This window comes from Cryptomeria japonica, chromosome 11 (genome assembly GCF_030272615.1).
Source record: "Cryptomeria japonica chromosome 11, Sugi_1.0, whole genome shotgun sequence".
NCBI classification, from domain to species: domain Eukaryota; kingdom Viridiplantae; phylum Streptophyta; class Pinopsida; order Cupressales; family Cupressaceae; genus Cryptomeria; species Cryptomeria japonica.
In genome coordinates this window covers 625,418,018-625,562,196 of record NC_081415.1, presented here as the reverse complement: position 1 = coordinate 625,562,196, position 144,179 = coordinate 625,418,018, and positions in this window count along the sequence as shown.

Sequence of the window (144,179 nt, the reverse complement as noted above, 5' to 3'; positions counted from 1 at the left end):
CAAACAAGTCTTTCTTTATTTCTAACAACTTCACTTTCTCATTCAACTTATTCCGAAACACCCATTTAGTTCCAATTACATTTTTATCCCTAGGTTTGGGAACAAGAATCCATGTATTATTCTCTTCAATCTGATTCAACTCAAGTCTTTCATTGCTTTAACCCAATTTTCATCTTTACAAGCTTCATCAACACCTTTAGGTTAAATCTTAGAAATCAAGCAATACTCTTCAATAATTCTTCTCCTAGTCATCACATCTCTATTCTTATCACGTATAATCTAATTCTCTTAATGATTTAACCTTACATACCCAGGAGTCTTAGGATTTTTCAAATTCTTGAACTCTTTCTTCTGCACTAGCTTCTCCTTCATTCTCAAGCTTTTCTGGAGCAATCTGCACTTGATTCTAGGCCTGCACTTGCTTTCCTATATCTACATTGACAATCTGATCATCCGAATCATATCTAGAGCATCTAGGTTGATACTCATTTCCTTCACCAACCTTCACATTATCACTTTCAACTATCTTTCTCAATATCTTGTTATAACACCAGTAGGCCTTACTCTTAGTAGAATAACCAAGAAAGATTCCTTCATCACTTCTAGCATCAAATTTCCCTAGATTTTCATCTCTTCCAATATATCATTTACTACCCAAAATTCTGAAATATCTAACTATAGGAGAATGACCAAACCATAACTCATAAGGAGTCTTACTATTATCACCTTTAATATGCACTCAGTTAAGGGTATACACTATGGTACTCACAACTTCTCTCCATTAGATATGTGGAACATTTCCTTCAATCACCATGGTTCCAGCAACTTCCTAAACTGTCTTGTTCTTCCTTTCCATAATACCATTTTGCAGAGAGGTCCGCAGAGTAGAAAACTGTCTCTTCACCCCATACTCTTCACAAAAAGAATTGAACTCACTAGAGATAAATTCACCACCTCTGTCAGATCTCAAACACTTCATCTTCTATCTAGTCTCAATCTCAACCATATATTTGAAAATATTGAACTTCTCCAATGCTTCAAACTTATCCCTTAAGAAAGTAACCCACATCATCCTTGAATAGTCATCAATCAACAACATGAAATACCTATCACCCTGCAAGCTTCTCACTCTAGAGGGACCACACAAATTAGTATGCACAAGATCCAATATCCCATTAGAAGTATACTATTTGATTTTGAAAGAAACACTTGTCTACTTCCCTAAGTGACATTCTTTACATAGTGAATTAGAAGGCTTTACAATATTAGGCATATCTCTTACAGCTTGAATGGAACTTATCCTAACTATGCAATTGAAATTCACATGACAAATCCTTCTATGCCATAACCAACTTTCATCAACCTAAGCAATCAAACAACTTTTGCCACGAGCATTCAAGTAAAATATATTACCTTTGGCCTTTGTACCTGATGCAATGTAATGCCCACAAAAATACCCCGGAGAAATATAGCTAAAAACACGCTAATTTAATTTTTTTTTAAAAACAATACAACACATAAAATCACTTGAGAAATGCAGTGAGCACACAACAAAAATTAAGTGTTATGAACATAGAATAATTCACTCAAGCTATTCAAACAATTACGCAAGAGGAATACAATAAATCATTTCTACTACTCCCTAGGGTATCTCAATGTCATTACTTAATCTACCTACATAAGAAATAAGCATTTACTTTCTTCCAGTTCAATACCTCATAATCTTAATCATTATACACACATAGGTGCAACATATCAATACCTAACACTCATGATATGCAACCTTCTTAATCTTTCATTTAATATGAGATTCCATCTTCCAATGCACCACTATTTCCTTTTTCACTTATGTTCATTTTATACACCAAGTCCAAATGTTCCTATTATCATTAACCAACCTCTAACTATAAACATCACCATACACATACCAAGATTAATCCCCTACATTGCATTAACATGATTTCCATTTACAATTAATTTCTACATAGTCATTTATAATTCTATGCTCCTAGCATACTTATTACTTCATCATGATTCCAAAAACACATAATGCAATATTCACAAAGTATCCTTAAACATTTAACCCATAGCTTGTTTAGTACTCATAAAATCTCTTACACTATATCAACTAACCAACAACCATCTCATTACAAATTAAGTAACTACATGAATTCATCTCAACACAAATTAAGGTACAATATCTTAATCCCATAACAACTAATAGCATCCACCAAATGTAGATATAATTCTTAATCTATAACACATGATACATTCTAATCCTTTCCTAAAAGACAAGAACTCATTTAATCGTCTTCCCATACACTTACTAGTAATTTCCATTTATAAAATTAGTAATTCATTCATTAAGAACATCCATACAATATTTTCATAAGGAACATTCAACTACATCCCAAGCATTATAAGATTTTTAGATCTACCATTAGATCACTAGCTACGAAGTATGATGATATAATTTCAAATTCTTTAATCACAACTCATAAACATGTCCTAAGATATCTTCCAAAATTACTCAAACTCATACATCCTATCAAGACATAGCTTTTCTTCTACTTAAATCATTATTTAAAGACATCATTTCAAATCTAATACCATTATCATAACATTTACCCGATTTACTTTTAACATGGCTCATCAAGAATACAAAATACATCATTTCATTTTAAACAACAATACTTATCCACATCTCATGCATCCATTTCATTTAATATAAATATGTTACAATACAACTCAAGGTTCATCATTACAATCACCTACCATAATCAAAATCTATCACTATAACTAGAACAACATAATCATTTCTCATATACAAGACTTCTTTTACAACCGTTACATAAGAATTTCATTACATAAATCACATCATCATTTACATTCTTGCTGCAATTATTATCCATGAATAATCTAAAGAAGCATCCTCATCCATGCAAGAAGAATCCAAAGACAGGAACATCCCAATGGTTTAAAAGCACCAACCACCCGACCATGTGGAACCAAAGGAACCACCCACCGTGCTAGGAGATGACACAAGGTCCCAACACACACTCTACATATAGGCTAACACTCAAAACCAAAGAGACTAACCAACAAGGACTCTCAAGCAAGAACTCACACAGAGCCACAAGAATAAACTCCTAGAGGCATAAAACTCATCAGGACATAAATGCATCCAATAAGCATAATCATAAATCATAAAGGGGGAACACATGTAGGAGTGGAGTGTCATCACATGCCATCCTCATAACACAATAACATAATAACACAAGGTACTAGCCTGATGGACATGTGGAGCCATCTCAACCTATGAGAGACCAAGGGAGATTAGCTTACCGTCTTCACAACCTTCTCATGCTTATCCTAAAACATCCTCCCTAGGACTAAGCCATGAGGCTCAAAACTATTCATTATCTTGTTTAAATGACTTATAATTTTCCCATCCCAATTAATTCATTATCAATGTTATCACTTGTTTACAAATCATGGAAAACTCCAATGTGCCCTAGTGGTCTAGACTTCATGCATCCTTACAAGGAATCTCATGCCAGCCTATCTCTCATGACCCCGATCATCACAAGGAAGCCCACTCCTCCTAAAATGGCCCAACAATAAATCACAAGAGGCTCTACCAACATAAATACATTAAAATAATACTCAATGCAGCCAATAACTTCCACACATACTCTCACAACATATGCAAGGCTACAACAACATTAATATAACAAAATGAGCCTCTTGGCTAGCAATAAACAAAGGCATATCAAGCCATCAAATGCTGCCATCAAATAGAAGATAACATCACAACAAGGCCTACTCACTTGCTGGTCCAAAATAGCATATATATTCACCTCAATTATCCATGGCCTATTCACATGGAAGAGAGTCTATAATGTCCACAATGGTGCAGAGGAGAAAATATACATAAGGCCATCCAAATACATTGAAACTGATAAAAGCCAAATATGGAAAATATAACAGCCCTCAAATAAAGCCTCTAGTACAAAAATTAATCCAAAAAGTTCCACACAAGCAAGCAACTAGCAAATTAACCTACAGGAAAAACTAGAAAAATGCAAAAATTGGAAGAAAATCTGATGTAGAATCCAAAAAAGCAATCCAAGCCTTTAAACCAATTCGAATCCAACCACCAACAATCTCCAAGTCAATCTTAGAAATTCATTCACCAAAGATGCCAACCCCCATAAATGCACAGGAAGGCCTATTTATCAAAAATCAAAAAAATAAAACAAAAACAAGTAAAACCATCCTCCAATCAAAATATTTCAAAAAAAAAATTATATTCCATACCTACCTTCCCAAAGTTCAAGAAAATAAAATATATTTTCTACCTACCATAAACTTCCAACCGATCAATTCCAAGGGTAGGTAAAATAAATTAAACCATTGACCGGGGGTGAAAATGACTTTTAAATAAAAGAATACAAATTACCCCCTTTTAAATTACTTAATGGGTAAAATAATATTACCCAATAAATAAAATTCACTTCAACATTAAATAAATAATAAACACTTGAAGGCCAATATTAAATCAAAACTCCATGCACAACACAGACTCAGAAAGACACACAGAAAGCTTTCAACAAACCCAAAAATACAAATTCCCACAAACTATATAATAAAACCTTACAACAAATTTATGCCTTCATATATTTCCTTCCTCACTATACAAATTTTAGATTCATTTCCCCAAGCTCACACATTCAATCTGCAGACATGGAGCATACAAGAAAACTGTAAAATAAAATATAAAAAGGTAGAATACATCTCCAACCTGCAACCCGTGTTATGGAAGAAGCTGAAGAAGAAATTCCACCAGCCAAACCAAATCCAACCCAAGCTCCAGCCAAAATCCAAGAGAGAAAAAAACCAAAACCAAGAAGAAAACTTGCTAGAGAAAATTTTCCAGAGAGAAACCAACCCACGAAAACTTCACGAAAAAGAAAATAAAAAGACAAACATTAACCAAAAACCCTAGCCTCAATCTCAGCCAATCAAAATATTTCAATCTATAATATATTTTACCAACCCCACCATATAATATAATTTTACCTCCCTTTTTAAATTCAACCAATAAGAGAAGAGGGTAGGTAAGGTAAATATAAATCATGCTTTTACAATTTGGTGGGAATGTTTTATCATTTTATTATTTATACAACCCACTTAATATAAAAGTCAAACTAATAAATAAAATATGAGCCACAATTAAATAAATCAAACAGGGAAATTAAATTAAATAAACCAAAGGCTCATAAATGAATTAATGAACCAGATAAACATTAAAAGCCAAATAAATATTAAACCATAGGTGATTAAATAAATAAATAAATACTAATAAAGATCAAATTACAAATAAATATAAAACACATCATAAGCTAAACAATAAATATTAAATCATCATTAAAATAAATAAATATTTAAATATCAAATAATCAAATAACCAAAAATGCAAGAATCCAATAAATTAAATTAAACATTAGATAATCAAATAATCAAATCACTATTAATCAAAATAATTAAAATAAACATCATTAATTATTTAATCTCACATCAATAATCAAATAGTCAATCTCAACATAAAAGGAATAATTAGCCAATACTAACATTCTCACAACACAGAAGAAACCCAGCTTACTAACTATCATGACGACTTGCGCCAAGACACTGACAACTCACAGTGAACAACTTAGATCTAGAATATGTGAGGGGAAATTGTGCCAACTCCAAACCACATACCATTGGGATTTAAAGGCATGCTCAGACCTGTGGAGCTAGGTGGAGTCAATGTCTGGTACCTACAAATCCTACATCCACAAAGCAACGGTACAACATATGCATATATATATTATAACAGACAAGGGTTAGAGAATCGCAACGACACATCCCGCTCGCAATGAGTGATGTGGAATTGTCTCTATCCTGAAGACAATCATACAACAATGAAATACACCATAAGATCAACTCATCATAGATAATCATTAAATATAGTTAGTACATAAAAACATCATCAAGTGCAAGATTAGTATAATTCACAATTATAGTAAGGCATGTAAAATCCATCAACAATTATGCTCATCAAATCACATGATCAATATAATCTTTCGATAGTCAATCACATGATCATTAATGATAGTATCAACATCCTATAAATCATTTGAAATAGCCTATGCCCAATAGTGTTTATCATGCATGAATTAAAGGTCAACTCTAGTCAAACAAGTCAAGTCATGGGTGGACCCTACATGCAGTCTCAGTTTCGGAGCTACTCAAGATCTTACACTTTCCATTCTTGAATTGCAAGTCATATCCCTTATCGACCATTTTTTACAACAGTCAAAAGATTATGCTTTAGACCTTCAACATACAAGACATCATCAGTGTTGTTAGACAATTTAAATAACTGGAAGACAACTAAGAGGGAGGGGGGTTGAATCAGTTGTCACTAGATTACTGAAACCTCAAGCAATTAAAACTTTAATATCAGAACATGTAAGATCAATACCGGAATGCATAAACCAATTACCAAAATAGCAGATATACCAATCAAAAACAACCAATAATCAGAGAATAAATACCATCCACATGACACCAAGATTTGTACATGGAAAACATGGTATAGGGAAAAACCACGGTGGGAAGTCTACCCACATTCAGATAATACTTATGTAGTAAGTGTGTGATTATAAATTGAGGGGCCTACACTTGTAGGAAGGCCAACAACCTAGAGCACACTGCTCATTACAAAATGAGTCTCACTGACTACATAAAAATCCATACTACAATTGGGAAGAAGGAATGAACTGCAATGATAGCATCTCCTATGCCTGAAAACAGTTCTAGTTAAGCTCAATACTAGAGGACTTAATCCTTATACATAAACCCAACTCGATCACCAATGATCAACCAAATCCTTTGCATGAATGATTATTACATTATTCACTCAGATATCATTCCCATATGATCTACAATGAGATCTTACATCATATATATACAAACCTTCGACCATAAACAATAAGGTCGTCCAGCAGACAATAAAACAATTACATAATTACATAATTACAAAACAAGTCAGCCTGAGACCAAACAAGTAATATCCAACCTATAAGTCATCTCGAAAATACATCGAGAAGACCAAACAACACGTTACATTAAGCCAGTCCATAACCTAGATAGTACCGAACCCAATTTAGGTCCACACACTCTAAAGAAATGATCCCAATTAGCCAAGTCTTGAACACAATCATCATCAACATCTTGAATCTCTACTAGAAGCCGCACCAACACCACTTATGCATAACATCAAAGATCTTCATCAAATCTCTGTTGGTGAAACCCTCATCGGATAAACAAACGAGGCTTACCAGCATATAAAATAGAATTCAACCACCAAATCAAAACCAACTGGCTGAATATGTATCTGAGTAGCATGAATAGCAGATCCAAGCCAATTCCAAAAGCCAAAGCATACCGGAGTATATCGGATCATCATGATCTAATCCAACCAGAAACCAAACAACTTACTGGGACCAAAAGGATACCGGTAAAGCAACCAAAGCAACTAGTGTTGACATAGATGACAAAATATGAATGCAACACATAATCAATTCCTCCAAATGGCCAACTAGTGTTATGCTTACCATCAAGAGAAATAGAACTTCTACCATAGAATATACCAGCTTTGTCATCACCAAATCTTACTACACCACCATCATACTTTTCCATATTCACAAACTTACTCTTATCACCTATCATATGATGAGAGCAATAACTCTCAATAACCCATTCATCTTTCTCTTCAAATTTAGTAGCTAAAGATTTATCTTCAACAATATAGCTAGTAGAATCAATAGTCACCAAATCATCTTCCTTGATAGCAATGAACACCCATTCATCTCTTGAATTTCCTTTCTCAGACTCATCTGCCACACCTTCATCACAAGAAAAGTAACACTTCTTCTGATATTTAGGCTTCTAGGGCTTAAATAGCTTCTTAGAAACTCTTTCCACACACCTTGAGGCAAAATGTCCTATCTTATTGCATGAAAAAAATTTAAGAGGTAGCTTTCCTTCATACTTACCGACACCCTTAGGCAATCTTATGGCAATGAGGGCTTCAATCTCCTCAAGCTCTCTTATCTCCTTCTCATATCTGGATACTCCTATAAAAATTTCTCCCAGATCATATTTCTACTTCTCGGATATAGTAGCTTTAAATGCAGATTCAAATTTAGGAGGGGCTTCACCAAACTTGCTCAACTCAAAAGCAACAAGCTTACCAATCAACATATCTCTAATCACATCTATCACAGTCCAGATCTCTTCAATAGTAGAAACCTTATGCTTGTAAGCATGAGGCAAGGATCTCAACACTTTAGCAATAATCTCAGATTCTTCCAATAATCCACCGACACATCTGATGTTCAATGCCAGCTCATTTACTTTTTGCATTAAGGAGGGAATCTTCTCACCTTTTCCCATCTTTAACATTTCATACTTTCCTTTCAAGCTCTACAACTTAGCAACTTTCACATGACTATCACCTTCATACAAAGTCTCTTACTTCTTCCATATCTCATGAGCAATCTACAAATCCATCATATTAGTCATCTCAGAATCAGACAAGGCACTCAACAATGTTTCCTTACCTCTTATATTGAATTCAACTTCCTTTATCTCATCCAAAGTGGTATGACCATTCTGAGGAGCATTATACACATTCTTAGCAATCTTCCAATAATCTTCACCAATGCATCTCCAATGATATTCCATCCGGTTCTTCCAGAGAGTGTAATTCATTCTATCAAATATTGACCTATCCTTCTTAAAATAAAAGGTTTCCATCCCAGATCTCCTCAAGCAGTCAATCTTTTTTTGAAGGATCTAGCTCTAATACCAATTGTTGGCAACAATGCATAAAACTAAGAGGGAGGGGGGGGGGGTGAATCAGTTTACTTTCAAACTCTACATAAATCAAACTTAAATTCTGATCTTATTATTATCAATGAAAGCATAAACCATCACCACATCAATAACACACATAACACTAAGATGTTTTATGTGGAAAACCCAATTAACGGAAAAACCACGATGGGAACCCACCCACAATGAGATAATACCTTGTTAGGAGTAAATGTAAATATTACAATGGGGAATGCATATGCACTCAGGCACACTGCCTAGAGCTCACTGCTCAAATATAAGAAGGGCTACAACCCTAAGGAAGACTCACTGCCTTACAAGATTTGAACAACAATCCAGATTACATGAACTTTGAAAATAGCATCTCCATATGCCTAGTTACAATTCTGGTTAAGCATAGTTTGATCTACTCTACCACACACTTCTCTTCACACTTCCGAAATATCATCACTTGTTCACACACTTACTCGATCACACACTTGTAGATACAACACAGATACATCTCACAAATGAATATTACATATAATTATACAAATTATAAACCTATATTTCAATGTCGGCTAAACCCTCAACACAAATTACAAAATATTAACCTCACATGCTACAACCATACATGTGGACCAAAACAATGCTAGCTAAGACATAGTTTGGACCCAAATCAATTCTGCAACCAAGAAACACCACCAAGAACTATGCTTTGATCATCTGCATCATGCTACAATTACCAAGAATGTCACATAACACGAATAATGCCACCGGATCAAGAAAATGATCAATAATGTGCACAATGATTAATGCGAACCATCAACACAGATAGGACCCGATCTAGAAACATCCACAAGCAACGTGAATCGCACCAGAAGAAACCACAACATCACCACTTATTAGTGTTGGTATTTTGGTATGGTTTTGTCATTGATGTCAACACCTACTAAATACAAGCACTTTGAAGATCCAACAACATTCACCGACAAGCAAGTAAACTATGCAACAGTTACTGGTATATGGTTCACTGGCAGGATATATTGTTCACCGGTACCTAGAATGATATGGAAGACACTTGGTAATGTCGAAGACATCGTGTGGACACTTTCTTTTAAAGAATTAATCATTACTATATTCATATTTGCATATTTTCCTTTACCGACAAATAGGTCCAGGTTATCTAGGGTTACACCGATAGGTTTATCTTTTCTAGATCAACATGGCAGGCTATGGAGATGATTTATTATTGTTGTAAATACATTTAGCCGACATGTTTAATTGGTTATTGCATCGGATATTATATTGTATAAAAATGTTTTATTGTAATATCTTGTAGAGCCGACCTACTAAAATTGGTCTTAGGGTATGTTATAAATGTAAGATCTTATTTGTAAGATCAAGTGTGGAATGCAAAAAAGAATTAAGAGAAGGTATATGCGAGATCAAGCAAGGATATATACAAAGACATCATTTGAAGGTGAAGTTAGGTTTTTGTAAAAGCATATCAACATTACACCGGTACTGAATCTAGCATATGAAGATGCTATTTTGTGCAGTACATTCTTATTGGATTTAACCATCCAACTATAGTCAGTGTGACTCCCATTTTGTGATTGAGCAGTGAGCTCTAGGCTATTGGCCTTTTTGCATGTGCAGACCCCATTTATGTACACTTACTATCTGTAGTAGTATCATCTGATTGTGGGTAAGGTTTCCCACCGTGGTTTTTCCCCTTACAGGGTTTCCACATACAAATATTGGTGTTATGTGTTGTGGATGACTTTATGTTTATGTTTCATGCATTAATCCTTACCGGTATAGCAATTTACTGTTAACACTATCTACCGGCATACTTAACTAGTTTACCGGTATTAAGCATTAAGCTGGTTAATTAGATTTTGGTTTCAATTTATTAGACAATTGATTCACCCCCCCCTCTTAGTTGTCTCCGTGACCTAACAATTGGTATCAGAGCCTAGTCCTTTTTTGCAGAAGTTTAACAACTTGAGGAGCTCCAATGTCTACTAATTATTTCAGGAAGGACAGTCCTAAACTTGATGGAACCAACCATAGGATATGGAAGATAAGAATGGAGACACATCTGAATTGCATTGGTAAAGACATCTGGGAAGTTACTAAGAATGGTTATACTGCTGCTGTAGCTGGTCAAACTGCTCCAACTACCTTAGCTAAAGATGAAGAAAATGATTGCAAAGCAAGAGAAGCACTTTTGAGCACATTATCAGATCAACAAATCATGGGATTATTAGATAGGTCTACTGCTAAAGCTATTTGGGATCACTTGGAAACACTGAATGAAGGAGATTCCATAGTCAAAATTACAAAACTTGAAAGCTTCTGAGTCAGGTATGAACATCTGAAAATGGAAGAAGATGAAAGGATTTCTTCTTTTATGGAAAGAGTAAATGAAATTGTTTTGGGTATTAAATGTTGTGGAGGAACTTTGATTGAGGATGAAATTGTTTCAAAAATCTTAAGAGGTTTTCCATCGGCATATAAAATGAAGGTTACTGCTATAAACGAGTTGAGAATAATGCCTAATACATCAGTAACTAGGGATACATTGACTGGAAAACTTTCAGCCTTTGAAATTGAGGAAATTGGTCCTGTTGCTACTATAAAAACTGATTTGGCCTTTAAAGCATCAACATCATCTGCTCCATCATTTGACAAATCAGACTGGAGAGCCTTTTATGCAAGAGAACTTGAAGAATCCAGAAAGGAGAATGAAGAGCTTGAAGAAATTGAAACACTATTTGCAAGGAAAATGCCAAAAGGTCCAATTGGAAGTAAGTATGAAGGTAAATCACCCTTTAAATGTTTTAATTGCAATAAGATTGGTCATATGGCTTCAAGATGCCCTAATAGACATGCTAAACTAAGAGAAGAAGCTAGAAGAACATACAAGCCTAATCCTGAATATCAGAGATACAGATTTAAAAAGAACAAAGATAAATCTTGTTACATTGCTGATGAAGGTGTGACTGATGATTCTGATGAAGATTTAGCAGACAACGGATGGGTTTTTGTTGCTATAACAGAAGATCAACCGGCACCTACTGCTCAACTGGTAGAACAAGCCCTAGAAGCTAAAGTTGAAACAAAGGATGAATGGATCATTGACTCAAGATGCTCACATCATATGACTGGAGACAAAGGTAAATTCTTGAACTTTCAAGAATACAATGGAGGTTTAGTAAGATTTGGAGATGACAAAGCCTGTTCAATCAAAGGTAAGGGTTCAATATCTCTTGATGGTAAGCATAACACTGACAATGTCTACTATGTTGAAGGATTAAAGCATAATCTTTTAAGTGTTGGTCAATTAGTTGAGAAGGGATTTCAATTACAATTTAAAAATAGAAAATGTAAAATCATGAATAGAACTGGTTTGGAAATTGCAACCGGTAATCAGACTAGAGGCAATATCTTTCATTTGAATAATAGTGAAAAGGCATGCTTAATTGCACATATAGATGAAAGTTGGTTATGGCATAAGAGATTATGTCATGTAAACTTTGATTTCATGTTAAAAATCAGTACTTCTAAGGTAGTTAGATATCTACCTAAAATTGTGAAACCTCAGAATACAATTTGTAAGGAATGTCAATTTGGAAAACAAGTTAGAGCTAGTTTCAAAAGTATTCTAGAAAAATCCAATAATGCTCTTGATTTAATTCACACTGATTTATGTGGTCCAGCTAGAACTAGAAGCTTACAAGGTGATAGATATTTCATGCTAATTATTGATGATTACTCTAGAATGTGTTGGGTTACTTTTCTCAGAGAGAAATCAGAAGCACTTGGAAAGTTCAAACTATTCAAAGCAATGGTTGAAAATGAAACCGGTAAGAAAATCAAATGTTTAAGATCAGATCAAGAAGGAGAATTCACATCTAAGGACTTTAATACATTCTGTGAAGTGAATGGAATCAGAAGACAGTTATCAGCACCTCAGACACCATAGCAGAATGGAGTTGTTGAAAGGAAAAATAGGACTATCTTGGATGCGGCTAGAAGTATGTTATCAGAAGTAAATCTACCACATGTGTATTGGAGAGAGGTAGTTAGCACTACTGTCTATACATTCAACAAAGTTCACATCAAAGGTGAAACTGGTAAGACCCCTCATGAACTATGGTTTGGTAATACTCCTACTCTTAAGTATTTAAGAATTTTTGGAAGAAAATGTTATATTAGAAGAGATGAGTATATTGGCAAATTTGATCCTAGAAGTGATGAAGGAATATTTCTTGGTTATTCATCTAAGAGCAAGGCATATAGATGTTTTAATAAAAGATTGTAGAAAATTGTTGAGAGTACAAATGTAAAGATTGATGAACAATTCAGAGGAACTTCAAGATATATAGACTCTGAACCGGTAACATAAATTGTGACAAATGAACCTATAATGAATCCACCAGTACAAAATGAAGATCCAGTTACCCCAGTATCATCAGAAGATTCCACAATAATTGAATAACAACAGCAAACTAAGACACCCCGATATGTAAGATTGAATCATTCTGAAGATCAGATAATTGGTAACAAATTTAAAGGAGTTATGACAAGAGGAAGATTGGCAAATAAAGAGGTATGTATTATTTCTCAAATTGAACCATCATCTATCAATGAGGCATGTGAAGATACATTTTGTAAAGCTATGGAAGAAGAATTAGGACAAATTGAGAAAAATAATACTTGGACATTAGTTCCCTGGCCTAAAGATAAAAATGTAATTGGAACTAAATGGGTATTTAGAAACAAACTAAATGAAGATGGTAAGGTTGTTAGAAATAAAGCAAGACTAGTGTGTAAGGGATATTCTTAGAAAGAAGGAGTTGATTACAATGAAACCTTTGCACCGATAGCCAGAATTGAGGCAGTTAGATTATTCTTGGCTTTTGCAGCTCACAAGGACTACAAAGTTTATCAAATGGATATTAAATATTCATTTTTGAATGGAGATCTTGAAGAAGAAGTATATATTGAACAACCTGATGGATTTTCTTTGACAGATGATAATGATATGGTTTGCAGGTTAAGAAAAACTCTATATGGATTGAAACAAGCCCCAAGAGCTTGGTATGCAAGATTTGATAAGTATCTTCTGAAGATTGGTTTTACTAAAAGAAATGCAGATAGGAATTTATACTACAAAATAACTAATGATGACATCTTGATTATTGAAGTATTTGTTGATGATATAATCTCTGGAGGAGAAGATGGATTATGTAAGGAATTTTCTCTTGAAATGCAGCTAGAATTTGAAATGTCTATGATTGGAGAAATAAAGTTCTTTTTAGGTTTGTATATTTCTTAGACCGATAAAGGTATATTTTTGAGTCAATCCAAGTACTTGAAAGAATCACTAAAGAAATTTGGGATGGAGAAATCTAAACTAGTAAGCGTACCTATGACTACAAATGACAAATTATCTCAAAGGTATGAATCTACACTTGTTAATCCAACTAGATACAAATCTATGATATGAGGTTTACTGTATTTGACACAAACCAGGCCTGATATTATGAATGCAATATGTATTGTTTCTAGATTTCAGAGTAATCCTAGGGAAAATCATGAATCAACAGTAAAAAGGATTTTCTGGTACCTACAAGGCATAGCAAATCTTGGATTATGGTATCCTAAAGATGAAAATTTTGATCTATGTGCATACATAGATGCAAATTGGGCAGGAGATGTAGATGATAGAAAAAGCACCACTGGAGGAGCATTCTTTCTCGAAAAGAGATTAGTTTTTTGGTTGAGTAAGAAACAGAGTTTTACATCTTTATCAACAATAGAATTAGAATATGTTGCAACAGCAACTAACTGTACACAGGTATTATGGCCTAAGCAAATGTTGAAAGACATAGAGGTAAAATGCAAGGAACCCATTACTATATACTGTGATAACACTGCAACAATTGATATATCTAAGAATCCGGTATTACATTCTAAAACAAAACATGTTTCTATCAAACTGAATTTTCTAAGGGAAAAAGTTGAAGAAAAGGAGATAAAACTAGTTTATGTGAATACTAAAGAACAACTTGTAGATATTTTCACAAAACCTTTGCCTAAGGAGACTTTTTAATATCTTAGAGATCAGCTTGGAGTCATACCACCACTGGTAGAGACTTAGACAATTGATGATTGTCATCAATCAACAGAATTAAAAAGACAAATCTTTTATTTTGGTATTTGATGAGGAAGCTACTTCCCAGGGGGAGTAGTTGGTATTTTGTATGAACTTGACTTTGGCATTTGATGTCAAAGGGGGAGAGATATCTATGGAAAAACACATTATCCTTTAAGGAGAGATTGGTATTGAAAATAAATCTTTGGATAAACACATGTTACTCCTAGGGGGAGAAATAGAGATTGTTGGTTTTTGTATTTGGCATTTCTGTTTTGGCACTTTGATGGTTTTTCCATCTTGTATTGCCATCAATGCCAAAGGGGGAGATTGTTGGTATTTTGGTATGGTTTTGTCATTGATGTCAACACCTACTGAATACAAGCATTTTGAAGATCCAACAACATTCACCGGCAAGCAAGTAAACTGTGTAACAGTTACTAATATATGGTTCACCGACAGGATATATTGTTCACTGGTACCTGGAATGATATGGAAGACACTTGGTAATGTCGAAGACATCATGTGGATACTTTGTTTTAAAAAATTAATCATTGGTATATTCATATTCACATATTTGCCTTTATCGATAAATAGGTCCAGGTTATCTAGGGTTACACCGACAGGTTTATCTTTTCCAGATCAGCATGGCACGCTATGGAGATGATTTATTATTGTTGTAAATGCATTTAGCCAACACGTTTAATTGGTTATTGCATTGGATATTATATTGTATAAAAATGTTTTATTGTAATATCTTTTAGAGCCGACCTACTAAAATTGGTCTTAGGGTATGATATAAATGTAAGATCTTATTTGTAAGATCAAGTGTGGAATACGAAAAAGAATTGAGTGAAGGTATATGCGAGATCAAGCAAGGATATACATGAAGAAATCATTTGAAGGTGAAGTTAGGTTTTTGTAAAAGTATATCAGCATTACACCGGTACTGAATCTAGCATATGAAGATGCTATTTTGTGCAGTACATTCTTATTGAATTTAACCATCCAATTGTAGTCAGTGTGACTCCTAGTTTGTGATTGAGAAGTGAGCTCTAGGTTGTTGGCCTTTCTGCATGTAAATACCCCATTTATGTACACTTACTATCTGTAGTAGTATCATCTGATTGTGGGTAAGGTTTCCCATCGTGGTTTTTCCCCTTACAGGGTTTCCACATACAAATATTGGTGTTATGTGTTGTGGATGACTTTATGTTTATGTTTCATGCATTAATCCTTACTGGTATAGAAATTTACTATTAACACTGTCTACCGACATACTTAACTGGTTTATCGATATTAAGCATTAAGTTGGTTAATTAGTTTTTGGTTTCAATTTATTAGACAACTGATTCACCCCCCCCCCCCCCCCTCTCAGTTGTCTCCGAGACCTAAAAATTAGGATCTCCATCTTCATTATATCGAACCTCAAGAACACAAACCAAATTGATTGTCAAACTAAAAGATTCACTTGTAGACTTCCAAATCATGAACCATCTAAATTGAGTACACATATGAACGTCCCAAACACTCTATTAAATCCACAAACCAAGATATAGCAATTTCGAAATAATGTGGAGCACAAACCAGAATACTAAATAACATGAACAACTGAAGAACAACCTCAATACCGGATCACACAACATGATCAAATCACCATGCAAACCTTTGAAACTTTTGCTAAATCAACTAGAGATAAGTATCTCTAAACCCATTAAACCACAATGCCTCAATAACACACTGACCAAACCAACTCATCCAATCTAACTACAACACTAGAATACATAGAAGAATATGTTGGCATCAATGACAACACATCATTCTAGAAAACTCTCAACAATATCCAACAAATAACTTCACAATCCTTGTGCCTTCCCATCCTTGATTGATGATATATAGTACTGCAACTACACCATCACACAAAGTGATGTCAAGAATATTCACCTCCTTGTTTAGCTACCACAATCTCCACTCACTACCTCATCTCCCTTCTTGCCACCATTGTTGTCATATTTTCTTTGTAGTATCCACTAAATTTTTTAATCAATATCGCACTTATTACATCAAGCTCCAATAGGAAAAAATGCCTATCTAGACTATGAATGTGATAAAATCACTCACCATCTAACATCATCGATCTGATTCAATTTTCCCTAACCTTTGCACATAAAACTATTTGGGCTCATTGTCCACCTTAGCGATGATCTTTACAATCTTGTCCTCATCCTAATTTCCCTCTTGATAGACATGGGTAATTTTCAAGTCCTCTAGGATATTAATGACTCCACTAATTGGTCTTAACCACTTATCCAATTTCTAGTTTGGAATGAAATTTTCTCTGATCAAATTAACCTTCAATAAGGAATCCTGTTCTAAATGAATCTTCAATGCTCCTATTTCTCTCCCACATTTCAATCCCATTAATGTTTCTCTAAATCCTTCCTTACAAAGGAATATGCCTTCATGATCCCTATTAATCCATCCTATTCCACTAAGCCTTGGGTTTCCCCTTGAGAACCCATCAAAATTCACCTTAATCCACCCTTCCTCTGGTTATTCCCAAATAACATTATCTTGGGGGTTGGTAGGAACTACGAATAAGTTCCTTATTTTCCCCATGGATTTCTCTTATTTTGTTGGTCCCCTTTTTACAATTCTCATATCCTTTTCCTATATTTCCACACGTCAAGTGGGTGAGATTTTGAGGAGGCACTTTCTTCTTGTTTGCGTGCGGCCCTGTTTTGTTGCCATGTGTTCTTTGTCGGTGATTTGGTTTCATTGGGCCCGCTCATTTTCAACCAAGGTTGCCACACATCATTTCAATGGGTATTCTTTCAAAAAAAAAAAGGCAAAATCTAATCTAAAGTTCCACCTAGGCACTACATGTTAGGCTAGCGAACCTATTTGAGGAAGGAGGGAAATGGGAGTTGAGGACCCATTTAGTGACCATGTGGTGGTGAAAGATATTCAAGAGAAAGACACCAAAGAATGCAAAAAAATGAGATGACCACTGACAATGGAGATTAATTTTGGGGAGAGAGATTGTTTGGGATACTGTTTGCTAGAGGAAATAGTTATAAAGCCATCATGACTTGTCATGAGCATAAAAAGGAGCAAAATAGAAAGTGTCATGAGTCACATGATCAGGAGAGGAGGTAAGTTACTTGGAGATCCTCATCCACATTTAGGGAGGCTTTAAAAGAGAATTTTGGTGGTCATTTGAGGGGATTCACCATTTGGGGTAGATTTTGATGTTATTCAAAATTTAGCAATTTTATTTCATGTTTTGATATTCTGGACTGTGCGAACTCTCAACCTTTCCATAAAATCTTTATGCTTTATAATATGCTTTAAGTCGAGTGAAAAGAAGACTGATATTTATGCATTTGTTTGAGCTTTTATGATTCTAAATATAATTTGTACTAGATGGACCATGTTTTAAACTCTTTCGTTTCAGTGTTGGTTATGTTTAGAATATAATATGTTGGTAGTGGATCTAGAATGAATGTTATGACAATAGAGGATAGTTTGGCCTTTTGAATTATGCATTTAAAATATATTTTATTGTGCCTTAGAAGTTGAGTTTTAAATTCTAATGCATCGCCTAGATCAGTTTAAATTTTAGTTTCTTTCTCCCCTTTTCCCTTTCATATAAATGAAGAGCTGGCTTCTAAAATTTGAGAGGTCATTAATTAAGGCACATTAGGTTCCCTTCTTAATGAACTTCCCATAAGGATGTTGTCTTGTAAGTAATTTTAGGCATCAACAGTTCCTTTTCTAGCACGTCTGGTGGGATTGGAAATTTCCTCTATATAAAGAAGGTGTATGAGCTATATGCATGTTACTATAAGTCAGACTATATTGAATCCAAATCTATTGATACTACCTTTGGTAGCAATCCAACCTAGAGTTTCGAGAGGAGGTGCCCGAATCCTAGTCCAAATCCTTGTGCAAATGGTTATTCCTCCTCCTCAAAATTTTGTCACGTAGAATAGTGGGAGTCCTCTTATCCCACCCGTTCCCCCAAATAAATGGGATCCCATTCCGGACTTAGCTCTCAAAGTTCTATCAAAATTAACTAGAGAAGATTCTAAGACTCCCGTGGAACACTTGTAGGATGTGGTTGATGTGTGTATCATGCACAACATCACCCAACAAAATGCGGCATTAAGGCTACTAGCAGTTTCCTTTAAAAGAAAAACCTAGGATTGGTACTGATCCTTCCAATCTAATTCAATTGATGGTTGGGACCAACTGGGAGATTGTTTCTTTGAGCGATTAATTGAAAAAGGTGATAGATCTTCCTTGCTAAAACAAATGATAACCATAAAGAAGATATCTCAGGAGGCTGTTATTGACTTCAATACCAGGTTCCAAAAAACTTGGCAAATAATTCCTATCATCACTCGTCCTCTTACGGATATGCATTTTTTATTTTATCTCAAGGCTTTCAATTCTGATATATCCATCATGATACAATCCCTTGGTGGGAACACACTCCCAGATGCATATGAATTGGCAGTCTGGGCAGAAAATAACTTGATCAATGTGGGGAAACTTCCTCCAAGACCTCCCATGCCAGTCTTCCTTGAATTATCAGGGTAAGTCTCAAAGAAAACACCTCCAAGTATATCGTCTCACCTGTAGTCCATGTATACATATCCTAGTGTCCAACAAAGCCACACTTCTACATTATCTTCTTTAGCGGTCGAGGTGAATCACATGAAGAACCTGTTGTGGACCTTTTCAAATGAAATAATTAATATAAAATGACAACAAGCAGCCCCCACAAGGCCCCTATTTCAAAATAATCATGTCGAGAAGTCTCCATATTAGAAAAATCAGTACTAGGGAGGTGCTAAAGCTACTCAGTCACAACCAAATAACCAGATTGTTCAAGTCCCAACCCCTTTACAAGTTACACTGGTAAGTCAAAGCAAGGAGTTGGTCGTAGGACAAAATAACTTGGCAGACAATACTAATTCTTGGTGCTTCCTTTGTAATGAAGCTCACATGCCAAGGAATTGACTATGGGGAAATTTGTAGCAAAAGGTGGCAGAGCAACAAAGCCAAGGAATTAATCCTGTCACTGGGGTCTATGCATCCCTGGGGTTGGACAATGCGATACTCACTGCCCAAACATAGGGTATATCTTTAGAGAAAGAATCTGAAATCACCCCACATCACGCGCTTCTCTCTTGGATGGAAGGCAAAGAAGAAATATTTTCTAATGAGGCTACTGCCTCCACCTCAAAGACTCAAGAAAGAACTACCATAGTTCCTCCTTATCAGAAACCTAAGGAGTTTAAGGTGTTTATCCTTATGACCCTTAATGTCATGGAGTAGTTGAAAAAGACTCCTACGAGCGTGTCCTTATGGGATATTCTCACGATTCTAGAGCAGAAGTATTTGTTGCGAGAAGTGTTGGGCAAAATGGAGAATATTCTAGCTAAAATTATCACCGAGTTGACATCTACACAAGACAAAGCATTCAATTCCAGGGATTAGGCACATTCAGCTGCAGTACTCGGAAACCAATGAGAAGTACCCACAAACAAAAAGGTTGATAAGACCAAGCCAACTCCTTTCTTTTTAACTCTGATTGTTGGGGATAAATTTCTCTATAATTCAATGATTGACTCTAGGCCTAGTAGCATCATTATTCCAAAATAGATTGCAGAGGTTCTAAAATTGTAATATGAACCTCTAGATAGAGGTGCTATGCAGCTAGATGAAAATAAAGTCCAAGCTATAGGCATAATTAGGAAACTCTCACTGACCTTGTAGACGTGTCCTAGAAAATTACAATTCCCCAAGAAGTCATAATAATTGACATTCCTCCCATCTTTGATCTCTTCTTATGAAAGGATTTCATAGCCAAGATTGGCAGACACCTTTCTCTAGACTAGTCACATCTCATATTGAGAACCAATCATGGAGCTAAACTAAAGATTGTGTCAGAGCCATTATATTTTGAGCACGTAGCTGACTAAGTCCTGATGAACTTTGAGGTGACCCATACCTTCATCATGAAGGATGAGATGCACTCTATAGAACTATTGGGAGATGAAGAAGTAACTGGTGATTGAACACTTGGACATGAAGTTTTCCTGAATGAGATTATTGACTCAGAGCCTTTTGGTAATTATCATGCCACTGGCATTAGAACACATGTGATATTTGATGAAGATCAAGTTATCTCTAAGGTTTCTAAAGATTTTTTGGATGAAAAGAAAGAAGAAGAGGACCTGGATTCTAAGCTCAGGACCTTGCATTTTGACGAAGCAAGATGTAAAGTAGGATCCGAAGCTAACATTTTCTTAACCTCTTCGTCCAGAGAGAAAACCTTGAGATCTTTTCATTTTTAGTTTCCTTTCTCTAATAATTAAGTTATTTATGAAGGATTATTGCATGGGTTGAGTCTTGTTGAGCGTATGGGTGTCAAACAACTGAGAGTCCTTGGAGATTCTGAGCTTGTGGTGAAGCAAGTCCAAGGTCAATCTGCAGCAAAGCACGTTTGCATGCACTCATACAGAAATAGAGTATGGGATCTTATAGAGAGTTTAGATGCCTTCAATATTATAAGAATCCCTAGGCAACAAAATGTGGTGGCCAACTAACTGGCTACAAAAGGGTCCCAGTTTGATCTAGCTTCTAAGTTGCTAAAAAAAAAACATTCTGTTTGAGTGATCATTAGACTAGTAGTTTCAGACAATGATCAAAATTGGCAAGTCTTAAAAAATGATGACCAGATAGCCATGTTTATCCAACAATCATGTGAATTTGTTGAGCAGTTGTAGTCTAAAGTGTCCAAGGCATATGAAGATTAGATTATTCAACTCAAGACCAATAAGCTCCTAAGGGGGCTCATTACTCTAGAGAACTTATTTGACTGTCACAATGCCTGGAATGACAAGAGGAAGTTTACGACGGACACGGGATATTATTTTGAGTTGAAAGTAGCTAAAGGGAAGAAACTGAAAGTCAAAAGGAATGTCCCTCAACAAGACAAAGATAGGCTGATTCATTTATATGATAAGTTTAAAGGAGTCATTACATGGTCATATGATGATCTCAAGGGATATGATCCCTCAATCATTCAACATACTATTGAACTAGCAAAAGGAGACAAACCCGTTAGACATAAATAGAGGCTAGTCAATCCCAAGATTGAATCTGTTATGGCTCAAGAGTTAAAGAAGTTAGTTGACTCTTGAATAGTGTACCCAATTAAACACAACACCTAGGTCTCTAAATTGGTTCTAGTTTGCAAGAAGAATGGAGACATCTACCTCTGCATAGATTTAAGGGACCTAAATAGAGCTTCTTTAAAAGACCATCATCCACTCCCATCCATGGAGCAGATCCTACAAATAGCACCTGGGTTAGAGATGTTCTTAATGCTTGATGGTTTCTCTGGATATAATGAAGTGCTTGTTAAAGAAGAAGATCAACACAAGACCACTTTCACCTCTAAGTGGGGAGCATTTTATTACACTAAAATGCCTTTTGGATTGTCTAATGCAGGAGCTACTTTTCAAAGAGACATGGACATAGCCTTTTGGGAGTTAATAAATAAGATTATCCTTATTTATCTCAATGATTTAACAGTATTTTCTAAGAATAAGGAGGATCACTTTGACCATCTAGAGTTGGTCTTTCAAAAATGTTTGGAGTTTAGCATCTCTATAAATCCGAAGAAGTGTATCTTGGGGGTTCCACGGGGAAAACTTTTAAGACATGTAGTGTCCAAGGAAGGAGTTTCAATTGACCCTAACATGTAGAGGCCATTAGAGGATTGGCCCTATCAGTAAACAAGAAAGGAATTCAATATTTCTAAGGAAATATAAACTTTATGAGTAGATTTATAATTGATTTTTTTGGGATGATCAAACCTACCACCCTCATGCTAAAGAAAGATCAACCTTTTAAATGAAATGATCAAGCAAGGCCTTTGAGAAAGTGAAGGATCTATATCCTCTGCCCCGATTTTAGTCAACCCAGACCTATCTAAATATTTGATTATGTATGATTACAATAGCGATTTCAACATAGCCATGGTTTTAGCCTAGAAAGATGATGAAGGAAAAGGGGAGCACCTAATGGCATTTCATTCCTGGACAATAAAGAGTTATGAAGTTAAGTATAACTTCATGGAGAGAAAATCCTTTGCCATTGTCAAAGGATTAAATAAATTTCAGCATCTAATCATTTGTAACAAAACTATAGTTTATGTCACACATCCCAACGTGCATGAATATATCATGGAAGGAGGGATAACAGAGAAAAGGGCAAACCGGATCACCAAAATTATAGAGTATGATATTAAATTCAAGCTCACCAACGTAGTTCGAGGATGGGGGCTGTGTGAATATATGGCTTAGGAACTCCCATTTGGAGAAGAGGAGGGATTGTCTAAACATGTTCTGATTAATGAAGTGGAATCAGAAGATTGTTGGGTCCAAGATAGGATCACATTTATGCAAACTGAGAGATACCCTCCTAATCTCCATCCTCACAAAAGGAGGTTCTAAATGATACAAAATAGAAACTATGCAGTGGTGGAGGGTCTACTTTTTAAGTGAAATTTCAATAGAGTCCTCCTAAGGTGTGTAAATCGGAAGCAATCTGAAAAGATTCTTCACGAATTTCATGAAGGTTAGGTAGACGCACATTTTTCTGCAAAGACTACTACTACAAAAATTATGTGTGGTAGTTATTTTTGGCTCAACATGTTTAATCAGGCCCATTCACTTGTTAGAACCTACAAGGAGTGCCAATACCTTGTAGGCAAAATAAAAAGCTCAACTATGCCTCTTATTCCTATCATGGTGGATGAGCCTTTTGCACAATGGGGATTAGATTTTATAGGCATGATTCACCCTTCATCTAGTGCTAGGCACAAATGGATTTTAATGGAAAAAAATATTTCACTAGATGGACAGAGGTAGTCCCTTTAAAGAATGCTACTGAAATAGATATTCTAAGATTCTTGAAAGAGATAGTTTCAAGGTTTGTCTCCCCAAAAAATATTATCTTGGATAATGCTTGATCCTTTTTAGGCTCCAAAATTTGTTAGTTTGCACTGGATAGTGGGATATTCCTAAAAAGTTCTTCAAATTATTATCCTCAAGGAAATGGTCTTGCTAAATCAACAAACAAATTCCTGATAAGGCTAATTAAAAGGATAGGCTCTTAGTATAAAAGAGAATGGCACAAACATCTCATAGACACACTTTGGGCCGACCGGGTCACACCCAAGCAGATCCTAAAAACTTCCCCCTATGAGTTATTTTATGGGAAGCAAGTCGTGCTCCCCATTTCCATGGAAATTCTAGTGCTACAATTTCTTAAAGATTTGGAAGTAGAGGAAAATGGAGCATTGAAAGTGCAACTAGCAAAATTACTTGAATTCCAAGAACATAGAGAAATTGCCCATAAGCGATTGATGCCAGACAATAGGTGGTTAAAAGATAGTTTGAGAAGAAATATTCTGACCTAGGTTTTAAATGCAGAGATGTGGTGTTAAAGTATAATGAATGTGCTGCCAAGCCAGGACAACACTAAAAATTCGACTCTTTATGGGAGGACCTTGTTGGGAGTTCAAAAGTTTTGTCAATTTTTGAAGGACCAGGTTTGAAATTTTGATTTTTGCACTCAGAGTCCCCTTTGTAGCATAACACATCATGTTAGTCACTATGCAACTACAAGAAGTATTGGTCACAATTGTGCATAACATGTCATGCTAGCTACACAAGTGTTAGGAGGCTATAAAGTGTTGAAAATCCATGTGAATGGTGATTTTTGAGATCTCTTATTAGCAACAAGGCTTGGATTTGTGTAACTCATTAAGTATTATTGTCATCAAGCTTATTTCCACCCAGTGTTCAACCCCTAATAGCCAAGCTAATTGGTGTCCATGTGTTTGCTGCTGATTGAACCCTTTGGGCTATGTTGTAACTGTATGGGACCCTCCTTCTTCAAGCTTGGATGTGCCATGTGGTGGCTACTGGATGTATCTCTCAAACTATGTCGGTCCTATTGTAAAAGTGACATGTATCAGGTGATTGCCTTTGACTTGAAAGATTGAAGCACTTTGTTCTCACTTCTAACTCCTGGCCCATCTTTGACCCCTGATTTTTTAGTCCAATTTGTCTGAAGTGTGTGTAGGTGTCCAAGTGGTAAGCATGTTTTGGTTCATTCAGAGTGAGTTGTGATTGTGTGGGCCCTTTCATTCATTGTTTAGTGGTGCCATGTGGTAGGCACAAATTAGTTCTTCTAGTTGTGGGGGACCCTTCGCGACGTGGTAGCATATGTTATTTTTGGCATGAATTGCATGTCAGAAACACCTTTTTTTGTTTTGGTTACCCCTTGTGTTACACTAAAATATCCTCTTTTGGTGTGATGGATTCTCTGTCTGGCTGATATAATTTTTGTTTGGTGTGACTATGTTCGAGTCTAGGTGATACATTGTTATTTCGGTGTGAGGTGGTCTATTGGAAAGACCCCTTTGACCTTATTAGATCTTCATGATTATACCAACAACTCTCTCTTTTCGTTGTGACAAGACCTCTATCTTGATGAAGAGACTTGGATTTTGGCATGAGTTGGTCTTTCAATAAGATTGTTATTTTTTCTCTCCATCCACTGCATGCTACACCAATACATTCTTTTTGGGGTGACAGAAGATGAGTCATGACAACATGGTTTCAAACCCGCATGCTACCAAAGGCCTCAAGTCAAGAAACACATGGTAAGTAAAGGAGAAAAGGAGAAGCCTCCCTGCCATCCCGTGCAACATGCAAATTGGGAAGGAACACTCGCGTAGGGAAATCAAAGATGAAGAAAATAGTGTGTCCCGCTACCTCATAGTATGAAAGGCATTAAGATGATGGGTTGTGGGGTAACATAGAGGTCTAGCGAGGCACTTCCTCCACTATCCTGCGATATCTAGAGCTAAGGTCAAGTGCTCCTATGGGGTAAAAAGAGCATGGGGAGATTTGGTTTCCCTGCTATCCTACGCTCCAAGAGGGTGAAAAGAAATGGTAGCGTGGGGAGACAAAAGACAAATGGGGATATACATCCCACCAACCCATAGGAGGATTGTTGTCATGAGAGTGCATAACATGCAAGTTAGCTGATCTGACGAACATGCCAACATGCAGCTTGATAAGACTCGATTGTCCATGTGGTTATTGACCAGATGATTTGGATAATTAAAATGATAACAAATGGCTTCTAGGTGGTCAAATCTGAGATCCGATACACAAAAGTCGGTACCTAAATATTATGGATCTTAAATGTGGTAGTTTTCATATCCAATCTAAGTAGGTCAATAGAGGATGGGGAATGTATTAATGGGGTCCTATTGTAGACTATTTTGTAGTTCAAGATGATCTACAAGGAAGATATCAGATCTTACAAGCAGGTGAAGATTACTAAATGTAGTAATCTACTCTTAAGAATTGATCCAAGATGGTAGATGATGAAGTTAATGGTGGAAGCTTATCAGCATGGAGGCATATTTTCTTTGAGGCTTGAGAGGATTACTGGGATGGTTGTGCTGTCAGGTTCATAATTCTAAAGGTTGTCCTCACAACCATTTGCATTAAATGTCTCCAAAAAGGAGTGTTTGCAGTAGAGTTTTTGTATTCTTATGCAATCAAATTGTGACATGTGTCTCACCTGGCCTAAAGCTTGTTTTTCTCCCTTGTTGGTATAAAAGGAAATCTAGGGGCATTGTGAGAGGAATCTGGAAAATTTATAAGTAGTATGTAATAGGAATCAGTTTCAAGGAATAGAGAGTGAACATTTCCTTTCTGCAAAAGTCTATTGTTATGATATATTTATATGTTTTTGAATATTAATGAAAGAAGATCATTCTCAGATGATCTCATGCTTTATGTCCATATGTTCTATGAATTTTATGTTAATGACATATGAATTTGTCTTCCTCAAGTAGTAATGTGTGATTTTGAATGTGGGTCTCTTTTAATGAAAGAGTTAAAGTCTACTTTCAAGATTACTACAATGTGTATTTGATTGGAGTATTAGTCATTCTTTTATGATTTTCTGAATAGGTTGTGCAAGTCATAATATGTTCAAAAGCGTTTATTGAATACATGCCATAGAAAGTGTTAATTATCTGTAGGTTTGACTCTGTTTGCCCACAATATGCACTGGTCAGATTCACACTTCTAGAATCATTCTTATTTCACCTTTTATATTTATGCAGTAGAATTAGGAGTAGAAATAGTCTTAAACTAGTCTCAATCGTTGAGTCAGAGTTAGTATGCCAAGATTATAGCCAAAATCTAAGGTGTTGATGCTTTCCTTGGTATATTTTAATTGAGACATCTACTTATCTTAACAATGTCAACCAATGTTTATGTTTAGTATCTTAAGGCATTGTTAAGGTATACCCGCCTTGGCCTTGTAGAGATAGAAGTGCAAGAGATTTCAGTCTTGTGACTGAATCTCGTTCATTGGACAAATTCAATCTTGAGCTTGTGGATAAGAAGTTAGCTAAATATTTAGGGTTTGGGAATCTATTGATTTGAGAACCAACAGACCTATATCGTATTAGTCTGTGTAAGCAATCAAACACATTTGATTTGGAAACATTAGAAGGTGAACCATTATGAATCCTGGTGAATGGGGTTCATCTTAAACCCTTGTATTAGAATGTGTCTTAATTAACCTTGTAAATAGTGTGTAAAGTATATATTTATGTATAGTTGTGGTGCTTAAGTCTAAATTTAAGTGAAAATAAAGCCCCATACATTTTATACAACAAATGAAAAATGCAAGCTAAAAGAGTAGTATTTGCATTTATTTGTATAGTAATATTTACATATTACAATAAAAAATGGCTCTTAGGCCTACGAGTGTGAGTATCATATCATAAGATGAAAGGAAAATAACCTAATCTATCTCTTCCTCTTCATCTTTGCTAGAAGAAGACACAACAGCTGTAGGAAGCATTGGTTCGAGTGGGGAAAATTCAGCACAAGTGACAACATGAGCATGTGGTGCAATGAGCCTTTGAAATATGCATATAAATCCAAGTTGAAGATAGGATCTATGCCCATGAACTTCATTAGAAAGTGACAAGAACTAGAAGTTTTCTCTCGATATTGCTCTATTCTGGTGGTGCGGAAACCTCCTAGAAATGGAAGCTAGGGAACCACCTCTCCAAGGTCATTATAGAGCCTCAAGTCCATAGTTGTGGGAATACCAAGACCTATAACTAAGGAATGAACAACCTCCTCCAGGATGCCAAGCAAGTTCTTGGGGAACACCTCCCTTAGTAAAATTATTTTACCCTTCTTTTCCCCTAAATCTAGTAAAGAGGCCACAAATTGGGAAGCAATCTCAATTTTTACCTTATACTTGTCCTCCCCAATGGCGAAGTCATCACCCAAAACCCACTTGCTGGCAACTAACCCTAGGATGTGCTTCAACTTGGTCATGTGTATTAACCTATTATCTATAATCTCTCCCAGAAAGGCCAGCTGTGGCCTGGAGCTAACCAGCCTAATGGGCGTATCTAGCAGCATTTTTCCTATAGAAGAAAATGTTTTAAGTATGTTGCAAATATGTTCTTGAGAGATATTTGAGAGATGTGTTGTCATTGATGTCAACATATATCTCTATCTGTGACAACTATGCAGTGAACACTAGTAGATTTGGAGTGCTTTTACGATGACCGTTCATTGGAACTCAGACAACTAAACATCAGAATTCCAACATATTTGTTCGTCGCTATTTTTTTGTCGGTGATTCCGACGATGGGATTCACATCAAAATTCAAATGATACCATGTCCAAAATTTCTATGCACTCGCGACATTTGTTTTTGATGAGGAGACATCAAAATTATGACCTCGTTGCATCGTATATCACCGTAACCTTTGCCGATGACCCTGCATTATTGTCATAACCTTTGCCGATGTATTTTACTTTAGCAATGTCCATTGGGATAAGTCTTACTGATAGCCTCATCAGCTATTAGCAAGAAAAGATTTCGCCATTTCTGCTAGGCGACATGTTTGTTTGACGAGGAGACATTGAAATTTGGACCTCATTGCATCCTTGATTGCCATAACCTTTGCCAATGACCCTTTAACGTCGTAAACTTTGCTGATGCATTTTACTTTTGGTAGTTTCCATCAGGATAAGTCTTACCAATAGCCTCATCGACTATCAAAAAGACATGATTTCTCCATTGCCACTAGTGTGTGTTCTACTGATGGACCATCTTCAAGGAGATGTTAGAATTTCGATGACAAACGAGGTTGCATCTTGTAACATTTTTGTCATCGTAGGTATGACAACATCATTAGTTGTCATGTGGTGTTCGTCAGGATTTCGACCTTCCCCAACATTTTAAAAAATAAAAAATCTCAACTGCTTTTGTCTACACTGATGACCTTTTATCATCGTAACCTTTGTCAATAAATTTTACTTTTGGCCATGTCCATTGGGATAAGTCATACCAATAGCCTCATCGACTATCGACAAGACAAGATTTATCCATTCCTACTAGTGTGTGTTCTACTGATGGACTTAAATGGTGTATGCTATCCTGATCACATTCTTCTACTTGTCGGTGTTACCATCAGGTTGACTTTTGCCGATTACAAAGGATTAATATCAACTTCATTAATATCAGTGAGCTTACAAAGGATTAAGCGTGATAGGTACTTCATTATTAGGAAGATAAAGATGAAATAGCTACAAGAATGCATGAGAAGACTTATCATAAGAAATCATAATAGTAAATGCCAAAAATGTCTTGTAGCCAATACATAAAGCATTCATAAATAGTCATACAGATAGTCATATTGTTGTTTAAAATTACTATCAAAGGAGGATATTATAAACATAGAGACCTAGAACTTAGTATGCAATCATGGATAACAATGTAGGGTTAGGTATAGTTCTAGAACTTGTTTAAAGGGCAACATGTGATAGTGCAGGTGCCTAAGGAAAACTCTACAAAATAGTGAGAAGCAAGACTATCAAGAACAATATTTCAGTCTTAGGCATACACAACTCAAGGAGATAATGATTAACAAATAAAGCACTTACAAAGATATATCTAGTCATAAAAGATAATCATCTGAGTTGGAGACATGAGAATATTGTAGAGCATAAAGTAAATAGTTCCATCATAAGGCGTACACTCTATTTCAAGGCTCCAAACTTAAGGGAAATACAAGGAGATTCCATCAATGCCAATTGTAGTCCATAAAAGCCTTGTCGCAAAGCAAATCAAAGACAAAGTATAGACATATAGAGATAAGAAGATCAAGTCTATCAAAGAAAAAAAAGAACTCAAAGGAATTCAAAGATGTAATAGTCATAAGGCATGCACAGAGGCTCAGTACAATGGTGATATAGTGTTGCAAACCAATAATGAGAAGTTAAGAATAAGGATTGTGATAGAAATCAAGTTCTAAATATAGAGGCACATGACAGTAAGTTTGAGATTAGACAATGCAACATGGATATATGATCACCTTCTATGAGAGATGAAAGTGCAGTCATGATAGTATTTGTAGACACCTAAAATTAATATTTGATTAATTTAAGCCTATCAGCATAATTAATTGATTTAATTATGTTATCCTTATTCCTCTTAGAATCAATTAAATCTAATTTAATTAATCTTGTCACCATTGTCCAATAATTAATTTATTAAATAAATTAATTATTCCCCTATTCCTCTAAAGTCCCCTCCAATAATCATTTCCACTAAACCCACTCAGTTAATTAATTCTAATTAATTAACCTAGTCATGTGATTCCTACAAATCACTTTTCCTAATCTCATTAGCCTAATTAATCCTTCTAGAATATCTCATAATCATGCTTATCATTATCCCTCAATTTTTAATTCCCACTCATGTCACATCAACATTGAGTCTCTCAAAGAAATTCAAATTTATTTGAATCCCTCAATACATCCTTATTTTGGAATTTTTAATTCCTCATATTTGAAATTCAAATTTCTCCCCCCTTTTTCCCAAGGAATTTTATATTCCTGTTTATTTTCCCAAGGCACCCTTGATCCATGCCTTCTATCTAAAATCAATCTCAACCCTTCATAATCAAATCAATCTTGGCCCTCCATTGGCCTTCTCCAATCTATAAATTGGAGCCTATTCTCCTCACAAATCATCCACTTCTCATGCATTGTCATGCTGCCTATTTCTTCTCTCATCCTCTTCATAATCCTCTATAAAATCCATCCATTATTAATCTTTCAATCCAAATCCAATCCAACAATCCACTTACCTTGTTTAGCATTTCGAGAGCATTCCACATCCATCAAGAAGGAGCCCATCCAATCAAGTTGAAGAGAGGCAGTATTCAACTTCACCAAAGGCTCAATCCAAGGAAGAGCTAAAATAGCAAAGGTATAAATTATCTTTTGATGTTTTATGGTTTTCTTACTTATTTCATTGTCATTTTGATCATTTGATCTCTCACCTCATTTTCCCCTCTTTAGTATTTTTTAGTAGATTGGACTACCATAAACATGCACATGGAAATGAGTAAAGGGTGGGAGTTTTAGTTAAGTGAACTTCAAGTTAGAATGCAAGTTCTTAGTATCATTCATCAGTTCAGGCATTAGTTTTTAGAGAAAAATGTGGATTTCTAAGTTCATCATCAGTTTGAGGCCTAAAAAAGTGGAGTTTTGAGGATAATTTCATTAGTTCTACATCAGTTAGAAGCCCCTCATAGGTCATACATGAGACAAGATGAATTTTAGATAATTTAATAGCTAAGTTACCGATTCGGGTAGACATACGAATACAAAATCGAGTACAAATTCATGAAATCGGCAAAAAAAATCCTTGGGTATGGGTACGAGTATGTCCGTACACACACACACATATATGACATAAAATATACTAAAATGATATAAAAGCAGTTGAGATAAAATGTAATCTTGAATTTATTTAGTTTATGACAGACTGAAATGAAATCAAAGTAAACACTCATACATTGAATTGCATAGATGTAGAAACTGATTTGATTAATGATGCTCAATTAGGTCTTGAAACCCTCAGAAAAATATTGACAATACCAAATCTAGTCATCAAGATAGTAGGACATAAAAATCTAGTGATAAATAATGCCACTATAACTATTGGAGGATCTTAGAGCTGATTACTAATCAATATGATAACTAGTTGACCAAGAAGAAATCACTAATAGAAGTTTCACATCCTTATGATAGTATGAAGAAATCAACAAAATAGAAATAAAGATCAGATTGCACCAATGATGTCAAGCTGTGTATTTATGACAATTGAAATTTGAATAGTAGTTTGGGTCAGGTCACACCCCTTACAAAAGGTTGCAGCGTATATGAGATAACAATTTAAATTGTACACTTTGCAGCCAACACTACTTTATTAATTTGCCCCAAAATTAGGCACAATAGATGATGAAGAATCACTGAGGACCCAACCACCTAAGAGGGACCTTGGAGGAATCCAAGGGGAATCAGGCCTAGACCAGGACCAAGGCAGAATTAGAATTAGGATCGAGGGGTTTTAGTGAAGAATCAATAACTTAGTTTAACAATTAGTTTCCAGCAGTTCCACCTCCTTTTATGCACGCTCTTTCTTCAAATTCGACCCAAAATAAATTCAAAATGAACAATGAATGAACAAAATGAGGCAGTGTATCTATTCTAAAATAAAATGAACAAATGTTAAGGAATGAATAGAGAAAGCATGTTTATTCTAGAACAAAATAAACTCACAAAACCAATGAGGCATGCATTCACTTGTAATGGGAAATTGTCTCGTAGAAGCATGTTCACAACCTGCAACACTGAATATCTAACCTACACACAAGATGGTTAACATCAATAAGATTAATAGTGGAGCATAATGAAATATTGAAAAGTGTGTTACCTTATTGAGCTTCTCTTTGTTTCAAGAATAGTTTAATATTCTCTACTTAACAGGGCCAACCACGCAAAGGTGGAAGCTCATTTACCCCCCCCCCCCTAATATCACTCTAAATTCCCCGTTAATGTCTAACATTCTTTCATCCATTAATGAAATATAATATTCATTTATTATCATGTAACATTCATTAACACGTAACATTCATCAACATTCATTAACACATATCATTCATTAACATTCATTAACAAGTAGCATTCATCAACATTCATTTACACATATCATTCATTAACATTCATCAACACATAATTAAATTCAGTAACACATAAAATCCATTTCTTAACATATTAACATATAATAAGATTACAATCATTTTTTTCTTTCTTTTTGAAGCTTGGAGGTAAAGACTAATGGACCATCATTGTCGTCATCATTTGTCCCCTCTTCAGTTCTTCTGCCCCGTGCTTGTGATCTAGTTAATGTATACATAGTCTTGTACTCACAATGAGGACGCGTATGCAAAGGGGGGTCTCCTGCAATAACAAAGAAATGGGTTAAATTCATGAGTTTATTATTATTGTTACAAGTATTCCATTAATTAAAAGAAAATTACAAGGGTTCTCTTTACCTGATGGGGCCACATCATCTTCTTGATCATTTTGTCTAGCCTCATCCTCAGCATCCTGAACACCCTCTAAATCCTTTGGAGTTGAAACATGAAAAGTTACATTAATCAATACACAAATTGCAATTAAATTCTTTTAAAGGAATAATAGTGGTCCTCTTTACCTAGTGGGGCCCCATCACGTTCCTGATGTTGTCTACCTGGATCATGCTCAACTTGCTCACCATGGTCTACATGCTCTAAAATAAAAACAAAAAAGGTTACATTAATTACTACACCAATTTCAATTAAAGATATTTAATTGTAATAATCATTACATAAAACAAAATAGTTTAGCACGTGAATACCTCGAGTAATTGGATGCACACCATGACCTTCATCATGTGCAAGTTGTGTTCCACCCTGTTTAGGTTGCATTCTGATGTCATGTGCATTGTTATCATTGCTTTACTTTTTAAAACAAATATAGTCACATTATGTTGGAAATTAACATCGAATAAACTATTGCTCAAGTATTCAATTTTAAATAATATTCATTTAGCTTATTTACATGATTGACAGATGCACTAGATTCTTCTATTTGCCCACTCAATCCTTTTAGATGTTCAACCACAACTCTATAGCCCTCCTGAAAGGCAATTTTCATGTCATCTTTTGTGGGCACTGTATTGAATTCAGAGCCCTGCATTTTTTGTTTAATATCATGAATTTTTCTTGCATTATTTAATGATTAAATTATTTTTTTGCAATTTATTATTTCGATGCGATATTTCATTTATTGATACTTACAATTCATGCGACAAATTTCATATAACCACCATAGCTGAGTTTGTGTTGCCCGTGCTTTTCTAGTCTTGCCTTAGTTTCCTTTGATGTGTTGAGTAGTCTATGAAAAGTTTGAAATATGTTAGATTATATAAATTTAAAGAGTAATTAGTACATAATTACATTCTTAATAGTATCACATACCTTCTTCTTCCTGGTGGTGTATTTCCTTTTTTCCTTTCAACTATCTCCTTTACATCCAAAATCAGGTCCTTCCACTCCCTCTCTAAAATCATGGGGGGATGCTCATACTTTTTGTTTTTCTCTAAATGTGTCCTATACTGGTCCCTCACATACTTTAGATGTTTGCCAGCCTGGTCAAGGGCCTTGATTTTCTCGAATGTGTCATTTTCGAACAACCCAACCAAATGGCTTCTGAGATCATCTTTTAACTTTTTTTCTTGCTCATTCCATTGTTTATGTATGGTGGGCCCGAAGATCTCCAATATAATTTCATTAATATTTTTATAAAAAATATCATTTCTTGCAAACAAATCATGGGATGATTAGTCCAAAATGAGTGATCAATAAGTAAATTGCAATTACTCTATATAGCATAATAATTTTAGAGTACTTGGAACCTTCTCTATCTTTATGGGAAGCAAATCTTCGGTCACCACAAATGTGAATGACAACATTCCTGTGCTAGAAATATGGGAATATCAAGGAAATGTTTCTATGGTATCACCACTAGTGGCCTCTGCATCCTCATGTACATGTCTTGTTGCATAAAATGAATCCACTATGAAATGCCCCCAAGAAAGAACAATTCAAGGGAAATAAACACATAATAAAAGAGAGAGAAAAAGAGGGATCTATCAACTCTGAGGTCTGTATGATGTGCACTACTGGATGTCTGCATGCTTCATGTTGCCAACATTGGAGTTGGCAATATAGGTGGGAATGATGGCCTTTGATGAGGTGGTGTTTGCAGAGGAACATGGACATCACCTGAAGAATAATACATTCAATATACAAAACATTAAATATATGAGAAATAAAATAGTGGTGCAGGAGCACCAAGATAACAATGAGGAACTAGGAACAATTTTTTAAAGCAGAATAGTCAATTTTAGAGCCTTTGAATAATAAAAACTTTTAAATTCCCTGCACTCTTTCTTAGTTTTTTTAATATTGCAGTCTATTATCCACATGTTTTCCACCATAAAATGCATTGATTGGATTTGCAAACTGGTTGGAGATTGAAGTGGCATGAATATACTTTCATTTCATTTTGGTTTCATTAATTTTGGATTTTTATTTGAAAAGTTATAGCCATTTTGGTGAAAACTGCCCAAACCCTACCTAGGGCTAGCAGGAAGCACTCAAAATGTAATATCTTTTATCTTATTTGCCAAATAAGCCCAAAAATGGGCATAAATATATATTATATTGTGTACTTTAATTTCATCAAGTCTGAAAGGTTTTCACTTCAAGTTTGGCATGTGATTTGAAGACTTTTGGGACTATTTTGGGTGTCTCAGTCCAAGAAGGACAGTGAAAAGGCAGATTTGTGAGGGTTTGGTGGAAATGTACATTTGAACGAGTGTTGGTATATTGTTGGGGGTTGAATAAGGTGTGTGGGGAGTCATATCATAGATTTCAAAGGAGTCTTGAAACCTTAAAAGACCTTGAACCAAAGATGTGGCATGAGTGTCCTCTTGTATTGCCTCATGACAACAAACTTGAAAACAATGATAAAAAGATTTTAACATATGAGGGTTGAATGAAAATAGTATTAGAAGATAGTGTGGATGGAAACCTCAATGTGTGGTGTATGTTTGAAAGGAGGGTTGAGTGTCTTTAGTCAAGATTGGGTGTTTATGACAAGTGATTTCCTAATTCCTTTGTGACTGTCCTAAACTTTTCATAGACTGTCAACTTATGAAAACAGTTAGAATATTGTCTCTAATGTGTAAACCAAGTAATTGAGAGTTCCAAAGTGAGGGTATGAAGTCTTAGATAATGATTTTCATAACTGGTATATTTGAGTCAATGAATTGTGACTTGGCAACTCAGGTGTTTTGAAACCTTGAAGGACGTATGAATGTATTGTGTCATGTATGGAGGCATAAAAAATAGAGTCAAATGGTGTGTGAGTCAAATGACCTTGAGTGGAAGGATGTCCCTAGTCGATGAGTTATATGTTGGCATTTTTGATGTTTATGTTGTGATTGTCATTGATGGACACACACTTGCATTGAGATCCCCTTTATATGTATGAGCTAGAGCTCAACCGGTATCTGTTCCAACCGGTATGTTGTATTCTAGTCTTTAGACTATTGGTGATTTTGCATAAAGTGTTTCCCGGTCTGAAGCGGCATGTCGACCCCAAGCGGTTCATAGATCTCAAGTGGTACGAGGGAGCAAAGTGGCATAACACATTCTTACCAGTCTTCATTTTTGTCAAACCGGCAACCGGTATTTTGTATGAACCGGTAATACTCTGTGTTGAGTTACCGACCGACATTTTGTGATGAGTTACCAATCCACCAATTGTTTGATGATTCCGACACATTGACGGTGTTTTTTGTGTCATGTTACTAAGTATGTCTAGATTCGTTGAGCCTAGAAAATTGAAATGTAATCCTATTGGACTGACATGAAATCAGATTCCTTCATAAGGATATCATGTCTAGGGTTCTAGGTGGTTGTTGAAAGTTTTTGTTTGTGCTAGGGTTTAAGGTGGTTGATGAGTTATTGTAAGAGTGATCTTATCTGAGAAGATCAAGTTGTAACTAAGTGAGAGACAGAGAAGACTGAAGTAATGCTAGAATGCATTAGCTGTGAGCTATATTGGATCTAACCAAGAAATTTGTGCTATCTAATAGATCACACACTTGTTGATTACTCACCTCTTTGACAAGTTTGTAGCCCTTAACTGGGTAGGCTCAGAGTAGCCTTTGTAAAATCCTCTAACAAGGTGGTTCACCTCTGTGAATCTAAAATCCTCTAGCAAGGTAGTCCTTGATCAGACTTATCTCCTAACCGAGATTGAGATTCCTAATAGGATCTATTCTGGTTAAGAACATTGTAAGACCTTAACTGGTCTGACCTTAACCGGTCTAGTTTCTATTATGCAGATAGTGACTTGTGAGTTCCATCTCATCGTGGTTTTTCCCATTTGGGTTTCCACGTCAAATATCTTGTGTTATGGTTGTATTTCTTTTGTGGGTGAATGCTTTATTTGCATTTTGGTTTGCATGTGTGATAACCGGTCTGTCTGTTAAACTATTTTACCAGTTTATCTTTACATTGTTTAAGTGTTTTAGTGCAGTGTTTTTTGGCATACTAATTCACCCCCCCTTCTTAGTATTCATCAATTGGTATCAGAGCCTACCTTTCTATAAGTTTAACCACTTGGAAAGAGATATGGGGGAATACACCTTGAGGGAACTTACTCAACAACTCACTTAGTTTGAGCAAGCCTATGATGATCTTATGGTCAAATACAAGGCATCTCAAGCAAAAAGGAGAGAACATGCAGAAAAGATGATGGAGCTATCTGAAAAATATTTTTGCAGATGAAGCAGACATGGAAGCCATGATAGCAGAAGTAAATAAGCTGAATGATTCAAACTCCAATCTGAGAAAGGAGTTGGAAGGACTGACTATCCGATTTAGTCAAGAGCTTGAGAACCAGAGGAAAGCTGAAGATCTGGTGAAGGACAAAGATCATGAGATCTCCAAGTTGAAACAAGAGATTAGTGCACTGACTGCTCGCCTTCATGAGAGAAGAATGGAAAAAGAAGGAGTACAAGATGAACTGAACATAGCCATCTCTGAAAATGCAAGCCTAATGGAGACAAATACTGCTATTTCCAAAGAATTCTCTGAGTCAAAGGAAATACTTGCTAAGTTCAACAAGAGCACTGATAAGCTAGAGCAAAAGATTGAGTCATCTAGACCGGCAAAGAATACTAATGGACTTGGTTTCTCTGGTTATGAGGAAGGAGAATTCTCAGGAACAAATGCGGAAACATCAAAGAAGCTACCAACATTCAAAGGAAAAGGTAAGCAAAAATTCAAACCTATTTTCTTTAACTATCTTAAAGAAGGACACACTGCCAATGCATGTAGGAGCAAAGCCTACAATAATTTTCCTTACTTTATTAACAATACACCTAGATCCAATAAGTTCAATGGTCATTGTTATGCATGGAACAAGTTTGGGCATAGAGCATTTGAATGTAGGTCTATGATGAATAACACTGGAAGATATCCTCAAAGGACCCAAGGAGTTGGTCCTAAACCTTTTGTGAACCAGAACCACAACTGGTTTAATGTCTTCAATCATCAGCCAATAAGCGGTGGCCATCAAGCGGCAACCGGATGGAGAGAAAATTGTTGGATTTGTCATGGTCATGGTCGCATTGCTGCTACATACAGAAGGAAGAATGGAAACATGAACAATGGACCTTGGAGAGCACCTGGAATGATTTGCTATCATTGCAACAAACCGGGTCATGCGACAAGATTCTGCAGAAGCATAAAGAGTGTATCTGATGATATACTAGTCACTCCAGAAGGAAAAATTGATGTTGAAACAGTTCAAGCAGACATGAACAAAACCTAGAGGAAGAAACCAACAATGTTGGAAGAGGAACTAGTTTCTGCACCTAGTGTGGAAATATCCGAACTGACAAACTAAGCTTCAAAAGGCTTAGGGGGAGCAAACGGCGAAATGTTTTTGAACCCCTAGTTTACACCGATAAAAGACCTTAACCAATATGTGATACCTGTCGCTTGGCAGAAGACCGAAAATGGTAAAAAGGCAAATTAGGGTTTACGCCCTAATAGAGGAGCATTAATGGTGGTAGGTGAGAGACATGTATAAAAGCATTTTTCAAATCATTTCTCACTATCTGTTTTTGAGCGAAGAAAAGTTTTTCAAAGAGTAGAGTGAAGAAAAGGCGATTTGAGCTGAGATTTCAAGAAATTGACAAATCGTGAAGGAGATTCAAATTCAAATTGCAAACGGTCAAGTGGAGAACACAAAGTGGTGATTTAGCAACCGACGAAGTGTGGAGTGAAGGAGAATTAGAAAGCCCTAAATTCATGTTTTAAAGGTATTTCTTGAGTTCTTAAAATATTCTACAATGGCTTCCACATCTCATACCAGTTCTAGTGCATCCATTGAGTCTAAAAGTTTCATTCAAAGGAAGTCAAAGTATAATGCCCTATCACAAGTTCCAGCTAGAGTGATAGTAGAAGAGGGAATTTCTGACTATATTGATTGCAAGATTGAAGACCTAGGGTCTCTAGCCATCCACTCCCAACTAGGTCTGTTTTGTGGAAAGGATAAGAAAATCAAACCGGAATATAGTATCTTAGAGAAGAAGAAACTCCATAATGCTGTATACTTTCTAGAAGACTTTACAAAGGATCATATTAGGATCATTTTGAGTAGAGTCCATGGTGACAAGATGTACCTAGAGAGGACACATGATATCATGCCATAGGCAATTCATGCAGTCACCAGTTTCTGCAATATAGGGGAAGTGCCAGCCCTAAGGACAATAAGCAAAATGGAAATGTCAAGGCTCACCGGTTTAGTGAGCGATTCACGAGGCATGAGAGTCAACTCCATCAAGGATGATCTAGTTAAGTATGCCTGCATGGTGATAGGCTACTAAACATTCTCTACTAGCAGAATTAACTCTGTATCTACTGCAGCAGTAAATGCCACTTACCGGATGATTAAAGAGGATGCATCATTTGACCTATGCACCGGTATGCAGAGGGAACTCCTGTCTAATCCGAAGTCGATCAAATAGGATAATACACTAAGATTCAAGTTCAGACAACTATTGGTTGGGTTGTTCTTCTATTTCCAAGGCTGCTTTCCTGGAGTAGGAGATGTCCAGTGGTCTCCTGACCAACGGGTAACCAAGTAGATCAAGGAAAGCATTCAAGCAATCGAAACCGGTTACCCTGATGTGCTGAACAAGTATTCTGATGAGTTTAGACAGAAAATGAGTCAAAGGATGAGGATCTCAGGTGACATCGTGAAGAAATATGAAGATGACATCTGTTTCACCATCCAGGTGGACAAATGCTTAATGGAGGCTGTTGAGCATAGAATGGAACAAGTGGAGCCAATGGGCTATGAGGTGATGTACGATATGCTGGAAGGGTATGCCTCAACCCTTATTGCCTCACCTCTTGATCCTAAGGAAAAGAGGACCGGAACCTATCTAGAAAGGATTGCACCAGTCGAGGAACCCTCTGTTAAGAAAGGAAAAGAACCAGCAACAAAGAAGGTAAAGGCAGTGCCTGCAGCGTCAACACCGACTACTACTGCAACTCCAAGAGTGACCAAGTGATCACTTGCAAAGAAGAAACCAGAAGTGGCACCGGTAAAAGTCTTTGAAAGAAAAATGAAGACTAAGTTAAATGAATCGGACTTTGAAGAGACTGAGTCTGAGAAGATGCCAAAGAAGGTTAGACAAATGAAGAAGATGAAGAAGAATGAACCGGCAGCGTCTACACCAGTAAATATTGATATCTCCTTATATAAACCTTTGACACATTGTCAAAGAACAATAAAGAGTATTAGGAGAAAATTACTTCATGACTTAGTAGATTATTATGATGATTTTAGTGATGAGGAGAAAGAAGAAGTACTATAGGAGATTATTATTTATTTGTGTAAGAATGACCAGTCGCCATCAGAGATTAAATCTTAGACATCGGATTCCTTATATAAGGCATTAGATAATAAATGGCACATTGCCATAGAAAAAGAACAGGAGATTAGGGAGAAAGTCTTTGCACAGTACTTTCTTGACCTCTCAAACTCAAAATTATTTGATATTTTGGACCAAAATAAAGGACTCTTCTTCACAAGGATAAGAAGACTCTAGCTGTTAGAGGGAAGAGTTGATGATGTTGAAAAAGAAACTCATCAGTATATGGATCATGCTATCCATGCTCACAAAGCACGTATGGCCAACTTGCAAGTGGAAAAAGAATCGGTTATATCCAAATTGGATGAAGTTTTTGATGAAGAAGGAAACCCGGTTGAAGAACCAATCGATACTATTGATGTCAATGTCCTAGACGTAGAAGATGTCACTCAAGACATACCTTTTAAGGGAACAGGACAGGTGCAACAGGTTGAACAGGGTAGTGAGCAAGCCGAGGATAGACAGGAAGCAGCTAAGGAACAGGCAGAGAAGAAGAAGAGGGATGAATATGAGAAAAAGCAAAAAGAGGAAGAGAGGAGGAAAGGGGAAGAGGAGAAAAGAAAAGATGAAGAGAAAAAGAAGCAAGAAGATGAGAGGAAAAAGAAAGAAGAAGAGGATAAGGAAGAAAAGAAGAAGAAGGAAGAGGAAAAGAAGAAGAAGGAAGAGGAAGATAGAGAAAAGGAAAAGCGGAAGAAAGAAGAAAAGAAGAAGAAGGAAGAGGAAGAGAAAGAAGAGGAGAAGAGGAAGGAAGCTGAGAGGAAAAAGAAAGAAGAGGAAGACAAGGAACAAGAAAAGAAGAAGGAAGCAGAGAAAAAGAAGAAGGAAGAAGAAGACAAGGCAGCAGAGAAAAGCAAAGCGGAAAAAAAGAAAGTGGAAGAGGACAAGGCAGCGGAAGCGGTGAAGAGCACACAGATGGAGACTCTGAAGGCAACTGTGAATCAAGGCAAACTAGCTAATATCACCAGTCCTATTGATCTCTAGTCTACAAGTGAATCGGAGCTAATGCAGAGCATCAAGGTTGCTCAAGAGCACCTTGAAATCATTCGAAGGAAAAATGAGAAAGATATAATTCAAGCGGCTGTAGACACCCTTACCGGTTTGATCCTTGGTACCAATCTTCCCAACACTGAATCATCACTAGCAAAGCTTAAGCTACTATGTACAGTAGTGGATGATCAGGTGTAGAGCCTAGAAGAAGCAGCTGAGGCAAATGTCAAGAAAGAGCATCAAAAGGCTCTTAACATTGCTCTGGTAAAGAAGTTGAATGAACTCCAGTGTGAACTGCTGAAAGACCAAAAGGATATAAGGGACGCTTTGGATGAGGGAAATCTGCTACTAAGAAAAATCTATCAACCCGATCTATTCTATGATGATGTGCTAGCTCAGAAGCAAAAGCTTCAAATGGACTTACAATCTTACTTGAGCACATTTAAGCCACCTTATGATTCCTTTGCAACTTATGGGCAAACTGTTCACCGGTTTCAGATCCAGTTAGCCAAAATGGAGCAAGAGATCAGTACATGGTCTAGAGATTTGCAGGAGCTACAATTGGTTTTACTTCCATGTCTACAAATTCTTCAGAAGTGTTATCTAAACCTGGATGCCTTGACAGTTACACAGGAGATGAGCACAGTTGACACCATGGAAGAATAGGTCTCCCAGATGCAAACAGAGAAAGAAGTGGCCACCTCCCTACTTGAGTCCTGGTCTCTATCAATGAAACAATTTTTGCAGGACTATAAATCAGTTTTTGACAAGTATTATTCCTTGTTGTCATAAACTTTTATTATTTTAATATCAAATGGAAGTAGGGTTGTTCGGCGGTACTTTGTCATTGTTGGCAAAGGGGGAGAAGTATTCTATCTATTTTGGAGAAGTATAGGGGAGAAGTATCTGGCTTTAAAATTTTTCTAAATGCTTTGATATATGCTATATGCTCTGATATCTCAATGTTTATGCTTTGTATGCAAAATTGCTATACATTGTATTGATTAAGGGATAGTGTATATGCTTAGGGGGAGAAATTTTGTTAATGGCATGTTTTTGTTGTAAAACACTTAGATGTCAAAATTTTATTTTCCTAAGTGTTGCCATCAATGCCAAAGGGGGAGATTGTTGGCATTTTTGATGTTTATGTTGTGATTGTCATTGATGGACACACACTTGCATTGAGATCCCCTCTATATGTATGAGCTAGAGCTCAATTGGTATCTGTTCCAACCGGTATGTTGTATTCTAGTCTTTAGACTATTGGTGATTTTGTAGAAAGTGTTTCCCGATCTGAAGCGACATGTCAACCCCAAGCGGTTCGTAGATCTCAAGTGGTATGAGGGAGCAAAGCAGCATAACACATTCTTACCAGTCTTCATTTTTGTCAAACTGGCAACCGGTATTTTGTATGAACTAGTAATACTCTGTGTTGGGTTACCAATCGATATTTTGTGATGAGTTACTAATCCACCGATTGTCTGATGGTGCCAACACACTGACGGTGCTTTTTGTGTCGTGTTACTGAGTATGTCTAGATTCATTGAACCTAGGAAATTGAAATGTAATCCTATTGGACCGACATGAAATCAGATTCCTTCATAAGGATATCATGTCTAGGGTTCTAGGTGGTTGTTGAAAGTTTTTGTTTGTGCTAGGGTTTAAGGTGGTTGATGAGTTGTTGTAAGAGCGATCTTATCTGAGAAGATCAAGTTGTAACTGAGTGAGAGACAAAGAAGACTGAAGTAATGCTAGAATGCATTAGCTGTGAGCTATATTGGATCTAACCAAGCAATCTGTGCTATCTGATAGATCACACACTTGTTGATTACTCACCTCTTTGACAAGTCCATAGCCCTTAACCGAGTAGGCTCAGAGTAGCCTTTGTAAAATCCTCTAACAAGGTGGTTCACCTCTGTGAATCTAAAATCCTCTAGCAAGGTAGTCCTTGATCGGACTTATCTCCTAATAGAGATTGAGATTCCTAACAGGATTTGTTCTGGTGAAGAACAATGTAAGACCTAAACTGGTCTGGTTTCTATTCTGCAGATAGTGACTTGTGAGTTCCATCTCACTCTGGTTTTTCCCATTTGGGTTTCCACGTCAAATATCTTGTGTTATGGTTGTATTGCTTTTGTGGGTGAACGCTTTATTTGCATTTTGGTTTGCATGTGTGATAACTGGTCTGTCTGTTAAACTGTTTTACCAGTTTATCTTTAGACTGTTTAAGTGTTTTAGTGTAGTGTTTTTTGGCATACTAATTCACCCCCCCCTTTTAGTATTCATCATTATAGTTTGGATGCTCTACAACAATTATAAAATGTATAGGGAAGTCACATGTTTGATAACAACAAGGAGCCCGTGAACACATAAAGGATATATCAGAGCATCAAAGTAGTTTTAATGTATCTAACATGGTCATCACCTAAACTACCTGGAGTACCCTGATCATGTCCACCAACTTGCTGAGGATGCAATATTTCCTGTAAAAACAACACGTACATAATTTAGTTCCTGACATAAAAGAGTATAAAATATAAACCATTTTTGAACTTATGTTATAATTAAAGATTTCATTACTGCTTACTTGCAATTTTTGTGCTCTCTGCATCAATTGTTGCAACCTCTCTTTTATTGCATTAGTTTGAGGGACTTGGTATGCCAGAGCAATAAATTCTTTGTTAATTTTTTTTTGGATCTTTCTCATCATTACGAAAGGGTCTGTGGAATATGTGATGTCATCATCGCATAATAGTGAGTCCACCATTGTATTGTCATCAAGTAATGTAAGTGCCTTTGCCTGAACATTCGTCTGTGACAAGAATATTAGTAACATTATCAAAATTACTTGAAAACCCTAAAGAAAAGAACATAATAATATAACATTTGGCTTCTATCTAATTTGTACAATTACAATGAGGTTTACCTATTGTGTAGAAGGGCCAGGAGATACATCCCTGTCTATGCCATGTGTCAGATGAATGTCACCCTGTGACAAAGATTAAATATAAAAAAAAATATTAGCGAAATGAAACCAATAGACTTAGCAAAAAAACTTAATAAAAAATGCTATATTGGAGTCATTAATTGAAGGTTGGTTTAAATGGTATATAGTATGTACCACCCCCATGATAGTAACTTTGTTTGTATCTATGCGATTCAAATTGTAATCGATTAGCATCTCTTCCCATACACTTATTGATTTTGTCGCACATACAAATACACAATTTCCCTCACACACCTCAAATATGCAATTGGGTTTCTTATTAGTTGACCCAGGTCATGTACTATTTATAAAACCTAAAATATTCTCTATTGCTTTAGGCCTTTGGTCAATGTACATAGCCACTCTTTTACTTTCAAGACACTGAAGCCATTTCTAGGGCATAGGAAAAAGATGTGGAAGAAGAGTTCAATGAAGATGATCAAATTGTAACTAAAATGCAAATTTATAAAGATGTAAGATTAGATGGACATGTTGATTTTGTGACAGATGATGTGTTTGTTAAATCCAAAGAATTTAAGTCTTTTCTTTATAATTTGAAAGGCAAAAGGCTAAGGGAGTCTATCCCAAATGTGACACCTAAAAATGAGGCAGAATTATTGAAGAAACTAAAAGAGGATATAGAAGCAAATTTGGTGAAAATGACTCCACAGAGAGGGAGACAATTACTGATAGAGGCCGAAGTAATTCTTTTTCTAGGATGGGACTTGAGTGCCTCTTTTATTTTTGATAGTTTATTGCACTCTGATAATAAGGAATTCAAATTGGATATTCAGGGAGTTAATGACATTTTTATTGGGTCAAGGTTTGATCTAAATGAGGAAGAACTAATGCTATGGGCACTGTATCTACTAAACAAGAGACCAACAATGATTGATGTGGATAGGGATTTTGAACACATGATGAAATTGAAGGTGGGAGAAATTGATCCTATTGTCTCCACAGATATAAGAGTAGATATTTCCAAATTCAACAAGGCACAGATGGTTAGAGTGGTAAGGGAAAGGAATCAATACAAAGCTAGGTATGAGGAGGCCATCAGAAGAAGTGGTTAGTTTGAACCCATGTTGCTTTCTCCTGAAAAATTCAAAATGGAAGAAGAAATGTGAGGAATTGTAGCAGGAAAATCAAAAAATTCTCAAACATATGCGAAGTGTAAGAATTGATACTGCTTCTTTCTTATTGAATAAAAGATTTGAAAAGCTGCAGGGTCACTTGGAAGACTTTTGGGTTGTGTTTTAGGAAAATGTGGACAATGCAGTATCACATAACAGGATAAAAAATAGGCTGGGGGTCAAGCTACATGAAAAGAATTTCAAGGGAGAAGATGCCAAAGAGATTGATAATTTTGAAAGGCTACTTGCAAAGCATGATAAATTCAATGCAAAATTACAAAATGAATATGATGAGTGTAAATGTGTAATCCAACATGGTATTCCTATGTTAGTTGAACATGTTGTCCATTTGGTGGAATTGATTATGTGTTGCATTGATGTTTTGTCATTGATGTCAAAACTAGCTATTTGGATGTTTTATTGGCACCCTTTTGGTCTCGGTAGGTTGAGTAGTTTCTATTTGGTTTGGATCCAACATGATCTGGTATAGTTTAGTTATGGAATTGGATTATTTATGAGACTCATGTTCATATTCAATCAGTTGGTTTTGGTCTAGTGATCAGATGCTATCCTATTTGCTTAGGAAGCTTGGCTTGCGGTTCCGACGAGGGTTTCACCGACAGAGATTTTGATGAAGATATTTGATGAATTGCATAAGTGGTGTTGGTGTAGCTTTTGGTGGAGTTTTAGGATGCTTTTGGTGATCATGTTCAAGACTTGGTGGATGGAGATCATTGCTTTAGCATATGGACCTATATTGGGTCCCGGTTGATCTAGGTTATGGACCGACTTAATGTAACATGTGGATTGGACCTCTCGATGTGTTTCCAGGATGTCTTATGTGTTGGATATTATTTGTTTGGTCTAAGGCCAACATGTTTTGTAATTATGTAATTGGTTTATTGTCTAGTGGCCAACCTGATTGTTTATGGTCGAGGGTTTGTATATATAGTTGTAAGATCTCATTGTAGATAAGATTATGGTATGGGAAATGGATATGTAATGTGTGAATAATGTAATATTATTCAAGAAGAGGATTTGGCCGATCATTGGAGATAGAATTGGGTTTGTATAAGAGGATTCAATCCTTCGGTATTGAGCTTAACAAGAACTATACTCAGGCATAAGAGATGCTATCTTTGTAGTTCAAACACTTCTCTGGATTGTAGTCTAGATTTCTATGTAGTTAGTGAGGATCCTTTTGTGACCAGCAGTGCGCTCTAGGTTGTTGGCCTTCCTGCAAGTGCAGGCCCCTCAATTGTAATTCACATACTTACTACATAAGTATTATCCAACTATGGGTAGGCTTCCCACCGTGGTTTTTCCCTTTACTGGGTTTTCCACATATAAATCGTGGTGTCATGTGGATGGTATTTATTCTATGATTATTGTTTATGCTTAATTGGTTCAATTGCTATTCTAGTATTAAAGTTTTAATTGCTAATGGTTTTGCTAATCTATGACAATTGATTCACCCCCTCTTAGTTGTCTTATAATTATTTGAATTGTCTAAAAATTGGTATCAGAGTTTGGTCCTCTCTACAGAAAACTTAACCGCTTGAGGAAGATCCTATGGTGACTAACAGTTCAAGTTCATCCAGTTCATCTAGAGCTATCTTTCAGAGAGATTCCTAGGCTTGATGGAACAAATTACACAGTATGGAAGATTCAGATGGAGACTCATGTGAGATGTATTGGCAAGGAGATTTGGGAGATCACACAGAATGGTGTCACACCTTATAATACGACATCTGGCAATCCTCCTTTGACAAATAATGAGATTAACTGACAAGTCATTTGAAAAGTCTATATGGGATAAGTTGGAGACTCTTAATGAAGGTGAACCTATAGTGAAGATTGCTAAACTTGATGGTTACCGGGTGAGATATGAAAACCTAAAGATGGAAGAAGATGAAAGGATTACCACATTCATGGAAAGGGTAAATGAGATTGTTATGGTAATTCAATATTGTGATGGAACTTTGAGCGAAGATGAAATTGTTTCTAAAGTTTTGAGAGCCCTACCACTAGCTTATAAAATGAAGGCTACTGCTATTAATGATTTGAGAACAATGGCTAATATATCTGTGAAAAAAGATACCTTGGTTGGGAAATTATGTGATTTGGGGCTTGAAGAATTTGGACCTTTGAGAGCTGTGAAGACGAAACCTTCTTTTCATGCATCTACATCTACAACCGATAAGAAAGATTGGAAAGATTTGTATACGAAGGAATTGTAAGATATGAAGGGAGAAGATGAGTAGTTTGAGAAACTTGAAGCAATATTTTCTATAAGAGTACATAAAGGACCAGTAGGAGGTAAGTATGAAGGAAAACCACCTTTTAAATGTTTTGCACGTAATAAGATTGGTCCTTTTGCATCTAGATATCTTGAAAGGAATTCAAGATTTGAAGAAAGAGTTAGAAGATATTTTAAGCCTAACCTTGGATATCAAAACAAGTATAAGTATAGGAAAAATAGAGATAAATCATGCTACATAGCAAATGAGCAAGGCATTACTAATTCTAATGATGAACCGACAGAAGACTCTGCTAATGGTTCTGGCAGTGGGAAGGAATGCGTGTTCCTAGCTATCAAGGAAGATGTTTCGACACTGGAAGAGAATGTACCTAAAGAAAAGGCACTTGCTGCTAAAATTGAAGACAAGGATGAATGGGTAATTGACAGTGGTTTTTCACATCATATGACTGGAGATAAAGGGAAGTTTTTATCTTTACAAGAATTTGATGGTGGTCTAGTTAGATTTGGAGATGACAAAGCATGTATTATCAAAGGAAAGGAACTATATCATTGGATGGTAAGAACAATACTGACAATGTTTATTATGTTGAGGGTTTAACGCATAATCTTTTGAGTGTAGGAAAATTGGTGGATAAGAGATTTTAATTACAGTTCAAGGATGGAAAATGCAAAATCAATAACAAATCTAATTTGGAGATAGAAACCGGTACACAGACAAAAGGTAATATATTTCATTTGAATTTTGGTGAAAAGACATGTTTGATTACACAAATTGATGAGAGTTGGCTATGGCATAAAAGGCCATGTCTTGAATTTTGATTGCATTGTGAAGATCAGTTCAACTAAGACAATTAGAGATATACCTAAGATTGTGAAGCTCTACAATTTGGTATGTAAAAATGTCAAATGGCTAAACAAGTTAGAACCTCTTTTAGGAGTATACAAGATAAATCTAATGATGTTCTTGATCTTATTCATATTGATTTGTGTGGCCCTGCTAGAGATAAAAAATTTCATGGTGATATATATTTCATGCTAATCATTGATGATTATTCTAGAATGATGTGGGTTACTTTTCTAAAGGAAAAATCTAGGCATTTGAAAAGTTTAAAATGTTTATGGCTAAAGTGGAAAGTGAGATCGGATTGAAGATTAAATGTTTGAGGTCAGATCATCGTGGAGAATTCACATCCAATGAGTTTAATAACTTTTGTGAGAAGCATGGCATAAGAAGACAATTTTATGATCCCTAGACACCTCAACAGAATGGAGTTGTGGAAAGGAAGAACATAACTATCTTGGATGCTGCTAGAAAAATGATGATGGAAGATATTCTACCTCATATCTACTGGAGAGGAGCGGTGAAAAAAATGGTTTATGCATTCAACATAGTACATATCAAACGAGAAACCGGTAAGACACCTTATGAATTATGGTTTGGCAATACACCTACAGTTAAGTATTTCAGAATCTTTCGTAGTAAATGTTATATCAAGAGAGATGATATCATTGGAGAATTTGATCCCAGATGTGATGAAAGCATATTTCTTGGTTATTCTAATGAAAGAAACACATATAGATGTTATAACAAGAGGTTGTAGAGAATTGTGGAGAGTGCTAATCAAAGGGGATGAGCTAAATAGAGGTCAAATTAGAGTGTATCAGAAGGAACCGATAATGGAATGATTATATCTGAACCGATAACCCCTTTACTAGAACAAAGTGTTGAATTAGTCGCTCCGGTAGTATCAAAAAATTCAACAGTAACTGAAGATCAGGGAAGAGGAACAGTGAGTCAGAGGACTCCTAGGAATGTGAAATTGAATCATTCAAAAGATCAGATCATTGGGGATAAGAACAATGGAGTAATGAAAAGAAGAAGACTAGCAACTAATGAGGTATGTTTTATTTCACAAGTTGAACCAGTATCAATAATTGAGGTATGTAAAGATGAATATTGGTTGAAAGCTATGGAAGAAGAATTAGATCAGATTGAGAAAAATAACACATGGACTTTAGTTCCCTGGCCTAAAAATAAGAAGGTTATTGGAGCTAAATGGGTTTTTATGAATAAATTGAATGAGGATGGTCAAGTTATAAGGAATGAGGCTAGATTGGTTTGTAGAGGATATTCTCAGAAGGAAGGATTGATTATGGAGAGACTTTTGCATCTGTAGCTATGATTGAAGTTGTAAGATTATTTCTTGCCTATGCTGCTTATAAAAACTACAAGGTTTATCAGATGGATGTTAAGTGTGAATTTTTGAATGGAAATCTTGATGAGGAAGTTTATATTGAGCAACCTGATCGTTTTTCACTATCAAATGATACAAACATGGTTTGGAGGCGAAGGAAATTTTTATAAGGATTGAAATAAGCACCTAGAGCTTGGTATGCAAGGTTGGATAAATAGCTTTTGAAGCTTGGTTATACTAAGTGTAATGTTGACATGAATTTATATTATAAGATCACTGATGATGATATACTGATTATTGAAGTATTTGTTGATGATATTATATTTGGAGGTGAAGATAAGTCGTGCAAGGAATTTTCTAAGAATATGGAGAATGAGTTTGAGATGGCTATGATTGGAGAGATAAAAATTTTCTTAGGTTTGCAAATTACTCCGACTGATAAAGGTATTTTCATTTGTCAAACTAAGTATGCTAAGGAATTGTTGAAGAAATTTGGTATGGGAGATTCTAAACCGGTAAGTCCTCCTATGGTTACAAGTGAGAAATTGACAAGAAAAAATGTTTCTATGCCATTAAATCCTACAAGATACAAATCTATGATTGAAGGTCTTCTTTATTTGACTCAGACTAGGCCTGACATTATGAATATTGTTTGTATTGTTTAAAGATTTCAGAGTGATCCTAGAGAAAATCATATGAGTGTGGTGAAAATAATTTTTAGATACTTGCAAGGTACATCAGAATATGGTTTTTGGTACTCTAAGGATGATAACTTTACTTTATGTGCATATACAGATGCTGATTGGGCTGGAGATGTTGATGATAAAAAAAGTACTTCCGGTGGAGCTTTCTTTCTTGGAAAGAAGTTGGTTTCATGGATCATCAAGAAACAATCATGTACTTCTTTATCTACTACTAAAGTTGAGTATGTTGCTATTGCTACTAATTGTACATAGCTTTTATGGATGAATCAAATGTTAAAGTATTTAAAGGTGGATTGTGATGGACTGATAGTTATTCACTGTGATAACTCTACCGCTATTGATATATCAAAAAAATTGGTATTCAATTCTAAGACAGAGAACATAGCTATCAAGTACAAATTTTTGAAAGAAAAGGTGGAAGAAAATAAAGTTAGACTAGTTTATGTGTACACTCAAGAGTAGATTTCAGATATTTTCACTAAACCTTTGCCTAAAGAATTGTTTGAGTACCTAAGAGACAGATTGGGGGTTTTTGTTCCTCCGGTAGAGACCTGATTGATGTGGTTTGACATTAGTCCGATATGCATTATCAAATATATTTTTCATTCTGACACTGATGTGTGGATACTACTGCTCAGGGGAGTAGTTAGCTTTGTGATTCAGTGGTTTATGCTTTTGCTTTGATATTTTTGTTAGATTTATGGCATTGATGTCAAAGGGGGAGATATATTTATGTGAAAAAGAAAAACTTAAGGAGTTGTATACATCAGGGGGAGAGATATGTGTATAATTAAGTTCTTTACAAAGATATCATTTAGAGGAGGAGTTTGTTTTTTGTTTCAAAACTTCATTGCTATATCTTTGAGTAGGAGATTGTTGGCTGTCTTCAATTAGGGGAGACTTGCTTGGCATTTCTTGGTACTTAGATGTTTTTCACATCTATTGTTGCCATCAATGCCAAAGGGGGAGATTGTTGGCCATTTAGTGGAATTGATTATGTGTTGTATTGATGTCAATACTAGCTATTTGGATGCTTTATCTGCACCCTCCTGGTCCTGGTAGGTTGAGTAGCTTATGGTTGGTTTGAATCTGACATGATCTGGTAGGCTCTGGTATAGTTTGGTTATGGAATTATCTTATTCATGATACTCATGTTCATATTTAGTCAGTTGGTTTTGGTTTGGTGATCTTTTTCTATCTTGTTTTCTTAGGAAGCTTGGCTTGCGGTTCCGGCAAGGGTTTCACCAGTAGAGATTTTGATGAAGATCTTTGATGAATTTCATAAGTGGTGTTGGTATAGCTTCTAGTGGGGTTTCAAGATGTTGTTGGTGATCATGTTTGAGACTTGGCAGATGGAGATCATTGATTTAGTGTATGGATCTATATTGGGTCCCGATTGATCTAGGTTATGAATTGACTTAATGTAACGTGTGGATTGGACCTCTCGATGTGTTTCTGGGATGCCTTATGTGTTGGATATTATTTGTTTCATCTAAGACCGACATGTTTTATAATTATGTAATTGGTTTATTTTCTAGTGGCTAACCTGATTGTTTATGGTTGAGGGTTTATATATATAGTTGTAAGATCTCATTGTAGATAAGATTATGGTATGGGAAATGGATATGCAATGTGCAAATAATGTAATCTCATTCATGTAGAGGATTTGATTGATCATTGGAGATCGAATTAGGTTTATGTAAGAGGATTTAGTCCTCCAGTGTTGATCTTAACCGGAACTATACTTAGGCATAGGAAATGTTATCTTTGCAGTTCAAACACTTCTCTGGATTGTAGTATGGATTTCTATGTAGTCAATGAGGCTCCTTTTGTGATGAATAGTGCGCTCTAGGCTATTGGCCTTCCTACAAGTGCAAGCCCCTCAATTGCAATTCACATACTTACTCCATAAGTATTATCCAACTGTGGGTAGGCTTCCCACTATGGTTTTTCCCTTTACCAGGTTTTTTCATGTATAAGTCTTGGTGTCATGTGGATGCTATTTATTTTGTGATTATTGTTTATGCTTAATTGGTTTAACTTCTATTCCGATATTAATGATTTGGGTTCCGATATTAAAGTTTTAATTGCTAATGGTTCCGGTAATCTGTGACAACTGATTCACCCCCCCTCTCAGTTGTCTTTCGGTTATTTGAACTATCTAACAGACCAGAAAGGTGAAATTAAGGATATGGATAAATGGATTGTTGAATGCCATAGTCTCCTCAGTGTTGCCCTTGGTGCTGCCCAGACAGATGGAATAGAGTTAAAGGAAACTACTGCACAGAAGGAGCGGTTTGTCACATTGGAGATCGTTGTCAGGGATGTGATTTATGATGCAGATAGGTCGAGAAAGTGTTTGGAGCATATTAAGAACTGTGGTGAAGTGCTTGGAAATTAGCTCTTATTTTGAATGTTTCAAATTATTATCTTTTAAAGCCTTATGTAATCTGTTTGTTATGTTGGTAGTTGTGTTAGGGTCAGTTAGTTGGTTTTTTTTAGTTAAGATATTAGTTAGTGTAATTCTGAATGAAGGGGTATGCCCTTTCATTTTGAAACTGAATCCTCATATGTATATATAGAGGATCTTTTGATGAAATGAGAGATAGATTCAGAGATGCAATTATATACAATACTATCGAGGTTTATTTTCTATAAATGCCAAATTGGTGAAAAGACATTGTGCTATATGTAATCAGTTTATTATCTTATGTTTATTTCAATACAAAGATCAAGTGTTTTTCATCTCTGATGGTATTTATCTTTTTGATTGTTTGATTAGTTCTCTATGATAAATTTATTCATTTAGATTGTTTCAATGTGCTATCCTATGTTATTATGGTTTGGGTTAAGTTTCAGTTTGATTATCAGTTTGAAGGATTGGATGCCAAGCTTCATTATGTCTTATTTGTCTTTTAGAACAAAGTTAAATTCAGTAAGACTAACTGCAACATTATGTTAGGGGTGAAGGCACTAGTCTACTATTGTTTGAAGATAATTTAATTAGGTGTTTTTAGAGTAATCTCAATTAAGAAATCATACTTATAATAAAGTAGCCTTTTATTTAAAGTATTCATTTACAAGCAAGCAATTCAAAGTTTTGAGTAATTATTTAATTGAAGTGACAATCTTAGGAATCATTTTCCCTCTAATGCACATAAACCTTGGGAACATTCACTTCCTATCAGGCATACTTGAAACCAATGGGGTGATACCCATCAAAAGTCTCTTCTCAATCTTCAAAACACCCTTACAAGACAACAACTTAATAGACACCAACCATGCTTTGAGGAAGACAAACATGAAAAAGGCTTCCCTTACCTTGTAATGAAGCCAATCCATTTGATCAGTCTCTTGATATAATTGTTATAGACTTATCCTCCAATTTATAGAAAGATCCAAAAGTTCAAATAAAAGTTATGATAATTCTTCCAAAACTGATACAGGATACAAGAAAGACAATATTAAGATAAACTATACAAGATACACATTATGAAGAAAAATAGTCAAAATTCTTGATAACATCAAATGAAATATAGTGTTTGGTTAGATTCTACTTTCTATTAAATTTCTATACAATACCCGGATTTCTATTAACCCATAACAAAATACACAACTAACAAATAAAATGAGATAAATTATTCATATTTCAAGCCTCCAACTCAAAATGATTCTGCATGATAGAACCAATATCTATTAGGACTCGTTTCACCTTGTGTTTTATGATGATGAATTAAATGTATAGGGAAACATTTATGGGTTGGATCACTCGGTAGCATATCATTTTGATTTAAAACTAGTTGATAAGAGGATGATAGATGGCATACCAGTGGTTGGAATTGGGTAGGATGAGTGTTAGTAGGCACATGGGCATCTTTTAACACTTTAGTAAGGATCTATTGATGGATAGATGATAATTTTAAAATATCAAAAATAGATCAATCAATCCTTCTGGGAGAATAACATCTACAACATGGATTGTGAGGCATGTTGTGGCTCTTGGTCGATATCTTCTGAATCCATTGGCCATGGTTGCAACATTATGTGGTCCTGACAAAGAGATATTATCATTGAAGCTTCATTCACTGAAAAATTTCCTTCATCTAGATGACAAGTATGAAATTGTCAAACAGGTAATGGTTATAGTAACCAACCAAGTTGGTGTTGACATAAACCTAGTAACATCACATGAATGGATGTTTTCTACTCTGCAATTTGTAGCTAGCCTTGGACCTAGAAAAGATGCTTCCATAAAAAGGGCTATTTTGAGGGCTGGAAGGGTTTACAGTCGCAGAGAATCGTTGACCCCTCTAGAAGCTATGAAGTGACTTGTCTTTATAATTGGCAACCACAGAATGGAGAGGTTAAGTAGGTTGAGGATCCATATTTTTCCAAAGCGGATAGATGGCAAACTAGTGCTTGGAATCGGGTAGGATGAATCTTAGTAGGCACATGGGCATATTTTAACGCTTTAGTAAGGATCTCTTGATGGATAGATGATAATTTTAAAATATCAAAAATAGATCAATCAATCCTTCTAGGGGAAGAACATATACATCAGGGATTGTGAGGTGTGTTGTGGCTCTTGGTCAGTATCATCTAAATCCATTGGCCATGGTTGCAACCTTATGTGGTCTTGGCAAAGAGATATTATGATTGAAGCTTCATTCACTAGAATATTTCCTTAGTCCAGATGCCAAGTATGAAGTTGTCGAATAGGTAATGGTTACAGTAACCAACCAAGTTGGTGTTGACATAAACCTAGCAATATCACATGAATGGATTTTTTCTCCTCTAGAATTTGTTGTTGGCCTTGGATGTAGAAAATTTGCTTCCATACAAAGGGATATTTTGAGGGCTAGAAGGATTTACAGTCGTAGAGAATTGTTGACCCCTCTAGAAGCTATGAAATGACTTATCTTTGTAACTGGAAGCCACATAATGGAGAGGTTAAGGAGGTTGAGGATCCATATTGTGCTAAAGTGGATACCATTAAACAATGTGAACAAGAGAATGCAAGGAAAGAAAAGGAACATGCCAAAAAATATTGATGACAAGAATGAAAGGACCAACCTCTTGTACAGTTGCTGCCGAGCATCTATCTGCATCAATTGTGCCTACTTCCTCCCAATTTTCACACCCTAAGCTCATGCATAATGATGACGTGTAATTACCTTTTTTTTTTTTATACCACATGTTCGTCAGAATTCCAATGTGAAATACGAAGTCTACACTATCAGAAAAAGTCAACCTAATGGTAACACATAAGTAGAAGCATGTGATCGGGATAGAATACATCGATAAAGTCCATCAACATAATACACACTAGCGGTAATGGAGAAAACTTGTATTGTCGATAGCCGATGATGCTATCGGTAAGACTTATTCTGATAGAAACTGGCAAAAGTAAAACAAATTGGCAAAGGTTATGGCGATAAAGGGTCAAATCTTATTCTGAGGAGACATAACGTATCGAGAGGAGCTACGCCTAGGGAAAAAACATTGGGGAAATTATGCCCATCACCTGAACACATTTTAAGCTATCCCAATGCCCAATGAGACTAGAGAGATAACTCGCACTGATTAGCAAGAAGAGAGGTCATCAACTTATGTTATCCCGATGAGTAAGAAGAAATCAAGAGGCTATGAAAATAATCGGACCAAAATATGCCAATCAATAGGTAAAATCCATGAAATTTTAACATGTCGGAATTCCGACGAACACGGGATAATTTAGAAAAAAAAAAATCCGACAAAGAAAAAGAAATCCCATAGCTCGTCGGAAAACTGCTCCAAATGTACTAGTGTCAGAATTTTGACAAACATAGGCAATGTTTCAAAAAAAGGAAATTTGACACAAATTGCGTTGTAAAATCCGACAAAGAAAAATAAATCCCATAGTTTGTTGGAAAAAGCACCCAAATGAGTTAGTGGAAGTTTAGTGAGTAAGTTTGTTTAGCATGATGAAGATCAAATTTTATGGATTAAAGGGTTTGTAGAGGGTCATCTATAGCTAATTCAATTCAATTCAATTTTTAGAGGTCTGCATGAGGATTTGATTAAGTTATGGGTGTGGCTGATTTTTTCAATTGTTTAGTGGTGACAATATTTTGATCTGCATTGCTCTGGATTGTAATATCTTGTTCTACAGATTTGAAGATATGTTTGGGTCATTGGTGTGTGTCCTCAATTCAATTTGTTCATGGTTTGGAGGTCCACAAGTAATTTTTCAATGTTGACAGTCATAGCAGTTAGTGTTCTTCATGTCTAGTATGAAGATGCTAGTGATTCTAGTAATTTATGTTGGTGTGGATGTTGATATGGTAATTCATGATGTTTGTGGATGTCTTTGGATCGTGTCCCTTTTCTGTTGATGGTCTGCATTGATCATTGAGCTTTTAATTGATGTTTTTCTTTGGTATGTTGGTCTTCTTCATGTTCTTGGCCAACCGGATGCTTGTAGCATGTTGTGGATGTTCGAGACATAATTTTTGGAGGTGTATCATGTTCAAGGTGAAGATTTGGGTCTATTCTATGTCTTGATTGACATTGCCTTGGTCCACATATAATATTGTATTGAGTGTGGTTATATTTTTGTAATTAGGTGGTGAGTATTGAGTCAACCTTGATGATTTATCCAAGGTTGATGTCATGTATAAATAAATATAATAACTTTGTATTCGAGTAATGATGGTGTGGTGTGTGAGAGTGTATGTGCATTGAATGTATACATAGAAGAAAGTTGTTTTGTGCTTCAATGGAATTGTACTAGGCATTAAGGAGATGCTATTTCCTAGTTCATAATTTCAAGATGTGATTTGTGAGCCTTCCTTGGGTAGTGAGCCTTCTTATTTTGAGCAGTGAACTCTAGGCAGTATGCCTAAATGCATGTGTATTCCCCATTGTAATACTTCTAACATAGTATATCTATTTTGTGGGGTCATCCCCATCGTGGGTTTTCCCCTAACTGGGTTTCCATGTCAAAAATCTTGGTGTTATGTTTGTTTGTGATGTGTTGTTGATCTATGCTTTCATATTTTATTATCAGATATGAGAATAAGTTTAAGTTTATTGAGTTTTTGAGATGACTAATTCACCCCCCCTCTTAGTTGTCTGCCCTATTTCCATCAATTTATATCAGATTAGGTTCCTCCAAAGAAGATTGATTGCTTTAGGTGATCTGGGATGACAACTTACAAGAAGGACAGTTCAAGATTTGATGGTACCAACTACTCTCTTTGGAAGAATCGCATGGAGTGTCATCTAAGATGCATTGGTGAACCTAGTTGGGATGTTACTAAAAGCAAGTATACCATTCATGCAAATGGCCCTTCAACTTTGGATGAGATCAAAAGTGATGAATACAATATTAGGCCTAGGGAAGCATTGTTGAGTACTCCGACTGACTCTGAGATGACAAATGCTATGGAATTGTAGACTTCTCATGAGATTTGGAAGAAGTTTAAAACCTTGTATGGAGGTGATAGTTATGTGAAGATTGCCAAGTTGTAGAACCTAAAGGGAAAATATGAGATGTTGAGGATAAGCAAAGATGAGAACATAGCTAATATCATGCAGAAGGTGAATGAACTTGTGTGCAATATCAGATGTGCCAATGGAAAACTAGAAGAATCAGAGGTTGTTGCTAAAGTGCTCATATCTTTACCTACATCCTACAAGCATAAATTTGCTTCTATTGAGGAGATCAGAACTATGATAGAGGTAACCAGGGACATGTTGATTGGTAAGCTTTCAGCCTTTGAGATGAGTGAGTTTAGTGATTCTCTTCCTAAGGTAGAATCTACATTCAAGGCTACTATCTCCGAAAAGGATAAGGAGACATATGATTTGGGAGAAATTTCTTCAAGGGGGATGTTTAGTTATAAAAAAGAGAGGAAGGAAATTGAAGAAGAAGAGTGAGAGCTTCAAGTCCTTATTTACAAGAGATTACCCAAAGGAGCTAGTAATTATGAAGGAATATTTCCTCTTAAATGTTTTTCTTCCAATAAGATAGGTCATTTTGCCTCATGGTGTCCAGAAAGAGTTCCTAAGCCAATACATAACAAACCTAGATTTCAGAAAAGATGTTATTATGGTGCTGATGAAGGTGTGACAGATGATGAATCTAATAAAGGAAGTACAAGTGATAATGAATGGGTGTTTATTTCTATCAAGGAAGATGATCCAATGCTTGTTGACTCTGCTAGCTGCATGAATGTGGAAAGAGCTTTGACTACACAAGTTGAAGAGAAATATGAATGGGTGATTGACAATGGATGCACTCACCATATGACAGGTGATAAGAGTAAGTTTGTGAGTTTGGAAAGTTATGAAGGTGGCATTGTGAAGTTTGTGATGATAAAGATGGCATAATCCATGTCAAAGGATCCATTTCTCTTGATGGTAAGCACAATATTGATGATGTCTTGTATGTAGAAGTTCTAAAGAATAATCTCTTGAGTGTTGGATACATGGTTGACAAGGGATACGATCTTCAATTCAAGAATGCCAAGTGTAGAATCTTGGGTAGTTCTGGAATTGAGATTGCATCACACACAAAGACTAAAGGTAATATCTTTCATTAAAATAGTGCTAGTAAAATATGTTTCATTGCTCAAGTAGATGAAATTTGGTTATGGCATGGAAGAATGTGTCATGTGAATTTTGATAAAATTTTCAAGATAAGTTCTACTCAGGCTATGAGAGATCTTCCTAGACTAATGAAACCTACTAATACTATGTGCAAGGAATGTCAGTTAGGGAAATGAACCAGAGTTACTTTCAAGAGTAAGAAGCATTGTTTAAGTTGATTATTGGATCTTGTGCATACTAATTTGTGTGGTCCTTCCAGAGTCGGAAGTTTGTAGGGAGATCGATATTTCATGTTGTTTATTGATGACTATTCTAGGATGATGTGGGTTACTTTCTTGAGGGAGAAGTCTGAAGCTCTAGACAAGTTCAAGATTTTCAAGGCTATGGTTGAGACAGAGATAGGTTTGAAGTTGAAGTATCTGAGATCTATTGGAGGTGGTGAATTCACTTCTAGTGAGTTTAATGCATTTTATGAAGAACATGGGATAAGAAGATAGTTGTCTGCTCTAAGAACCCCTCAACAAAATGGAGTTGTGGAAAGGTAGAACATAACCATTCAAGAAACTTCTAGGACAATGATGTTGGAGGAAATTTTTTTGCATGTCTATTGGAGAGAAGTTGTGAGTACTGTTGTTTACACTCTTAATCGGGTGCATATCAGAGGTGATACCGGTAAGACTCCCTATGAAATATAGTTTGGTCATGCTCCTACTGTTAAATATTTCAGAATTTTTGGAAGTAAATGCTATATCAAGAAGGATGCAGATCTAGGAAAGTTTGATGCTATACCTGATGAAGGAATATTTATTGGTTATTATACCAAAATAAAGGCATACCGATGTTATAATAAGAGATTGAGGAAGATAATTGAGAGTGCAAATGTCAGGGTTGATGAAAGCAATGAGAGACAATTTAGATCTTGCAGATATGAATCAGATGATCAAAATGATAGTACACACAATGGGAAGAAACCTCAAACCTAAAATCAAGTCCAAATTATTCTAGAGAATCCAGTGCCTCAAGGAGAAGGAAATAGTGCAAGTGATGAAGGAAGAATACAAGAGTCTGAAATTCAAGAAAATCCTAAGACTCCTAGGTATGTAAGATTGAATCATTCTGAAAATCAGATAATAGGAGATAGAAATAAAGGTGTTCAAACAAGAAGAAGAATTGTTGAAGATCAAGTTGAGTATTGTTTAATTTCAAATATTGAACCTAAGGATGTAAATGAAGCATGTAAAGATGAACATTGGGTAAAAGAAATTGAAGAAGAGTTGATGCAAATTGAAAAAAACAATACATGGAATCTTGTTCCTAGACCTAAGTACAAAAATGTAATTGGAACCAAATGGGTCTTCTAGAACAAATTGAATGAGAAAGGTGAATTTGTTAGAAATAAAGTAAGAATTGTTTGTAAGGGATATTCACAAATGGAAGGATTTGATTTTTGAAGAAACTTTTGCTCCTGTAGCAAGAATTGAAGCTGTAAGATTATTTCTTGCTTTTGTTTCTTACAAGGATTTTAAAGTCTATTAGATGGATGTCAAATCAACATTCTTAAATGGTGAAATGGAAGAAGAGGTATACATTGAGCAACTGGATGGATTTCAATTATCTGATCAATGAGACATAGTTTGCTAGTTGAAGAAAGCTTTGTATGGACTGAAGCAAGCCCCAAGAGCATGGTATGCTAGATTGGATAAGTATCTACTGAAGCTAGGATTTAACAAAGGTACCACTAATAGTAATCTATAATTCAAGATTGATCATGATAACATTCTGATTGTTGAAGTTTTTGTTGATGATATTATGTTTAGAGGGAATGATAGTTTGTGTAAAAAGTTTTCTAATGAAATGAAGAATGAATTTAAAATGTCTATGATTGGAGAGCTGAAATTCTTTTTGGGATTGTAAATCACATAGTTAGAAAAATGAATATTTATATCTCAATCCAAGTATGTAAAAGAGTTTGTGAAGAAGTTTGGTTTGGAAGATTCAAAACCGGTTGGTAATCCTATGGTGACCGGATGTAAGTTGACTAAATATGATGATTCCCCTAAGGCAAATTAGACTAGATACAAATCTAGGATTAGTGGATTTCTCTATTTGACTTAGACCAGACCTAATATCATGAATGCAATTTGTCTTGTTGCTATATTTCAAGCTAATCCTAAGGAATCTCATGTTGTAGTTGTTAAAAGATTTTTTAGATATTTGAAAGGAACAATTGATTTTGGTCTGTGGTATCCTAACAATGATTATTTTACTTTGAGTGCCTTAATTAATTCTAATTGGGTAGGAGATGTGGATGACAAAAAGAGTACTAGTGCTGGTGCATTTTTCTTGGGAAAAAGATTGGTTTCATGATTGAGCAAAAAACAGAATTCTATTTCTCTATCTACTGCAAAGGTAGAGTATATTGTTGCAAGAAAACAATTGTACTCAAGTGATATGGATGAAGAAAATGTTGAAAGATATAAAAGAAGTGTATTTTGAGTGTATTGCTAGCTACTATGACAATTCAAGTGCAATTAGCATTTCTAAGAATTCGGTGTTGTATTTAAAGACTAAACATATACCCATCAAGTTTCACTTTTTAAGAGATAAGGTAAATGAGAAGGAAGTTAGATTGGAGTATGTGTCTACTAAGGAACAAATTGTAGACATATTCACGAAGCCTTTGCCTAAGGACACTTTTGAGCATCTCAGAGGGAAGTTAGAGGTGATTTCCCTCATGATCAGAATTAAGATGCATTAGTATGCATCAGTCCGGTGCATTTAAAATAGTCATATCTTGTGATCCAGATTGATGGTTGGTGGCTCCTACTCAAGGGGAGTAGTCATTTTTGAGAGTAATTTTTGTGGTTTGATTGCAAATGTGTGCCTTTTTCATTGATGTAAAAGGGGGAGAGAGTCATGTGAAAAACTGTGAAGAGATGAAAAATAGGAGAAGAGTTGTGTGCAAGGTCTAAGGGGGAGTTGTTGATTTTTCTTTATCATAGATTGTGTCCATTTTTTACATCATATGTTTCCATCAATGCCAAATGAGGATATTGTTTGAAGTATGTTGAAAATATGTGCCTGAGAGATATTTGAGAGATGTGTTGTTATTGATGTCAACATATTTCTCTGTCTGTGATAGTGATGCAGTGAAGTTTAGTGAGTTAGTTTGTTCAACATGATGAAGATCAGATTTTAGGGATTAAAGGGTTTGCAGAGGGTTGTCTATAGTTGATTCAATTCAAGTTTTAGAGGTCTGCATGGAGATTTGATTGAGTTATGTGTATCTATGTTGTGGATGATTTTTTCTGTTGTTCAATGATGACAAAGTGACAATATTTTGATATGCATTGCTCCACATTGTAATATCTTATTTTACGAATCTGGAGATATGTTTGGTATATTGGTGTGTGTCCTTAATTCAAGTGCTTCATGATTTGGATGTCTATAAGTAATTTTTAAAGGTTGATAGTCATTGCAGTTAGTGTTGGTGATTCTAGTGATTTGTGTTGGTGCAGATGTTGCTATGGTAATTAATAATTCTTGTGGATGTCTTTGGATTGTGTGCCTTTTGTGTTGATGGTCTACATTGATCATTGAGATCGTAATTGATATTTTTCTTTGGTATGTTGGTATTCTTCATGTTCTTGGTCGACCGAATGCTTGTGGAGTGTTGAAGATGTTTGAGGCATATTTTTTGGAGGTGTATCATGTTCGAGGTTAAGATTTGGGTCTTTTCTATGTCTTGATTGACATTTCTTGGTCCACATGTAATATTGTATTGAGTGTGGTTGTATTTTTGTAATTAGGTGGTGAGTGTTGAGCCGACCTTGATGATTTCTCCAAGGTTGATGTCATGTATAAATAAATGTAATAGTTCTTTGTATTCGAGTATGATGGTGTGGTGTGGAGAGTGTATGTGCGTTGAATATATACATCTTTTGAAGGCAGAGAAGAAGTGTGAAGAAGAAAGTTGTTTTGTACTTCAATGGAACTAAACTAAGTATTAAAGAGATTCTATTTCCTAGTTCATAATTTCCGGATGTGATCCATGATTTTTTGTATAGGTAGTGAGCCTTCTTATTTTAAGCAGTGAGATCTAGGCATTTTTACTGAATGCATGTGCATTCCCCATTGTAATACTTCTAATGGAGTATACCTATTTTGTGGCTTCATCCCCAACGTGATTTTTTCCTTAACCAAGCTTCCACATCAAAAATCTTGGTGTTATGTGTGTTTATGATGTATTTTTGATCAATTCTTTCATGTTTAATTATCAGATATGAGAATAAGTTGAATTTTCTTGAGTTTTTGAGACAACCGATTCACCCCCCTCTTAGTTGTCTACCCTATTTCCATCAGAAAAGAGCTAGCATAAGCTAATAATCAACTATGTATTTTACCTAAAAGATAGCCTTGATTGTTTTTTCAATTAAAATATGCAATTGATTTATAGGCCAGGCCTAAAATTCTAGATGGCAGTGGTACAAGGATCCCGTCAAAATAAAATCACCAAAATTGGACTCAGCGTGACTAGCCACGTGTGAAGCCAAGGTGGCAAAAAGATCATGAGCTGGTGGTGGTGTCCTTGGAAAATGTAAAGACATTCGAACATAGGCCACGTGCCTTGCCATAAAGTTTTAAATCTACAAGAAATTGGGTAATAAATGATTTTCATTAGATTTAGCTATCGAAAAATAAATAAAAAGATTTGTGACAAACGTCGTACTCCCCATTTGTGCCTCTCATTTCCAAAAATCAGCCTTCCAATAATGAAAAGTAATCAAGTACTACGATGAGGTGGCCTTATTGCATCAGTCTTGAATTAATTTCGCATGAAAATCCCAAATATTGGCATGCTTTGGATGTGATGGTTTATCATGTGGTTAATTCAAGGTTATCCTTGGGGTAAAAGAGTTTAATGAGAAATAAGTTCAGTTTTTGGAATTGGTGTGGCATTGCAAACAAGGTTCAATTGTTGCAGGAGAAAAACAAAACAAAATATACCTAGATAATTTACAGTGGGAAGGTGTCATGGCATTAGAAATAAATTCAGATGGAGGGGAAGGACTTTTCACTCCCACAACTTTCGGTGATGTTTTTGGGTCTATTTCTTATGCCTGTGCAAGAATACCACAGAAACTTGTTGACATAACTAATGGTGTTGGCACAACCGGTTCATTAGTTAGTATTGTCATTGATGACTAACACTTACCGGTGAATAAGGCCAAGCTCATAGGCAAGGAGGTGTGGTAAACCCCAATGGTTTACTCATGGATGCAATTAGTATGGAGGATTCAGTGCTTCCCTAATATGCATTAAGAAATATGTTGGTAGAAGACTAATCGGTTGAAGGATAAAAAGAGTAGCTGACTGGTGAGTCAAGCACTCGATAGGTGTTGACACCAGTTTCTTAAAACTGGCAGTTGAAATGATGATGCGGTCAGAGGAGGTGACTCAAAGTGCATTTTATTAGTCTTATGTATGATCAGAACACTCTGAACAAATAGGTGATCAATGACTAGTGGCAAAAGATGAACAGTTACACTGGTGAATCAGTGATATAGGTTGAAGAATGCTATCCACCAAGAATCTTGGAGTACTGATCGGTAAGTTGAATGAGATGACCAAAGGTGTCGGTCATGGTGAGATATCATCAAAAAAAACTACTAGTGAAGCCTACAACTATTAACAACCAGTTAAGGTGATATTTGTGCGGATTTTCTGGTTCACATTAAAAAGATAGAACACGACCCAAAGGTTGGTGAAATTATGAGTTGCGGAGGCAGATAAGGATGAGTTGTTGGTGAGATTGAAGGAGAGCGTGCAGAGAAAGTGCATGAATATTTGGGAAGATTTTAACTTTAAATCCACCAAGTGTTAGGTGTAAACTCATTGAGGAATCAGTGGGTGTGTGTTGGCAAAATATGGTATAAAGGTTTTTGGCAAAAACCAAAAAGTTTGATCGTAAAAATTGTAAAGTGCACATTTAAAGAGAGGTGATCCAACAAGGTGAGAAGAGGGAAAAAATACTAAGTGAATAGCAGAGTGGTGAAGAGAGTGTTTAGAGCTCGGATAGTGTGAAGAGTAGAGAAAGAATGCAGAGCACCAGTATAGTGTAGAGCAAGTGTAATCGGTGGTCAAACCAAAGAGCTTCATTTGGATCTGATTAAGATAAGAGTACCTATTAACACATATCATTCTCTATGTTGTTTTCTAATATCTACAATAGTAAAATCCCTTAACTAGGTGGACTGTAGAAGGTTCCTTTTTAAAATCCCTTAAGCGGGTGACATCTTAATTGATGATCCTAAGTTCTTTAACAAGGCTACATCTAATAGGGTAAAGGTTCTAACAGTCCTTAAAGAAAACCCCTTAACCGAGTGGCACCTAATAGTGTCTTTGTAATCTCCTAACATGGATGGCTCCTCAATAGGCATACTCCAGAAGAGTGCATATTTTTGTGAGTTTCTACTCACACCGTGGTTTTCTCCCATTTGGGTTTCCACTTGATAAATCTTGGTAGTCATGTGTGTTTGTTTTATGTGTTCATGTTTCTTATTAATGCTTCTTATATTGATAAGTATTAATTTTGAATACAAACTTTGATAGAGGTTAAATCTGATTAAATTGGTATAGTGTTGATTCACCCCTCCCCTATCAACACTGGTTGGGACTAAAAATTAGTATGAAATCCCCGATCCTTAGATTCTGAAGAGCTTAAAAGATTAAGGAAAGATCCAATATGATATGAAAGGAAGGCCCCAATTTCTCTAAGGAGAACTACACATTATGGTGTGGTAGAATTAAGCTCTACCTAAGAACTCTAGGAGATCAATATTGGAATCATGTAAGCATAGAGTATAATGAACCTAGAGGGGTTCTTACTGTAGATCAGATCAAAGTGAAGCAAGATAACATCACAAATATGGAGGTAATTTCTAGTACTCTATTTGATAACAAGTATGCTGAGATTCAAGATCTGAAAAATAGCCTTTGAGATGTGGAATAAGTTGAAGACTATTTATGGAGGAGATCCTCATGTATAAAAGGCTAAGGTGGATAGTTGGAGAGGTAAATTTGATGAGATGAGGATGCAAGAAGGAGAGAATATAGAACAATACAACAAAAGAATAAAGGATGTGGTAAATTTCATCAAAAATGCTAGAGGAAAACTTGAGGAAGATGATGTGGTCAGCAAAATCCTGAGAACCTTTCTATGACAATATGCCATAAGGGTTTCTACAATTCAAGAACTCAGATATTTGGGAACAGTTAATATTACACTTGACTCCCTGATTGGTAAGTTGACTGCCTTTGAGCTGAGCAATTATGATAACATTATGCCAAAGATTAATGTTGCCTTCAAATCTTCCATGACACTTGCACCAAAAATGAGAATAAAAGAAACCGAAAGTAGTTCTACTGGAAGAACCAGCATTCTCATTCTCATGACAACTTGTTATCTCAAGAATAGGAACATGATGAGCTTGAAGCTCTAATAGAAAGAAGGCTTCCAAGAGGAAAAGGGAAGTACAAAGGTAAACTACCCCTGAAGTGATTCTCATGCAATAAAATAGGTAATATTTTATCCAAATGTCCTGACAATGATAGGAAGGATAAATTTAGCAGATACAAAGAGAAGAGAAAGAAGGAGTGTTGTCTTGCAGAAGAAGGAGTTACTGATGAAGAATCAAAAGGATCTGATGGAGAAGGGATTGCATTTGTAGTGGTAAAGGAAGATAGAATAGAGGAAAGTGATATGGCACTGATTTCTAGTTTAAACTAGTGTGGAGACTAGGTAATTAATAGTGGTTGCACTCACCACATGATTGGTGGTAGGAACACAATTCTCAACATTAAGGACTATGATGGAGGACTCGTGAGATTTGGAAATGGTGCTCCTTGTGTGGTAAAAGGTAAGGGATCTATTGCCCTAAATGATAAAATTAGTTGTGAAGATGTTTACTAGGTACAAGGGCTAAAGTATAGTCTATTAAGTGTTGCACAACTTAACAATAAGGGTTACTAGTTAGAGTTTAATGAAGGAATATGAAAAATAAGTGATAAATCAGGAGGTCTGATTGCGACCGGTAAACAAACTAAAGGTAATATGTCCTACCTAGACACCATTGTAGGAAGTTGCCTAATGGAAAAGGTAGAAGATAATTGGCTGTGGCACAAAAGATTGTGTCATGTTAATTTTGATAGCATAGAAAAGGTTAGTAAAATGAAGTTTGTTAGAGGTATGCCTTACATTATTAAACTTGAGAATGCTATGTGTAAAGATTGTCAGCTAGGAAAGTTGACCGGATCTAGTTACAATAGAAAATCTTATTCATTTGAGAATGTGTTGGACCTAGTGCATATAAATTTGTGTGGTCCTATGAGGACTAAGAGTTTCTATGGGGACTGGTACTTCATGTTGTTTGTAGATGATTTCTCAAGAATGATGTGGGTTGTATTCTTGAAAGAAATTGGAATCCTTTCACATGTTTAAGGTCTTCAAGGCTCGAGTGGAGAGAGGAACCATTAAGAGTCTTAAATGTCTGAGATTAGATAGAGGAGGAGAGTTCACCTCTCAAGAGTTCATAAGTTAGTGTGAAGAACATGGGATTATGAGGTAGATGTCTGCACCCATAACACCTCAGTAGAATGGGGTTTCTGAAAGAAGAAAAAAAACTCTAATTGATTGTGCAAGGAGTCTAATGATTCAGAAGGATATCCCACATGTCTTCTAGAGAGAAGAAGTGAGTACTGCTATGTATACCTTGAACTAGATATAGGTGAAGAAGGGGATAAATAAGACTACTTATGAATTATAGTGTGGATACTCACCCAATGTGAGTTACTTCAAGGTATTTGGAAGCAAGTGCTACATCAAGAGGGATGAGTACTCTGGAAAGTTAGATCCTAAGAGTGATGAAGGAATATTCTTAGGTTACTCCACAAAGAGGAAAGCATACCGATGTTTGAACAAAAGGATCAGTAAAATTGTGGAAAGTGCAAATGTTAGAGTAGATGAGTTCTTTGAGAAAAATGAACAAGACAATAAGAAAGAACCAGAGGACTGTCAAGGATTCGATTACACTGTACCGGTCGAACCTACTACAGAGAATCCTAGTGTAGTTGCAAATGAGGAAGCATGTGAAGTAGAACCTGCACAACTAGTAGAAGCTCCAAGAAATGAACCAACACCACCAAGGTATGTCAGAATCAATCATTCTGCTAACAATATTATTGGTGACAAGAATGAAAGAGTATTGACTATAATAAAATCAATGGAGAGTACCTATCCACTCTCTAAAATTGAGCCCAACACAACAAAGGAGGCGCTAGAAGATGAAGACTGGATAAGGGCCATCGATGAAGAACTGGAGCAGATTGAGAAAAATGAAACTTGGACCCTTGTTCCCAGAACAGAGAACAAAAATATGATAGACACCAAGTGGGTGTTTAGAAACAAAATGGATGAAACCAGTCAAGTTGTAAGATACAAAGCTAGGCTAGTCTGCAAAGGGTATGCATAGGAAGAAGGTTTGGATTACAGAGACAACCTTTACACCAGTGGCCAGAATGGAAGGGGTCAGAATCTTGCTTTCTTATGCTTCTTACAAGAAGTTTAAGGTCTACCAAATGGATGTCAAATCAACATTCTTAAATGGTGTTGTAGAGGAAGAAGTGTACATTGAGCAACCATAAGGGTTTTCTTCAAAATATGGAAGAGATATGGTATGTAAGCTGAAAAAGGCTCTGTATGGGCTAAAACAAGTACCAAGAGCTTGGTATGAGAGATTGCACTCTGTAGATCAGGAAATTGAAAATCATCAAAACAATAGCAATTAGGACAACCACAAAACCTAAAGCTGCTATGAAAGCAATCCCAATCCAATCAATGAAGACATAAAGACAAGATATTCAAATCAAATGAAATCGAAACAAACTGACGCATATATCTCCTTCATGTGGCTCCATTGTTCTTCTTTTACCTTCAAATTTGATGTGGATCTCACCTACAAGTGCAAAATGCAAGTGGAAAGCAAGTTGTTGAGAGATGAAATTCGTAGTATAAGGTTACTCGAAAATGTGATTGATCTCCCTTCATTAAAGAAAATCATCCAATTTATAGACAAATTGGAGAGAGGACAAGATTAGCATGAAGAGATTTGAAAGGAAATTCAAATCAAGAATGGCAAAATTATGACAAATGTATGACAAGATTGAAATGCCATTCCCATGACAAAAGGGAAGAGAGAAAATATCCTCCATGATTGCAACAAATGGAAGCATAAACATAGGAGAAAATGAGGGAATGAAATTAGGGGAAATATTATAAAAATTAAAGAAAATAGGAGAAATAGAAATTAGGTGAATTAATTAATAGGTTTTCATCCATAAATTAATTCATAAAAGAGACCTAGGACTAAATAAATAGATTTATTTAACCCACAAAGAAGAAGAAAAGGATTAAATGATCAAATCATAAAACCCTAGAAATAAGAGGACAAGGAATTAGGTCAAGACAATAAGAAATTAATGTAGGTTTGATCATGATTCTGATTGACAAAGGACCAATGTTGATAAATGATTGAGATTGGTTGACAAAAATCAATGACAAATTGACCAAGATTGACAAGGAGATCAAATTTATAGACGCCAACTGATGAGGAACAATGACTAATCGATCCAAATTGACATGATTGAAAAGGACAAGGATCGATGACGAATCAATTGCAAAATGACAAGATTGACAAGGACAAAGATTGATGACGAATCGATCGCAAAATGATGAGATTGACAAGTTGATAATCGCAAATGATTACTAAGAAGCTAAAGATGATTGAAAGATTGACAAGAGGACAAAACCCTAATTCTATCATCAATTAGGATTGACGATGTCCAAAATGATTATAAATGAGCACGCACTATGATGCGATAGGATAAGATCGACCAAAATCATGACTGAAGATTGCTATCGACAAGACCTAATTCGAAAGCGAGAAAAATGAGGAATGTAGAAGAAGGACTCAATGCTCGCAAATCATAAAGACCAAGTGCACAACATAGAAGAAATGTTAATGCGACGCAAGAACCCTAAAATAAGGCAATGTGCCAATGTTAAATTATGACTCCACAAACGTTGACCATTTTTAGATGTCTACACACTCATACATGATAAGTATAGGGTTCATGAGAACCAGTGACAATAGTAATTTTTATTTGAAGAATGGAAAAGAAGGAAAACATCTGATTACAGAGATTTTCATAGATGACATCATCTTTGGAGGAGATGATAAAATGAGAAAAGGTTTGGAAGAAGAAATGAAGAAAAAAATTGAAATGTCCATGATAGGTGAAATAAAATTCTTCATTGGTCTACAAGTTTCTCAGCTAAAGAATGGTATATTCATTAGCCAGACCAAATATATAAGGGAAATATTGAAGACCTTTGGAATGGAAGATTCAAAACCTATTGGAACTCCGATGGTTATAGGTTGCAAGCTTTCCAAAGATGATGAGGCTAATGAAGTGAATGACACACTATATCAATCCATGATTGGTAAGTTACAGTATGTAGTACACAATAGACAGGATATAGCACAAGTAGTTGGCTTGGTTGCTAGATTTGCTGCAAATCCAAAAGAAACTCATATGGTGGCAGTTAAGAGGATATTTAGATACCTTAAGGGGATTGATGAGTATGGTCTTTGGTATCCATATAAGGGAAATTTCAACTTAAGTGTCTTCATCGATGTAAATTAAGCAGGGAACATTGATGATGGAAAGAGAACTAGTGGAGGTGCATTCTTTTTTGGAAATAGGATTATGTCATGGACAATCAAGAAATAAAATTGTATCTCTCAATCCACAGCTGAGGCGAAGTATTTGGCTACTGCAATCAGCTTTACACAGGTAGTATAGATTAAGTAGATCTTGGAAGGTATCCAAGAAAAGGTGATTGAACTGATGGTGATACACTATGACAATACAAGTGTCATCAACATATCAAAAAACCCGGTAATGCACTCTAAAACCAAGCATTTTGCAATAAAATATCATTATCTTAGGGAACAAGTACAAGACAAAGAAGTTAGACTGGAATATATGCCAACCAAGAAATAGGTTGTAGACATATTAACCAAGCTGCTACCTAAGGATAATTTTGAGTATCTTAGAGGTAAGCTAGGTGCAATTCCCCTACATGCTCTAAGGTGAGTGAAGATTGGAACAACATCAATCCGGTATGATTTTCCTGAAAATTCTATATATTTGGATTGATGATTATGGACTACTCCTATTAGGGGGAGCAATCATTGTAGTATGTGAAATAGGATGTCTAGACTACACCTTTGGCATTGTTGTCAAAGGGGGAGTGAAGTCAGATGGAACATGAAAGGGAATGAAGTCAGATGTGACATGAATGAAAACCAGTGAAAGGGGGAGATTTAAACAAAGCAGTTGATCTATACAATAGAAGCAGAAGTGACTATTTGCTAAAACAAAAGTTTGAAGTGTTGACATAAATGCCAAAGCAGGAGATTATTAGCATAACTAATGGTGTTGGCACAACCGGTTCATCAATTAGTATTGTCATTGATGACTAACACTTACCGGTGAATAAGGCCAAGCTCATAGGAAATTAGGTGTGGTAAACCCCAATGGTTTACTCATGGCTGCAACCAGTATGGAGGATTCAATACTTCCCTATAAATATGCATTAAGTAGTATGTTGGTAGAAGACTAATCGGTTGAAGGATAAATAAAGTAGCTGACCGGTCAGTCAAGCACTCGATAGGTGTTGAGATCAATTTCTTAAAACTGGTAGTTGAAATGATGATCTTGTCACAGGAGGTGACTTAGAGTGTAGTTTAGTAGTCTTATGTATGACCGAAACACTCTGGATAGACATGTGATTAGTTTGCTTGATGATCAGTGACCAGTGGCAAAAGATGAAGAGTTACATTGGTGAATCGGTAATATAGGTTGAAGAATGCTATCCACTAAGAATCTTGAAGCAGTGGCCAGTAAGATAAATGTGATGAACAAAGATTAGTCAGTCATGGTGATATATCATCAAAACAAAATGCTAGTGAAGCCTACAACAGCTAACAACCAGTTAAGGTAAGATTTGTGTGGATTTTCTAGTTCGCATTAAAAAGACAAAACACAACTCAAAGGTTGGTGAAATTATGAGTTGCGGAGGTAGATAAGGATGAGTTGCTGGTGAGATTGATGGAGAGCTTGCAGAGAAAGTGCAGGAAGATTTGAATTTCAAATCTACCAAGTGTTATGTGTAAACTCATTGAGGAATCAATAGGTATGTGTTGGTAAAATATGGTATAAAGGTTTTTGGCAAAAACAAAAAAGTTTGATCATAAAAATTGAAAACTGAAATTTTAAAGAGAGCCGATACAACAAGGTGAGAAGAGGGCAGAACTGTTAAGTGAATAGTAGAGTGGTCAAGCGAGTGTGCAGAGCTCAAATAGTGTGAAGAGTAGAGAAAGAATGCAAAGCACCAGTAGAGTGCAGAGAAAGTGTAATGTAGAGCACCAGTAGAGTGTAGATAAAGTGTAACCGACAGTCAAACCAAAGAGCTTCATTTGGATCTGATTAAGCTAAGAGTAGCTATTACAACAGATAATCCTCTCTATTGTTTTCTAGTATCTACAATAGTAAAATCCCTTAATCGGGTGGACTTTAATAAATCCCTTTGTAAAATCCCTTAAGTTTTAACTAGGTGACATCTTAATTGATGATCCTAAGTCCTTTAACAAGGCTACCTCTCACAGGGTAAAGGTTCTAACAAGCCTTAAAGAAAATCCATTAATCATGGGGCACCTAACATTGTCTTTGTAATCTCCTAATAGGGATGGCTCCTCAATGGGCATACTCCAGAAGAGTGCATATTTTGTGAGTTTCTACTCACACCGTAGTTTTCTCCGATTTGGGTTTCCACATGATAAATCTTGGTAGTCATGTGTGTTTGTTTTATGTGTGCATGTTTCTTATTAATGATGTTTATAATGATAAGTATTAAGTTTGAATAAAAACTTTGATTAATGTTAAATCTAATAAAACCGATATAGTGTTGATTCACCCCTCCCCTCTTAGCACCAGTTGGGACTAACAAAATTGATATATACCCACATACAAAAATGGTTTCAAAGGTGACCCATAAGTATACAGTTAACACAACCCTCATAAATTATGAGTCTGATAATGTGCATGAACTAGAATTGCAAGAAAACCCAAGTTTCTTCGCGGAGGTGGTTGCACAAGAATGCAAGACAAAGAAAAGATGAAGGACTTGGAGACCTTGGGGTATCAGTTATGGTTATGTGGTCACCCATAGTACATTGTGTCATTTTTTCATTATTATCCACAATTATTACATGCAGGTGACATCATGAATTTCCATGCAGATACTAGAGTAATTCAAGGAAAGACCCTACAAGTGGTTATTAATGTTGTCAGCATAAATGAAATTCTATGTGTCTTGACTTGAGGAGCGGGAATAGAGTGGTTTAAGAAAAGGAAGATGGAAGCATATTGGGATTCAAGGAGGATGGTCTTAAGTTCTATAATGGTGAGTTGCAGACAATAGCAACGAAATTGTTGAAATCTCCTTTGAACATTAAAGCTTTTAATCAGGATGCCTGAGATGTTTTCTCTATGCTATCTTTTGTGTTTGGTCTTGACATGGATGCAAGAATTATAGATGGCCCTAGCATTTAAGTTAAGGAAACAAAAGGATCCTTTCCATTTTGATTTTGCAACATCATACAGAAAGACATGCTTAAAGAGTTTAGGGACTATGAATCACAAGGAAAATTCAAGTATTTTTCTAATTTGGCCCACATGTTTTTATATAAGAACCCAAACTTATTTAGTTGACATATGCAATTATCTGTAGTAGATAAGCAAAGGTGAAGAAAGCCACTATTGGTCTGGACTCACATTTTATCCTTCAATTATGACTATTATACCTTCTATGATTTTTTTTTGACCCCTATTTTAGAGGATTTGAGTCGTGAGAAGCCCTCTACCCATTTTTCTCCTAAGCAAGTGGAATGGAATAGAATTTTTGTTGATAAGAGTGCATGGTTTTGATGATCAACCTTTCTAGCTTCCAACCTACCCAACTGAGAGAGTACTTGCCATATAATTATTCAAACAACTTACCATTGTCGATAAGGCATATGGGTTAGGTAGACATCAAACTATTTTGTATGATGTCTCTAAATCCTTGGGTACTATCACTCTCCCAAGGTGAAATGATAACACTGAATATGTATTGATTGCCAAGATGGCACATTTAGGTTTAATATGAATTCAGGATGAATGGCATTATGACCTGAACAACTATATGTCGGATAGGAAAACCAAGGTTACTCATATTTCTAGATCTTATTGGGAAGAGTGTCACAATCCGCTAGTAGATTCTAGGATGTTCACATAGATCCTATCAATATTACCATGTCCCACCTTGTAAGGCCCAACTGACTATCTTTGTATGATATAATGCGATTAATGAACCATACAAAGAAAAATAATGCAGCCCTAGAAAAAGTTGGAGTGGAATGGTTGGCGGGAGAATAAAATTCCAAATTTTTGGACCTTCTAATAGGAGATAAAAGATCTTTTTCCCAAGTTCCAAGAAAATCCATTGGATGATACATTTGATGACATCTAGAATCATGAACATAGTGATACTAAAGGAGATGAAGAAGAAGAGAAACTACCAACTCATGAGCTCTGGGAGGTGAAAGAAAAGAAGAATGTAGTAGAAGCCAGTGTTACTCTCAGCTTTTAAGGAGAGTTTCCTACAGTCTGCAAGCCATGTACTCCTACACCAAAAAGGAAGTCCCCAAAAATGCAGCCTTCTAAATCGACTTCTAAGACTAGTAACTTCTATGTCATCTCATGTCAGAAAATAAGTCAATTAATCCTATGGGAGAGTATATAAGAGGGATTTTCCCTCTCATTTTAAAATAACACAATCATTATCAAGCATTTGAACATTCAAGTGTTAGATAGTTCAAATAATAGGAAGACAACTAAGAGGGGAGGGGGGGGGGGGGGGTGAATGAGTTGTCACAGATTACCAGAACATTTAGCAATTTAAAAATTTAATACCATAACCCAAAATATTAATACCTAAATGCTTAAACAAAATATGGGAATAGAAGTTAATACAATTAAGCATAAACAATAATCAGAGAATAAATACCATCCATATGACACCAAGATTTATACGTGGAAAACCTGGTAAAGGGAAAAACGATGGTGGGAAGCCAACCCACAGTCAGATAATACTTCTACAATATGTATGTGAATTACAATTGAGGGGCCTACACTTGCAGGAAGGCCAACAACCTAGAGTGCACTTCTCATCACAAAAGGAGTCTCACTGACTACATAGAAATCCATACTACAATTTGGAAGAATCAATGAACTACAAAGATAGCATCTCCTATGTCTGAGTATAGTTTCGGTTAAGCTCAATACTGGAGGACTAAATCCTCTTACATAAACCCAACTCGATCTCCAATGATCGACCAAATCCTCTGCCTGAATGATATTACATTATTCACACATTACATCCCATATCCCATATCCCATTCCATAACCATATACCTGATGATCTATAATGAGATCTAACATCATATATATACAAACTTGTTGGCATTTGTGTAGAATATGTTGACATGATGATATTGTATGTTTTCATTGATGTCAATATGCTGAAGAGTGAACCGGTATATTATAGTTTGCACCAGGTAAAGAGAACTGGTATGATACCGAGAACCAATATATGTGAGAACCGGTATAACATTATGAACCGGTATATGTGAAAAGGTGAAGTGGCATGTTTGTTTGAGGTAAATCGGTACGTTGGTATGAGAACCAATATATGAAGGTTTTGCATGACTACCGGTTGGTAGTCTCAACTTCAGGGTTTCTTGTTGAAGTGTTCAAAGGTTGTGTGATGAGTTAGCATTGTAATGAAGATTAGATCGTGTTGCCATGTCATCTTGAGCGTGTGAAGGATCTTGCATGAAGGAGATCGATCTTATCTACCTTAGGAATGTGCGAAGTCTCTGTAAACTGTGGAGAACACATGATGGGTTATTGCATCCATGAAGCGGTGAAGAACGAATGATGGAGAATGTCTTGAGATCTGTTCAAGACCATTATAGTCAAATGCAATGTCATTAATGGTCAGGATTGAACTGACTATATTCGTAAACCTAAATGTTTAGGGTTTAGGGTGTATGCTACCAACCTATCTGTGTTATATAAGGTTGATGTTGTGTTTCATGCTGAGGTTGTTGGCAAATAGTGTTTATGTATCTAAGTGCAGAGATATGTGATTCTTGCCAGACCAAATGAGATAAGAGGATTGATTCCTGCATAGTGTGTGTGCACAAGAAAGGAACTTAAGCGGATCTGCATTAGGCATTGAGTGCTATTATCAGATCATTGTAATACCTATTGATCTTTAACCACTTCAACAGTTGGAAAATCCCTTAACTGGGCAGCTTTAACCAGCTTGCTGTAAATCCTTTAATAGGGTGACTCAAACTCATTAAATTCTTGAAATCCTCTAACAAGGTAACCTCTAACAAGGTTTAACCCTTAACTGGGTATTTAGACATCTTTTAACCGGGTGATCTCAAATAGGATCGGTTCTTAGTAGAACCTTTTGTAACAGTCTTTAACTAGACTAGGCTCCTAACAGAGCGAACTTCTAAAGAGTTCAAAAGTACCCTGTGGGTATTCATCCCCACCGTGGTTTTTCCCAGTTGGGTTTCCACGTGAAAAATCTATGTTTCATGTGTAGTATTTTTCATATGATGATTTAAGTGATTTGTGTTTGAACGTAAATCATGTTGAGCTAGCTGTTATTATATTTCTGATGATAGCTTACCTATTCATGCATAAGGGTGAAATGGAAGTGTAGTATTAAGTTGAGTGGAAAGACAAGTGATTAACTGGTTAATGCTTGTCACACTCATTCTTAGCTTTACCGGTTGCACTCTGTTTCAGACCGGTGTTACTGTTTGTCAGACATTTGCAGTGTTTGTAGTCAAACCAGTTCGAGAAAAGTTTTTGAGACTATACTGATTCACCCCCCCCTCTCAGTACTAGTTTGGTACTTATTGTTCATCATTGAGTTATCAATTGGTATCAGAGCATCCTCTAGGTCCTCTGTGTTGTAAGCTTAACTTCTTGAGGGAAAGATCCTATTGTAATGATGAAGAGGGAAGGTCCAAAGTTCAACAGAGATTACTTAAAAATATGGAAGGACAGAATGAAGATTTACATCAGAAGCATAGGTGCTCAACACTGGAGCTATGTTGAGAATGCTTTTGTTATTCCTACCGGTACTCTCATCGATGATCAAAAGAGAGAAATACATGAGAATGGGCAAGTCATGGAAGCCCTAATCAGTAGCTTATCTAACATTGAGTTTATGGGACACTCTTGAGAATATCTATGGTGGTGATGAGCATGTAAAACAAGCTAAGGAAGAAAGCCTTAGAGGGAAGTTTGAAGACATGTAGATGGCTAAAGGTGAGACCATTCAATGATATGGAATAAGAATCAAAACTATTGTTGGAGATATGAAGAGTGCAGGTGGTAAAATGGAGGATTCCACTATGGTAAGCAAAGTTCTGAGATACTTTTTACTGGTCTATGCAATAAGGGTTGCTGCTATTCAGGAGTTGAGATCAATAGACAAGACTAAGGTATCCCTAGAATCCATCATTGCAAAGTTGACAACCTATGAGCTAAATAGTTTTGATGGTAGTGTTCAAAAGACTGAATCAACTTTTAGAGCTTTTGTTGTACCATCCAGAAAAGGAAAAGAAGCCAGCACCAGTGGTGAACCAAGACAGAGCAGAGAAATGGATGATGAGGAGATCCTGATGGAATTTGAATCTCTTCTTTCCAAGAAACTTGCTAAAGGAACTGGTAAATACAAAGGTAAGCTCCCTTTGAAATGCTTTTCTTGTAACGGGATAGGACATATTGCTATAAACTATCCTAATGGTGACAACAAGGACAAACCAGAGAGGTTCAAGAAATTCAAAGGAGGAAACCAGAGAAACTATTTTGTTGCAGTTGATGAAGGTGTCATAGATGAGGAATCAGAAGATGAAGAGAATAAAGATATTGTGTTTGTTGTAGTAAAGGAAGATGTGTTAGACAAGAAGGCTCTTGTCTCCCGCTTTGATAATTCCAATGAGTGGATTATTGATAGTGGCTGTTCTCATCATATGACTGGTGATGGGAGAAAGTTTCTATCTTTGGAAGAATATGATGGTGGTGTTGTTCGTTTTGGTAATGATGCACCATGTATGGTTAGAGGAAGAGGGTCCATCTCTCTGAATGGAAAGAGCAATGCTGACAATGTGTATTGGGTGGAAGGTCTCAGACACAATCTATTGAGTGTTTCCCAGTTGAATGATAGTGAACTCACTCTGGAATTCAAAAATGGAGTGTGCAAAATCAAAGGAAAGAATGGTGATTTGATGGCCACCGGTATGTAGACCAAAGGTAACTTATTTCAGCTAAATGCACATATAAGTACATGTCTTATGGCTAAGTTTGGTGATAGCTGGATATGGCATAGGAGACTCTGCCACATAAACTTTGATAACATTGTGAAGGCCAGTAAGATCAAGGCAATTAGAGGACTGCCGATGCTGAGCAAAATGGAAAATCCTTTGTGCAGAGAATGTCAATTGGGTAAAATGTCTTCCTCAACCTTCAAAGGTAAATCTTTCACAGCTGACAACTTACTTGATCTTTTGCATACTGATTTGTGTGGTCCTATGAAAACTAGGAGTGTGTAGGGAGATAGGTATTTTATGATTCTTACAGATGATTGCTCAAGAATGATGTGGTTCACATTCTTGAAGGACAAGTCTGAAGCCTTTGGAAAGTTCAAAGCTTTTAGAGCATTGGTAGAAAAGGAAAGTGGTAAAAGAATCAAATGCTTTAGAACTGATCAAGGAGGGGAATTCACTTCCAATAAAATTCAATATTGTGAAGAGAATAGAATCAAGAGACAACTGTCTACCCCTCGGACTCCACAACAGAATGGCTTAGCAGAGAGAAACAACCAGACTGTGGTTAAAGCAGCTAGAACTATGTTGATCCAACAAAAAGTTGCTCACACCTTTTGGAGAGAAGTGGTGAGCACCGCAGTCTACACAATGAACTAGGTACTCATCAAAAAGGGAAAGGATAAGACTCCTTATGAGTACTAGACCGATAAGACACCAGTGGTAAGCTACTTTAGAATGTTTCATAGTAAATGTTATATCAAGAGGAGTGAACATCAGATCAAGTTCGATGCAAAATGTGATGAAGGAATATTCCTTGTATATTCCATCAAGAGTAAAGCTCTCAAATGTTTAAACAATAGGACTCTAAGAATTGTTGAAAGCATGAATGCTAGGGTTGATGAAAACTCTGGGAAACCTGAGGAAACCAACAGTGAGCAAGTAGGAGATAACCAGTAGTAACCTTCTGGGAACTGGTTGCAAATCATCACAGTACCAGTAATTGTGTTCCTACACCAGTAGATGCTGATGTTGATGAAGATGAGGATGAAGAAAAAAAGCAAGAAGAATCTATTAAGAGCATACCTAAGTATGTCAAACTCAATCATGATCCAAAGTAGATCATAGGAGACAAAGATGCAGGAATTCTTACAAGAAGAAAGGTCAGAGAAAGCTCATGTATGATCTCTGGATTTGAGCCTAAATCATTCAAAGAGGCACATAAAGATGAAGACTGGGTGAAGGCAATGGATGAGGAATTTGACTAGATAGAGAATAATGGTACATGGTCTTTGGTACCTAGACTGGAGCATAAAAATGTCATTGGAACCAAATGGGTTTTCAGAAACAAGCTAAATGAGGATGGCATAGTGGTAAGGAAAAAAGCTAGACTAGTGTGTAAAGGATATGCCCAAGAAGAAGGAGAAGACTATGGAGAAACCTTTACTCTAGTAGCAAGATTGGAAGGAGTGCGTATGCTTCTTGCATATGCAGCTTTTAAAGGATTCAAGCTATATCAAATGGATGTAAAGTCTGCATTCCTAAATGGAATACTTGAAGATGAGGTGTACATAGAACAACCATATGGGTTTTCCCTTTCAGAAGATAGTGACATGGTGTGTAGGCTACATAAAGCCTTGTATGGACTAAAGCAGGCACCTAGAGCATGGTATGAATGCTTGAACTCCCATCTTGTGAAGATTGGATTTGAAAGAACAAGTGAAGATAGCAATATCTATTTGAAATCAGAAGGAGATCAGATTCTAATGTGTGAAGTATTTGTTGATGACATCATCTTTGGAGGAGATGACAAGACGAGTCATGATTTTGTAGATAAGATGAAAAAGGAGTTTGAGATGTCACTCATAGGGGAAATTAAGTTCTTCATTGGACTACAGATTCAACAAATGAAAGAAGGAATCTTTATTACTCAGTCCAAGTATGTCAAAGAGGTGTTGAAGACCTTTGGCATGGAAGATAGTAAACTGGTTCGTACACTAATGGTGATCAGTTGTAAATTATCAAAAGAGGATGAATCAGCATTGGTAAATGAGAAGGATTACCGATCAATGATTGGTAATTTGCATTATGTAGTGCATAGTAGATCGAACATTGCACATGTAGTGGGTATTACTGCTCGATTTCAGCAAAGCCGAAGAGAATCCCACTTGGTAGCAGTCAAGCCAATTCTTAGATATCTGAAGGGAATAGTTGACTATGGGTTATGGTATCCATACAATAATGATTTCAACCTGAAAGTGTTCACAGATGCTGATTGGGCTGGTAATGTAGATGACCAAAAGAGCACAACCAGTGGTGCATTCTTCCTTGTTGGTAGACTGGTCTCATGGATGAGCAAAAAGCAGAGTTGTATCTCTTAGTCTATAGCAGAAGTGAAGTATGTTGTAGCTTTTATGAACTACACCTAGACTATTTGGATGAAGCATGTATTAAATGGCTTCAAAGTTCCTGTATCTGAACCAGTAAGCATATTTTGTGACAATACAAGTGCAATTAACATTTCCAAGAATCCAGTTTTGCATGCTAGAACCAAGCACTTTGAGCTCAAGTATCATTTCTTGAGGGAGAAGGTTCAAAACAAGGAGGTTCTGTTGGAACATGTTTCTAGTAAGGAGCAGTTAGCTGACATATTCACCAAGCCTCTACCAAAGGATATATTTACCTATTTGGGAGGTGAATTAGGGGTGCTGCCCCTTCAAGAGGTGAACTAAAAGTATGTGCTCCACATCAGTTAGGTATTGCATTGTCAAATCTTTTTAGGATTGATGTGTTGAAGAATGCTACTCCTCAGGGGGAGCAGCATAGTGGAACGTGGTAAGCTTGTGCCTCTACTTTGGCATTGTTGTCAAAGGGGGAGAAGATGTGAAGCGGAGAAGATATCTGCAAATTTGGGGGAGAAGATGTGAAGCAGAGAGATATCTTTGTATATTGCCATCAATGCCAAAGGGAGAGATTGTTGGCATTTGTGCAGAATATGTTGACATGATGATATTGTATGTTGTCATTGATGTCAATATGCTGAAGAGTGAACCAGTATATTGTAGTTTGCATCAGGCAAAGAGAACCGGTATGATACCAAGAATCAGTATATGTGAGAACCAGTATAACATTGTGAACTAGTATATGTGAAAAGGTGAAGCGACATGTTTGTTTGAGGTAAACCGGTATGTTGGTATGAGAACAAGTATATGAAGGTTTTGCATGACTACCAGTTGGTAGTCCTAACTTTAGGGTTTCTAGTTGAAGTGTTCAAAGGTTGTTTGATGAGTTAGCATTGTAATGAAGATCAGATCATTTTTCCATGTCTGCTTGAGCGCGTGAAGGATCTTGCATGAAGGAGATCAATCCTATCTAACTTAGGAATGTGCGAAGTCTCTATAAAGCGGTGAACATGTGATGGGTTATCACATCCATGAAGCGGTGAAGAATGAATGATGGAGAATGTCTTGAGATCTGTTCAAGACCGTTGTCGTCAAATGCAATGTGATTAACGATCAGGATTTAGCTGATTGTATTGGTAAACCTAAATGTTTAGGGTTTAGGGTGTATGCTACCGACCTATCTGTGTTCTATAAGGTCGATGTTGTGTTTCATGTTGAGGTTGTTGGCAAATAGTGTGTGTGTATCTAAGTGCATAGATTCTTGCCAGACCAAATGAGATAAGAGGATTGATTCCTGCATAGTGTGTGTGCACAAGAAAGGAACTTAAGCGGATCTACATTAGGCATTGAGTGCTATTATCAGATCATTGTAAAACCTGTTGATCTTTAACCACTTCAACAGTTGGAAAATCCCTTAATCAGATAGCTTTAACCAGCTTGTTGTAAATCCTTTAATAGGGTGACTGAAACTCATTGAGTTCTTGAAATCCTCTAACAAGGTAACCTCTAACAAGGTTTAACCCTTAACTGGGTATTTAGGCATCCCTTAACCGGGTGATCTCTAGCAGGATCGGTTCCTAGCAGAATCTATTGTAACAGTCTTTAACCAGACTAGGATCCTAACAGAACGGACTTCTAAAGAGTTCAAAAGCATCTTGTGGGTATTCATCCCCACTATGGTTTTTCCTAGTTGGGTTTCCACGTGAAAAATCTGTGTGTCATGTGTCATATTTTTCATGTGATGATTTAAGTGATTTGTGTTTCTGAAGGTAAATCATGTTGAGCTAGCTATTATTATATTTCTAATGATAGATTACCTATTCATGCATAAGCGTGAAATGGAAGTGTAGTATTAAGTTGAGTGGAAAGACAAGTGATTAACCAGTTAATTCTTGTCACAGTCATTCTTAGCTTTATTGGTTACACTATGTTTCAGACTGGTGTTACTGTCTGTCAGACATTTGCATTGTTTGTAGTCAAACTGGTTTGGGAAAAGTTTTTGAGACTGTACTGATTCACCCCCCCTCTCAGTACCGGTTTGGTACTTATTGTTCACCATTGAGTTATCAAAACCCTTGACCATAAACAATCAGTTCAGCGACCAGACAATGAACCAATTACATAATTACAAAACATGTCATCCTTAGACCAAAAAAATAACATCCAACACATAAGAATCCCAAAAACACATTGAGAGGTCTAATCCATACGTTACATTAAGACGGTCCATAACCTACATCAACTGGGACCCAATATAGTTTCACACACTACAACAATGATCTCTATCTGTCAAGTCTTGAGCATGATCACCATCAGCATCTTGAATCCATACTAGAAGCTACACCAAAACTACTTATGCATATCATCAAAGATCTTCATCAAAGCTCTACTGGTAAAACCCTCACCGGAACCACAAGCCAAGATTCCAAACAAACAGGATAGCATCCGATCACCAGACCAAAACCAACTTACTGCATATGAACATGAGTATCATGAGTAAGCCAATTCCATAACCAAACCATACCAGATCATGTAGAATCCAATCCAACCAGAAACCATACATCCTACCAGGACTAGAAGGATGCCTGTAAAGCATCCCAAACAGCTAGTGTTGACATCAATGAAAAAATATTAATGCAACACATAATCAATTCCTCCAAATGGCCAACAATCTCCCCCTTTGGCATTGATGACAACACTAGATGTGAAAAACATCTAAGTACCATAAATACCAAATAAGTCTCCCTCAATGGAAGACATCCAACAATCTCCCACATAAAAATATAGCAATGAAATTATGAAACAAACACCAAACTCCCACTGTAAATAATATCTCTATAAAGCTCTAAATTACACATATATCTCTCCCCCTAATTGATACAACTTCCCCTTTTTTTTTCACAACAATATTTTTCCCCCTTTGACATCAATGCCAAAAATCTAACAAAAATATGAAAGCAAAAACATAAACCACTGAATTACAAGGCTAACTACTCCCCCTAAGTAGTAGAATCCCCACATCAGTGCTAGAATGAATGATATCTCTAATAATGCATACCGAACTAATTCCAAAAAGCATCAATTAGTTCTCCGTTAGAGGGGCAAAAACCCCTAACTTGTCTCTCAAGTACTGAAATGGTTCTTTAGGAAACAATTTAGTGAAAATATCTGCAATCTTCTCTTTAGTATTCATATAAACCAATCTGACTTCATTTTCTTCCACCTTCTCCTTCAAAAAGTTATACTTGATAGATATGTTCTTAGTCTTAGAATGAAATACCAGATTCTTTGATATGTCAATAGTAGCAAAGTTATCATAGTGAATAACTACCGGTCCGATGCAATGCACTTTGATATCCTTCAACATTTTCTTCATCCATAGAACATTTGTACAGTTAGTAGCAGCAACAACATACTCAACTTGAGCAGTGGATAAAGAAGTACATGACTGTTTCTTGTTGATCCATGAAACCAACTTCTTTCCAAGAAAGAAAGCTCCACTGAAAGTGCTTTTCCGATCATCAACATTTCCAGCATAATCAGCATCTGTATATACACATAAAGTAAATTCATCATCCTTAGGGTACCACAAACCATATTCTGATGTACCTTGCAAGTATCTAAAAATGCTTTTCACTGCACTCTCATGATTTTCTCTAGGATCACTCTAAAATCTAGATGAAATACAAACAACATTCATTATGTCAACCCTAGTTTGAGTCAAATAAAGCAAACCACCAATCATATATTTGTATCTTATAGGATTTATCGGTGCAGAAACATCTTTCCTTGTAAATTTCTCACTAGTAACCATAGGAGTACTTACTAGTTTAGAATCCTCTATACCAAGTTTCTTCAATAATTCCCTAGCATACTTAGTTTGAAAGATGCAAATACCTTTGTCAGTTTGAGTAATCTGCAAACCGAAGAAAATTTTCATTTCCCCAATCATAGACATTTCAAATTCTTTCTCCATATTCTTAGAAAATTCCATGCACAACTTATGTTCACCTCCAAAAATAATATCATCAATAAATACTTCAATAATAAGTATATCATCATCAGTGATCTTATAATATAAATTACTATCAACATTACACTTAGTAAAACCAAGCTTCAAAAGATATTTATCCAACCTTGCATACCAAGCTCTGTGTGTCTGTTTTAATCCATATAAAGCTTTCCTTCACCTGCAAACCATGTTTGTATCATCTGATAGTGAAAAACCATCAGGTTGCTCAATATAAAATTCCTCATCAAGATCCCCATTCAAAAATGAACACTTAACATACATCTGATAAACCTTGTAGTGTTTATGTGCAACATAGGCAAGAAATAATCTTACAACTTCAATCCTAATTATAGGTGCAAAAGTCTCTCCATAATCAATTCCTTCCTTCTAAGAATATCCTTTACAAACCAATCTAGCCTTATTCCTTACAACTTGACCATCCTCATTCAATTTATTCCTAAAAACCCATTTACTTCCAATAACATTCTTATTTTTAGGCCGGGGAACCAAAGTCCATGTGTTATTCTTCTCAATCTTATCTAATTCTTCTTCCATAACTTTCATCCAATATTCATATTTACATGCTTCAATTACTGATACCAGTTCAACTTGAGAAATTAAACATACCTCATTAGTTTCTAGTCTTCTTCTTTATATCACTTCATTGTTCTTATCCCCAATGATATGATCTTCTGAATGATTCAGTCTCACATACCTAGGAGTCCTCTGACTCTCTGTTCCTCTTTCTGGTTCTTCAGTTACTGTAGAATTTTTTGATACTTCTGGAGTAACTGGTTCAACACTCTGTTCCGATAAGATGCTCCTAGTTCAGATGTGATCATTTCCACTATTGGTTCCTTCTTATAAACTCTGATTTGACCTCTATTTAGCTCATCCGCCTTGACATTAGCACTCTTCACAATTCTCTACAATCTCTTGTTATAACATCTATATACTTTGCTTTCATTAGAATAACCAAGAAATATTCCTTCATCACATCTAGGATCAAACTTTCCAATGATATCATCTCTCCTGATATAACATTTACTACCAAATATTCTGAAATACTTAACTGTAGGTGTATTGCCAAACCATAATTCATAAGGTGTCTTACCGGTTTCTCCTTTGATATGTACTTTGTTGAATGTATAAACTGTTGTAGTCACTGCATCTCTCCAGTAGATATTAGGTAGACTAGCTTCCATCATCATTGTTCTAGCAGCATCTAAGATAGTTATGTTCTTCCTTTCCACAATTCCATTCTACTAAGGTGTCAATGGAGCAAAAAATTGCCTCCTTATACCATGATTCTCACAAAAGTTATTAAACTCACTGGATGTGAATTCTCCACAATGATCTAACCTCAAAAATTTAATCTTCAATCTTGTCTTAGTTTCCACTTTATCTTTAAATATTTTAAATTTTTCAAAAGCCTCATATTTCTCCCTTAGAAAAGTAACCCACATCATTCTAGAATAATCATCAATGATTAGCATGAAATAACTTGCACCTTGAAATTTTTTAACTCTAGTAGGGCTACACAAATAAGTATGAATAAGATCAAGAAGATCATTAAATTTATCTTGTATACTCCTAAAAGAGGTTCTGACTTGTTTACCCATTTGACATTCTTTACATACCGGATTATAGGGCTTCACAATCTTAGGTATATCTCTAACTGCCTTAGTTGAACTGATCTTTATAATGCATTCAAAATTTACATGACACAACCTCTTATGTCATAGCTAACTCTCATCAATTTGTGCAATGAAACATGTCTTCTCACTGGAATTCAAATGAAATATATTACCTTTTGTCTATGTACCAGTTCCAATCTCCAAACCAGATCTGTTAATGATTTTGCATTTTCCATCCTTGAATCGTAATTGAAATCCCTTATCCACCAATTGTCCTACACTCAAAATATTACGCTTTAAACTTTCAACAAAATAAACATTATCAGTATTGTTCTTACCATCCAATGATATAGTTTCTTTTCCTTTGATCATACATACTTTGTCATCTCCAAATCTAACCAGACCACCATCAAATTCTTGCAAAGATAGAAACTTCCTTTTATCTCCAGTCATATGATGTGAACATCCACTGTCAATTACCCATTCAATCTTTTCTTGAATTTTAGCAGCAAGTGCCTTCTCTTCAGGTACATTCTCATCCTTCCTCATCCGCTATGTAGCTTGATTTGTCTGTATTTTTCCTGTACTTATACTTGTTCTAATATCTAGGGTTAGGCTTAAAATATCTTATAACTCTCTCTTCAAATCTTGAATTCCTTTTAGGACATCTAGATGCAAAATGACCAATCTTATTACATGCAAAACATTTAAAAGGTGCTTTTCCTTCATACTTACTTCCTACTGGTCCTTTAGGTACTCTTCTAGCAAATAGTGCTTCAAGTTGCTCAAACTCATCATCTTCTCTCTTCATATCATCCAATTTCTTTGCATATAAAACTTTCCAATCTTTCTTGTCAGTTGCCGATGCAGATGCATGAAAAGCAAGTTCAGACTTCATAGCTTCAGAAGGTCCAAACTCTTCAAGCTCAAAAGAAGATAATTTCCCAACCAAAGTATCTTTGTTGACATAAGTATTAGCCATTATTCTTAATTTATTAATAGCAGCAACTTTCATCTTGTAAGCCAGTGGTAGGGCTCTCAGGACTTTAGAAACAATTTCATTTTCACTCTGAGTTCCACCACAACATTGAATTCCCATAACAATCTCATTTACCCTTTCCATAAATGTAGTAATCCTTTCATCTTCTTCCATCTTCAGGTTCTCATATCGCACCCTGTAACCATCAAGTTTAACAATCTTCATAGTGGGGTCACCTTCATTAAGAGTCTCCAACTTATCACATATAGTCTTTCCAAATGATTTGTCAGTTAATCCCATTATTTGTTGATCATAAAGTGCACACAAGAGGGCTTCTCTTGCTCTATAATCATTCTCAATATCCTTATCCAAGTTTTCCAGAGGAGGATTGCTAGATTTTGGATTATGAGGTGTAATACCATTTTGTGTGATCTCCCAAATCTCCTTGCCAAGACATCTCAGATGAGTCTCCATCTGAATCTTCCATACTGTGTAATTTGTTCCATCAAGCCTAGGAATATCTCTCTGAAAGATAGCTCTAGATGAACTGGATGAACTTGAACTGTTAGTCACCATGGGATCTTCCTCAAGTGGTTAAGCTTTCTACAGAGAGGACCAAAGCTCTGATACCAATTGTTAGACAGTTCAAATAACCGAAAGACAACTTAGAGGGGGCGGGGGGGGTGAATCAGTTGTCACAGATTACCAGAACATTTACCAATTCAAAACTTTAATACTGGAACCCAAAACATTACTACCAGAATGCTTAAACGAAATACCAGAATATCAGTTAATCCAATTAAGCATAAACAATAATCAAAGAATAAATACCATCCATATGACACCAAGATTTATATGTGGAAAATCCGGTAAAGGGACAAATAGCAAAGAATCACAAGATAAAAGCATCACACATGACACACATATTTTTCACGTGGAAACCCAACCGCGAAAAACCACGGTGGGGATGAATACCCACAAGCTTTTGTTGAACTCTTTAGAACTCCGCTCTGTTAGAAGCCTTGTCCGATTAGAGACATTACAATAGGTTCTGCTAGGAACTGATCTTGTTAGTGATCACCCGATTAAGGGATGGCTACAATACCTGGTTAAGAGTTGAAATCTATTAAAGGTTATCTTGTTAGAGGATTATAAGAACTCAAGAGCTAAAGGATTCTGAACTTAGTAGCTTTGAATTACCCTGTTAAAGGATTTTCAACAAGCCAGTTAAGGCTACCCTGTTAAGGGATTTTTCAGCTATTGAGGTGGTTAGAGATCAACAGGTATTACAATGATCTGGTAACAACACTTAATGCCAATGTAGATCCGCTTAAGCTCCTCTTCACCTTTTGCATTTACACTCTGTAGGTATCACTTCTCTCCTTTTGGTCTGGCAAGAATCACGTATTCCTTCTCTTGGATAAACACACACAACTTTTGCCAACAACCTCATAAAGAGACACAACATCGAACTTATAGGAAAACAGATAGGTCAGTAGCATAAACCCTAAACCCTAAACCTATTAGGTTAAGGAATTCAAACGGTTCAATCCTGACTGTTGAGCACACTGCATTAAATGCAGTAGATCTTGATCCAAACTCAAGACATTCTCCATCATTCATTTCTACCGATTTTATGGCAGCTGATAACCCATCACATGTTATCACCATTTTATAGACTTTGCACATTCCTGAGGTAGATAGGAACAATCTCCCTCATGCAAGATCCTTCACACACTCAGGCTTACGTGGCAACATGATCTGTTCTTCTTTACAATGCTAACTCATCACATAATATCATCGGTTGAGCCACATAGGCTTGAAGCACATCAACTAGAAACCCTAAAGTTGAGACTACCAACCAGTAGTCATACAATACTTCGATATGTTGGTTCCCATAACTATATGCCGGTTCATCATGAACAAGCACACCACTTCACTTTGGCACAAATGCCAGTTCATAGTGTTATACCAGTTCTCACATATGCCGGTTCACACCTCTTCAACATATTGACATTAATGACAACATACAATGTCAATATGTCCTCATACCGGTTCACATAATGCCAACAATCTCCCCCTTTGGCATTGATGGAAATATATGAAGATATCTCTCCGCTTCACATCTTCTCCACTTCACATCTTCTCCACTTCACATCTTCTCCCCCTTTGAAAACAATGCCAAAGTGGAGGCACAAGCTTCCTTGTTCCATTATGCTGCTCCCCCTGAGGAGTACCATCCTTCAACACATCAATCCAAAATAAATTTGACTATGCAATACCTGACTGATGTGGAGCATATGCTTTTAGTTCAGCTCTTGAAGGGGTAGTACCCCTAATTCACCTCTTCAGTATGTAAATGTAGTCTTTGGGAGAGGCTTGGTGAATATGTCTGCTAACTGCTCCTTACTGGAAACATGTTCTAGTGTAATCTCTTTGTTCTGAACCTTTTCCATCAAGAAATGATACTTAAGCTCCAATTGCTTGGTTCTAGTATGTAAAACCGGATTCTTGGAGATATTAATTGCACTAGTATTGCCACAAAATATACTTACTGGTTCAAATATAGGAACTTTGAAGCCATTCAAGACATGCTTCATCCAAATTGTCTGAGTGCAGTTCATGAAAGCTGCAACATACTCCGCTTCCACTATAGATTGAGAGATACAACTTTGCTTTTTACTCATCCATGAGACCAGTCTACCACCAAGGAAGAATGCACCATCGGTTGTGCTCTTCTGGTCATCTACATTACCAGCCCAATCAGCATCTGTGAACAATTTGAGGTTAAAATCATTAATGTATGGATACCATAACCCATAGTCAATAGTTCCTTTCAGATACCTAAGAATCTGCTTGACTACAACTAGGTGGGATTCTCTTGGACTTTTCTGGAATCTTATAGTAATGCCAACTGCATGTGCAATATCCGGTCTACTCTGCACTACATAATGCAACTTACCAATCATTGATTGGTATTCCTTCTCATCAACCAATGCAGAGTCACCCTCTTTGGATCGTTTACAACCAGTCACCATTGCTATACCAACTGGTTTGCTATCTTCTATGCCAAAGGTCTTCAACACCTCTTTGACATGCTTGGATTGAGTGATAAAGATTCCATCCTTCATTTGTTGGATCTACAGTCCAATGAAGAACTTAATCTCCCCTATGAGTGACATCTCAAACTCTTTCTTTATCTCATTTGCAAATTCATGACTCATCTTGTCACCTCCACCAAAGATAATGTCATCAACAAATACCTCACAGACCAGGATCTGATCTCCTTCAGAGTTCAAGTAGATATTGCTAGCTTCACTTCTTCTCTCAAATCCAATCTTCACAAGATGGGAATGCAGGCATTCATACCATGCTCTAGGTGTCTACTTTAGCCCATATAAGGATTTATGTAGCCTACATACCATGTCACTATCTTCATATAAGGCAAACCCATTTGGTTGCTCTATATACACCTCCTCTTCAAGTACACCATTTAGGAATGCATATTTTACATCCATTTGATATACTTTGAAGCCTTTAAAAGTTGCATATGAATGAAGCATACAAACTCCTTCCAATCTAGCTACAGGAGCAAAGGTTTCTCCATAGTCTTCTCCTTCTTCTTGGGCATATCCTTTGCACACCAGTCTGGCTTTGTTCCTAATCATCGTGCCATCCTCATTCAGCTTAATTCTGAAGACCCATTTGGTACCAATGACATTTTTGTGCTCCGGTCTAGGTACCAAGGACCATGTACCATTTTTCTCTATCTAGTCAAGTTCCTCTTCTATTGCCTTGATCCAGTCTTCATCCTTATGTGCCTCTTTGAATGTTTTAGGCTTGAATTCAGAGATCATACATGAGTTTTCTCTGACTTTTCTTCTTGTAAGGATTCCTGCATCCTTATCTCCTATGATCTGCTTAGGATCATGATTCAGCTTGACATACCAAGGAATGGTCTTGATAGATTCCTCTTGCTTTTCTTCTTCATCCTCATCTCCATCAGTATCAACATCTATATCTGCCGGTGTAGGAACACTATTACTGCTACTCATTTGACTTACAATAGGTTCCCAGAAGGTTGCAACCGGTTCATTTACCGCTTGCTCATAGCTGGTTTCCTTAGTTTTCTCAAAGGTTTCATCAACTCTTACATTGATGCTTTCCATAATTCTCTGAGTCCTATTGTTGAAACACTTGAGAGCTTTTCTCTTGGTGGAATATCCTAGGAATATTCCCTCATCACATTTCACATCAAATTTTTGCTGGTGTTCACTCCTCTTGATGTAACATTTGCTACCAAAGACTCTAAAGTAGCTAACCATAGGTGTCTTATCAGTCCAATACTCATAAGGAGTTTTGTCCTTACCTTTCTTGATGAGTACCCGGTTCATTGTGTGGACTGCAGTGCTCATCACTTCTCTCCAAAAGGTGTGACCTACCTTTCCTTGAATCAACATGGTTCAAGCTACTTCAACCACAGTCCGGTTATTCCTCTGTGCTAGGCCATTCTGCTGTGGAGTCCAAGGGGCAGACAATTGCCTATTGATGCCATGTTCTTCATAGTACTTGTTGAATTCACTAGAAGTGAATTCCCCTCCTTGATCAATTCTTAGGAACTTGATCCTTTTACCACTTTCCTTCTCCACTAATGCTCTGAAAGCTTTAAACTTTACAAAGGCTTCAGACTTGTCTTTCAAGAATGTGACCCACATCATTCTTAAGCAGTTATCAGTGAGAATCATGAAGTACCTATCACCCTGCACACTCCTAGTTTTCATAGGACCACACAAATCAATATGCACAAGATCAAGGAAGTTGTCAGCAGTGAAAGATTTACCTTTAAAGGTTGAGGAAGACATTTTCCCCAATTGACACTCTCTGCACAAGGTATTATCCAGTTTGCTTAGCACTGGCAACCCTCTAACTACCTTGATCTTACTAGCCTTTACAATGTTATCAAAGTTTACATGGTAGAGTCTCCTATGCCATATCCAGCTATCATCAAATTTATCCATAAGACATGTACTTATATTTGCATTTAGACGAAATAGGTCACCTTTGGTCTACATGTCGGTGGCTACCAATTCACCATTCTTTCCTTTGATTCTGCAAACTCCATTCTTGAATTCCAGAGTGAGGCCACTATCATTCAGCTGGGCAACACTCAAAAGGTTGTGTCTAAGACCATCAACCCAATACACATTGTCAGCACTACTAATTCCATTCAGAGAGATGGACCCTCTGCCTTTGACCATGCATGGTGCATCATTGCCAAAGTGAACCACATCACCATCATACTCCTCCAAGGATAGAAACTTGCTCTGGTCACCAGTCATATGGTGAGAACAACCATTGTCAATGATCCACTCATTGGAATTATCAAATCATGAGACAAGAGCCTTCTTGTCTGACACATCTTCCTTGACAGAAACAAACACAATATCTTCATTTTCTTCATCCTCAGATTCTTCATCTGTGACACCTTCATCAACTACCACAAAATAGTTTCTCTGGTTTCCTCCTTTGAATTTCTTTAACCTTTCCGATTTGTCCTTGTTGTCACCATTAGGACATTTTACAACAATATGTCCTATCCGGTTGCAAGAAAAGCATTTCAATGGTTTCTTACCTTTGTATTTGCCGGTTCCTTTCAGAAGTTTCCTGGCAAGGAGAGCTTCAAATGCCATCAAAATCTCCTCATCATCCATTTCTCTGCTCTGTCTTGGTTCACCACTAGTGCTAGCTTCTTTTCCTTTTCTGGATGGTATAGCAGAAGCTTTAAAAGATGATTTGGTCTTTTGAACACTACCATCAAAACTATTTAGCTCATAGGATGTCAACTTTGCTATGATGGAGTCCAAGAATACCTTAATCTTGTCTATTGATCCTAGCTCCTGAATAGAAGCAACCCTTATTGCATAAACCGGTAACAGGGATCTTAGGACTTTGCTTACCATAGTGGAGTCTTCTATTTTACCACCTACACTCTTGATATCTCCAACAACGGTTTTGATTCTTATTCCATACTGTTGAATGGTCTCACCTTCAACCATTCGCATATCTTCAAACTTCCCTCTTAGGATTTCTTCCTTAGGCTGTTTTACATGCTCATCACCACCATAGATATTTTCAAGAGTATCCCATACCTCTTTGGGATTTACCTTGTCCTTAACATCAATAAACTAGATGTCAAATAAACTACTAATTAGGGCTTCCATGACTTGCCCAGTTTCTTGTATCTCTCTCTTTTAGTCATCGGTGAGAGTATCGGTAGGGGCAACATAGACATTCTCAACATAGCTCCAGTGTTGAGCACCCATGCTTCTAATGTATATCTTCATCTCATCTTTCCATATACTGAAATTTTCCTTGTTAAACTTTGGACCTTCCCTCTTCATCATTTGACTGGAATCTTTACCTCAAGCGGTTAAGCTTATAACACAAAGGACCTACTGGATGCTCTGATACCAATTGATAACTCAATGGTGAGCGAATAGTACCAGACCGGTATTGAGAGGGGGGGGTGAATTAGTACAGGGAAAAATATAGTCCAAAACCAGTTTGACAGCAAACACTTCAAATGATTGGCAAACAGTGATACAAGTTTGAAATAGAGTGCAATCGGTAAAGATCAGAATGTCTGAGTCAAGCATTAGCTGGTTACTCACTTAGCTTTTCACTCAACTTGAGACTACACTAGCATTTCACTCTCATGCATAAATAGGTAATCTATCATCAGACCACAATAACAACTAGTTCAACATGTTTTATTGATAGGCATAAAACACAGAACCATCATATGCTTGATAGAAAATAGAAAAGCATCACAAGATAAAAGCATCACACATGACACACATATTTTTCACGTGGAAACCCAACTGGGAAAAACTGTGGTGGGGATGAATACCCACAAGCTGTTGTTGAACTCTTTAGAAGTCCGCTCTGTTAGAAGCCTTGTCCGGTTAGAGACATTACAATAGGTTCTGCTAGGAACCAATCCTGTTAGGGATCACCCGGTTAAGGGATGGCTACAATACCTAGTTAAGGGTTAAACCCTATTAAAGGTTACCTTGTTAGAGGATTTCATGAACTCAATAGCTAAAGGCTTCTAAACTTAGTAGCTTTGAATCACCTTGTTAAAGGATTTTTAGCAAGCCAGTTAAGGCTACCTTGTTAAGGGATTTTCCAACTGTTGAGGAGGTTAGAGATCAACAGGTATTACAATGATCTAGTAATAGCACTCAATGCCAATGCAGATCCACTTAAGCTCCTCTTAACCTTCTGCACTTACACTCTGCAGGTATCACTTCTCTCCTTTTGGTCTGGCAAGAATCATGTATCCCTTCTCTTGGATACACACACACAACTTTTTCCAACAACCTCAAAAAGAGACACAACATCGACCTTATAGGAAAATAGATAGGTTGGTAGCATAAACCCTAATCCCTAATCTTTTTAGGTTAAGGAATTCAAACGGTTCAATCCTGACTGTTGAGCACAATGCATTAAATGCAGCAAATCTTGATCCAAACTCAAGACATTCTCCATCGTCCATTTCCACCAATTTTATGGCGGTTGATAACCCATCACATGTTATCACCATTTTACAGACTTCTCACATTCCTGAGGTAGATAGGAACAATCTCCCTCATGCAAGACCCTTCACGCACATAGGCTTACATGGCAACATGATCTATTCTTCTTTACAATGCTAACTCATCACACAATATCATTGGTTGAGCCAAACAGGCTTGAAGCACATCAACCAAAAACTCTAAAGTTGAGACTACCAGTCGGTAGTCATACAATACTTCCATTTGCCGGTTCCCATAACTATATGTCGGTTCATCATGAACAAGCACACCGCTTCACATTGGCACAAATGTCGGTTCACAATGTTATACGGGTTCTCACATATGACGGTTCACAACTCTTCAACATATTGACATAAATGACAACATACAATGTCATTATTCCTCATACCTATTCACATAATGCGAACAGGATTTGCTGCACCTGCACTCCAAGCCCATGGTAATGCCTGAAGAGCATCAAATTTGGCAGCCACCACATGTGGCTGTATGCGCAAACTCCAATCAAAAACCTCAATAGTAACACGAGAAAAGTACACTGTAACAACAAGTATCACTTGTACCTCCCCAAACTATCTGAGTACTCATCCTGGAAGAGACATCTCAATAATCATCTACGTCTCAATGGTCCTCCCAATAAGATATCTCTGTTGTCTACAGAAAGGCAAGTGTTGTGCATCATCTCTTTCTAAATCATTTTCTATCATCTAACATTATTCTATTTCATTCGAAGGTTCATTCTCTCATATTCTATCTCAATGTCATCTTCACATCACCTATCTCTATCTCTAATCAACTAATCATTCTTCTATCTTTCATCTCACATTCTTCTTTTTTCAAGAGATCATTCATGTCTTTAATGCACAAACAATCTCTCGAGGGGGCATTTATACTATACAGCGTCACTAGAGCATAATAGGGCATGAAGTTTTTGTTTTCTTTGAAAAAATATCATTCCGACTTTGTCTCAAAGAGGGGCAAATGTAGACACCTAAAAATGTCTCATTGATCATGTACTAATTATTCCTCCAATTAGTTAAATAATTCTTTAATTCTTTAATTAAGTTAATTAATCTTATTCTTCTAAATGCATATTTCCTCATCATCTTACTAATTAATTCATTTCCAATTCTATCATCGTTTAATCATTTAAACCATTTTCTAATGATTAATTAAATATTTATTATTTAATTAATTATGATTTTTAATCCTCAATTTAAATAATTTTTATTATTTAAATAAATTCATTTTCAATTTCTATCTCTAATCATTTAATCATTCAACCCTTTTATAAATATTAATTAAATATTTATTATTTATTTAATTATGATTTTAATTCCTTTAATTTAAATAATCTTTATTATTTAATTACATTCAATTTCTAAATGATTAAATAGTTTCTTTAAATTATTTAATTAACTAATTTGATTCTTCTAATTTCTAATTCCCAATCCCCAAATTCTAATTTCATTTAATTTCACATTTCTTCTAATTTTATTTTATTTTATTTGTTCTCTAAATCCCCAAATTCTAATTCACATTTCTTCTCATTCTTCTAATTTCTCCCAATTTCAAATACATGTGCATGATTTCAAAAATCAAATTGAAAACCAAAGTCAAGTTCTAAATATATTCAAATAACAAAAAAATAAATTTAATATTTGAAATAAATCTCATGTAAAGATTAAATTGAAAATCAAAGTTAAAGTTCAAGCAAATGCTAAATTAATTAATTCAATTATCTCTTCAATCTCTATTTCTATGTTTTAGTTAGCTTTTTCTATATAAAGCTCTCAATCAGCTTTCCATCAGTTAATTATCTCCTCCTCTTTATTTCCTCCAATCACCCTTTTTCATCTTTCAATTAGCTTTTTCTCAATCAGTTGACTCATTTAATCTATTCAATTAAGTCTGTTTCACCTCTAAATAAACAGTTCAACTATCAATCAGCATGTGAGCTCACATGAGTTCCACCTCTTGATCAATTTTTTCCACCTCTCAATCAATTCTCATCCAATTCTATAAATTGAGCATTCAATTCCTCACAATTCCTTAGAATCACGAACTTTGAATCTTTGTGTCATTTGCAGGTTGCCAACACAATATCTGAGAGCCACCATACCACAAAGAAGAGAAGAACAATGGAAGCTACATGCGATCATGGAATAGGGAGTTTGAATTGATTAACATTACATTCATGTTTATTGTTTTGCATAATTTCATTGAGTTTGTTTGAATTCTATTAGGATAGGGATTCATGATTTACCCCTTTTATTCCTGATTAATTACATGATGAATTTTAGCATACATCAACTTTAATGTGGGGGTATACACTTCGCTCATGATTCTCTCTCTTGATACTTAAAGTTACTTAGCGAACTTTGTCTTTTCTTTGTAATTTTTGGTGCTTTCTTTTTCTTTTCATGAATCATAGTAAGAGAACCTTACTAGTCATAGTCATGGTTCTCTCTCATGATCTTCCCTTTTACCTTATCATTGAAGTCGTAAGATCCTTAGGTCCATTGGGGGCTTGGTGAATCTTTCCTCTTTGACATGGTGAAAGTCTTTCAATTGGAATTCCTTGTACTTTACCACAAGTATTTCCTTAAGTTCATACTCCTGCTAAAGTGGGGGATAAATGTAACATCCTAAAAATGCACCGCTTGAAATTTTTGACTTCATTTGGGTCTTCACCTTAGTGTTTGCACCCTGTGACTTAATCAAAGACCTGATTATTCTTATACATATAAAAAACACCATGTAATTCATTGATGCACCATGCCTGCACCTTGATTTTGACCCAAATTAGGGCAGGACTAGAGCATGGTTCCCTGGTCCCCCTTATTCAGAACCTATCTTGGGCCCCTCTCCCTCTCTGAACTCAAATTTGAAGCTGGAATATCAACTCTATGTCATCTCATATTGTAAAATCAGTCACTTAATCCTATGGGCAAGCATATAAAAGGGATTTCTCCTCTTATTTGACAATAAAACAATTATTATCAAACATTTGAGCATTCAAGAGATCAAGCATTCAAGAGAATTTGAGCATTTGTAGTCTTCCTTCAAGCTTTGGAGCAGCAATAGGGTCAATATTTCAAGCATTGAAGAGGAGATCATCATTCTTATTCATGAAATCATAATTCCATGTGGAGGAAAGCAAAACTTCACAAGGAGGTATAAGCATTTCATTTTCAGTCAAAATAACATCCCCTCAAAGAGGAGGATTTCTACTTTCAATCATTTCACTTACATTATTTCAACCACCTGGTTAATTACAAAACCGGGGTTTGACCTGAAGGCAAACCCCTATTCCCAACACATTTCCCTTTCCTTCTATATGCAGGAAGCAGGTGCACAACTGTACTTCTAGAATTAAGCTTTATTTGTAGAGACAAAAATACCCTCTTCGACACACAAAAAGTTCAGAGGACCAATAGGAGGGCAACTTGATCCGGACACACTATCCCTATAACTTTTGGAAGATTTCATAGAGAATCTCTGAATCATCTCAAACTTCATAGATCCAAGTGCATGACGAAATCCCAAATATGTAGCTCATTTTTTTCTCATACTTTGTCTTCATTTCAAGCACTTAGTCTTAATTCAATTAATCATCTTACAAAAGAGGGTCAATTACATTCCAAACACAACCAATCTACTTAGTTTACAGTCCTTGAATCATTTAGGATTGGATCTAATGGATTCATCCCCCTCTTTTGAATATAGAGTCCCTCAAGCAAAAATTGAGCTTAGTGAATCCTCCCTTCCACATGGAGAATTTGCTAACCTCCTAATTTTCCACTTTACATTTTGGCGAACCTGACATGAACACCCTTAATTCTGATTTTTGTTTTCATATCTGAGTGTATGCAATTTAAAATTCAAATTTTCAATTACAAGTTTTCTTACCTTGCAATTTTCAAAAAAAAATTAAGAGGTTAAATTCACAAAAACCCTAATTTTTAAATTCAAAATTGAGCTTGTGATTTGTCTAAATTGCATTGATTTTTCTAGATCTGAGAACTCTTCAATTTTACAATTCAAGTTTTCATTTTCATACTTAATTTAAAAAAAAAAATTAAATTAAGTGGTTAAATAAAAAAACCCTAATTTTTAATTTTAAAATTGAACGTGTGGATTGTATAGATCTTGAATTAATTTTCAAATTTTTGTCCTTGCTTCAATTTCAAAGTTCAGTTTCCCTCCTTACAACATTCAAATTTTTAAATTTAAATTTTTAATTTAGCGGTTTATGCAACAAACCCTAATTTTTAAAATTAAATTAATCTTATGCAATTTCAAATTTTCCTTTAAGCATTTAATTAACCCATTTAAATCTAAAGCCTCTTGTCTTACTTCTAAACATCATAAAATTCGGCCCTTAAGTGTGCCATTTTTGTTGTTCTTTCAATTAATCATTTTATCAAATATGCTAAGTGTGTCCTATTTCAACCTTTAAGGCTTATTTTTGCATATCTCGACATCTCCAATTCCCATATGCTTCTATAATTGGCATTAAAATCACAATATCTTGCATCCCTAAAAATTTGGTAAAAAGTTGGTTGGATTGTGTGTTCGGACCAAGTCGCTACCTACTTGGTCCCGACTTTTTCTCCTCAAATTTTGGGAGCTTGTTTTGACTATATTTTACTACACAATTCCAGAGATTTGTGAAATTTTATTGGTTTTAGGTCACCCTAAGGTCAAAATTAAATCTAATCAACATTTCAATTTTCAATTTTCAATTTTAAATTAAGTGGTTGATTGCATATACCCTAATTTTTAAAATTAAATTGATTTCTCCAATTTTTCAACATTCCAAGATTTCAAAATTTTAAAATTAAGAGGTTAGATTTGGAAAAGCCTAATTTTAAAATTTAATCTTCTCTCCTTTCAATCTTCAAAATTAAGAGCTCATTTTCAAATTTCTATCTTCTAAGGGATAATTTTAGATTTAAATTAAGAGGTTATTTTGGCAAAGCCTTAATTTTAATTTTTAAATTCCTAGGAGATTTCATTATTCTTTCAATCATTTTGTATTCTAAAATTCAAATTTCCAATTTCTCTCCCTTAGTGCATGAGTTTTACTACTATTAGTCCTACCTATAGTATCCCCATTAGAAAAAGTTGTAGAATTAAGGTTGCCCAAGATTTAATTATCGAGGAAATAGAGCCTAAGTTCACTAGTTTTTTCAATGAGGATATTGGTAATTCTTTCAATCCTACAGATATTCACGTTCATCCTCTTAATAATTCTCATAATGAGGAGGAATCACTAGCTAGGGTATGCATTGAACAATTGGCGAAGATGGACAATCAATTTGACAATCTTCAACAATGGATGAGTCAAGAATACCTAGAAAGTGAAGCTCTCCAATTGATTGAAGGATTAAACAGAATGATTCAAAATGATAAACATGGTGCTGATATCTTGCATGGTATTTCTCATATTGTTGATTCTAATATGATTCCTACAAAGAGTTGTGCTAAAAACCAAGGTTATAACCAATCTCCTAGTCAAGTTAATCATTCCATTCCTTTGACAACTCCTATTACTAGTGTTCCTACCTTCACATCAAACATCATGGATACCTCTACACAAAATGTCATACCTACAAATGTTAGTCATGGGGGCAATACCTCTTCTTTCATTTCTCCTACCATGAGTGCTCCCCTTGCTACCCAATCACACTCACCACCTATAATTGCTAGTCAAGGGGGAAACTCCTTCAATCACAATTCCTTCATTCCTCCTATGAGTATTCCTTGTGTTATCCAATATTATCCATTACCTACTTATCATAGTGTTCCACCTCCTTATTCTCAATATCTTCCTTCATTCAACAATATTACTCCATCCTCTAAATCAAACATGTCTAATTTCAATTCTTCTACTGAAGCTACAATCAATAGTCTTGCCTAAACAATGTCTTCCTTACAATAAAAAATAGCTTTTATGAATCAATACAAGTATAATGTGCCCACATTTGATGTAGCGAGCCTGTTTTCCAATGACATTGTTAGAGTCGTCCCTCCTAAACATGCAAAAGTACCTCAATTGGAACTTTATAATGGAAAAGGTGATCCGTTAACTCATGTTAAAACATTCCAAACTTTATGTAGTGAATTTTATGATGATCAAATATTATTAGAGAAGTTGTTTACTAGAACATTAAGGGATAGAGATTTGCAATGGTATTGTTGTTGGCAACAACAATGAAGGAAAAATGAGAGGGAGGGGGGGGGGGGTGTGACTCAGTTTTCACCGGATCAACAAACTTAATCACAAATACAGATTTTATAAACTACAACAATAAAAAAGATAAGAAAATTGATAGCACAACACACAACACCAAGATTTTGATGTTGAAAACCCGATTAAGGGAAAATTAACCATGGTGGGAACCTACCCATAGTAAGATGATACTCTGTAGTAGTATGCATAAATATTACAATGGGGATTGCACATGCATTCAAGCACACTTCTTAGAGCTCAATGCTCAAAAGATAATTACATGGAAGGTAACATCCCTCAAGGAAGTTTCGCTAACTTAAAATAATATTCGGACTACAATCTGAAAGGAATGAACTACAATAATAGCATCTGCAAATGCTTGATGAAAATTCTGGTTAAACACAATTGTCTACTCTGCAACACCAATCTCTTCTCAATCACAATGATGAAGGATGAATCACTTGTTTGCGCATACACCACTCTTTGATAATGCAGACACAACCTTGATACCAAAATTACATGACAATACCACCTATTTATACAATTCATCAACCTTGACAACAAGGACGGCTAAACCGTCAACTCATAATTACAAAATTACAACACATGATACAAAGATCGACCATCAAACCAATATAATGATATACATGGCATAACATAAACCTAATTCAAATCATCAAACATGCCACACCATCGAAAATCATGCCGAGATCAACCGCAACATGCTACACCACCAAGAAAACCACATAACATGAAAAACATCACCGGTTTAGCAAAATCACTAAGAGATCACTCAAAGATCAATGTGGATCACCTGGACAAATAAGACATAAATAGGAAACAACAAAAGGAAACACAAATAGGAATCTTCATACAGGGTTTTAAGCTTCTCCCAGATCTCATGTGTGGTTTAAAGTCCCATTAAATTTGTCATCTATAAATCAGTCAGGGAACTTAACAATGCTTCCTTTGCTGTAATGTTATGTTCAACTACTTTGATCTCATTAGCAGTAACCGGTCCATTCGAAGGAGTAGAATAGGCATTCTTTGTAATCTTCCAATAATATTCTCCAAGACATCTCAAGTGCACTTCCATCCAGTTCTTCCATATAGCATAGTTACCTCCATCAAATCTTGAACTCTCCTTCTTAAAGATAACACCTCCAGTTCTAGTTGGCATCCCAGGTCTCCTCAAGTGGTTAATCTTCTTTCAGAAGATCTATCTCTAATACCAATTATTGGCAACAACAATGAAGGAAAACTAAGAGTGGGGGTGAATAATTTTTTACCGAATAAACAAACTTAATCACAAATACAGATATGATAAATTGCAACAATAACAAAGATAAGAAAATTGACAGAATAACACACAATACCTAGATTTTGACGTGGAAAACTTGATTAAGGGAAAAACCACGATGGGAACCTACACACAATAAGATGATACTTTGCAACAGTATGTGTAAATATTAAAATGGGGAATGCACATGCATTCAAGCAAACTACCTAGAGCTCACTGCTCAAAAGATAATGACCTGGAAAGCTACAACCCTCAGGGAAGTCTCACTGAATTACAATAAGATTCAGACTACTATCCTAAAGGAATGAACTACAATAACAACATCTACAAATGCTTGATGACATTCTCGGTTAAGAACAATTATTTTCTTTGTAACATAATCTTTGCTCAATCACAATATCGAAAGATGAATCACTTTTTCACACATACACCACTCTCTGATAATGCTGGCACAACTTTGATACCAAAATTAATTGGAAATACCACCTATTTATACAATTTATCAACCTTGACAACAAGGTCGGCTAAACCCTCAACTCATAATTACAAAATTACAACACACGATACAAAGATCAACCACCAGACCAATATAATTGTATACATGACACAACATGGACCTTATTCAAATCACCAAACACAACAACACTAGAAATCATGCCAAGATCTATTTCAACATGCTACACCACCAATAAAACCACATAACACGAAAAACATCACCAGTTCAGAAAAATCACTAAGAGCTCGCACAACAGTCAATGTGGATCATTGAGAAAAATAGGAGATAATGAGAAAACACTAGCAAGCACATTAGAATCATAAGAAACAATTGCACCAACACCACTTGTTAAATCTTTATATGTCAACGTTTGAAACTCAAGAACACTCAAACATCAGCAACTATCACAAAGAAATATAACTTGTGGAGCACCAAATCACAAACCATCTGAAACGAAGATACACAAGACCATCCCAAACAGTCCTCCTAAGACTCATCTCAAGATCTGATCACACCAGAATATACTAGAGGAAATACTGAACTCTACAAAGCACTGATTAGTAAAACAAACTACAAAACCGGATCATATGACATGATCAATTAAGCTTCGCAGACCACCAAAACCAATATAGAAGAATATAGTGATACTATAAATACTTCATATACCAAACCATGATCCCAATAAACTAATCTACAAGCACTGAAGTAGGAATATGTTGACATTAATGACAACAACATATCCTACTAGCATCAATGTCCAACAATTGTTATTTGCCTCATTCTATTACTTCTTTTCAAGAACTGGATAATGCTTTTATTCAATAGTTTCATAATAACATTTGTCCTAAAATTACTTTGACTGATTTGATGCATTGTTAACAAGGTGTTAAAGAAAAAGTGACTAATTTTATTGGTAGATATAAGAATTTGTATTCTCAAATTTCTTTTCCTATGCTTGACCAAGATATTCAAAATATTTTTATTGCTAATTTACAAAAATATATTAGGGCTAAACTTGTCTTAACTGAGTTTACTTCCTTTCCGCAGTTCTACGTAGTATTTCAGAATTATCAACTGATTGAGAGTCAATTGGAGAAATCACCTCCTTCTAGGACTTCAAGTGATAAGGGTGATAGTGCTCAACAACTATTTGTGAAGTTCAAACCATACAAAGTTTTCATCAGATTCAATGACAACAACAACAATCAATCAATCAACTGGTAGGTGCTATAGGTGTGCCTCCTTTGTCTAAATACTTTGAAAGAGAAAAAGATCTTACTCCTTTGAATGAATATTTTCATAGCATTAAAGCTCTAAGTTACAAAGGAATGTGTTAAAAATTCCCCAAATCAAACCAATCGATCCATCTGAGATAAATTCACCTTACTTTTATGCTAAATAATTTTGTCAATACCATCCTCAGCATGGTCATGATACTGAAAAATGTTTTTCATTGAAAAGTAAGATTCAAGAATTTATTGATAATGATACTATATCTGTGGTAGGTGTGAATGATAAAGGAAATAAATTTGTAGCTCCTCCTAATCAAAACCTTCATATTTTCGCCGATCCTTTACCATCCCATTCCACTAATGTGATTGCAACTAATCATCTTGCTTTCTATCCCAATGATGTGACCATTCAATGTAATAATGTGGTGAACCTTGTAGATCAACAAGAACCTCCTAAGGATTTGTGCATAACATTTGATCCTAGTGAGACCATTAAAGCACTCAATGGCCCATTATACATAAGTAAAAAAATCAAAGGCATACCTGCTAGAGGAGTGCTTATTAATCCTGCTTGCATGGTGAATGTGATAACTAAAGAATTTATTTATACTTTGCAATTACATCAAGTGATATATGATGATACTAATGTGGTAGTTAAGGTTTTTGATGGCTTCTCTTATCTTGCTATTGGCTCTATAACACTTCCTATTGATGTTGGCACTAAATGCTTAGATTTTCAATTTGCTATCGTTCCTACATCCGATCAATTTCGTGTGAAGTTGGGACATCCTTGGCTCTCTTTCATGGAAGTGATCGATTCTACTGTTCATAAGTGTTTGAAATTTCCTCATAATGGTGAAATAATAATTATGAATCATAGCATGTATCAACCTACAATGAGGCATGGAGATGTTTGTCTTGATTACTTTTGGTCTGAATGATTCCAACCTCTTCAACCTAGAAGTGATGCTCTCTTTAGATCATATCAAAATTGAAAAGATAAAATGATTTTATCCTTGAGTAAACCTAGAAATGAAACATTTTGCATTCCTTTTGGTGATCATATACCCCTTCTTGAGGATAAGATTATTCTTCCTCCTAAGGAAAGAAATAATCTTCTTCCCGAAGAGGCACCTATTCCTTCTCCTAAAGAGAAGAGTATCATTTCTCCTAAGAAAGGAGATATTCTTCTTCCTAAAGAAGAATCTATTCCTTCTCCTATGGATGAGCTTACTCTTCCTCCCAAAGGTAGAAAAACTCTTCCTCCCAAAGGTAGAAAAAATCTTCCTCCTATACATCAATCTATTCCTCCTAAGTCTAGACTGTTGGCATATGCACACTCTAATGACACATTGTATGTGATTGAAGGTTTTGTCATTGATGGAAACCTTGCAATCCTATGGCACCAACAAAGACATTATACCAGCGTCAGTAAATCACACTCTACACCGGCACAGAGGAAAGGAAGTATACTTGCACGGAGGCTGACATGATTCTTGTTATATAATATTTTGTTTATTATTGTAAGCTGACTTGGCAAATTGTAAAATGACTCTTATATATAAAAGAGATCATTGTAGACATTTTGTAATATGTGAAGAATGTGAAGTAGAAGCATTAAGGAAAATATTAGGCAGACCTAATGTGCAAAATATAGGTCAAGGGGAAATGTAAAGAATAGAGTAGGAACCAGTACTGAATCGGGCATTGAAGATGCTATTGTAAAGTAGTACAAGATATTGGATTTGTATAATCCTTATTGTAAGTTAGTGAGACTTCCCATTGAGTAGTGAGCTCTAGGCAGTTGGCCTTCCTGCATGTGTAGGCCCCTATTGTAAGTAATATTCTCTTATTGTCCAGTGAGTGAATATTGTGGGTCACAAATCCCACCGAAGTTTTTCCCACACCGGGTTTCCTCGTTAACATCTTGTGTTATGGTGTAATTTTCATCTGGATGTACTTGATTCTATTTATTGCATTATTTCTTGCATACCGATGCACTGTTATATTATGTTCTGCATGTTTTAAGTTAAAAAATTCTAATCACCGGTCAGATACTGATTCACCCCCCCTCTTAGTATCTATGGGACCCCTAACAATTGGTATCAAAGCCTGGTCCTCTATTTTCAGAAGCCTGACAGATTGAGGAAGATCTTGACACCGGTAAAAATGGAAAATCTGATGAAGCAACTTGAAGGAGCTCTTACAGACTATGATGTAGAAAAATTGAAAAATATCAAACTAGAAGATGATTTAAGGGTAGCTCAGGATATCATTTAGGCACTTCAAGAAAATTTTACTGTTGCAAGAAATAAGAGAAGATAACTTTGTGAAAAATTACAAAATGAGAATGATGAAAAGGAATCACTTAATGATATGATAAGCAAGTTGAAACAAGAGATCATGACAGCAAAAAATGAAATGCAGGATATGACTATGAGATTTTGCAAAGAGATTGAGGATAGGAAGAAAAATGAAGAAGAATTAACCAAAAGACTAAGTGATGCAGCAAATGAGAATACAAGACTTAGCTATGAAAATGACATGTTGAAGATAGATCTGATGCATACTTAGAATGACACAAATGAACTGATGAGACAAAAAGAAATCTTGGAAAGAGAACTGGAAACTGCAAATCAACACAAAGAAAAATTCAAGAAAAGCTCAGAGGAACTTGGCACCTTGTTGAAGAATCAAAAACCTAAAGGTGACACTTCTGGAATTGGCTTTGAAGTTGGTGAAAGCTCTGGTACTGCAAATACTCAAGATCACAGCAAACTGGTAAGACAACCTAATGCTTATAAATTCAATGGAAAATGCTTTAACTGTAATAAGTATGGTCATAGAGCAAATGAATGTAGATTTAGAAATTATCAGAATATCAACACACCCACCAGTCAATGTTCTAAATGGAACAAAGTAGGTCACAACTCTAAAAAATGCAGAATGAATGTGAGATGTTATATTTGTGGAAGATTTGGACATTTATCTAATCAATGCAGAACACAAACTGGCATAGGTTATGGGAAAGCTATTCAGAAAAATAATGTAACTTATTATACATGTAACAAGATTGGGCATATTGCTAAATTTTGTAGAAGTAAAGGAACACCGGTAGACAAAAAAAGTGCTAGCTTGAAAGGTAAAGAAAAAGTTGAAGAGGTTAAGCAAGAATTCTCAAAACAATGGATTAGGAAAGATGATCTAAATATTGGGAATATTCCTCCACCGGTAGAACAAACCAAAGGTTCACCGACAGGACAAAGTGATGCTTCACCAAAAGGACAGACCAATGCTCCACCGATAGGAAGTTCTTCATCTAATTGAAGAAAATTTCCTTGAGGGTTTAGCAATCTAATGACACGTGCTATTATTCCCTCGGTTAAGATAAGAAGTTGAAAATTACCTATTATCGGAAAACAATGTTAAGTGAATACTTAACCAGCATGCAATTAATATGGTAGATGGCAAATAGACACTATAAAATTAAGGTTTTGGCTCCATTTCATTTCATCCTGATTTCAAATTTTTGAAGAGCACGAAGACTTTGAGCTAAGGCATTTCGAGCAAGGAGCAAGCACAATCCAAGAAATCATCCATCTAAGGCAGTAAAAGGTATTTAATCATGGCATCCACCTCTGCAATTGAATACATAGTAGACTCTACTATTGTTGAAGTAATAAAAATACCTAGGCCCATATTTCAGTTAGTTCCCGACATAGCAAAGAAGGATGATACCGTAGGTGCTTTTTCTCAAATTCCTAAGGGAGTTGTATATGCTGAAGACCCCAGAATGTACATCCACTGCAACATTGAAGAGTTAGGAGATGAGGAAATTAAAACCATGTATAAAACCATCATATGTGATAATACCAGTAATGTTAAAGATGAACACAAAATCATTGAAACCCTAGGATTTACAGAGATCCTTAGTATTCCTAAATTTCCAAAGGATGTGATTAGGATAGTTTTAAGCAGGGTACATGGAGAATTTTTATGGTTAGATGAAATCCACAAGATCACCAAGGAAGCTATGAAATCCATCACAGGGTTACTGACCACCGATAAAAGGCCAAATAAAATCAAGAAGGTTTCCAATGACCTAGTTATAGACCTAACTAGTGCAACATTTGACACAAGGTCTCTAAGGGTTAATGATGTAAAAGATATCAATGTGAGATTCATCAGTATGATATTAGGGTATAAAACAACTCATGCTAATAGACTAAATTTAGTTTCAAGTTTATGCATTAAGAGTGCTTATGATATGGTAATAGATAATGCAAAAATTGACATATGTGAATGGTTAAAGGATGAATTAATTGACAATCTTGGAAAGATCAAGAAGGAAAAGAAAGGAACTTTCAGATTTGGAAATTTGTTGGTATGCCTAATGCTACACATAACAAAATAGGTTCCTGGCATAGGTTACAAAGAACTTGGATATGACATACCGGTAGGCAAACAATTGACTGAACTATTCAATAACATGGGTGAGAACAAGGAAAAAAATATTAATGACTTCTTTCAAGCATTAAAAGCCAAAATGAAGAAAAGAGTAAGGTTATCACAGAAGATTGTAGACAAATACAAAGATGATATATGCTTTGTCATCAAGAAAGATGAAATCTAGATGGAAGTGGTCATCCCAAGGATAGTTTGGGTAACTGAGATGGGCTATGAAACAGATGATCACATAGTTGAAACATATGCTAAAGCACTTCTGGAAGCCCCTACAGAACCAAACGAAGAAATATTTGGTAGTGCTGAAACCATAGAAAGCCAAATTCAATCAAAGAAAAGAGTGAAAAAGGTTGAGGCAGTTGTAAGAAAAGGGTCCAGACAAGCAAAAGCCATTAAGGAAGATGTATTGAAGAAAACCGACATAACAGAGGATGAGTTAGTAGCTCCACAGCCTGAAACTCACCTATCACCAATAGGTACTTCTTCAGGAAGTGACATGCTTGCAACTTTTAAAAGAGTTGTAAGGAAAAGAGACCCCTCACTGACAACCACACCTTCACCTAGGAGGACAAGGCAAAAGCAACAAGCAGTGAGATCTCTAGTTAGAAGGGCCACACCAAAGAAGAAACTGACACCCAAGAAGAAGAAAAGGACAAACAAAGACTTGGCTCCTCTTGATATACTAATGAATGAAATCACAGAGGAAGGTAAACTGAAAAATATAGAGAAAATTTATGACACTCTAACAGCTGATGAGAAAGAACAAGTTGAGAATAGTGTTGTATTGCACATGGATATGTACAAGAAATTTTTGATGGACGTAGTCAATGAAATTCTTGATGAATTATTCAAAAGACTAGAGGCAAGAAGACAGGCAATGATATAATTGGATAAGAAAATAAAAATTGAGAAGTTACTTGTTGTATATCCAGTAAAGTCTCCACAAGAAATTGATGATCTGATTACAAAAGCCAACCGGTCAGTATTCTCTACTGCACACCGGCATATTTCACTAATGGCAGGAAGAGTTAATGAAGTGATAGAGGAAATAGAAGATGGATGGGATATATTCCTGGTTGAGAAAGAAAAACAAGAAGAGTATAGGAACCCTAAACCTATAAAGGTATATCAGAAAGATAGAGACAAGGGGAAAGGTAAAGTTGGTGGACCACCAAGTATCAAGGTTAGAGACAACTTACCCCCATCTTCTTTAAATACTCCACCGATAAAAATAACAACTACTGAAGATCAACCGGTAGCTGAGAGTATGGATATAAAGGATAATAACCCTAATCCTAAAGTCCTATATATTGTGAATGTTTATACTCAGAAGATCAACATAGTAGTAGACAAAGATACCACTAAGTCAGATATGGCTAGTGAGCCTCTGGTAGCAGGGGAAACATATAAACCGGCAGAAGATAAAGAGAAAAAGGTAGAAACTGAGACATAGACTAAGGCAATGCAACATAATGAGAAACAAATAGAGCTAAAGGCTCCAGAACAACAACAACCGGAGTAGGTACATAAGGAAACAGTGCCACTAGCAACTAGTGAAGTAGGAAAACTAGTGCTTAAAGAAATGCAGACACAAACAGACCTACCAGAGGTCAATACAAGCTTGGTTACCTCCACCTGTACTCAGATTGTTGGATCATCATTAGGATATAAATCAACAAATGTGACTGAGGTGTTATTAGATTCTATCAAGAAAATAACTGACTGCAGCTCACAAGCTTACAAAGCAATTGATGATTCCATACCAATTTTGAAGGTAATATCTCCCAATTGTAATATAGATAACAAAGATTCTTTAGGACAATTGGATACATTGTGTAAATATATCTCAGAAAACATTGAGAAAATAAAAGAAGAGTCAGTGAAGGATAAGGTAGAAATTGAAAAACAGAAATTCTTTGATGAGGAAATAAAGAAGTGTAATAGAGATTTTGACACACTTCTACCAGAACTATGTAATTTGTTGAAAGCATACAAAAATCTGTATAAAGATACCTGTAAAACAAACTTTTTGACTGTAGATATTGACAAGAAAATGAGAAAAGTATAGGATGAGATAAATAAACTTGCAGACAACTTTGTCAACTCACCTGATACACTATCAGTTTTTGAAGAGAAGATAAAAAATTTTGAGGAAGAACTACTCAAATTGGAAAGAGAGAAAGAAAGAATAATAAATAAGGCAAAACATTTGAGATCTAAACTAAGGCCAAGATTGGACTATCTAGCATCCCTGCGGAAGGAAATTTCTGAGGCATTAATACAAGGAAGCGAAACACCGATAGAGCATTTGCAGCATCTCATCGGTACAGTAAAGAGAACCGAGACAACAATAAAAGATAGCAAGAAGTTTATGGATAGTATAAACTTGATTTTGGGAGATCTTTTTCAAATTGTAACGACCCAGTTACAAGGTTGAAATCACAAACTCTACTGACATCTTGACAACCTTTGTCATTGATGCCAAAGGGTGAGTAGTGGGATGAGAAAATTCAAATCACAGGAATCATATGCTCAGGGGGAGCACACACATTTTTGGTAACATTTTTGGACTATACATTTTTGGATACTTTTTGAAATTTCTCATAAGTGTTGCCATCAATGCCAAATGGGGAGATTGTTGGCATATGCACAGTCCAATGAGACATTGTATGTGATTGAAGGTTTTGTCATTGATGGAAACCTTGCAATCCGATGGCACCGGCAAAGACATTATACTGGCATCAGTAGATCACACTCTACACCGGCACTCAGGACACCAGCACTGGCATAGAAGAAAGGAAGTATATCGGCATAGAGGCCAACAAGATTCTTGCTATATAATATTTTGTTTATTATTGTAAGCTGACTTGGCAAATTATAAAATGATTCTTATATATAAAAGAGATCATTGTAGACATTTTGTAATATGTGAAGAATGTGAAGTAGAAGCATTAAGGAAAATATTAGGCAGACCTAATGTGTGAAATATAGGTCAAGGGGTATATGTAAAGAACAGAGCAGGAACCGGTACTGAATCAAGCATTAAAGATGCTATTGTAAAGCAGTACAAGATATTGGATTTGTATAATCCTTATTGTAAGTCAGTGAGACTTCCCATTGAGCAGTGAGCTCTAGGCAGTTGGCCTTCCTGCATGTGCAGGCCCCTATCGTAATTAATATTCTCTTATTGGTCTGTGAGTGAATATTGTGGGTCACAAATACCACCAAGGTTTTTCCCACACTGGGTTTCCTCATTAACATCTTGTGTTATGGTGTACTTTTCATGTGGATGTACTTGATTCTGTTTATTGCATTATTTCTTGCATACCGGTACACTATTATATTATGTTCTGCATGTTTTAAGTTAAGAAATTCTAATCACCGGTCAGATACTGATTCACCCCCCTTCTTAGTATCTGTGGGACCCCTAACATAGACATGTCGCTCCTCCTCATGATGGACCCAATCTCCTTCCTACACCTCTTATTCTTTTCTTATATGGTGTGGTTCCTCCTTCTTCATCTTATGGAGACAAATGATTGACCTCTCCTATTGTCCAACCTAAAATACCTTGACCCATTAATCCTTCCCTAAAAGAAGAGATGAAGCCTATAGCTGATGAGCCTAAACCTCCTCAACCTTCAACCAAAACTAGACAAAACCATTGTGCAAGAGAATAATGACAGAGATGTCGTGCTAGAACTCGTGCAGCTATTTCCCAAACCATCTCTTTTCCTAAAACACCAACTATTGAAATGATTCTATTTTCTCCTAAACAAGATGTTCAACTTAATTTTGAAGATGCAAAATGCTTAAAACAAATTATGGTTCAATTTTTATTCCTATTAGAGCTCCTATTTTTATTAATGTTGATGAAGAAATAGGTGAAAATGTTGATCCCAATATTTGTGATGATGAATACGAATATGTTGATGTTGACAATAATTTATCTGCAAAATTTTCAAAAGCATTAATTCTAGCCCCTGGTAACAAACAGAGTGACTTACCATTAGAGCATGGTCCTTGTTTGGAACTTGTGATAGGTCCATCTACTATGCTTGATGTGGCTCCTCTTGCGTGTTGTCCACCTTCCTAAAATAATGATCAGCAAGATCGGGGGAGGATGATGTGCTTGATTAGCTTCATTAGCACCGTAGATTGTCTCTCTCCTCTCTCTTTCTTATTTGTGACATTCTTCTATTTTTTTCCCCTACTCTTCTATTTGTTGTCCCTAGTGTTGTCTACTTGATGACAATGCAAAGCATTGAGATCTTTTTTTTGGTCTCTCCCATGTTGACTCAAAGTACACGTGTTCCCTTCTTCCATGGTGGTTTCCTTTTTGGGGGGATGAGGACGATTCTATGCATATATATATATATATAGACATGATATACATGAGTTATCATAAAAATCACACCGACTCCAAAGTTAGGTGAAACCACCTTGTGCTTTGTGTTTTGTGATAATTATCCTTTATTTGTCCTCTCTTGGGGGATAAATTATTGTAATAACATGCTTGTCTTTTTTGGGTGCATCCTACCTTAAAGCAATTTCTCCTGGCAAGGCGTGTGTAATTGCTTTTGTAGACACCTAAAAATGTCTCATTGATCATGTACTAATTATTCCTCCAATTAGTTAAATAATTATTTAATTATTTAATTAAGTTAATTAATCTTATTCTTCTAAATTCATATTTCCTCATCATCTTACTAATTAATTCATTTAAAATTCTATCATCGTTTAATCATTTAAACCATTTTCTAATGATTAATTAAATATTTATTATTTAATTAATTATGATTTTAATTCCTTTAATTTAAATAATCTTTATTATTTAATTAAATTCATTTTCTAAATAATTAAATAGTTTCTTTAAATTATTTAATTAACTAATTTGATTCTTCTAATTTCTAATTCCAAATCCCCAAATTCTAATTCATATTTCTTCTAATTCTTCTAATTTCTCCCAATTTCAAATACATGTGCATGATTTCAAAAATCAAATTGAAAACCAAAGTCAAGTTCTAAATATATTGAAATAAGAAAATGAATTTAAAATAAATTTAATATTTTAATTAAAGCTCATGCAAAGATAAAATTGAAAATCAAAGTTAAAGTTCAAGCACATGCTAAATTAATTAATTCAATCAATCAATCAATTAATTCAATTATCTCTTCAATCTCTATTTCTATATTTTAGTTAGCTTTTTAAAAATAAATCTCTCAACCATCTTTCAATCAGTTAACTATCTCCTCCTCTTTATTTTCTCCAATCACCCTTTTTCATCTTTCAATTAGTTTTTTCTCAATTAGTTGACTCATTTAATCTATTCACTTACATTTGTTTCACCTCTAAATCAGTAGTCAACTATCAATCAGCATGTGAGCTCACCTGAGTTCCACCTCTTGATCAATCTGCTCCACCTCTCAATCAATTCTCATCCAATTATCTATAAATTGAGCATTCAGTTCCTCACAATTGCTCAAAATCGTGAACTTTGAGTCTTTGTGTCATATACAGGTTGCCAGCGCAATATCTGAGAGCCACCATACCACAAAGAAGAGATGGAATAGGGAGTTTGAATTGATAAACTTTACATTCATGTTTCTTGTTTTGCATAATTTCATTGAATTTGTTTGAATTCTATTAGGATAGGGATTCGTGATTTCTCCCTTTTATTCCTAATTAATTACATGATGAATTTTAGCATACGACATTTTGGTGAACCCGACGTGAACTAGCAACTATTTAACCTTCTCTATTTTCTGTGTGATTTTGCAGATTGTACAAAAATTTTCAATTTTTTTGTGGGATTATACGGATTGCACAACAAATCCAACAATTACGCAATCGCGTTTACAAAATCATGAAATCGCATAGACATGATCACACAATTGAGCATGCAGGGTCACACATTCATGCAAAACTCATCACGCAATCATCTGGATACTGTCACGCAATTGATCAGATACTGTTACACATTTGTTAACTAGTTTATGTGTTCTATTTTTTTTATTTTTCTCATTATCTGCATTCTATTATGTCTGGATTTTGTAATAAATTTGTTAAATCTGAATATGGTTTATATTTATTGCATGCTTTAATTATGACATCTTATGGCACGTGAGGTACAACTCAGGATTTCAGGTGCAAGGAGGACGAAGGAACTAAGAAGACAAGCAAGGCGCTATCAACAAATCTTGAAGGAAGAAAACAAGATACGAGATTTAGAGGACCAACCAGCCATTGACATATACAACAACCTAGTTCTCTTGTATAGAGTAAAATACAATTTTCTTAATATAGAGTGGATGATGAGAGATCTTGCTAGGGCATCACAATTTGTTTAGTAGGTTCCAGATCAAAATTAGCCTTGTTTATTTTTATTTTTGTTTGGTCTGTCTGGGTATCATGCATTCGCCTAGATAGAATTACACAATCGCTCTATCAGAACTACATAATTGTTCTGTCAGAATTACGCAATCGCTGTGTCAAAATTATGGAATCGCTCATATAAGATCACACAATCATTCAGGTATCATTGCACATTCATTTTTTTTTAATTTTTAATCTTTTGTTTTCTATGGATTTTCTTGGGTTACTAATTATGTGTTTGCAGCATGTGGTGAATTTATAGAGAGGATTGGATTATTACTGAATCATAAACATTCATGCTATCACACTTTAGTTTTGGGCTTAAAATAAACCTGTTTAAAATGGACATGCATGTTATCACACTTCAGTTTTGGGATTAAAATAAACATGGTTAAAATTGACATGCATGTTATCACACTTCAGTTTTGGGATTAAAATAAACATGGTTAAAATTGACATGCATGTGAGAGTTGAGAAATACAACACCATAGGAGCCCAAATGATCTCTGCAAGCTAAATAAACTTGTTAAAAGGAGAAGAAAGGAGGCAACAAAGGAAAAACAAATACATAGAAAATATGCTCAAAAAGATGAGAGCTCAATATTCACAAAAATGTGTAATGTGATAATCATGATACAAAGAAAAGAATTAACCTCTAATAGGTCAAGAAACCCTAAAAGAGAAAACCCTAGGCTTGCACATAATAATTAATAAAAGAATTAATTATTATGCACCCAAAGTTAGCTTAAGTGTAAGAGAGATAAAGGGAACTTAAATAATTAAACAAATGTTTAATTAATAAAGTAAAGACTTGATTACTCTAACACCCCCCCTTAGCTAGATTTAGGGAGAAGCTAAAACCTAGAAAAACTACCTAAAGCAGGAAAGATGGGTCCTAGCAACAAGGCCTGACCAGGTACTCAAATTCAATGAAATCTCTATGAAATGGAGAAAAAGAGAAAACCACATGGGGAAAAAATCTACTCCAAAAATAGATGGAAAAGAACACCACTGAAGCAGGAAAAAATTGCAAACACTATCAAAGAGTAATTGCTGATCTGAAGAACCTCCACTGAAAGAGAACATTACCAGGTAGAGAAGACTGTAATCTGCATGAGTGTCCTCAAATGACACTACTTGAATTAGATGGTAAACAAAGGCAAACAACTGAACTCGAAGATACAGATAGCATGAGAAACCAAATCTTGAAGAGTTGATCAATAAAACCAAGGAAGTATTAGAACCAATAGGACAAACCTCCCCATAATGTTGAAAAGGGAGAGGGACAAGTACACTAAAAAGAATGGCCAACAAGAGTTACATGATGAAGAACCAAGAACATCGAAGGTGCAGAGAAAGTACATAGTATCATGGAAGGAACACTCAGACACACATCATGAGGCTAATTTCATGGAAGGAACACTCACTTGACAAAAGAAGATGGCAAACAAAAGGCAAACATCAACCCCCCCATGGCAATTTATAATGTAGTGCATGTACAATAAGGCACAAGAGGTGCAAGATCCCAAGTAAACATTGCATGATGGCACTTTATCTTAGTGCATTTGCATAAAAGAAGCTACAATGATAAGAAGACTAGAAATAGAAAGAACAACCAAAACCGAGACATCCTACTTAGAGAAGAGATCCTAGGATATAAAACATCCAAGATATTTAATAGTGCTGAAAAACAAAAAACTGAATAAAATATTCCTGGAGCAGAATCTGGAAATAAAACTCATATGACTGGAAAGTACACAAAACAAGCTTACCAACAATATAAATTTTTCAAAAAATAGAGTTCAAATGCTCATTCTACGGCCCTGGAAGTGCAAAAAAGGGACCCCACTTTGACTGGAAAAAAGTATAGTCAAACAACAAAATTGGAAACAATTTCCAACATCACGAGGTCTGGCTCGGAACCAGATTTCTGACTCCTATTCATTTTTAAAAAAATAACTCTATTTGCCCAAGTTATGGGAAAAAATCCAACCCCCCCTAAAAGAGGCAAGAGGGAGGTGCAACGATGGAAGGGTCAGGCAGAGGTGGCCGGTGGGTGGCGATTCGGTGGTGCATGGGTGGCGCAACAATGGCAGTCAGCGAGAAAGCTACGGTGGTGGTCGGCGAGGAGGGCATTGGCAGAGGTGGAGGGAGAGCACTAGTAGGGGGCTTTCTCTGATAGTAGCAAGGCCTATGATAGCCAGGGGGCCTCACGGTACCCTGCGTACCATGGGGAAACCCCAAAAGACTTTGATTTTTGATATTTTTAAAAAACTTTGCCGTTTGTTTGTTTTGTTTTTTTTTCAAAAACTCAAATTCAATCTACATGTCGTAAAAGGCAAAAAAAAAATTTGAAATTTGTTTTCTCGAACTACGTGCCAAGGTCGTATGGTTTGGTACTGAAGAAAAAAATACACCCCTAGAGGCTCAGGTGACAAAAATGGTCAATTTTAAATAACCATAGGGGTTTGGGGGCCTTCTGAGCACGATGGTGAGGTCCATTTATGCCCAAAGTGCTCAGAAAAAAATGCCTATCCCTAGGTGCATAAAAAAACTTCTGAAAACCCCCATATCTACTTCCAATGCAAAAATTCTCAAAACAAGAACATATAGCTATAAATCTGAAGCTTTGATACCATGTGAGAGTTGAGAAATACAACACCACAGGAGCCCAAATAATCTTTGCAAGTTGAATAAACCTGTTACAAGGAGAATCAAGGAAGCAACAAAGGAAAAACAAATACACAGAAAATATGCTCAAAACGATTAGAGCTCAATATTCACAAAAATTTGTAATGTGATAATCATGATACAAAGAAAAGAATTAACCTCTAATAGTTCAATAAACCCTAAAAGGGAAAACCTTAGGCTTGCACATAATAATTAATAAAAGAATTAATTTTTATGCACCTAAAGTTAGCTTAAGTGTAAAAGAGATAAAGGGAACTTAAATAATTAAAAAAATGTTGTTTAGTTAATCAAGTAAAGACTTGATTACTCTAACATTTGTAGCATGTGGCAAATTTATAGAGAGGATTGGATTATTACTGAATCATAAACAATCATGCTATCACACTTCAGTTTTGGGCTTAAAATAAACCTAGTTAAAATGGACATGCATGTTATCACACTTCAGTTTTGGGATTAAAATAAACATGGTTAAAATTGACATGCATGTTATCACATTTCAGTTTGGTGTTTTAAAATTGACATGCACATGTGTATCTAGCACCTAAACTTTGGGTTTTAAAATGAACGTGAATCAGGCTTATTAATAGAATAACTCACATTTCATTTTTCTTAAGGGAAAGAACTTTTATTGTGTTTGGGGTGGACCTACTGTTGCATCAACTACCTTTCCACCCACCTTCGGGGTCTTGGGAGAAAGGGAGAAGGTGATAACAACACCCAAATTTTTTATTTTAGTAGTGAAGGGTATGTTTGAGTGGGGATTTCATCACCCCACAAAGGTACTTCGAATTGGGATGCGTTGGGGACACCATCTCTCTCAGCGTACTCTTGAGCAGGTTTTTCGAGCTGCTATATAAATATATTGGTCAAGCAGCTAGAGTGTTGAGTGAATTTGATGTATGTGGGGGCCTACCTTGCACCAATAAGCTCAACTAAAATCTTAAGTGGCTTGCTCTAAGAATCCATCGTTGGACTAGGACCCCTAGAAATTTTACAATAAGAAGTAACTTAGAAGCTCAAATCCTACATTCAGTGAATCCGTTTCAAACACGACTTCTCAATCAAGTGCATCACCCTCAATAATAAACGCTAGCGCACCAACACAGGCCATCCTAGCCTCTCATACAATATTGATAATTTTAAGTGTCTCAACACCTATTCAAACATGAGTTCCTCATATAACAAGTGTCACTAAACCTCCATTTTCCTATTCCATAGGATCTACATACAATCACCAGAATACAAACCTAGGTCTCGCTAATACAATGAGTACAACCCAGTCAAACATGGGTTCACATGTTGCTTATTTCATAGTACCTAGCTGAACCCATAACACATAATTATAATTATGGTACCTTTCAACAACCTCCTAGTTATACTACCATGAATCCTTTTGTGGGAAATATATATACGCAAAGTGTACCCCTGACTCAAACATATATTTTATCCCAATAAGTACAAAATCTACAACAACAGATGGCAACTATTCAAACTGGTAATGATAAAAAGAGCTACACAATGCAAGACTTATGCCCTTATCCTTTTGATCACATATTATACATGTCGCCTTTCTCACCACATTTTGAAACACCAAAATTTGATAGATACCAAGGGAAAGGTGATCCTAGAGATCACATCAGAGATTTTTTTATGGCATGTATAGAGGTTGCAACTGAAGACACTTATCTAATGAGATTGTTTCCTAAAAGTTTGGGAGGCTCAGCCTTGGAGTGGTTTTCACATCTACCACCAACTATCACATCATGGGGTGAATTAGCTAAACATTTCATTGCTAACTTCTCGCATAACATTGAAACCCTAGTCACTTTGATGGACTTATGTACCACAAAACAATATGAGAATGAAACATTCACATCCTTCATACAAATATGGAGAGAACTCTATAGGAGATGCAAGACTATTATTCCAGAAATGAAGCAAGTTGACATGTTCACAGAAAACTTAATCCCTAAAATCAAGTACCCAATACAAATGCAATGTTTGACCACATTTAAACAAATCATTGAAAAAAATCCTAAAGTGTGAGAAAGGACTAGTAGAACAAGGTCTCATAAAATATGGCAATAACAACAATAATGATAAATCCAAATTTTGGTTGAAAAACAAAAATGTGACTAATGATGGTGTTGTAGACACCCGTACAGTGAACAAAACTCAACTGATTTTGTCTTTACAAGGCCCAAGTCAATCATTTAGTCCACATACAAAGACTAACACTATATCGACCAATGTAAATGTTGCACAAACTATGAACACAAAAATCCCTAGGGTAAATGCTCCAAAAAGGAATTACACACCTATAGGGGAACCTATTGAATCAATGTTAAAAAAGTTGATACAGACAAACATGATCACTTTGCCAGAAGTAAGAGTATATGAACTAGGTCCTTTGAAACCTACATGGTGTAATGATAGTGATTTATGTGAATATCATTGTACTAAAGGTCACAAAACTGCAAGTTGCTATAAATTGAAAAACTTAATCCAAGACATGATCGATCAAGGTGACATCACAATTGATACCAACAAAACTTCAGAAAACATGAATCATACCATCTTTAAGGATCCATTTGTTAAACATGATAAAGGGAAGGAATCTACATTGGGAACACAAGACAACACATCTAACTACACAAAAGTCTCATACGACTATACTATTCATGCCATTTGCTTAGGAGATGTAGTAAATGATGATTCACAAGAAGAACTCAATAATGATGAGAAATATCAAGAGACATACAACTATGATAACCAAATTTGCATGTTGTCAGAAGCACCAAAATATGATGAAGACAAAAATCAGATGCAATTACAAGAGGAGATAAGTGATACGACCTCAAAAGCTGAAAAATATATAGCAAGTGAGACTGATTCTCAAGACTACGAATTCCTGTCTGATCGGGATTCCAGCCCACAAACAATAGACATGATAGACAATCACAAATTGCCTATAGATGATCAAAATATATCAAGTCACTCAAATAACTAGGTATGCATGTTATCAGAATCTGTTACAACAGAAGGGAGCAACGAATTACCTCTTGTACACTCACATTTGATTGATTGGGGATGAGATGGAAAACCAACTCTAGATTGGTTTGAGAACGATGAAGCTATTATAGAATTCCTTGGTGTCAGAGAAGGGTTTCCACAAGGTGATCACAAGGCAAGATTTGTTGTGGACCTGGGTAGAACAACATACTTTGAAGAGGCAAGTGCCTCTGTGATAGAAGATATGGATCAAAGCGATCGCAATAGTAAGAGTGAGTTAGACAATCTCCCTATTGAAAAAGAGAATTCAACATTACTCATGGAAGAAACTAAAGAATTCAATATAGCAGAAGGAGAAGTTGTACATAATATCCACTTAGCAAAATCATTGAGCCAGGAAGAAAAGGACAAATTCATACAGCTTTTCAAACAACATCCTATCAATTTCGCTTGGTCCTATGTCGATATGCCAAGCCTAGATCCAGAATTGATGTTACATGATTTGCCATTGCTACCAATAATTAAACCATACAAACAAAAGCTAAGAAAGATGCATCCACATATTGCATTACTAGTCAAAATAGAACTCCAAAAGCTTCTGGATGTGGGCTTCATTTGACCTATTGACTATGCAAAATGGATATCCAATCTAGTACCTATGACTAAGCCCACTGGGGGAATAAGAATCTATACCGACTTTTGAGATTTAAATAAAGCATGTCTTAAGGATGATTTCCCATTACCCAACATAGACATGATAGTCGACTTGACTACTGGGAATGAAATTCTTTCATTAATGGATAATTTCTTAGGATATAACCATATAAGGATTGCACCAGAAGATCAACACAAGATGTCATTTACCTATCCATGGGGAACATACTGCTGGAACGTCATGTCGTTTGGTCTTAAGAATGTAGGAGCAACATATCAAAGGGCTATGACGACACTATTTCATGAAATGATCCACAATATCATGGAAGACTATGTGGATGATCCACTGGCTAAATCACAGACAAGAGAAGGTCACCTTGAAGTCCTTGCAAAAATATTTGATCGATTAGAGCAATACAATGTCAGGTTAAACCCCAAAAAGTGTGTGTTTGGTGTAACAGCAGGCAGAATTTTAGGATTAATTATGTCTAATAGAGGAATTAAATTAGATCCTACAAAGGTCAAAGCAATCATGGATATGCAACCTCCATCAACACTTAAACAGTTAAGAGGGTTACAAGGAAGACTATAGTCTATAATAAGGTTCATAGCACAACTAGATGATAAATGTCATCCATTTCAGTATTTACTCAAAAAATAAGTTACCCTCAAATGGACAGAACAATGCCAAGGAGCTTTTCAAGATTCAAAGGATTATCTTTTGACTAATCCAGTATTAGTTCCACCTACTCAAGGAAAGCCCCTATTATTATATATATCAGGAACAAATCCATCTTTAGGAGCCGTGTTGGCACATCATGATAATCAAGGAAAGGAAAGAGAAATCTACTATATAAGTATAACCCTAATTAGATACGAGCTTAATTACACTCTCATAGAATGAACATGTCTAGAAGTGATCTTCGCATTTCAGAAACTTAGACATTATATGCTGAGTCACAAAGTCCAACTCATCGCTTGTTTTGATCCACTCAAATATTTGTTAAGCAGAGAAACATTGAATGGAAGATTGGCTAAGTGGGTCATGATTTTAAGTGAGTTTGATATAGAGTATGTGGACAAAAAGGCAATCAAAGGGCAGATTATAGAAAATCAATTAGCAGAGGCTCCCTTACAAAATAGTCACCCGCTACTAATAGACTTTCCTGATGAATCTCTGCTTACATTGACAACATCTACCAAGTAGAAATTATACTTTGACAGATCTTATACAAATCATGGAGTTGGAGCTAGGATTATTTTCATCACCCCTCAAGGTGATTCTATTCCTAAGTCATTCAAAATAAATTTTCCCTATACGAACAATATTGGGTAAGTGCACAAAGATAGTGGTCAAAAAGGGGGGTATAAGTGGACACTTTTTTTCTGAAATCAGGTGAACCTGAACTTGGAGGAAAAATTTGAAAGTCGTCCACTCAAGATATGAAGATAATCAAAGAACAAATATTGTACTACTTTGAATCTAGTTTCTAAACTACTAAACATTTTCAAAATTGGATAATATTAAGGGTGTCAAATCCTTTGCGCACGAAAAACAAACCCTGATTTTTTTTAGAAAACATAACATAGTGTCTGACGTGCGCGTCAAAAAAGTCATATTTAGATTTAGTATTTTGAGAAATCCTTTGGTAAAAAGATAGTTAAGAGTGAGCACTAGAAGATGTATATTTTTTTGTAATTTTTTGTTGAGTATTTTTTTTTTATGATTTTTCCGATCGAGCACATCCTGAAAAATTAGGTACTTGTTCGTGCGCGAAGCATAAGTTGCACTAAAAAAATTGAAAATGCAATGTTTTTTTTTAAATTGTAAAGAATCAAGTTCACTACAATAATATATAATTTTTTTAAAATTTGGATAATTATATCAAAAGTTATCAAAAAAATGGTGCACGTATGTCTGTGAGAACTATGGAGACACTGGTAAAAGAAATTCAATAATAATATGTTATTGTTGTTCAAATTTAAAAATTATATGGTTAGAAAGCTTAGAAGATGGGTTAAAATATGGTGGAAATTTTAGAAATACCCACTTGATGATGTGTAAACTTGATGATGACAAAGTCAAGAAACCAAGTTGATAAAACAAAACACCCCAAAAAGGAGGGAAATGGAGGGAAATCAAACTTCCAAACCATAGCTTTGTCATCCAGGCCTATTTCCAAGCCTAAACAGACAAAAGTGCATACAGGGTACCTATGGTATAAAAAGCGTGTATGAGGTACTTATGGTGTAAGAAGCGCATACGTTCTATCTTAACTATAAAAAGCACGTACGCGCTATTTGTACTATAAAAAGCGCGTACACACTATTTTTACTATAAATAGCGCGTACAGGCTAATTTTGTTTAAATTTTGGGAGTGTGTAAAATATGCTATTGTATATATATAATGTGTATATACATATAATATATAATATAAAAAATAAAAACTATATAATATATATATATATGTATATAATAATATATAATATATTAAATATATATACACACATATGTGTGTATGTATGTGTATTGTCTCCCTCTCTCCCCCTCTCAAGCGCATACAAGATGCCTCTCTCTCTCTCTCTCTCTCTCTCTCTCTCCCTCCAATATATCTTCTTTTTGTTTGCATATATATAAGGTGATAAGAAGATTGACAAGGTGGTCAGTTTTCTTTTTTTTAAAAAGTAGATAGGATATAAAGTAGAACGTTTGAAGAAAATGAATGTATTGGTTTCTTTGGATCATGTGGATGTACTGGTTGGATAATATTAATGGGTCGTATGGTGTACAAAGGGGTCATATGGTGTATTATGACCCCTTAGGTGTCGTTATGGGTCATATGGTGTTCTATGATCCCTTAGGACTCCATATGGTGTCATTATGGGTCATATGGTGTCCTAAAGGGTCATATGGTATTCTATGACCCCTTAGGATACCATATGATCCCTTACATGTTATTAGAGGTCATATTGTTTCCTAAGAGGTCACATGGTGTCCTATGACCCCTTAGGACACCATATGACCCCTTAACACGCCATACGACCCATAACGACACCATATGGTGTCCTAAGGGGTCATAGGATGCCATATGACCCCTCAAGACACCATACAACCTATAACAACACCATATGGTGTCCTGAAGGGTCATTTGGTGTTTTATGACCCCTTAGGACACTATTTGGCGTCATTACAGGTCCTATGGTGTGCTAAGGGATCATATAGTGTCCTATGACCCCTTAGGATATCATATGACCACTAGGACACCTTATGACCACTTAGGACACCATATGGTGTCATTATAGGTCATATGGTGTCCTAAGGGGTCATATGGTCTCCTACGACCCCTTAGGATAGTATTTGACCCCTTAGGACTCCATATGGTGTCATTATGGGTCATATGGTGTCCTAAGAGGTCATATAGTGTTTTATGACCTCTTAGGTCACCATTTGGTGTCATTATGGGTTGTATGGTGTGCTAAGGGGTCATATGGTGTCTTATGACCCATTAGGACTCCATATGACCTCTTACGTGTTGTTATGGGTCATATGGTGTCCTAACGGGTCATATGGTGTCCTAACGGGTCATATGGTGTCCTAACGGGTCATATGGTGTTCTATGATCCCTTAGGACACCATATGATCCCTTAGGGCTCCATATGGTGTCATTATGGGTCGTATGGTGTCCTAAAGGGTCATATGGTATTCTATGACCTCCTAGGACACCATATGACCCCTTAGGTGTCATTAGAGGTCATATTGTTTCCTAAGAGGCCATATGGTATCCTATGACCCCTTAGGACACCATATGACCCCTTAAGACACCATACAACCCATAACGACATAATATGGTGTCCTAAGGTGTCATAGGATGCCATATGACCCCTTAGGATACCATAAAACCCATAACACCACCATATGGTGCCCAAAAGGGTCATATGGTGTTCTATGACCCCTTAGGAAACTATTTGGCATCATTATAGGTCCTATGGTATTCTAAGGGATCATATAGTGTCCTATGACCCCTTAGATGTTGTTAGGGGTTGTATTGTGTTCTAAGGGTCATATGGTGTCCAATGACCCATTGGACACCATATGGTATCGTTATGTGTCTTATGGTGTTGTATGACCCCTAGGACACCTTATGACCACTTAGGACACCATATGGTGTCATTAGGGGTCATATGGTGTCCTAAGGGGTCATATGGTCTCCTACAACCCCTTAGGACACTATTTGACCCCTTAGGACTCCATATGGTGTCGTTATCGATCGTATGGTGTCCTAAGAGGTCATATAGTATTTTATGACCCCTTATGATACCATTTGGTGTCATTATGGGTCATATGGTGTGCTAAGGGGTCATATGGTGTCTTATGACCCCTTAGGACTCCATATAACCTCTTATGTGTTGCTATGGGTCATATGGTGTCTTATGACCCCTTAGGACTCCATATAACCTCTTATGTGTTGCTATGGGTCATATGGTGTCATATGACCCTTTAGGACACACACATGGATCCCTAGGCTACCATATGACCCTTGAGAATACCTTTTGACCCTAGAGAGGGAGAGAGGGGGAGGAGAGGGAGGAAATGGGAGAGAGATACACCTAAGAGAGGAGGAGAGAGATAGAGAGAGAGAGAAAGAGAGAGAGAGAGAGAGAGAGAGAGAGAGAGAGAGAGAGAGGTGGATAGAGGGATTGGGAGAGAAAGAGAGACCTAAGAGGTGAAGGGAGGAAAGGTGAGAGAGAGAAAGAGGGTGAGAGATAGAGAGAGTCTGAGTGAGAGGGAGGAAGGGGTGGAAGGATATTACAAGAGACTAGAGAGAGAGAGGTACAAAGAGAGGGAGAGAGGGAGAAAGAGAGGTAATGAGAAAGGAAGAGAGGGAGGGAGAGGGGAGAGGGAGAGAATGAGAGAGAGACATCTAAGAGAAGGAGAGAGTGAGATAGAGAGAACAAGGATGAGAGGGAGAGACTTCAGAGATAAATAATGGGAGAGAGAGAGAGAGAGAGAGAGAGAGACTTAAGTGAAAAATAGAAAGGGAGGTGGGGAGGTAGGGAGAGAGTGGGAAAGAGATACACTTGACAAAGGAGGAGAGTGAGATAGAGAGATAGAGGCAGATAGGGAGAGAGACTTAAGAGAGAAAGAATGGAGAGAGAGAGAGAGAGAGAGAGAGAGAGAGAGAGAGAGAGAGAGAGAGAGAGAGGTTGATAGCCAAAGATGTGATAGAGAGAAGGAGAGAGAATTGAGAGAAAGAGAAATAGAGCGAGAGGGGGAGAGAGGAAGAGAGTTAGAGGGAAAGAAATACTTGACAAAGGAAGAGAAAGGGAGGGGGAGAGAGAGGGAGATAATGAGAGAGAGAGAAACTTAAGAGAGGGGGAGAGAGTGAGAGATAGAGATATTTGAGAGAGGGAGAGAAAGAGAGGGATATATGAAAGAGAGAAAGAGGGTGAGGGAGATGAAAAATAGATGAAGAGATACTCGAGAGAGGGAAGAAAGTAGAGAGGGAGATGCCTAAGAGACAAAAAGGTAGGGGCTAAGGAAGAGAGAAGGGGAATGTAGGGAAGAGATGAGAGACATAATGCTGATATGAGCATGTTGATTACTGAAATTTGACTAAGTCTGAAATTTATAAGAGTACTCAGAAAACTAGAATCTACATTATAACTCTTAGAGATCTGGAACCACTCTCAAACATCCTGACAATATATACATAAAATATAACTTAAAGTATAAGAAAGATAAAAGACAAAGAGAATATATCCTACTAAAAAACCTAATGTAATGTAAGTGAATTGCATTTTATTGACAAACAGAACCGCATACACGGTTAGTATGTTTTAAACCGTGCATGCAGTTTAGCTTTGGTTAGGCTTGGCAAAACGAGCCTAACCAAAGATAAACCACATGTGCAGTTTAAAACATACTAACCATGTACGTGGTTCTTTCTATCAATAAAGGCTTGGTAAAATGAGCCTAAACGCGTATGGGGTTCTTTAAATTTGAAATACCCCATGTGTGTTTTGGTGTTTTTCATGTTTTTTTTTGGGTGTGTCCACTTTTCTGACCGCCATCTTTGTGCACTTACCCTATTGCTGAATATGAAGCTCTCATCATAGGACTTCATACTGTTGTACAGTGGAGGATAAAAAAATTACAAGTCTATGGTGACTCACAACTGATCATAAATCAAGTCAATGATGACTATAACACAAAAGATGATAAATGTCTACCTTATAAACAAATGGTAGAAGATTACAAAGAACATTTTAGTAAAATCACTTTTGAACAGATTTCAAGGATATAGAACAAGGCACCCGACGCCATGGCTATAATAGGGTCTCTACTAAATATGCCTAATAATGAAACTTAGTTTGAGTTTATTGTAGAACAATTGATGATACCGGCATATGAGATTCCCTCATCAGAATATGTATGTGTAATTATGGGTCCTGAATCCCTATGGTATAATGAGATATACGCATACTTACATACTTAGTATATGTCTCTGGATTTGTCTAGAAATCAAAAGAAAACTCTTATTCGTTAGGCATCCAGACACACTATTATTGCTGACGCATTGTATAGAAAGGGCTTTGATGGAACCCTTCTCCGATGTCTTGATGAAGAAGAAGCACAACTTTCCCTAAAGGAGGTACATAATGTAATTTGTGGGATGCATCAAAGTGGCCCACCACTATCAAAGAAATTGTTACGAATAGGATACTATTGGCCAACTATGGAAAAGGATGCCAATAAATATGTACAAAAATGTAAACAATGTCAAATGCATGGAGACCTCATTCATGCACCTACACAAGATCTTCAACCTATTACATCACCATGGCCATTTTCACAATGGGGGTTAGATTTAGTGGCTAAAGTTAATCCTACTTCTTCCAATGGGCACAAATTCATCTTAACAACTACTGAGTATTTTACTATATGGGTCAAGGCAATTCCCCTTACATACACCACTGGTAAGAAAATAGTGAAATTCATGCTTAGCTACATTATCTGTCGGTACGAGATTCCAATGTGCATAGTGACTGACAATGGATGTCCATTAAAAAATCAAGAAATGAGATAATTGTGTGAAAATTTTCAATTACAATAGAGATTTGCAACACCATATTATCCGCAAAGCAATGGAGAAGCAGAGGCAACAAAAAAGACAATATTGAAGATCCTAAAGAAAGTTGTCATTGATGCAGGATGAGACTGACATCTCCAATTAAATCTCTCTCTTTGGGCTTATAGAAAAGGAGTAAGTACCCCTATAGGAGAAACACTATATTCCTTGTTCTATGGCATAGAAGCAATACTACCTATTGAAATAGAACTGTTGTCTTTAAGAGTCTCCTTAAAAAACATCATATCAGAGGAAGACTAGCGGGTTGCCAGATTACAAGAGCTTGAAACACTCGATGAAAAGAGACCAACTGCTTTAAATCATTTACAAGGTTACCATAATAGATTTAGGAGTTACTATAAATGAGTACACCCAAGGAATTTTGAAGTGGGAGATCTAGTTCTCATGGAGAACCAAAGGAACTTAGCTAAACAAGAAAAGATAGGGAAGTTTGTGTTGGCATATGATGAAGTTGTGACAAAGTATGTTGTCATTGATGTCAATAAGTGCAGGTGAACAAGTATGAGGATTGGAAGAAGTTTTTATTGATGTTCAAGTAGGAGAACCGGTATGAAGGGATGAAGTGGACCGGTGTCGGGGTTTCACTAAGTGTGACTACTAGTTGGTAGTCTCAGCTCTATGGTTTCTAGTTTGGCAATCTAGCTTGTGCAATGCAACCATTGATATTCTGTGATGAGTTAGCTTACAGATAAGGATGAGATTGAGATGCCACATTAGTTTTTTGCATGTGAAGGATTTCCTTGAGGATCTTTCATGTGAAGATTGATAGCATTAAATGTCTACCTCAAGAATGAACATTCTTCTTAGCGGTATGTGAAGAGAGCGTGATGAGTTACTGATTTCCTTATGCGGTGAAGAATGGGCAATGCAGAATGACTTGTGATCTATTTTAGATTGTTTAATTCTATGTAAAAGTGTTTGAACGGTTAAGATTGGACCACTTGTAATTGTAAACCTAAAATGTTTAGGGTTTAGGGTTTATGCTATCAACCTAATTGTTTTCTATAAGGTCGATGATGTTTGTTATTTTTTGTGTTGGCAAATGTTGTGTTTGTGTCCGAGTGATGAGATACTTGCCAGACCAGTGAGTGGAAAACTACAGAGTGTGATTGCAGAGTAGAGGAGTTGAAAAGGATCTGCCTTAGCATATAGTGTTGTTATCAAATTAGAGCTTTACCTGTTGTCTTCTAACCATTTCAACTATAGGAAAATCCCTTTGCCGAGTAGCTTTAACAGGCTTATTGCAAATCCTCTAACTAGGTGACTCAAGATCATTGAGTTCTTCAAATCCTCTAGTGAGGTAACCTTTAACAGGGTTTCAACCTTTAACGGGGTATATAGCCATCCCTTAATCGAGTGATCTTTAACAAGATCAATTCCTAACAAAACCTTATTGTAAAGTCTTTCACCGGACTAGGCTCCTAACAGAGTGAGCTTCAAAAGAGTTCAAAAACAAGCTTGTGGTTATTCATCCCCACTATGGTTTTTCCCATTTGGGTTTCCACGTGAAAAATCTGTCTCATGAGATATGCATTTTTCATGTGATGATTGAGCAGTCTTTTTGTTAAGTGAAGATGCATGCAAAGCTAATGGTTATGGTATTACTGATACAACACATGCATGAGTATATTGGTGAAGTAGTTATCAAGTGTTTTAACTTTTATTTGAAGTATTCAGTTTTACTGGTTTAGCTATCTGAAGTCTTACTGTGCTTAATCAGTATTGTCATGGTTAAGTTCAATGATGAAGACAACCGGTTAGCATTGTTTTAACTTGATATGTTGTTGAGAAGATTTTGTATGTATGGATTCACCCCCCTCTCTCAGTACCAATTAGGGTATTTGTTGTTCATCATTATTCATCAATTGGTATCAGAGAAACTCCAGGTCCTTAGTGATATAATCTTAACCGCTTGAGGTAAAAGATCCTTCTTTAATGATGAAAAGGGAAGGTCCTACGTTCTATAGCGATAACTTCAAAATATGGAAGGACAAAATAAAGATATATCAAGAGTTTGGGTGCTCAACACTGGAGCTATGTTAAGAATGTCTATGTTATCCCCACTGGCACTCTAACCGATAATCAAAAAAGAGAGATTCAAGAAAATGGGCAAGTCATGGAAGCCCTTATTAGCAGCCTATCTGATATTGAGTTCATTGATGTACAAGATAAGGAAAATCCTAAGGATGTATGGGACACTCTAGAAACCATTTATGGTGGTGATGAGCATGTCAAGCAAGCTAAGGAAGAGATCCTTAGAGGAAAATATGAAGACATGAGGATGGTTGAAGGATAGACCATTCAAAAATATGGCATAAGGATCAAGACTATGGTTGGAGATATAAAGAGCACTGGTGGAGCAATTGATGATGCCACCATTGTTAGTAAAGCTTTGACATCATTGTTACCGGTCTATGCAATCAGAGTTGCTGCTATTCAGGAGCTAAGGCCTATCGACAAAACCAAGGTATCCTTAGACTTTATCATTGCAAAATTGGCTGCATATGAGTTGAATAGCTATGATGGTAGTGTTCAGAAGACTGAGTCAGCCTTTAGAGCATCCTCCGCACCAACCAGAAAAGGAAAAGAAGTAAGTACCAATTATGAATCCAGGCAATGTAGAGATATGGATGATGAAGAGATTCTGATGGAGTTTGAAGCTCTTCTTGCCAAGAGACTTCCAAAAGGCACCAAAAAATACAGAGGTAAGCTTCCTTTAAATTTTTTTTCCTGCAATAAGATAGGACATATAGCTATTAACTATCCTAACAATGATAATAAGGATAAAATAGAGAGGTTTAGAAAGTATAAAGCAGGAGGTAGAGAAATTGTCTTGTTGTAGTGGATGAAGGTGTTACTGATGAAGAATCTGAGGAAACTTGCAGCGAGAAAGTGGAAGATGAATAAGGTGTAGCCTTCTGGGAACTGGTTAAGAAAGAAACAAGCAAATACCTCAGTGTTCCTATACTGGTAGAAGCTATAGTAGGTGAAGAAGAAGATGGAGAAGAAGAAAAAGAAAAGCAAGCAGATTCAGCTAGAGTCATTCCTAGATATGTGAAACTACATCATGATCCAAAGCAGATCATAGGAGATAAAGATGCAAGGATACTCACAAGAAGAAAGGTGAAAGAAAACTCTTGCATGATTTCTAAATTTGAGCCTAAGATTACTAGAGAGGCACTTACAGATGAAGACTAGATTAAGGAAATGGAAGAGGAGCTAGACCAGATAGAAAATAATGCAACATGGTCTTTGGTACCTAGACCAAAACACAAGAATGTCATAGGTACCAAATGGGTCTTCAGAAATAAGCTGAATGAAGAAGGCACAATTGTAAGGAGAAAGGTAAGCCTTGTATGCAAGGGATATGCTTAGGAAGAGGCAGAAGACTATGGAAAAACCTTTTCCCTAGTGGCTATACTAGAAGGTGTTTGAATGCTACTTGCATTTACAACATTTAAGGGATTCAAGGTATACCAGATGGATGTGAATTCTGCATTCTTGAATGGAATCCTAGAAGAGGAAGTGCATATTGAGCAACTAGATAGGTTTGCCTTATCAGAAGATAGTAACATGGTGTGTAGATTACACAAGGCCCTGTATGGATTGAAACAAGCACCAAGGGCATGGTATGAATGGTTACACTCTCATCTTGTGAAGATAGGATTTCAAAGAACAAGTGAGGACAACAACATCTACCTAAAATCTAAAGGTGTTCAGATTCTGATCTGTGAAGTGTTTGTAAATGACATAATCTTTGGAGGAGATGATGAAATGAGCCATGCATTTGCAGATGAAATGAAGAAAGAGTTTGAGATGTCTCTAATTGGAGAGATAAATTTCTTCATTGGTCTATAGATTCAGCAGATGAAAGAGGGTATCTTTATTACCCAGTCCAAGTATGTCAAAGAGGTATTGAAGACCTTTGGCATGGAGGAGAGAAAACTGGTTGGTACACTAATGGTGATCAGTTGTAAATTGACTAAGGAAGATGATTCAACGTTGGTGAATGAGAAGGAGTACCAGTCAATGATCAGTAAGTTGCACTATGTGGTACACAACAGACCGGATATTACTCATGCAGTGGGCATTATGGCTCATTTTCAGAAAAATCCAAGAGAATCCCACTTGGTAGCAGTCAAGAGGATTCTTAGATACCTGAAAGGGATAGTTGACTATGGATTGTGGTATCCTTACAATGGTGATTTTAATCTCAAAGTATTTACCAATGCAGATTGGGAAGGTAATGTGGACGACCGGAAGAGCACAACCAGTGGAGTGTTCTTTCTTGGTGGAAGAGTAGTCTCATGGATGAGTAAGAAGAAGAGTTGTATTTCCTAGTCTACAACTAAAGCAGAGTATGTGGCAGCATTTATGAACTACACTCAAGCAATCTGGATGAAACATGTATTGGATGGTTTCAAAGTACCTATATCTGAATCGGTGAGTATATTTTGTGACAACACAAGTGCAATAAATATTTCCAAGAATCCGGTATTGCATGCTAGAACTAAGAACATTGAGCTCTAGTATCACTTCTTGAGAGAGAAGGTTCAAAACAAATAAGTTGTATTAGAACATGTTTCCAGTAAGGAGTAGCTAGCAGACATATTCACTAAGCCCTTGGGTTAGTGCGGGATCAAGGGGGGACAAAAAGTGGTGATGTGAAAAAAATAGCCTTCCTCACTCATCTAAAAATGTGAAAATCCATGTTGACTTTTTGCTAGGCTTGGGTGTTAGTACACCTTGGCTTGGTAATTACCTATGCAAATCAGATATCCAATTGTTAGTTTTAATTTTAATTTAAAAAATATATTATATGCTACATATTATATAATATATAATATATTATTATATTATATAATATATATAATGTAATAATATATTATATAATATATTATTACATTATATATATTATATAATACGTATTATATAATATATTATTATATTATATTATTATATAATATATTATTATATTATATATGTTATTTAAAAATAATTTAAGTGTAGAAATTGGATATCCGATTTTTTGAGACTTTTATATTTTGACAGTGATAGTCCCGTGAGTTATTTTTAACTCACGAGCCGTGCGAATTCATCAAAATCTAATATCCACTCCATTCGATATCTGATGTTTTGACAAAAAATTGCTAAAAAATAGATTTAGAGGTAAGAATTTTATCGTTTTGAATCATTTTCATTCATTTTTTGTATTTTTTGTTAATGTTTATTTGATTTTTCATTGAAAATATGGTTTTTTTCATGAAAACTAGGTTGTTTTAAATCAAATACCTAATTGTTTAAATTTGTTAACTAAATTTAATTGTTTACATTCAATTAGGTTAAAATGGGGGATAACAATGAAAACACTGACCAACCACAACTGCAACAACCAAACCCTCATTTTTCAAACCCCCCCTCAATTCAAGATTTGATTGCACAAAATTTGAATGAATTGAGGGGGATTGCAGAAGTATATCGTAGGTGTTGGTATTTTGGTATGGTTTTTTCATTGATGTCAACACCTACTGAAAACTAGCACTTTGAGATCCAGCAACATTTGCCGACAAGCAAGTAACTATTGCATAGTTACTGATATATGGTTCACCGACAGGATATAATGTTCACCAGTATCTGGAATGATATGGAAGACACTTGGTAATGTCGAAGACATCGTGTGGACACTTTGTTTTGAAGAATTAATCATTGGTATATTCATATTTGTATATTTGCTTTTACCAACAAATAGGTCCAGGTTATCTAGGGTTACACCGACAGATTTATCTTTTCCAGATCAGCATGGCATGCTATGGAGATGATTTATTATTGATGTAAATGCATTAGGCCGACATGTTTAATCGGTTATAGCATCGGATATTATATTCTATGTAAAATGTTTATTGTAATATCTTGTAGAGACGACCTACTAAAATTGGTCTTAGGGTATGGTATAAATGTAAGATCTTATTTATAAGATCAAGTGTGGAATGCAAAAAAGAATTAAGTGAAGGTATATGCGAGATTAAGAAGAGGTATACACAAAGACATCATTTTAAGGTGAAGCTAGGTTTTTGTAGAAGCATATTAGCATTACACCGGTACTGAATCCAGCATAAGAAGATGCTATTTTGTGCAGTACATTCTTATTGGATTTAACCATCCAACTGTAGTTAGTGTGACTCCCATTTTGTGTTTGAGCACTGAGCTCTAGGTTGTTGGCCTTTTTGCATGTGCAGACCCCATTTATGTACACTTACTATCTACAGTAGTATCATCTGATTGTGGGTAAGGTTTCCCACCATGGTTTTTCCCCTTACAGGGTTTCCACATACAAATATTGGTGTTATGTGTTGTGGATGACTTTATGTTTATGTTTCATGCATTAATCCTTACCAGTATAATAATTTACTGTTAACACTATCTATCGGCATGCTTAACTAGTTTACTAGTATTAAGTATCAAGTTGGCTAATTAGTTTTTGGTTTTGAATTTATTAGACAACTGATTCACCCCCCCTCTCAGTTGTCTTCGGGACCTAACAATTGGTATTAGAGCCTAGTCCTCTTTTGCAGAAGTTTAACAACTTGAGGAGATCCAATGTCTACTAGTTACTTCAGGAAGGACAGTCCTAAACTTGATGGAACCAACTATGGGATATGGAAGATCAGAATGGAGACACATCTAAATTGCATCAATAAAGACATTTGGGAAGTTACAAAGAATGGTTATACTGCAGCTGTAGCTGGTCAGACTGCTCCAACTAGCTTAGCTAAAGACGAAAAGAATGATTTCAAAGCAAGAGAAGCACTTTTGAGCGCATTATCATATCAATAAAATCATGGGATTATTAGATAGGTGTACTACTAAAGCTATTTGGGATCATTTGGAAACAGTAAATAAAGGAGATTCCACAGTTAAGATTGCAAAACTTGAAAGCTTCCGAGTCAGGTATGAACATCTGAAAATGGAAGAAGATGAAAGGATTTCTGCTTTTATGGAAAGAGTAAATGAAATTGTTTTGGGTATTAAATGTTGTGGAGGAACTTTGAGTGAGGATGAAATTGTTTCAAAAATCTTAAGAGGATTGCCACCGGCATATAAAATGAAGGTTACTACTATAAATGAGTTAAGAACAATGCCTAATATATTAGTAACTAGGGATACATTGATTGGAAAACTTTCAGCCTTTGAAATTGAGGAATTTGGTCCTATTGCTACTATAAAAACTAATTTGGCTTTAAAGCATCAACATCATCTACTCCATCATTTGACAAATCAGACTAGAGAGCCTTTTATGCAAGAGAACTTGAAGAATCCAGAAAGGAGAATGAAGAGCTTGAAGAACTTGAAGCACTATTTGCAAGAAAAATGCCAAAAGGTCCAATTGGAAGTAAGTATGAAGGTAAAACACCCTTTAAATGTTTTAACTGCAATAAGATTGGTCATATGGCTATGAGATGCCCTGATAGACATGGTAGACTAAGAGAAGAAGCTAGAAGAACATACAAGCCTAATAATGAATATCAAAGATACATATTTAAGAAGAACAAAGACAAATCTTGTTCCATTGTTGATGAAGATGTGACTGATGATTCTGATGAGGATCTAGCAGACAATGGATGGGTTTTTGTTGCTATAACAGAAGATCAACCGACACCTACTGCTCAACCGGTAGAACAAGCCCTAGCAGCTAAAGTTGAAGCAAAGGATGAATGGATCATTAACTCAGGATGCTCACATCATATGACAGGAGACAAAGGCAAATTCTTGAACTTTCAAGAATACAATGGAGGTTTAGTAAGGTTTGGAGATGACAAAGCCTATTCAATCAAAGGTAAGGGTTCAATATCTCTTGATAGTAAGCATAACACTGACAATGTCTACTATGTTGAAGGATTAAAGCATAATCTTTTAAGTGTTGGTCAATTAGTTGAGAAGGGATTTCAGTTACAATTTAAAAATGGTAAATGCAAAATCATGAATAGAACTAGTTTGGAAATTGCAACCGGTAATCAGACTAGAGGTAATATCTTTCATTTGAATAACAATGAAAAGGCATGCTTGATTGCACATATAGATGAAAGCTGGTTATGGCATAAGAGACTATGTCATGTAAACTTTGATTTCATGGTAAAAATCAGTACTTCTAAGGCAGTTAGAGATCTACCTAAAATTGTGAAACCTCATAATAAAATTTGTAAGGAATGTCAATTTGGAAAACAAGTTAGAGCTAGTTTCAAAAGTATTCCAGAAAAATCTAATAATGCTCTTGATTTAATTCACACTGATTTATGTGGTCCAGCTAGAACTAGAAGCTTACAAGGTGATAGATATTTCATGCTAATTATTGATGATTATTCTAGAATGTGTTGGGTTACTTTTCTCAGAGAAAAATCAGAAGCACTTGGGAAGTTCAAACTGTTCAAAGCAATGGTTGAAAATGAAACTGGTAAGAAAATCAAATGTTTAAGATCAGATCAAGGAGGAGAATTCACATCTAAGGACTTTAATACATTCTGTGAAGTAAATGGAATCAGAAGACAGTTATCAAGACCTCAGATACCATAGCAGAATGGAGTTGTTGAAAGGAAAAACAAAACGATCTTGGATGCAGCAAGAAGTATGTTATCAGAAGCAAATCTACCACATGTGTATTGGAGAGAGGTAGTTAGCACTGTTGTCTATACATTCAACAAAGTTCACATCAAAGGTGAAACTAGTAAGACCCCGAATGAACTATGGTTTGGTAATACTCCTACTCTTAAGTATTTTAGAATTTTTGGAAGTAAATGTTATATTAGAAGAGATGAGTATATCAGTAAATTTGATCCTAGAAGTGATGAAGGAATATTTCTTGGTTATTCATCTAAGAGCAAGGCATATAGATGTTTTAATAAGAGATTGCAGAAAATTGTTGAGAGTACAAATGTAAAGATTGATGAACAATTCAGAGGAACTTCAAGGTATATAGACTCTGAACCGACAAAAGAAATTGTGATAAATGAACCTACACTAAATCCACCAGTACAGAATGAAAATCGAGTTACCCCGATACCATCAGAGGATTCCATAGTAATTGAAGAACAGCAACAACTAAGACACCCCGGTATGTAAGATTGAATCATTCTGAAGATCAGATAATTGGAAACAAATTTAAAGGAGTTATGACAAGAGGAAGATTGGAAAATGAAGAGGTATGTCTTATTTCTCAAATTGAACCATCATCTATCAATGAGGCATGTGAAGATAAATTCTAGATTAAAGCTATGGAAGAAGAATTAGGACAAATTCAAAAAAATAATAGTTAGACATTAGTTCCTCGACCTAAAGATAAAAATGTAATTGGAACCAAATGGGTATTTAGAAACAAACTTAATGAAGATGGTAAGGTTGTCAGAAATAAAGCAAGACTAGTTTGTAAGGGATATTCTCAGAAAGAAGGAGTTGATTACAATGAAACCTTTGCAACGGTAACCAAAATTGAGGCAGTTAGATTATTCTTCGCTTTTGCAGCTCACAAGGACTACAAAGTTTATCAAATGGATATTAAATGTGCATTTTTGAATGGAGATCTTGAAGAGGAAGTATATATTGAACAACCTGATGGATTTTCCTTGACAGATGACAATGATATGGTTTGCAGGTTAAGAAAAGCTCTATATGGATTGAAATAAGCCCCAAGGGCTTGGTATGCAAGGTTGGATAAGTACCTTTAAAAGATTGGTTTTACTAAAGGAAATGTAGATAGCAATTTATATTACAAAATAACTAATGATGACATGTTGATTATTGAAGTATTTGTTGATGGTATAACCTTTGGAGGAGAAGATGGATTATGTAAGGAATTTTCTATTAAAATGCAGCAAGAATTTGAAATGTCTATGATTGGAGAAATAAAATTCTTTTTAGGATTGCAGATTTCACAGACTGATAAAGGTATATTTTTGAGTCAATCCAAGTACTTGAAAGAATTACTAAAGAAATTTGGGATGGAGAACTCTAAACCGGTAAGCACGCCTATGACTACAAATGACAAATTATCTTAAGGGGATGAATCTACACATGTTAATCCAACTAGATACAAATCTATGATAGGTGGTTTACTGTATTTGACACAAACTAGGCCTGATATTATGAATGAAGTATGTATTGTTTCTAGATTTCAAAGTAATCCTAGGGAAAATCATGAATCAACAGTGAAAAGGATTTTCCGGTACTTACAAGGCACAACAAATCTTGGATTATGGTATCGTAAAGATGAAAATTTTGACCTATGTGCATACACAGATGCAAATTGGGTAGGAGATGTGGATGATAGAAAGAGAACCACTAGAGGAGTATTCTTTCTTGGAAAGAGATTAGTTTCTTGGTTGAGTAAGAAACAAAGTTGTACATCTTTATCAACAGCAGAATCAGAATATGTTGCAACAGCAACTAACTGTACACAGGTACTATGGCTTAAGCAAATGTTGAAAGACATAAAGGTAAAATGCAAGAAACCCATTACTATATATTGTGATAACACTGCAACAGTTGATGTATCTAAGAATCTGGTATTACATTCTGAAATTAAACATGTTTCTATCAAACTAAATTTTCTAAGGGAAAAAGTTGAAGAAAAAGAGATAAAACTGGTTTATGTGGATACTAAAGAACAACTTGCAGATATTTTTACAAAACCTTTGCCTAAGGAGATTTTTGAATATCTCAGAGATCAGCTTGGAGTCATAACAACACCAGTAGAGACTTAGATAGTTGATGATTGTCATCAACCAGCAGAATTAAAAGACAAATCTTTTACTCTGGTCTTTGATGAGGAAGCTACTTCATAGGGGGAGTAGTTGGTATTTTGTGTGAACTTGATTTTTGTAACTTTGGAATTTGATGTCAAAGGGGGAGATATATCTATGGAAAAACACATTATCCTTTTAGGAGAAGACTTGTATTGGAAATAAATCTTCGGGTAAAAATATGTCGCTCCCAGGGGGAGTAATTGTTGTTTAAGGGAGATTGTTGGTTTTTGATATTTGACATTTCTATTTTGGCACTTTGATGGTTTTTCCATCTTGTGTTGCCATCAATGCCAAAGGGGGAGATTGTTGGTATTTTGGTATGGTTTTTTCATTGATTTCAACACCTACTGAAAACTAGTACTTTGAGATCCAACAACATTCACCGACAAGCAAGTAACTATTGCATAGTTACTGATATATGGTTCACCGACAGGATATAATGTTCACCGGTATGTGGAATGATATGGAAGACACTTGGTAATGTCGAAAACATCATGTGGACACTTTGTTTTGAAGAATTAATCATTGGTATATTCATATTTGCATATTTGCTTTTACTGGCAAATAGGTCCAGGTTATCTAGGGTTACACCAGCAAATTTATCTTTTCCAGATCAGCATGGCACACTATGGAGATGATTTATTATTGATGTAAATGCATTAAGCCGACATGTTTAATCGGTTATTGCATTGGATATTATATTGTATGTAAAATGTTTTATTGTAATATCTTGTAGAGCCGACCTACTAAAATTGGTCTTAGGGTATGGTATAAATGTAAGATCTTATTTATAAGATCAAGTGTGGAATGCAAAAAAGAATTAAGTGAAGGTATATTAGAGATTAAGTAGAGGTATACACAAAGACATCATTTTAAGGTGAAGCTAGGTGTTTGTAGAAGCATATCAGCATTACACCGGTACTGAATCTAGCATAAGAAGATGCTATTCTGTGCAGTACATTCTTATTGGATTTAACCATCCAACTGTAGTCAGTGTGACTCCCATTTTGTGTTTAAGCAGTGAGCTCTAGGTTGTTGGCCTTTCTGCATGTGTAGACCCCATTTATGTACACTTACTATTTGCAGTAGTATCATCTGATTGTGGGTAAGGTTTCCCACCATGGTTTTTTCCCTTATAGGGTTGCCACGTACAAATATTGGTGTTATGTGTTGTGGATGACTGTATGTTTATGTTTCATGAATTAATCCTTACTAGTATAATAATTTACTGTTAACACTATCTACCAGCATGCTTAATTGGTTTATCGGTATTAAGTATCGAGTTGGTTAATTAGTTTTTGGTTTTGAATTTATTAGACAAATGATTCACCCCCCCCTCTTAGTTGTCTCCGGGACCTAACAGTAGGATCCCTCATCTAAACCCATTGTTTGATCCTCTCACGTCGATCATAAAAAGTATGGAAACCATGACTGAGGAGCATGATGGTGCCCTATTGTGGTGAGATTCTATGAAGGAAAAATATGCAAATGGCTTTTCGTATAAGGATATCAAGGATCTTGAGATATCCAAAGCCGAAATCACCTCATTGTTTGTCAATCCCCGTACTAGTCAGCTCGTAGATCCCAAAAAAACAAAACTTTCTATCAAATGGTGCACAAATGATGGGATTGTGAAAAAATTTTGGGATCGTTGGTGGATGGTTTTTGACAAACCACCCAAAAAAAATCTTGATATACCCTTCTATTTCATAAAAAAATTGTATGTTGAGTTTGTTTACACAAACATGTGAACTACTTTGACATCCAACCTTTCGAGGGTGTAGGTTTAGGTATGCCCCAAAATAGACCTGGGGCAACTAGAGTAGTCCAGGGCCCATATGTCCCCCCTCCTCCTATTGATCCCCCACCTGCAGTTTAGCATCCTAATATCATTTATGAGGCAGCTTCACGGACCATATCGACTATTCACTCTTTGAGTAGCCTTTTGGTTTCTCAGGTTGCGTCAGTAACTCAGCCTACTCTTGATGGTAGCGGTGAATCTGGTGTTGGTGAGATGTCATCCTTGGCTCCACACATATGCATGCCCCATAGTTGTGTCATGTGTGGGTACGTATGCTTGGGTCCAGTTGGACAGCCCGTTGATCCTCCTATGGACAGTGCAGATTATGAGGTGAATGAGATGCATGATGCACCAGATGTTATTACACAAACTGGAGGATACCCTAAGTAGTCCTCACATGCTAGAGGCAAGGAGGCACCATCATCATACATTGATGATGTATTGGTAAGATCTATGTTTTCACAGTTCATGTTATATTTTAATTAAATATTTATAAATTAGATAATATTAAGTACTAATTTTTATTTACATAGTCTATTTAACAGTTGATGATCGAGGATGAGTTGAGACAGATTCAGGAGGGCACCTTGTTGGCCATTTCATTTGGCCTTGATAGCTTGACGGTACATATATTATTGCACCTAGACATTTGTATTTTATTGTACATGCATGCTCATCATTTATATTGGTATTAATTAGATTATGTAGTAACTTGCATGTATATCTTATTTTACTCTTGTAGGGCACAAGAAGCATGAGTGCAGGGCAGTGTGATTTAGGATCTCGTAGTGCAGTTGGAGACAAGGGAAAGGTAATTGAATGCAAATATGATTGAATGAATAGTTTAAATAACTTATAGTGATTATACATGTCTAGACATAGATTGATAGTTTCATATACTTGTTGTGTATATATACAGAGAATTCTTGGCTTCACATCCTTGATGACTACACCCAGTATACCTGAAGAAGAAGAAGAGATGCCTCGAGTAGATGTGTGTTTATTTTATTTTTTGATTAGTAGATATAATTTGTTATTATCAGTGACAATTATATGCTAGCTTGTATCAATGTCATGTTTCTGAACATATGTAGGTTGTGTATGAAAATATTCAAAACATACCTCCTCTACCGAAGACATACATCAAGAGTCCTGCAAAGCTGAAGAGAAAACGTGGAGATGAGGTAAACATGAATAGTTCAATTATGGCTCATTTTTATGTTAACTTTTTGAATGTGAATTATATAATATAACTAATATTAATCGTGGTTTGTTTTTCTTGTGTAGGATCCTTCAGAGCCAAGTAGTGCGATGAAGAGGATCGATTTTGATGATCCATCAGTAGCTTAGGATGTTAAAGATAGTTTTGGGATGCTTACATGTCTAGTTGGCATGTATATTTTGTATATGGACATACATTCACGTATTTAGACATACATTTTGTTTCAGTTGGCGTTTATGCCATATTTGTGTATGGACATACATTTGTAATCATTTGACATTTTTATATATAAAAAAGTTGATATTTGATCATATAAATTGTTGCTCATTTGTGCGTGGTGTTATCATGGAAATCTTTAATCTTCATTCCAATAATTAACAATGGTTAATAATGGCTATTTAATGAACAATACAATTCATTTCATTTCATCATAAGTGTTGTTTTTATAATGAACAATACAATTCATTTAATGAACAATACCCTACACATGCTCCTATTTTTCCCCCCCACTCGATCGAACGCT